Source organism: Acanthopagrus latus, chromosome 12 (genome assembly GCF_904848185.1).
Source record: "Acanthopagrus latus isolate v.2019 chromosome 12, fAcaLat1.1, whole genome shotgun sequence".
In the NCBI taxonomy this organism is placed as follows: Eukaryota; Metazoa; Chordata; class Actinopteri; order Spariformes; family Sparidae; genus Acanthopagrus; species Acanthopagrus latus.
The window spans coordinates 15393805-15518781 of NC_051050.1; the positions used below are offsets into that span (position 1 = coordinate 15393805).

General features: G+C 42.0%; 9 protein-coding genes across 33 annotated transcripts; 4 read left to right on the top strand and 5 right to left on the bottom strand.

Annotated features, from left to right (window-relative positions):
• Window positions 1–9321: 9321 nt before the first annotated feature.
• Window positions 9322–17922, bottom strand: mtfp1 (mitochondrial fission process 1). 2 transcript variants are annotated; one of them, XM_037117829.1, is made up of 4 exons: window positions 17764–17922; window positions 13779–13906; window positions 13100–13332; window positions 9322–12384 (listed from the first exon to the last, which is right to left on the bottom strand). In XM_037117829.1, the coding sequence occupies exons 1-4, from the start codon at window positions 17831–17833 to the stop codon at window positions 12318–12320; spliced, it is 498 nt and encodes a 165-aa protein (XP_036973724.1). In that variant the 5' UTR covers window positions 17834–17922; the 3' UTR covers window positions 9322–12317. The 2 variants fall into 2 exon arrangements, with proteins under 2 accessions (XP_036973724.1, XP_036973726.1); XM_037117831.1 differs by lacking the exon at window positions 17764–17922 and adding an exon at window positions 17058–17266.
• Window positions 17923–19745: 1823 nt separating this feature from the next.
• On the top strand, window positions 19746–25300 carry lman2la (lectin, mannose-binding 2-like a). Of its 2 annotated transcripts, XM_037118170.1 has the most exons (9): window positions 19746–19968; window positions 20352–20470; window positions 21298–21415; window positions 21498–21580; window positions 21728–21760; window positions 22070–22231; window positions 22942–23056; window positions 23513–23635; window positions 23754–25300. In XM_037118170.1, the coding sequence occupies exons 1-9, from the start codon at window positions 19779–19781 to the stop codon at window positions 23897–23899; spliced, it is 1089 nt and encodes a 362-aa protein (XP_036974065.1). In that variant the 5' UTR covers window positions 19746–19778; the 3' UTR covers window positions 23900–25300. The 2 variants fall into 2 exon arrangements, with proteins under 2 accessions (XP_036974065.1, XP_036974066.1); XM_037118171.1 differs by lacking the exon at window positions 21728–21760.
• Window positions 25301–26521: 1221 nt separating this feature from the next.
• Window positions 26522–36773, bottom strand: wbp1 (WW domain binding protein 1). 3 transcript variants are annotated; one of them, XR_005078109.1, is made up of 5 exons: window positions 36121–36763; window positions 35205–35307; window positions 33956–34123; window positions 31796–32394; window positions 26522–27965 (listed from the first exon to the last, which is right to left on the bottom strand). XR_005078109.1 is itself a non-coding variant. In XM_037116997.1 (5 exons), exons 1-5 carry the CDS (start codon window positions 36181–36183, stop codon window positions 27954–27956), a joined length of 888 nt encoding a protein of 295 aa, XP_036972892.1. In that variant the 5' UTR covers window positions 36184–36773; the 3' UTR covers window positions 26522–27953. The 3 variants fall into 3 exon arrangements, 2 of the variants coding, with proteins under 2 accessions (XP_036972892.1, XP_036972893.1); XM_037116997.1 differs by having other exon boundaries at window positions 31853–32394; window positions 36121–36773; XM_037116998.1 differs by having other exon boundaries at window positions 26522–32394; window positions 36121–36761.
• Window positions 36774–37138: 365 nt separating this feature from the next.
• LOC119029843 (ADP-ribosylation factor-like protein 3) lies at window positions 37139–41186 on the top strand. 2 transcript variants are annotated; one of them, XR_005078110.1, is made up of 7 exons: window positions 37139–37265; window positions 38243–38386; window positions 38476–38592; window positions 38668–38718; window positions 38943–39128; window positions 40081–40211; window positions 40404–41186. XR_005078110.1 is itself a non-coding variant. In XM_037116999.1 (6 exons), exons 1-6 carry the CDS (start codon window positions 37263–37265, stop codon window positions 40126–40128), a joined length of 549 nt encoding a protein of 182 aa, XP_036972894.1. In that variant the 5' UTR covers window positions 37139–37262; the 3' UTR covers window positions 40129–41186. The 2 variants fall into 2 exon arrangements, 1 of the variants encoding a protein (XP_036972894.1); XM_037116999.1 differs by having other exon boundaries at window positions 40081–41186.
• A 5716-nt stretch (window positions 41187–46902) lies between these two features.
• On the top strand, window positions 46903–75427 carry pax8 (paired box 8). Of its 8 annotated transcripts, none has more exons than XM_037116193.1 (14): window positions 46903–47023; window positions 49955–50029; window positions 60483–60629; window positions 63728–63888; window positions 67422–67587; window positions 67743–67940; window positions 68098–68174; window positions 68365–68490; window positions 68736–68911; window positions 69143–69263; window positions 69432–69683; window positions 70944–71045; window positions 72223–72312; window positions 74607–75427. In XM_037116193.1, exons 4-14 carry the CDS (start codon window positions 63867–63869, stop codon window positions 74675–74677), a joined length of 1401 nt encoding a protein of 466 aa, XP_036972088.1. In that variant the 5' UTR covers window positions 46903–47023; window positions 49955–50029; window positions 60483–60629; window positions 63728–63866; the 3' UTR covers window positions 74678–75427. The 8 variants fall into 8 exon arrangements, with proteins under 8 accessions (XP_036972088.1, XP_036972086.1, XP_036972089.1 ...); XM_037116191.1 differs by lacking the exon at window positions 46903–47023 and adding an exon at window positions 47161–47368; XM_037116194.1 differs by lacking the exons at window positions 46903–47023; window positions 60483–60629 and adding an exon at window positions 47161–47368.
• An 8149-nt stretch (window positions 75428–83576) lies between these two features.
• LOC119029879 (PH and SEC7 domain-containing protein 4) lies at window positions 83577–95065 on the bottom strand. 8 transcript variants are annotated; one of them, XM_037117049.1, is made up of 18 exons: window positions 94852–95065; window positions 94040–94092; window positions 93353–93748; window positions 90959–91623; window positions 90529–90610; window positions 90016–90355; window positions 88870–89874; window positions 86975–87055; window positions 86783–86895; window positions 86623–86681; window positions 86435–86524; window positions 86292–86335; window positions 86026–86198; window positions 85428–85498; window positions 85169–85314; window positions 84942–85086; window positions 84550–84696; window positions 83577–84462 (listed from the first exon to the last, which is right to left on the bottom strand). In XM_037117049.1, exons 4-18 carry the CDS (start codon window positions 91472–91474, stop codon window positions 84178–84180), a joined length of 3297 nt encoding a protein of 1098 aa, XP_036972944.1. In that variant the 5' UTR covers window positions 91475–91623; window positions 93353–93748; window positions 94040–94092; window positions 94852–95065; the 3' UTR covers window positions 83577–84177. The 8 variants fall into 8 exon arrangements, with proteins under 8 accessions (XP_036972944.1, XP_036972945.1, XP_036972943.1 ...); XM_037117050.1 differs by having other exon boundaries at window positions 94766–94887; XM_037117048.1 differs by lacking the exon at window positions 94040–94092.
• Window positions 95066–95167: 102 nt separating this feature from the next.
• On the top strand, window positions 95168–99008 carry LOC119029881 (zinc finger protein 436-like). Its single transcript, XM_037117056.1, has 2 exons — window positions 95168–95500; window positions 96639–99008. The coding sequence occupies exons 1-2, from the start codon at window positions 95302–95304 to the stop codon at window positions 98246–98248; spliced, it is 1809 nt and encodes a 602-aa protein (XP_036972951.1). The 5' UTR covers window positions 95168–95301; the 3' UTR covers window positions 98249–99008.
• Window positions 99009–99419: 411 nt separating this feature from the next.
• LOC119029882 (proteinase-activated receptor 3) lies at window positions 99420–107142 on the bottom strand. Of its 3 annotated transcripts, XM_037117058.1 has the most exons (3): window positions 107045–107142; window positions 106510–106951; window positions 99420–101796 (listed from the first exon to the last, which is right to left on the bottom strand). In XM_037117058.1, exon 3 carries the CDS (start codon window positions 101747–101749, stop codon window positions 100862–100864), a length of 888 nt encoding a protein of 295 aa, XP_036972953.1. In that variant the 5' UTR covers window positions 101750–101796; window positions 106510–106951; window positions 107045–107142; the 3' UTR covers window positions 99420–100861. The 3 variants fall into 3 exon arrangements, with proteins under 3 accessions (XP_036972953.1, XP_036972954.1, XP_036972952.1); XM_037117059.1 differs by lacking the exons at window positions 106510–106951; window positions 107045–107142 and adding an exon at window positions 103244–104700; XM_037117057.1 differs by lacking the exons at window positions 106510–106951; window positions 107045–107142 and adding an exon at window positions 102946–104700.
• Window positions 107143–109198: 2056 nt separating this feature from the next.
• sapcd2 (suppressor APC domain containing 2) lies at window positions 109199–120979 on the bottom strand. 4 transcript variants are annotated; one of them, XM_037117510.1, is made up of 6 exons: window positions 119948–120978; window positions 116534–116667; window positions 112334–112480; window positions 111735–111836; window positions 110894–111010; window positions 109199–110786 (listed from the first exon to the last, which is right to left on the bottom strand). In XM_037117510.1, exons 1-6 carry the CDS (start codon window positions 120735–120737, stop codon window positions 110658–110660), a joined length of 1419 nt encoding a protein of 472 aa, XP_036973405.1. In that variant the 5' UTR covers window positions 120738–120978; the 3' UTR covers window positions 109199–110657. The 4 variants fall into 4 exon arrangements, 2 of the variants coding, with proteins under 2 accessions (XP_036973405.1, XP_036973404.1); XM_037117509.1 differs by having other exon boundaries at window positions 110894–111013; XR_005078174.1 differs by lacking the exon at window positions 109199–110786 and adding an exon at window positions 114649–114832 and having other exon boundaries at window positions 119948–120979.
• Between the last annotated feature and the right edge of the window lie 3998 nt (window positions 120980–124977).

Sequence of the window (124977 nt, forward strand, 5' to 3'; positions counted from 1 at the left end):
CTCAACATTTACTTGACAGATTGGTCAGAGTTTTCTACGCAAAGTCATTGTCCCCAAAGGATGAATCCTACAAAGTTTAATCATCCCCTAACTCTTGCACCAAAAAACATGGTTGATATGTTTTGGTTTTCATTTAAACATCTGACAACTTGTGGGATGGACTGACACAAATGGAGTGCAGTCATTGTCTCCAGTTATCAACTCTCCTTCCATCCTACACTTATGTTTAAAAACTAATGACATTGCCATCAGCCTTAGATAATAAGGAAATGTTAGCATGCTAACTTCCATCCACTATCGGCAACTTGCTGCCTAACAGCTAAAAACGTATTAACATTATACCTCCTTGTGAGCATGTTAGCTCAAAGCGATGCTGTGCATGCTGTGTCACAGAGAAGCTAGCATGACTTTTGTAAAAAAAAATGTCTTCACGGGCCAGTGTGTAAGATTTAGTGGCATTGAGTGGTGTGTTTACAAATCATAAGTAAACATCTCATCTCACCCTGCCCTACAATAAATAATGCTGTAAAAACATGGCGGTGCAACATGGCCACATGAACAACACAACAATCTGCAGTTTCAGGTGATGATGCTGTATTTCATCTCTGCCATTACTATGTTCATGTCCTGGCCTTTAAAATCCTACACACTGGACCTTTAAACATGAAGTTGCTGCTGAATAGGCTAAATTTCTGTTAATTTACAAATCACATTGTTTCAATGCTAAACTCAGGCCTGCTCACCAACTCTACAATCTAATATCACATATCTTAATATTTCACTGTTCTCTTTTTCCTGTCCTGTGATGCTCGTAGCCTCCTTTTGTACTCTGATACTAATGACTATAGTGTCTGTCTGTCTGCTGGCGAAGGATGCACTCCACTGACCATGATCCTCTCTCCCCTGTGAGCCCGTTAAACCCAGTATAATTCATTCTGATACTGTTTCTCCTCTTTTGTCATTATATGCACATTTCTCAACTTACCAAAGATTTGTTTCTGGGCACTGACACACAATTCAGTTACGCTGAGCACTCATGAGCTTTTCAGGCTTTTTAATTAATTAGTCTTTTTTATATCAAAGGACACAGTGGAGGTGACAGTGTGTTTGTTTACCTGCTCCTGCGTGTGTGTGTTTGTGTGTGTGTGTGCTCATCTGTGATCCCAAGTGAAGACCGTTGTCTGACTGACTGTTTCCGCAGCATATTGATTTCACTATGAGCAGACGATGTCTTTGTGAGATTACTGGGGAGATGGGGGAAATTAGACGTTATCTCATAACAACACAAGATGAGGAATCATATGGTATGTTATCTGATTTTCAGATTAGTGCAAGCCGTCAATCCGGCTGAAACACAGATGACACGTGTGCTGTTAGCCCACTCTTCGGGGTGATTCCCACAGATACATTGTAAGAAAATCAAGTGCAAGATGGTAAAACAAAATATAGATTTGAATTTAAATTGCAAATAGTAGCTTAAAGTTATGCAGAGATAGCCTGAAGGTTAGAGCCAGGCCTGTAATCCCATGTTGCCCCAGTAAACCTCCTCCGTGGACACTATAGAAAAACCTGGTGGTATTGCATATTTCAACCTGCAAGTAGAAGAATATAGCCCAAGCCGTGTGCTGTGCTTTCATGTAGAAATATTACCACAGATAGTGTGCTTTAAGTGACCAGCCAGCATTTCCACTTGGCTGCACCCTCTGATGCCACCTGAACAGAATTCAGTAGGAGCCTTCAAGCTCCTCATACATAATGTATCGCTGAAGGTCTGCTCAGTTTTCATGTTCTCCTAATTCATTTCACAAAGAGAGGGAGAGCTCTGCCAGCATACAGAGCACACAGGCTCTATCACGCCGTACACTGTCAAATTAGGACTCGCCACTTCACCGCGGACGTGCGGTCACGTTGCTTATCGCTCGACTTCAATCTTTATCAAGCCAATACATATTGATCCATAGGAGTCAGAATAATTTCTGGTATCACTCTGCTGATGTAAAGGTCATGATTTCCTGATGTATACTGTATTTTGCGGTTGTTTCCCTCCTGTCCTTCAGTGTGTTGTACAGCTACTTGGTGAGGGAAAATGTCTTGAAAGTTAAAGGTGCAGTATGTAACTGCTGGCTGCCAGTTAAATTCTCAATCTCAGAATAAATGGGGGCAACATATTAGATTAACTGCACAATACACAGATTTCATAGCGTCAAACGGGAGCTCGTCTCTCTCACAGACAGAACTACTCCTCAAACGTCTCGTCAGTAGTCCCGCCTTTATTCCGTGACTTGTTGACGTCACACCAAGGACAGACATTTGCCTAATTTAAATACCTACGTATATATTCACAATGGATGTGAAGCTAACAGTGAGCTGAAAAAACATTGGCACCACCAGAAGACAAGGTGAGTGGTGCTGGCACAAAATTAATAATCTGAAAATGAGTGTGATATGTCTCTATTACTTTCTTTTGTGGTGACTGTTATATTATTTTTAGCTTACATTTTCCATTTATCGTCTTTTGACGTTTCAGTTGATCGACTACGATGTTTGCCTTTAATTTCTAAAAGATACTATTTGAAAATAAATCACTAACTACAATACCAATAATATGCTAATTCTACCCCTCCAAGAGTAAACAATTGATAAAATCAGCATAGCAGCAGAATTCTCCATGCTCTTTGTCTCCACATTTCAGAGGCAGAAACTGATATTTATTAGCTTAATGCTCAGTGACACGGCACACTGGCCTTGCCCTTCATTTTTCATGTTGCTTTCCCTTATTTCTTTTGTTGGGGTGATTTGATGTGCCGTGATTGTCTTTTGTTTCTCTTCTGCTCACAGCATAAAATCATTCATGAAAATCAATCCAAACCTAACCCGCTCCTCTGCTTCTCAAAACGTAGCCTTCCGCTGACCTCAATAAATCGACCAGCGAGCGTCAAACATTTCAGTTAGTGCCCTTAAAGTGGCCTTTTCCGCAAACATAGTACTCCACTAAAGGGGGGCACTGGGAGCTGTGTGTTCGTTTGTGTGTGTGTGTGTGTGTGTGTGTGAGAGAGAGAGAGAGAGAGAGAGAGAGAGAGAGAGCAAGCATTGTAGTAACTACCATTGTAAAATAAAATTATGGCCCATTGGTCATTATCATTTTAGTTTATGTTGTTTAAAGGGGAGGTATCCTGTTCAGTCTGCCCTCTATCTGAGTGTCAAGTGAAAGAACAAAATCAGGAAGTCAAATGATATCTAGTTACTGATGCTTCTACATTTGTGAGTAGTTATTTCTAGCCGTGCAAGCAGCAGGGCTCAAGGGATGTCAACGTCTGATGGTTCAAACTGCAATATCTAAAATAAATATTGCCCTGAAATTTCACACAGCTGTCCAAGGGGCCCAGAAGATAACTTTAGTGACCCCCAGACTATTCCTGTGGTTCCACGAGAAGGGCACAGATGTCACTGATCCTGCAGGATGGACCGACGCCACCTTTTGACATTTGACGTTTCCAGAGGATGAATACTACTGACTTTGGTGAGTCCCTTCCTTTTTTTCCGCTAGCGCCATGTGAGCCGCAAATACTGGATGGGCTGCTATGACATTTGGTGCACACACTCGTGTTAATTATAAAACATTTGGTGTTGTTCCCACACTTTAGTTTAATGACCAAATACCTGTAAAACCTAATGACATTCAAATTAGCTTCAGCTGTTGGTGCTTTGCTCATTACCAATTAGTGAATGCTAGCGTGCTAACACACTAAGCTGAGGTGGTGAACATCAGCATGTTAGCAACAGAGTGCTGCAGGAATGAGTTGAGGTGAGTTAACGTTATAGCATTGTTGTCTCGTCTCAAAGTCACTTTGTTTTTTGAATGGATTTTCAGTTAGATTCATGACATTAAGAGATTTTCATGTTTTTTTTTCTACAACACAAAATATGTCAGAACATACACTCTTTGACTTTTACGTATGAAAACAAAGCGCCTGAACAAAACTACAGAGGTTGTCGGGGACATTGAATGTCATCAGAAAACTCTCTATCTCACTACTTGAAATCCATTCTAACACAATGTTTTCATCTCATAAACTGATCATTTTAAAGTTACTTGTGTATAGTATAGTGCTGTGGGAAGTTAAGTGGTGGTGACACTGGTTTGTTTAACCTATCATTAGTGTCTTACCTCCGGTGGTGGGATGGGAGGAGCACATGAATACAGCGTACATCATTACAGATGTTGGCATTTAGTTTAAAGTGTCCCATTGCCCAAGTACAACCCCGTAGAGTAGCTAGCATGCCAATAAACACTTGAGAGGGATGTTTTTTGCCTTCTTTTCAGCCATGCATGCATTTCTAACGCTTGGTTATCCTGCACAGTTCAGGGTTAGTTCAGTTCAGCCCCCTGCGACCATGATGGGACAGTCCTGAAGGCTGGAAACTGTCCCAGTAATGCACTGGGCAAGAGGCCTCTCCGTTCCCCAGGATCTCATTGTAACATCTGCTGCTGCCAGTTATTCTCTTGTCCAAGGACCTCTGTACCCAGCGCAGAAGCTGGCGTGAATTAATACGCCAGCTTCTGCCTTACCTCTTATTCACCTGCTGCAGTTTTTTTTTTTGTTTTGTTTTTTGTTTTTTGCATAGTCCTCTCCATTACCCTCTGCTCACGGGCCCTCAGATATTATCTGATCTCAATTTGTAATCCACACATGGCACAAAAGCGGCGAAAGAAATCAGAGCTCTGCATCTCTATTGAATCACCTTTTAGCACCTGTTCCCGCGGAAGGTCAGGTGCCTCTGAAGGGCCAGCTGCCGGAGAGAAAACAATGGAGACGAAAAAGACTGCGAGCTAAGAAGGACGCCCCCCCCCCACACACACACACACACACACACACACACACACACACACACACACACACACACACACACACACACACACATTGTTATAGAGAGCAGCAGCGCTGACACTAGATGACATTTTGTTTGTCATACCATAAAAAGGCTTCACATATTAATCTATTGCAGAAGTCACAGGGTTAAGTGAGATCAAAACAGTCATCTTTTTGAAGAAGGTCTGGAAACCCAAACAAGGCAGCTCGAGGGAGAGTTCCAGCTAAACACCAAACTTTGTACTTGTACTCTGTACAGTTAAAGCAAGAACAGAGGATTACAGTCGATATAATGGAAAGGAAATTATGGCAGGACGTGACTTTCTCTGTGTTCAAGACCCGTTTTAATGGAAGATAATGATGTTTATACGCCCAGACAGGAGATCCCAAGGACAGTCGTTTCGACATTACCTTCAAGCAAAACAGAAAAAGGGAAGAAAACACGAAAATGTATGCAGACTAATTTCTTTTTATAATAAATAGGCATAATCCAGATTTGTGTTGGCCTAAAATAAAATAAAACATTAGATTATATTACGCTGTGCCATGTAATGACACCCCGGATGCAAATTGTGTGCATGCACAGAAGTTTAACAAATTCTGCATCTGAACACTCACTACAATATGACCCCACGAACTGCGTGTGAAATAAAACAAGGGCGACAGATATTTACTGAAGGCTTGTTTTTCTTGCATCTGGCTGTATGGACATCAGTGTGTGTGGTGGGGGGTAGAGGCAGCTGAAAGCCTGGGAATGCCTACAAAAAAAAAAAAAAAAAAAAGCAGCAGCGAGACGAGTGAGAAGGAGAGAGGGAGGTCTTTTGGCCACTTGTGGCCTTCACAACCCAAGCACAAATCATAGAGGGACATGGCAATCTGAGTGACAGATGAACAATGCTCCCATTTTGCAGCCCCCTGTGAACAGGCCCATCCATCACGGGAGGGGAGATTAATTCAATTCATCAGCTTTTTGTCTCCTTGGGCCCCCTAATGCCACCTGATATTGCTCAAAGGGGGCTTATAAATGTTTGTGGACTTGAACCGAGCCCGCTTGTTTGACACTGAATTAAAACATTACTCTTTACTCTTAGCGGTACACTAGTTTTTTTTTGCCAACAGCCTGCCTGCCAATTCTGCCATAATTCTGATCAAGATGAATTCTTATGAGGGGGAAAATGCTTGCCAAGGGGGGCGATTACATCAAGTGGGGTTTACAAAGTGAGAAGAGCTTTGGTGATAAGAGGGGGCTGCTGGGTACTGAGGAAAACACTGTCAAAGTTTCAGAGAAAAAAGCTCAGTCTTCAACTTTCATCCAAATCTTCAGAAGGCGCTGAAGAAACAGACGCCATGAGGCCTATTAGCTTTATAGTGTCAAGAGCTATTCACACAATGAGCAGTCTAGATAGCTTCATTCAGCAAGTCTGGCCTGTTATATCTTTGTTGGTGGCTAACTCAGCAATACTTTTTGAAAAAATATATCTTACACAAACATGGCAGAAATATTAATGATGTGGCAAGTGGCCAAAAACTATTGATTATCCATGATCAGGGTCCCAAGAATAGGGCCCACATGCCAAAGTTGGCCCAATGTAAGGTTAAATTTGGGTGTGAAAAAAATAGTATTCGATTGGTAAAAAATGTGATATTTGTTTATTTTGGTGAGATAAAAATTCTCTTTAGATATGTAGTGATCCCTAATTATTTATCATCTTTTATCATCTGAGCATGGTGAGAAGAGTGACACTGCACTGGGATACTAGTACAATTCTCCATCTCAATAATACAGTATAACACATTAGGTGCTTGAATTAGGCCAATTGCGCACTATTAAGTTTCAGTTTTGACCATCCAAGGGAAAAAACATTCGGGCACCCCATTTTAGATAATCAATCCAAAATTACAATCCAACATCTTTATTGGTTTTTCAAAGTTACGTTCTCAAAAACACCAAATAAATCATAATTGATGATGGACTCAAGTAATTTATGATGATAATCCCAGATCAGTGAGGGGACACAGGGCCCAATCTGCTCCTGTCATATTAAATCATTAAAGTTTGAGTTTGATGTATAGGGGGATACTGGGCTCATAAATGTGCATTCTATTCAAGTGGATGTGTGGAGCATGACACAAACACAATGATGGCAGTGACCTCTAGTGGCCATCAGTTTATCTGAAAAAGATTTGAGAAATTACAGAGGCTGTTCCTAGAAAATGAAACCAAAGCAAAGTCCTACCTGCTCAATTATTTAGAACAAGTTGGGTTTTGAAAGGGTCACCGGCATTTAAAGAGACTTTATATGATTAGTAACTCCTGCCCTTTTCAAGATGAGAAACACTTAAACATGGAGGGTACTTTCCTCGTGTGATGCATAAACACATGTCAGCATGTTTGTCTGACATTCATAGCACAAGCATACTTACAGAATACATAAAGTCTGTTTGCGTTACCTTTTTTGTGTATCATGTATGCATAAAAATTGCAAATCACAGTGTACAGTCATTTTTTCTAATTCACCCATCATGCTCTTAACCCCAAATACAGAACAAATAACACTGCCTCCAATGTAAAAATGGCCCTTTACAGTCAGCCATCAGTGATTGACCGTGTATACACCAAAATAGATTGAGTTAAACTTCTTCCGGCCCATTAAGATTCTTCTGAAAATACCTCTAGACAAAATATGTCTTTGGGAAGTTAAGCAGCTTCTGGCGTTAACTTGTCTCAGGAGTTTTTCCTCCTTAGTCCCTTAAGGCTGGCACATCAATGTCCTGAGGAACAAATAAAGTAAAGTCTCATTTAAGGTCATGTCATGTCCCCCTAATTTCCAATGGACTTTTCTTGTAGAGTCCCTTTGCATCAATAGACAACAAGCTGTAGTATGAAAAAGCAAGACAAGGTCCAATGCTTAGAGTCCCATTTCCCTTTAACACAGGCAGAAAGACAACACAAGACTTCTTGAGAACAGTTTCTGCACAAAGCTCAGTTTATTTTTAAGGAAGAACCTCCCTTTGAGGCTTATAGTGAATCCTGCCGCCCCTCCAGACACACATGTAATAGGTCAAGCTCAGAGATCCCACTACAGACACCAGCAGGACGACTGCGACCAGAACAATTTTCCACACCGCTGATTCTTCCACGTCATCTGAATCTAAACAGGGAATAAAACGCTCAGTGAATGAACAGCAGGCCATTGACAATCATGTCATAATGCTCTGGATCATTAATCCACTGCTGCTTCCAGCTCACCTTGTTCTTTCATTACATACGGCTCTGCAGTGGTCAGTAGGATGTGGCCCTCCGTCACCACTTCAGCAACTTCTGGCGGGCTCACGGGCCACATACTGTCCTCAAATGATAGTCCATCATTGTCTTCATACTGTGGGCTCTCATCACCGATCACCCACTCGCCCTGGATGTATCGAGGGATGCCTGTAAATGTTAATGTGTCAGGGGAACAGGTGCAGTGGTTTTTTTTTTGTTGTTGTTGGTTTTTTTTTAAAAAGTAGCAGGCTTCACAAGTAAAAATTTAACCAAACCTTCTGCTCAACAGAACTTTTAAATGAGTTCTCTCCTTACCTGGCTGAGCGGTTGATGCGGCCAAAAGAGCCAAGAACACAAGATTAAGAACAAACATGACTGCACCTACCAGCGTTCAGGGTTTCTTTAGCCCTTTATGTGGCCACTTCATCTGGAGAATTGGCAGCAGCTGTGGCCTCGTGACTCAATCAAGACAAATTACTGCGACCGGGCTCCTCAATCAGCCCCCGCTCTGATGTGCCCTTTGAGTGTTTTCACTGGTTAGAGCGTACCCCTGAAATTACACCTCTTTCATCTGGAAGTGACGGTAGGTTACTTAGGAAGTAGGAAGTGGAAAGTGATGCCTGCACAAAAGTAGCCGCTCTGCTGCCACTTGAAATGCGAGTGCAGAGAAGGAGGTCTTGTAGGAGGACTCTGATGCAGACACAAAACCGAGGCTGTGATCATCATTTCCTAAAGCTACCACATGACTTTGATATATTGTCAGTGAATACAAATTACATGATGTTTTTTTTTTGTTTTTTGTTTTTTTTTAATTAATCACACATTGGAGTCAAGTCTGAAAACTCAAGAGCAAACATAAAAGAAAGAAATGCACCTCACACTAAAAAGTGGAGGCAGCAACGCCGTTTTGAGTTACACAGCTATTGTTTTCCTTTTTAAAAGAGACACTTCACCCATATGGTTCACCTGATTCAAATAAAAAGGGTCATTATCAGGCTTCAGCAGAGCTTCAGGATGAGCTGATCATTCGAATCAGGTATGTTGGAGCAGGGACCGAAGACACCTGAAAGTTATAACGGTTATATAATTTATATATTAGATGTAATTCTACCTTATAATCAATAACTGTATCGTAGAGATAACTGCAGGGATAATGAAAAACAGATTTTACACTGACTTGGCATGTAAATGTACTCCCATTCTTTAATGACCAATGCACACACACGCTCGTCATTACATCATTTATTTCACTACACAAGTTTTTTGTTTTGTTTTGTTTTTTTTCTCCAGTGTTTGCAGAAGTTGTAAGAGAATAGTTGGACTGCTGAGTGTCACGTGTCCGTTGTGATGAGTGGAGCTTCAGCTTTCAGCAGTTGCTTTCACATTTGAAAATAAAATCTCTACCTTGTGAACTACAGCACACAGAACACAGTTTGAGGTTTGACAATTTGTTCTTGTTAGTTTGTTTTTGTTAAGGCTGAAAGTGTGACTCATTTCACTCATTTCTTCCTGAACGGCCACTTTAAAAAAAACGTTAACAGTTTCATTCGCAGCGTGCAACAGTGAAAACACAATAAAGTTCTGTGTACAATCTGAAATGTTAAAATCGAATATGAATATATATAATTCAGCTAGGGGTGCACCAATATGATTTCTAAATTGCTGACAATTTGAAATGTCACAGCAGGAGGAGCACAGGTATGTTAGTATGCACTGTTAATCACTGCCTTGAGATACTTAATCTTGCACTAAGTTTAAAATATTGTCCTGAAAATATCAACAGAGTTGATGTTGTAAATGACTAGCTGCGCAGCTAACTGTGCTAACAAACTAACACCAACTACAATTACCAGCAGTTAGCAGTTACGCTGGTCATATGGCGCCTCCTATTAGTTTCTCCATATGAATTCAAACGGTGGACTTCTTTGATAGTACACCTTTAAAAGTAAACCGTGTCGACGTTTGACACCTTTACTTTTACCCGTTTTTCCTGCTAACGACAACTCAAATTACCAGTGTGAAAATAATATGCTTTGTGCTTTTAGTGTGCGTGTTTTAACCATTAGGAAAAAAAATATAAAAACGTAATTTAATGGGCCTTCTTGTGACCTGATCTGTTTATTAAATACTATTGAAAATAGTGCCATTGTTGCATGACTTCTCAGTACCATCAAGTAAGAACATGACAGTTGGTGCACCCCGAGTTTTCACAATCTTTTCGTTCAGCATGAAAAAGTGAACCACATCCTTCACAGCAGAGAGAATATGGTGCGACACAAAAAACATTAAACAAAGGTTATTGCTTAACAGGTACACTGGTATGTACAGTGTACAATAATTGGCAATGATTTCCATTCCCATGTTCCTCTTTGTCCTTGTTATAGCTCATCCAAACTTTAAGATACATTTGTATCAGACTTCCCTTCTTATTTTACAACATTTGAACATTATGTAACTGCATACTTTATTTTTTCAATGGAAGATAACAATCCATTGAGTTTGCGAGGCGTAAGTATCTACACAACCATTTGTTTCCGTTGCATAGTTCAATGTAAGATACAGTATTTCTACATTGCTCCTAAAAAAAAAAACAATGAAAATAATATATAGATATACAGTATATTAATGAAATAATCCCTTAAACCATTTTGTGCATAGGTATGACACTGACCTCCACAAGTATATGAGAAGTTCAACTCTACATTTAAAAAGGTCCCATAGTGTCAAAGTGAGATTTGCACTTCTTATTTGATGATAAGCAGCCCGCATTCAGAAACTGTGCCTTCAAGCGAGCTGTCTGGACTTCCGTAAGGTTGTGATGTCACAACTGTACAGTCATTACCCTCAGCCACACCCCCCTGGTAGAGGTGCCATCGAAAACACGGCAGGTGGTGCTTGCTCAGGCCCATGAGAGCTGACCAATCAGAGCAGACTGGGCGTGGGTGTGGGGCCTTAAAGAAACAGAAGCTAAATCGGAGTGTTCAAAGAGAGAGTGAATAGAGGTGCTGCAGCACTGGACATTTTTAACATTAACACATGTTAACATTTTCTAGCAGACGCCTCAAAAGAAAGTTTAATCTTGAAATTGAACATAATATGGGACCTTTATATAATTCAAAGATTGATTAAATATAATCTTCTGCATTGACGAGGGAAAAGCTGTTAAAATTGCTTAAAGCTTGCTTGGAAGACTGTGAAATTTCAAAATCGGATCACAACATAATGTCTCAGATTAATCTGGTACCGGGTGGAGTCAAACAGCTTGACTCCAGATGCTGGACAGGGAATTTTAAACTAGTTACAGATGTTTGAAGCGGGCATATTGAACATATTCAGGTTGAAGAATTTACAGCATTTTACATCACGGTTGTCCGACAACAAACTTATTGACCGACAATTCAAATACTTGTGAGGAGCACTGCAAAAGGTACAACATGTCGCCGCTACAAGTATTCACCAAGATTAATATAGGTTGTAACTATGGTGTAAAAAAAAAAAAATACTCCCAGTGCAAACTTTGGCTCATAAAGTAGAGTGAAACAACTTGAAACATCTATTCCAAGTAACAGACACAAGAAAGAAAAAAAAAACAGACCAATTTTGAGAGAGTGATGAATGAGAGGGACATCGTGGCAAACTGGCCTTCTGGAGTTTCATTACAGTACCACTGTATATGGCTATTAAACACTGCAAGTGTGCATTTGTACTTAATCTCCTTGACAACTGGAAATGAGGTGAGCCACAGCCCACAACTCTAAACCATGGAGGCAACCTTAGAGGACGATCACAGGAATTTAACAGCACACTGTATACCTGCCGGAGAGTACTTACAGGAGCAGGATTCACTGTAACAACTGGATATTTAAACATTTCGTAACTGTTAGATTCCTTTTTAAACATTTTTTGGTGTCACTACCCAGATTGCCCTGAGGTTAAAGTTAACAATCCCGATGAAGAAGGATTTCCCTTTGAACAACCTTAATTTTGTTAAATAAATTATAAAAATTCTAAAATAAAATTGTATTATAATATGTATTCTGAATAACTATAGAGCCTCCCTCTATGAAATCCTTCTTCACACTTCTCCAGTGCTTCACAGTGGTGGATAATCCGCACAGGTCTACGAAGACTGGACTGGTCTCTGTCCAGGAGGGGGGTCATCAGTCATGCATCATCCCTCCTTATTCGTGCTTCTCTCCCTCACCGTAGACCTTCCGCAGGCTTGAGTCCAGCAGGAAATCCACCGACCTACAAGGTTCAGAGGGGGAACATATTGTGACACTGGGAACATAATGCACCCTTTTCTAAATCAATTTAATAAAAAGCTGAAATCATCTATGAAAACTACTTTAACTTCTGCCATTTCTTCCTACTTCAAGTGTAAAAAGAGCTCGCTAGTATGAACTTTTAATTTGAAGGCTCAGTTATTTCCCTTAAAACAGATGTTTTAGCAAACGTTACTCAAAACAGGAGCACTCGTTTCACCAGGGGATTAACTACACATTTGGTGGAGTAATTCCAGCTGCGTGGGGACATATGTGGGATTAACAACAGTGTGTGGGTTCATGGTGATGAAAGAACAGGTCACCCGGTGCCACAATGTGGCTCATTCATGCATTTTCAATCATTTTTAGACAACAAGGCAGGATTATGGCACGGGGGAATAAGCTATACCAGGCTTTGGATATACAGACACTTATTAGCAGGATTAATATGCTGTGGGTTTTAGTCATTTAATGTGATTTGCTGATAATCAGAAACAAATAGAATCACACCAGAGCTAGCCTTACATAGTATACAAAGAGTAGATAAAGCCTACGACAACATATCAGTGTTGAAATGAGCTGTCAGCATCAACTTTGTGCCCAACGCAGCAGCAATCATGCGTGAGCAGCCTCAAATCTTACATAATGGACAACTTACATAATCAGCATGGATAGAAAGAAACAAGAACACTGCCAACCTGTCAATAGGAGTGATGATGAAGGGGATCGTAGAGAGGCCGATAGCCGTGGTGGTCCACTTGCGGACAGACAGGGGCAGCTTGGTGGTCTTGCCCAGCAGGTAAAGTGACGCAGCGCACACCCGGTTGATGGTGAAGCCCGGGATCATCACAGAGGCGAGGGCCTGCCACACAAACGTGTCCACCACTGCCACCGCTACCCGTGTTGTCCTGCCCGGGTTGTCCCCGTGAGCCTGAGTAACAGATGGAGGAAAATCAGAAAACTGCGGTAGTCACAGCAGAAAATACACAAATTAATTAAATGAATGAATCAGTGTAATTTAGCTAGCTTCTGTATTCTGGGACCCGGTATCTATTTGATCATCTAAGACAGTGGGCACTAGTTTTTATGGCTTGTTACCTTTAAACAAAAAAAAAAAAACATGTCTACCTGCGACTTTTTAACCAGTAACGTGCTGACCAAGAGTTTTTTTTCTAAAGCAGGAGCAGACAAAAGAAGCACAACCTAAAAGGAGCAGAGGAACGTTTTTTCTCTCCTCTCTCGTGCTCCCTGACAATCATCTTGTAATCCCATGTTGGAGCCCTGATCCCAACACTTTATGTCTCTTTCTCATTGCATAATAAATGACACTTGACCAATTATCAATGAAGCAAACACACAGAAATGTTAATATCTTACCTCCGCTGCTTTCTTCCCTTTGTCCACAGCATCAGCAGTAACGTACGCTGTGGCCACAGCGTAGCTGCCCCATACCGCGCTCACTGGCACCAGAGCACGAAAAGCCTCCCCGACCTCATTAGCATAGCCTGTGGGCACACATACATAAATGCAGATAAGACTTTAACCTTCTTAGTCTCCTCTAAATGCACCATCAATGCTAACATGAATACATTTATTGAAGAATTAACAGAGGTTTGGTGCCATTCTGAGCAGGAGGGCAGTGCATTAAACATTCAAAAGCTCACTTTTTAAGTGATGTCACATCTTTGAGCGCTCCCAGATGTGTCATTGCACTTTATCCAAATTCCAATACATAACATCCCGAAACCTACCAGAGGCTAATAAACCCTCGACTTTATCTCTGACATTGTAAAAAATGGAGAGCAACATTTGGTAAATTAGGGAACACACATTTCCAACAAGGCTCGGATGACTCCAGCGCCCTTGATCTGTTTGGAGGGACTCACCTGTGCCATACGCCACGGGACATGTAAATCACTGGTAAAATTAATTTGCCACATGGAAAGAGTTTATGTTCAGTTCAGTGACGAGAGAGATATCAGAGTGTGGTGAGGTCAAATTGTGTGGTTTGTCTTCATCTATGGATAACTGACTATGGTGTGCAAAGACTATACACATTACTGTGTGACTACCAGTGATGAAGGGTTAGGGTTAGGGTGATCACCCAATCCTTAACCCTTAACCCTAACCCATATTTAGGGAAAAGAGTATTTGCAGAGGCCCTGAGAGTTGCGGTATTTTTACAGCGAGAGGAAAAAGATGCATACCAATCTTTAATATGTTTACAAAGATTAAAATATCAAACACTGTCTTAAAAAAGTTCCATGCATTACGTTAAGGCTTCTATGGACTCCCACACAACAGCTTTTCCTTGCTTGCTTTAAGAGTTTTCATTGGAATTCAGCCTTTAAGAAGACACGCAGAAGTGAATCATGCTTCCGCAACTTCCTTAAGAGGGAAACTCACATGACGGCTTTGTTTTTTTGTTTTTCGATTGTCTCCAAGCAGCGGCCAAAGATCACATCAGACCGTTAAAGCTCAAAAACGATTCATTGTCAGTCATTTTTAGGACTGAGCAAGAACCAAACAATAATTAAAAACTGCCTCGAACCACAGAGACGCTCTTTGTCTCAGGGAAAAAATCGAAAGGCAAACAAAAACAAAAACCACAGCTGCGACATGTGCTCATAAATCCTAATTTGAGTTTGCGTAACATTTAGCTGCATCACCACGGTTCAAGGAAAAACACGTTTCTCCAACTCTTACGGAGAAACTACGGTACAAGAAACACATGTCTGAGAACAAGGACCAGAAGTTGAGCTGAAGCTCACACAGTGCAATGTCCTAAAGAAACTGTGACAGTGAAATGGAGCAGTAAAAATATCAATTTATGTGATCCACTCTTTATGTTTTCATATAACAATGAAAACCTCCCTACTATGACAAATCAAAATGTCTGCTGGGAAGGCTGGCGAAGAGAACAAGGCAACTTTATGGAGCTTGGTCTTTCGCTCTAAGCTACTTTGTTTAGCACTGTAGTCGTGAAAATGATAGCAGAGTTAACTACTGGATCTGGAGCTCCAGAAGCCCTTCTGAGCACAAGGTGATAAGGAGCAGTACTGGTATAATAAAACATGATAACAAGGAGAGCCGAGATAAGATTATCTTCCAGCGAGGTACAAGTTAATAATAAAATATGCCATGCACTGGCATAACGGGCCGGAGTCCAATTCTGACCCGTGAGCAAGAGCTTCAGATTACACTTTGTGATTCAAGTGTTTGCCCTGAGCCCAGCGAGGCGTGAAGGTGAGTGTGTGTGTTCACAAGATGCTGAAGGCAGGAGAAACAGAAGCGATAAGGAATGAAATGGAGAGCAGGGAGAGGGCAGGGTGTGAAGACAGTGATGGTGAGTGATAAAAGGAGAGTGAGATTCGGAGTCGTCCAGTAACAATGACTGGCAGCCAGAAAAAGAGGAGAAATAAAGATGAGAATCATATCAGGGTCTGATCTGCAGCTCAGCTCTGCTGCTGTGTTATTTACGACTACTGGATTTAAAAAAAAAAATTTTAAAAATGAGCTGGGGAGCTACATCACCTTAAAAGAAACACTCATCTGCAAGGACGTCAGGTGATCACATCTCTGCTCCAGTGTCATTCACTTTCAATTAGCCGGCTGTACATTTCCACAGAAGGCCTTTGGTCTTAAAAGGGCTTCAGATCCATTAGGCTGGTGGAACCGCTAATACATTACGTCTGTTTGGTCAAAGTGTCTGTGTTAGTGAATACGTGATCTGTTCCCACACACGAGAGATGGTGAACTCCATGTCTGACGGGTGCAGTGACATCAAAATATACAAAAGGTCTCGCATGGATTTTCTTGCTCATTCTGTTGGATAAAAACGCAACTTTTCGGGTTAAACCCCCGTCTTTGTTACGTAACCACTATCACAGTGTGTCCACAGTAGTAAAAATAATCTTTTCCAGACATGGTAGAGAATTATCAAAATCAGTGTTTTTTTGTGCTGTGATGTAAAATAATAACAATGTATTGAATCTGAAGTGGCAATATGACTATTAATTAACATTATCAAATACATGGTGTAGAAAGTACAATAATTACAATCAAAATTTAGTGGAAGACTGCTAAGTGTATGCCTCAAAACTATACTCAAACCCTCAATAGATTGGGTTTCCACTTCAACGTATAATTATTAAGTCAGTGTTTACTGCACAGTGTAATGGATACGGAAAAATGAAACCATCATCACCATGAGTTTATGTTGGTTCCCTAGAAACCTCAACATCACTATACCATGTTGTCTACCACCAGGCACATGGTCACCTGGTTGGAAAGAAGGCAGGTTTGGTCCTGTGTTGGTGTTATTTGCAGCTCTGAGGAAACAGAAATGATCCACTTGTCTTGTCTGTTGCCACTTTAAGTACAGAACATGAGCAAACTGTACTTAGTTACTTCCCATCACTGGTTACTCCAAACCTTGGCATTAAAACTTTCATTTTTACTGCAAATGAACATCAGTTCCAATATCAGTTATTGATCTCCATCGTTACTTATAATCGGTTCACCACCTAGAAGGAGCGTGTTGCAATCTCTGTTTCATGCTCATCCATGCAGAGACAGAGATATTTATCTGCACAGGCGGGATTAAAGATGTGAGCAAAAAGATTATGATTTTATAAAAGGGATAAACTGACTCACATGACATTACATGGTCACTGCTGGCCAGTGTAAGCTGCAGAAGAGCAGGAGATTAAGGCTTGCTCATGAGACAAACAGCCTGCACGGTGGGAAGTGATGCAGTATGAATGCCCTTCAGCTTTTTTCTGCTGAACATGCCCCCCTCAGCTGACTGCACGTTGGGTGACAGTGAGACCGGTGTCAGGAGCGACCCTGATGTGAGGACAGCCAGCACACAATCACTGATATTACATGTATCTATGACTGACACCGAGTTGTCTCTACAGCTGTTGTAGAGACGTGCCTGCGGCTGTTTCTCTGTGGTTGTGTGACTCATTGCCTCAACTTGCTAAACAACTACCTTTATTGAGTCAGGGCTGAGCCATAGAGACAACTCTAAGTTAGCAGCGAAGCTAAATACGTTGTGTTTAAAAAAAAAAAAAAAAAAACAGTAACAACCATACTGACAGCCGCTCTTGGACTGCGTCCATGTTGTTCTGTTGTAACAAAATGTCCTTCAACAGCCAAGTTTGCTATAAATAGAATTTTAACACAGAAGTTAGCCGGGCGTGCTAACCTTTAGCTAGCTAGCACACTGGCAGCTCAGGGTCAGGACGGCTCCGGTGTAACGTTACCGCTCTCTTCTGTAACGTTAGAGTGACTGTTAATATGTCACGGTCAGCTCGGGACTGAGCAGCTACAGGAGGGTAAATGAATCAGTACATACCCAGGAAGCGGACCCATGTGTCGCGATAAATGTCGACCGTTTTGCTTGTTTTTTCTTCAGTGGGATCCATTCCTTCCTGCTTTTACTCCATCCCCCTGTACAGGACTATGTAAACGCGGCGTGATGAGTGTGAGAAACCCGACAGGGAGCAGGGGCAGTGAAGGGGGCGTGATCTCAACTACAGCATCCAACATGCAACACTACGACTCGACACAGGAGGGCAGCAGAACGCCTGCTTTACTTCTACTGCCTTTTTTCCATTTCAACATCCAACAACACAACAGAAACTCAAGATTTTAACAATAATCTATCCACAAACTCTATCAACAAACAAGATGAAGATGTGGATTTCACTAACTAAACTTACTTTTTTGTAGACTAACTACTGTTCACATGTTACCTATTGAAATAATCACTCTGGAATAGAAATCTGAATTGCCCACTCACGTGGAAATTTGTTTTTTTGGCTTTGAAAGCAAAACTATGTCAGCCCATTTCTGCCATTTTATGGGATAAAAACACAATGAAAAACACAACGATAGTGATACGTCATAATGATAAGATAAAGGTCGGAATTATAGATAAAAATCCTAATTATGAGTTTTAAAAAATGAGAAATGTGGATTAAAAAGTCATAAGGATGAGTTAAAAGTTGAAAATGCGAGATAGATTGGGATGAAAGCACTAAAGTGACATTGAATAGCCTATTTCTTAGACTGAAATCCACAACGGGCCATACTGTCCCAAGACCCAGAACCCCAAAGGCCCTGTGTTTTCAGATAAGATGATTAATCGCAAATTTTTTTGGGGGGGGGGTATGCACCATTACAGCATTTAAACTGCATTTTTGCCTCTTTCTTGAAGCCTTGTCCTGCTGCAGTGCCCTGTCTAGTTTTGATATTGTGTTTTCATTGTGCATATCAATAAAAAATGATTAATGATTAACAGGCAGTTAATCATTCATCATTTTTTTAGCTGATGGTGGAGCAGTAGCCTGTTTCTTTAATTCCTGTAGAGCTGCTATATCTCTAAACTGTGTGCTTGTACTTGGTGGGTACTTAACAATACAATACATGCACAATATAGGTCCACAGTGCAATTCTGCCCTGGGGCTCAGCATATGGTGTTATTGTGCCATGGCGTAGTAGGTGTAGTGCAAGCTTAGTAGCTGACAAAGCCCTCAGCAAAAAGACAGTTCACATAAAGAGCCTACATGAAAGGGGTTGGGAGAGGCAGAGGCACAGTATTGTTCAGGTCAGTATAACTGAACGGAGCCAAACAACCAAAAAAGGTCAATTTCTCAGCTAGTTGCTCATAAATTGTAAAAGCTGGGGCTGTGGACGTACACAAAGCTTTGTTTGTTCTTGGTTGTCAACAGGCTTTTATTATTCATGCGCATCCGCAGTGTCCCCCAAACTCTGTGCCACATGTATTAATCAGCTGATTAAGCAGCATAAACAATTATAACAGATCTGTTGCTTAAGTTTGAATATTGTCACACTTTAAAAAAAGTGGCACGTCAAGAGTAAACATTATGTAGCGGAAATAAAGACGTGTTGATAATGTATGCAGCTTTAGTTTTGGAATAACAACAGTTAGATGGATGGATTATCAATTGATGACAAAAGAGATGTAATAAGAGACAGAGTGCACATGTTTCATCTTTTCAACCTTTCAGTCATAATGTGAAAATACTTGAAAGTAGGTGCAGTATATACCCTGAATTAGAGTAGAGAAGCTGAAGATGAATATCTTGACTACTATCAGGGTAAGGATTATCAAAATATCATAATACAGTTAATTACAGCTCAGTTACAGTCACACATTTTCAATTTTATAAGTTAATTGATTCATTTTCACTGTGGACACTCTCTAGAACAGTCGCACAGCAGCACATCCAATTAAAACCGCGTATTCTGATTGACAATCAATCGGACCAATAGCGTCGAGCCATGCAACACGGTAAACCAATGGGAAGGAGACTGACGCTGTAGAAGGAGGGATTTTGACCAGCGATGGCGGCCGTCGGCAGGAATCATCATTACAGAGAGTCCAAAATGCCATTCAGACGGAAAATAATGCAGATTATAACGCACTGGACGTTTATTGTACTACTTTTTAGTGCAAACTGGTGTTCTGCCGACGACGACCACGAGATGGAAGAGTTTTTGAAGCGGGAGCACTCGCTTTCCAAGCCGTACCAAGGTAACGCTACCCGTTAGCTCGACCGTTACTCCCCACAGTACTCGTTGCAGGCGACAGATAAATCAGAATCAGAATAAATCATGCAGCGATTAAAATACATACATGCTTGAGTTGTTTTCCTCCTAAAATGTCGTTGTATGGCTTTTAACGTTTTCCCTAAAAGGTCCCTGCTGTCACATTCAGCCAAACAAGCCTTTATTTTGAAACATATAACACATTTAATACCTTTTGGCTGTCTTTTAGTTAAAGACCTTTGCTTGAGTGCTTTGTCCACATTTCAGATGCAGGTGTTTTGTTTTGGTCGGTGTGTCCTTTTGACGCCATTGAGCTCCATTGTGCTGTGTCAGGCTTACTCACGATGATGGTACTGTCTGTGCACCTAGGTGTGGGATCTTTAGGCTCCTCCCACTGGGAGCTTATGGGGGATGCCATGGTAACCACCGAGCAGGTGCGCCTCACACCTGACATGCAGAGCAGGCAGGGGGCAGTGTGGAGCCGCATCGTGAGTATACACTCTGTACTATCCCGTGATCACACAACCAGGGTCGTATTTAAAATATACAGGTGTTCTAGCTGATGCAGTCACAGTGGCAGCCAGGAGGCACCAAGGTAAAACTGATACAATCTAATCCACACAGCTCTACAATAAATCGCACCTTCATCAAGGCTAGTTCAACTACATGGTCAACTTGTAACGTTTACACCAAGATGGTTGTCAATTGTTAGATCTATCAACATGATTTGTATGGTAGCCTAGTGCTAAAAGTGGTTGCATCGACTTTTAATCATCATAAGGTGGTATTTACTGTATGATTAGTCAGTTTGGTTTGGTTAAGGTCAGTGGCAGGATGTTTTGGCAACAGAACTTGGCTTACTGTCTGTCTGTCATCTGCTTTGCTGTAAGCCTGTTGGACCTTATCTCACACCAAACAAAAAAAGACACACCCTCATTGTCTGCTGCCCGTGGTTGTGGGATTGAGCGAGGACCTGCTGGACCGAAATGGCACCAAACCCCTATGAACATTTGAGTGTTAATACTTAAAGTGGATCATGTGTTGCCCTGATATTTGTAGTTGCGTTGAAGTCTGTTTCACCTTCAATTTGTGTTTTTGTCTTTTGCCTTAACCTCAACCCAACCAGTCAAATGTAAACTAACCAGACTTAACAGCTGATTACATTTTGGTCAGATGTGACTTTTACATTCCTAAATCCCAAATCTCGGAATCTCTCTTATTTCTCTGTCATATGTTTCTTGCCTGTTTGTTGGATGAATGTCTTTATTGGCTGGTTTTGTTTAACTAACTATGAGTATTTGCCTTTGTTTTCTAGCCTTGCCATCTGCAGGACTGGGAGATGCAGGTGCACTTTAAGATTCACGGACAAGGAAAGAAGAACCTAAACGGTGACGGTTTGGCCATTTGGTACACTAAGGAACGTATGCAGAAAGGTAAACTTAATAACGTATATTTTATCTCATAAGAAACACATTCATTTCTTATTAACCCTCTTGTCTTTTCATTCCTTTACAGGTCCGGTATTTGGAAACATGGACAACTTCACTGGTTTGGGTGTGTTTGTGGACACGTATCCAAATGAGGAGAAACACCTAGAGGTATGCTGGAGCAGCGCTGCTCAAATCTCACACGTTGACGCAAAGTAAATTAGGGTTGAGTGTGACTGCAAGGCGTGGACTAATGCTCTTGCAAGCTTGTGTAAAAGGGCTGTTTTTGTGTTCTTTTGTGCAACCATTTGGAGACAGGCGCAGAAGAAAAGATATACTCCTCGTACCCAGGTAACTGGCTTTTGGAACATTTAAATCCAAACTTAAGTCTGATCTCATTCAACAGCCTCTTTAAGCACGCTTCTCTGATCGAAAACAGACTTGTCTTTGAAACGTTATGTGATGTGTTTGTTATTTTTCTGCATGGTTGCTGTGTTGCCTGAAACATACTTTTTAAAAAGGGTTATTAAACTAAAAAGATCATGTTAATCATACAGACCAGTGATTGTCATGTCAGTTAAAAACTAAACTGTCACCAATATGGTGCTCATATAAATCAAGAATGTTACCTGATCATTTACTTTCTCCTGTGACCACAAGAGGATCTTCCCCTTTGTTCTGGCCATGGTTGGGAACGGCAGCATCAGCTACGACCACGAGCGGGACGGTCGGCCCACAGAACTGGGTGGCTGCAACGCCATGGTGCGCAACCTCAAACATGACACCTTCCTCTTCATCCGATACATCCGCCGCAGGCTCACGGTGAGAAACACACACTGTGATCCACATCTACAATTATCCACGATAACAACAGTGCCAAGCACACGTAGACACGTCCTCATGTCCTCAACTGTCTAACCTGTAATTAGCATACACTTGGTGAGCTGCGTTGAACTTGCTAATATATATTTAAATTATATATATGAAGAGTAGGTTGACTGAGCATGCATGATATTTTTACAGCTAGGCCCTGTTTATATTGACACTGAACAATAAAGTGATAAGTACAGACACAAACAGTTGAGTTCAGCTCCATTAAAGCAGGATCAGGTAGGTACAGGGTAGTTATAGATAAATGGAAACTAAGGGCTTGAAAGTGTTGTTATCAACGTTATAAACTACACCTGGCTTGTCCAGGGTTTGTGACAAGAAACAAACACATAACTACATAAATCTACATAACTTTGAGTAAAATTATAGATCAGTCAGTGTCCAAGATTTAAAGAGACATTATGTAGTTTTGGAGAATACATTTCATATTGACAATATAAATAAGGTAATAATACAAACTCAGAAATGATTGTGATTAAAAATCCTTTCCCAAAGCTACATAGTGCACCTTTAAAGGGATTGTTCATTCAGATAACACAGTAAACCTGCTTAACAGAACTGAGAGCCAGATGCCAACGTATTTACATTCTGCGATTCTCCGCGAACATCACAGAATTTCCCTGGTTGCCTTTGTTCTCCAGGTGATGATAGACATCGATGGGCAACATGAGTGGAGGGACTGCCTGGACATACCCGGGGTGAGGCTTCCAAAAGGCTATTATTTTGGAGCGACAGCCATCACTGGAGACCTCTCAGGTAAACGGCTTTCATGGTTCCAATCCCACTTTAAGTCTTTTTTTAGCTTTGCCACTCTAGATGTAAATACATGTATGAATTTTATGGACCTGATGTGTATAAACATTATTGTCTGCTGTTGCTTGGATGCATTATTGATTTGGGACAAACAAAGCCTTGTAGAAGAAACAAACATTACTGACAGGAGTATTGATGTATACAGGTATGGCAGCTTATCACATTGTGACAGCTACGTAGCGATTAGATTCAAATTGAATGAATTGATCATGTATGTGAAGAGCTTGTAGACTCAGTGATACAAGCACAATTCACTGCCAGTATTGCTGCTTTTATTTTTTCTGCATAAACATCTGCAGCATTAGTGTGAGGCTCCTTAATCACATATTCACCTCTAATTGACGTGTCAGGTGCCTTTTCTCTGAATGTAATCTCATTTTCTGATTCCATATTTTACAGATAACCATGACATCATTTCCCTGAAACTCTACCAACTGACGGTGTTGCGCAGTCAGAAGGAGGAAGAAGAAGAGGAAGAGGAGATAACCATACCCAGTGTAGATAACATTGAACTACTTATATGTAAGACACACACACACACGTGCACCTTTTTCCATGTTTCACCACCTTCACTGTCATCCCTCCATCCACCTACCTTCTACCCATTCTTCAACTCCCAAACTGTCGTCCTCTCTTCCAGCGAGAGACAAGCCCGAAGAAGGGATGAGCGGAATAGCCATTTTCTTCACCGCGCTCTTCTCCATGCTGGGTTGCATCTTCCTCATAGTCATCGGCCTGATCGTCTACAGCCACTGGAATGAAAGCCGACGCAAGCGCTTCTACTGAGACAGAGAGAGAGAAGGCAAAAAAATAGATAAAGATTGTGTTAACTACCGTGGTCTGTGTACCCAGCTGCACTGAGACTAAAATGAGACACTGCTGTCGGCCAGTAGGGCGCAGCAGATTGTTTCAACCCAAGGACAACACTAGTTTGACAGGAGATGGAGTATCAGCTGCTAGAGAGGCATTCTCTATCTTTGCCATGCGGTAGTCATGAAGCAGTAGGAGGACTTTAGTCACACTCAGCACCCTGCCTGACACCAACCTGGCCTTACCATTCATCCACCTCTGCAGACATGCAATATGTCATGTCATTTCTTATAAGCAGCTACATATTTATTTTTTGCTGCATTTGACAAATATGAAATTCTTTAAAAATATATATATATATATATATCACTATCTAGCTCACAGATGTTTATTTTATGGCTTTGAGAAATATAAGTATTTAAGTATATAGTGTGTTTCTTTTTGTGATTTGAAGCGCTAAACAGACAGCACTACAATCGGTTATGACATCTTGACATGAAGATGTAGCTCTACTCTTCCTTGCATTTGAAAAATAACAGCTGTCATCATTTTGCTTGTGTGTATGTGTGTGCTATAGTGAGCTGTATCTTCCCATCCTGTAGTTGTAGTATGCATGACATGGATTTTTGTATGAATTGTCTACCAACTAGTAGATCGTTTAATGTAAATTGATATGAAAAACAGACACCTGTCTCATTGATGCATGTGGCAAAGATTTGGGTGTTTCAGGGAAATATATAATTAAAATTAGAAGATGTTTATTTATAATAATTGCTGTTCTCTTCCCCAGAATGCATGTTTTTAAGAAAATGGATTCTATTAATAAGTTTAGAGCAAAATCTTAAAGTAAAGTAAAAATGTCAGAAATGCACTGAAAGGATTTTTGATGACTATTTTATCGTGACTACTTTTGCCGACGTTGTCTTTTTTGCACATTCAAGCCAAATCTGACCTTTTGTTTGCATTTCTTTTGTGTTATGAGTAAAAACACCACCCCCGTGTTTCTGTACTGAATGTGTCAAACAGTGTATGAACTAAACAAACATGCTGGTTTGGCGTCAGGCTGCCTCCTCTGAATCTCTTGTTGACTTCTTCTGCTTTATGTTCTGCAAATGGTTCCAGTCGTCATGTCAGCATCATATATCTTTTACGTGGTGCTTTGTTTTCAATCGTGCGATGTGTGAGGTCTTCCTCATTTCCTGTGGCCACTTTGACAGCCGCCCTACCTTAACGATGATGTGTTTGTTCCGTATGAAAGCCTTGTGCCTCATTTTTCCATTCAGTGTCCCACAAATGACATTTTTCACCATTTTTATCGTGTCGTTGTCCTGAACTATTTGTCTTTTGTCAATAAAGATCAAACTACATTGTATTGTTTATGACCTCTGGGTGTGAATATTCTCAGTGGCCAGTTTGTGAGGTACACAATTGAGTGCGACCCAAAACAGCAAAAATGAGGCAATATGTAAGAATTAAACATCTCTCGATTCATACTCTGAGCAAAGAGACGGCAGAATATTACCAGACTAACTGCTATCAGCTGCTAACTGTTGCTGCTGTTAGATGGTTAGCTCAGTTGGCCATGCAGCTAGTTTCCCATTATCTGACTGAGCTTTTTCTGTCAGATTATTGCCTTCTTACAGAGTGATATAATGATACAGGATGAGGTCAGCATGCTTTCCAATAAGTCCCTGGGCTAGCTAGTTAGCATGGTAACTTGATAAGATACCTTTGCAGCACAATTTGACATAACGTCAACACTGTTGCTTCTTTACATTCTTTGATTATTTAATTTATAAGTGTTCTAAACTATAATTCTGGTCATATCTTACACATTTTCCCATTAGTAAATAGCTATGCATAGCACAAAGACTGGAAACAGGGAGTAACAGCTGTCTTAAATCGGTCCAATTCAACAAAATCCAGCTATCAGCAAATTAACATGTTACTGTATATATTGTTTGATCGCTCTTACAATTCCTACATACTGAACCTTTACGTTTCATATAATGGTGCTTCTAATAATCTGCTCCCCTCATGAGTGTAAACTGGGAGGACAAAAAAAACCAAAAACTTTAAATGTCATTTAGAATTTACACATTTCTAACAATGTCACCAAAACCCTTGGTAGGGGTAGATTTTATGGCAGAGCTGTTCTCTTGAATTTCATTAGCTTGTACAGGGTGGTCATGAAGTACGTATGGCACCAACATACACATAAAAACACAATATTGACCGTAGTTGTATACTTTAAAAAAAGTTAAATCCTGGTGTTTCAACCTGAAGCACTGGTACAAAAGTTAAAGAACAAGTCAAAATTGATCAAAATCAAAGTTCAGCTTTCCGAGTGTTTCTGGATTACATAACATCCCGTCACTAACTGCCCGCGGTGCCTCTCACACTGCTGTTCAATAATCCTCTTGATCAATAACTCTGTCACGTGTCTGTGTGGAGCACTATTTTCACTCTCGAGTGCTCAAAGTTGGTTTCCCTTCAAGCTCTCAAAGAAGCAGGCTTTAAGAATGTTTAAGACAACGCCCTAGAATCCTGCAAAAGGTTACCTGAGGTCAAATCAAGAAACAAAGGGGTCAGAGTGAATTGAGTGCCAATGTTTGTTTTATTAAAAAAATAAAATACAAATGATGACCCAACGAGTACACAGCAGACTTCTTACTACAACCAAAGCATTTTATCTCATTCAGTGCTTTAATTATTATTCTTTCTCTTTTTTTACCACTTCACTCATTTTGGCTTGTTTAAAGTCATTAGGAAACAAAATGTAAAAAGAGTCTGGTCTGTTTTCTTTTGTAGATGCCTGCTTCCTTCTCAAACTAGGATGTTTCTCATTTTGGCAAAACAAAAAAAAAAAACAAAAAAACAAAAAAACAACCCACAGCTCAACCATGGCACCTCCATCTGTTTGGTATTATCTATGTTTGAGGGGGAAAAAGTTTGTGTAACAGAAACACACTGTTCCTTTCAGAGTGTTGCGGGGTCAAAGTTTACTAATGTGGTCTCACGTAAGCTGAGTGTTCCGCGTTGAGGTCTTTCACGTGTATATTATATTTAAAGAAAATTCAGGAATCGATGGTGTAGTAACTGAGGATTAAAAAGGCAACAGTTAAATATTCAGTCAGCAAAAATTCATTCAAGATGGAGAAAAAGAAGAAGAAAGCTGTTGCTTAAACTGTAACAAACCAAAACACGTCGAATTAGTGCAACAAAAAAAAAAGTACAAGGGTTGGGAAAAGTGGCGTAGACGACAAATATACGAAAATATGAATAATGATCCAACAAAAACAATATAATCCGACTCTTTCCATCGGCTTATGCAATCACTTAATGATGCGGTTTATCAGCCGCAAGTCAGGAGGTTTTAGAAAGTGTTAGTGGTTGAGGAGGCAGGCAGAGGGGAAAGAAAATGCCAGAGGAGGGAAAAAAAAGATATAAACTAGAATGGCTTTTTTACCCAAGCCCCTCAGCCGACACTGAAGCATACATACTCACATCATTACAAGGTACTTTTTTTTTTTATACAAGTTTTCTTAAACAAATACATGTACACAGACCAACCCAAGTAGATTACAGTACAGCGCAGTAACACACATACTCAAGTTATATTGCTTGTACTGGTGCCCATAGACAAATGATGGAGGGATGTGAGAAAAAGGGGGGGAGGAGAGGGTCGCAGCATATAACCATAGGTTTATGTTTTTGCATAGCCTAGTCGAGTAAATGTACAATACACTACAGAGATGCGTGATGCAAAGGAGAGGACAACAGGGGGGAGACAATTATCATGAAACGACTGCTTTGGCTTTATGAGACTGGTGGCTAAGAAATGTGTTAAAGATAACCCTGAGAGTGGGAAACCAAACAGACCATCGACATGACCACACACACACACACACACACACACACACAGGTCGGGACAGAGATGATCCTTGTAGCATGGAGATGGCCGAGACTTTGGTTCATTCTGAACGGGTAGACGTGCCCTCCTGTTTCAGAAGGAGCTGCAGCTGAGCAGCTACAGCTTCGGCTACAAGAAAAAAAAAAAACATGTAAAAACCCTGTCACAACCACACGTGCAGCTGGTTACATGAGAAAGAGTGGAGGGTGGAGGGAGGGTGAAGGGACATCGCATCACGCACCTCCGAAAACAACCAAAAAAAGGCAAAGTCAAAGCCTATAACACAAACATACACAGTCATGTACAATCAGCTATAGTTAAATGTGAGCTCCACCACGACATTTTGAAAAGAGAAAAAAAAAAAAAAAAGGACGTCCACATCCAAACACTGACCATGCTCACGTCACACACGTCTGTTCAGATAGTGGACCTCGGCAACTGTGGCTTTTAAATGAACAGCACAGAGCAGACGAATCACTCAATAAAACGGATGGATGGATGTTTGTCCACAATATGACGACTGGTATAGCCCTTAATCTTAGTAAACATGTGAAAACAACGGAGGCATAGTAGTTGTTTTGGCAATGGGAAAACTATGGACCTCCAGTTCAGCTTTCCTTCCCTCATTCCTCCCCCATTCCCCTTTTTTGTGTTGTCAACATATGTATACAAATGCACCTTAGCGAGAAGATTACAAAGAAATCTCTTGTTGGGAGTTTCGTCCTCCAAACACAAACAGGATTAATTACAACAAAACTATATCAAATAATGAGATTTTTTTCTTTTTTTTCCTTGGTTTTTTTTTTACTCCTTTTCCTCATGAGATGCAAAAGAAACGGACTGAGCACAAACTCTAAATCTGGTCTTGACAAATTCTGTCGGTGCCGCAGCGAACTACACACACACACACACACACAGTATTTTGAATGCAACTTCTCAGAAACAAAACCGAAGCAGGTGAAACGCTACAGAACACGTGACCATTAATCTTGTGGCTTTAACATTTTTTTTTTTTCACCACATCCTCTTCTCACACAGCAAGCGAAACAAGCTCGGGTGCCATTTTCCATTGATACAAAAGTGCTCCTCTGCACTGACGTGGTCGTGCTTTGAACGCAAACGTTACCGTTCGAATGAAAACCCAGAAAATATCTAGTCTAATAAGGCGATAGCAAATCTGTTTCTGCGTACAGAGGCGATATTTTATTGTGCAGCTCCACAATAAAAAGACATTTTGCTCCCTAGAGATGCAGCAAGGCAGCTTGAGGTGTGTTGTTCGAAAAATGTCTTATATTACTTGTGCTAACGGGCGTGCGGCCATGCTCACAATGTAACAGCTCCTCTGAAAAGGTCAAAGTCATGTTAGTTTGGCTTCATATTCAAAGCACCTGCCCGACTACGCAACACAACCACTGCAAAGCTTTCACTGCTGCTGAAGAGCTGGCTCAGTTAGGCCTATTCAATGAACACGACACTAAATCTTCCTTCATCTGTGCATTCATTTTGTCTCATTCTATATTTATATGTTTGGTGCACTTGCACTCTTGTATTGTCTTGCTGAGCTTTAGCCACAACAGCATGCCGTGCAGCTAAAGCGGTAGACAACAAACAAAGAGACACGACCACAGCCAGAACAGAGCTCTGGGTTGCTGCTAGCTGGGAGGAAAGAGGAAACACCTATGAAGTTATACAATTATGTGCAGAACCCAGATTTGTGTGTTTTTTTTTGTTTTTTTTTAAGATGACAGGATTTCCTCAATCTGTCCTTGTTCATGAAAAGAGGCACGCCAGTAATTCAAATATCTCCAGCAGGCATGAAATGTTAGCATTTACAGCCACTTTGCTAGCTGGAAATCTAGGCTTAACAGCAACAAAAAAGACCAGAATATCGCACTGTGGAGTGTCACATCACGATCACCAGGAGCAGTACTTTGTGAGCATGTGTGAAGCAGAGCGACAGACCTGAGTCTTTACACTGGGCCCATTCTGACGCACAGTATCAGAGCACACAAATAATAAGTTTTTTTAAACATGGCTCCAAACCAAAAAATTCTCAATGAAACATTTACTGACTTTTCAGTTACTGCTCGTCTCGCGCAGACCTTTTTCGACAAACAATTTCGCTTTACACCCTCTTCGCCTGCTATGCTTTGAATACACTGTACATCAGGCAAGCGACAGAAACATGCAGAGAAGCATGCAGTAGATCACAATAGATTCTGCAGCTGTGCCAGCACTGACAGGGCTGCATCCACCTCGAGCTGCTAATGCGCCCGCCCTCCACTGCCAATGGAAAATACCACTGCGAATCTCTCGCGACGCCAAGAGCTACGGGGGGCTGAAACAGCTCCAGCCACTGACACTGCGTAACAGCATATCACTGCTCACAGTCATAACAAAACAGTGACACCCAGGGCGTCTAAACTTTAACCTCAGTCCCATTATTTATTTATTTTTTTTTCACCGCAACATCTGGGTGTGCAGCCACTGTAGCCCACAATCATTTTGACAAACAGATGAGCAAAGCAAGAATCACAGAAATTCATGCCTCATGCAAAATACCAGTGCTTTTTAAAAGTTAATCCACCTCAGTGCCGAATAATTAGTTCAACCAGCACTTTAAAGATAAACACACACGGGACTCAACCCTTCCCTACTGCACTACAACATCCACGCACTAGTACACACTCTAGCAGCCCCCCATCAGGAGCTTTGTTGCAATTAATAGTGACACCTGTGGCATTTACCGAAGCGGAGCTGGTTATGATGACGCGAAAAAAATAAAGCGGGTACATCCTCCGTTATGAACATCCAAACTGTAAAGAGCCAAATGCTGCCACTACTCACTCTGACATTACATGGTAAGTCAAACACGCTAACACAGAGCCACCACAAGGGTTTTTTTATCGATTGAAAAATAACTGGTGGCAGAGCCCTCTTGGCTATTACCATGACTTTTTATGCAGTCTGAAGCCAAAGAGGGGAGATCATGTGCACACAATCAACAAATCGTTAAAATGCTGGTCACTCCTTACCAACGGTCATGGTGATTGGTGACCACAAAATGGATATTAAAGTAGGGGGAAGAAAAAAAAAGGGGGGCCTGTGGTTGGGAGTGGGGAGGTGTGTGTGACATTTAAAGCCCAAAGACAAAACAACAAACTCCTTCCCGTCTCTGTCCTCTGCTATTTGTGGGTGTATGTTCTCCCCCACTCTGGATGCGAGAAGTCCCACACACTTCACACCAGACGCTGGCTGCCATGACCTCAGAGCTGACATCACTGTGCAGCTGTGCCCTAGATTTCACAGCACACACACACACACACACACAGACACACACAAACTCTAAATGCTCACACGCAGCTCTCGGAGGAAATTAAGTGAAATGTGCGGCGCTCTTGTCGATTCATACAGTATCGTCTTAAGTTTTTAAAGAGGTTTGTTTTTGCGTCCTCGGCTTATTCATGGCGGGGGGGCGGGGGACAGGGGAGAAATGTTCTTGACCGTGTTGGTAAGCTCCTAGCCGACCATCCCATCAGAGGTAAAACGTCAGAGGGCAATGTTCTGACCAAAAGAGTATGGTGAGACAGAAACATAACAACAGTTCTCACCATGAGGGGAACAGTCCAATTTCATTCACAATCAATCGCTGTTTTCTCACCACCAAATGACCTCTGCTCACTTAACACTAAGAAAAGGCATACGAAGTGGCGCATCACCATGTGTTTACTGGTTTCCCCGCTCAGGAAAAGCAAAGCAAAAAAAATTTTTTTTAAAAATAAGAAAATAAGTCAGGAGTTTCATCCACACAATGTGTTATTCATCTTTCCTAATCGGGAGCCATTAAGGATTAGTTATCTTCATCATCTTTGTGTCATGCCTGTGTGTTAGTTCAAAGAATTAAAACACAGACAGTCCTTGTGGTGATGATGATGGGAACAGCTGTCTTGTGTCATCACCCTGTGTGAAGCAGAAAGCCGCGCGGCTTGGCTGGTTAGTTAAGCTGCGGATCACACCATGTGGTCCCCAGTGCTGGTGCTGGCTGTCTGGCTGGGCAGCTCAGAGGTGTGCTCCTTCTGTCTGAAGGCTTGCTGCTGGTGTCCGGAGCAGCAGTCCCGGCCGGTGACTTTGCACATCCGCTGGTCCTCGTCGCTTTCCTCTTCGAGGCCGGAGCCCTCGTCCACGTCCAGCTGGCAAACGCACACCTCGATACCAGAGTCGCCGGTCACGTGGCGGCGACGAGTGACGAGCTCCTCATCCTCTTCCTCCTCCTCCGCCGCCGCCGCCATCAATGGAGCCTCCACGTTGTCCTCTGCCAGACACTGCGCTTGGACGGGCATCGACACTGCTTGCTGGTCTGATGAGCCTGAGGCCTGACTGTCCACCCTTGGTTGTGCCTCAGCTGGTGGTTGTGGTGCCATGGCAGTGTCTGGCTGGTTCACTTGTGAAGAGGGTGCTGGATTGGTCTCAGGAGGGTTTTCAGAGTAAGGAGGAGGTGGTGTCGGCGGGTGACCTACCACCTCTTCATAGTCGGGAAGCTTGCAGTCATTCCAGAACCCTGAAAGTCAGAAAATACAAACACTTTAGCTGTCAAACCATCATCCTTTAGATATTTATTGATTTGTTTGAGAAGAATTTTGACACCTAACAATAATGCAATGTCTATACCAGTCCATAAACACTGAAAACAGCTCTAGGTCAACAACAACAGCAAAAAGACTTTATCTCTCAGGCTCTTCTGTGGTCCACATGGGACGAACTTAAGTGTTCCTGATTAAATGTCTTGGAGGATCAACTTTCCCATATGTCAACATCTAATCTAGACATCCCTATCAGCCCTCACTGGGACTCAACATCCGATAGCATTTCTAGAAGGGTGGCACATTATGACGATTAAACTGTGACTTGCTGATCAATTTCTGCACGCACTGTGAATTCCCTTCTTGTCTATTTCACAAAACAGCACTTCACACTCGCACAGCAGTCCCAACTAGAACAGAAAACAAGACAATGTTCTCACAGAATACAGCCGAACATGACTATTGGACACAAACACACTTAAAATGAAGATTTGGTTTGGAAGGCATACCTAAGAAAGCTAAAATGTACCCTGTGTATTTAGAAACGGCTTATCAGTGTGTTCCATATGATACGATGTGGGAAGAGAAGAGAGAGTACATGCCACCCGGGTCTCTGTGAGAGTACACAGACAGTGACTCACACAGAGACCTGGGTGACATGTACTCTTGCGGTCCAGAGTTGTTTTTACATTCTTGACACTAAGTCAAGCATGTTGGCTGTGGGCCTCAGACTCTGACAAGTGTGCACCTTGTCCCACGTTCTGTTTGTGATATTAGTAGACAAGATATCACGTTTCACTGACATGAGAGTGGCATCTCTGCTGTCTGCTCTCTATCTGGTAACGCAAGACCATGACTTCCAATAAACACTCAAATTTCTAGCTGAGTGCGACAAGATCAGGATGAGGATCAGCACCTCTGATTCTAAGGTTATGAGTCTCTCGGTTAAAGGTGGCCGTTCTACACAGGAAGAGGGGAGAACGGCTGCTCCAAGGACAGTGTGGATAACAACAAACATTGTGCGATTTGCTCCTTTTGTATGGACGTTTTACTGTACTTTGGTGGTGGAGGGAGCTGAGTTTAAGATTCTGACCCTCACCTAAGAACACAAGGTTTGAAAATTGCCCAAAATAATAATACGCCTGTAGGAAGGCTGTCCTCTATTTGCCGGACAGGCAGAGGTGTCTGGTTCTGCACTGAATCAGGGCAGACCCAGCAGAAAAGCAATCTCCCAGCAGGTCAATGAGCACATGAGGATCCCAGAGGAGGTGCAGGAGGAAGTTGCTGTAGAAAATATTATCTGTGGTTCTCTGCTTACAACACCACAACCTTGTTTGTAACTCCTAATCTCTTTTTAAAATACAGATATCTGAGAGTGACCTCTGCATCTGAGGGAGCGGGCACTGAACAACTGTCAAAGGTTTTGAGAAACACACAGCCTACACATAAGGCTTCAAGACGACACCGAAAAATTGAATTTCAAGTAGAAAATTCAAGACTATATTAAGCAACTAAATTATACAGCAAAACTGTACTCACGTAGATTGAGTGGTGGAGGGGAAATGAAGGAGCTGGAGGCTCCCTGGTAGGCCATGAGGCTGATCTCGCGTTGACGTTGCTCCTGTTGTAGACGCATCTTTACTCTGCGGTGTCGGTAGGCACAGCAGCAGCTAAGCATGATGATCAGGGTCCACACCAACCAGAACCCTATGAGGCAGGACAGGTTCAATGTAATCTTAGCACTACCCACAGGTTACTGATAAAACTAACTAAGCAAGGCTTTCCCTGAAACTCAACATGGCATAGGCTGCTGTTCATGTCGTCCAATGCCTAATCATGACAGATAAATCAATCTTAAAGGGGCACTATAAAACTTTTCCATAAAACGTAATTTGTGGAACTGCATGACTTCTGAAGGCAATACACTCTTTTTGATCATAACCCACCAAAACTCAAAATTCAAGACTGTTTTGCTCTAATGTTCACATACACAAATGTAAACATGTAACTTCAAAACAGGGGTTGACCGATATGGTTTTTTCAGGGCCCATACCAATTATTAGAAATCAAGGACTGAAAAACGATATTTGGGATATTTGCAGTATGAAATGAAAATCTCTGTAAATTGAACACAACCTGTGATGAAATTAACCTAAATAAAATGCACTCAAATACTGTTCTCGAGTACGATTTTTGGGTACCTAACTTGAGAACTTCCATTTCCTGATTCTTTACACTCCATCTGCTACATTTAGGTTAGTTACTTTGCAGATTCAGATTTTTTTTACCTTGCGATAAGTAACCAATCAGACAGTGTTGTGAGCAGGACGCTGTGGGAGAGACTGTTGGATCAGAGCCAAAGTAGCACATTTTTAAATTAGTTTATCTTATCGGCAATCCAGCAGAAAAGTCCACGATACCAATAATCAGAAAAATGCTGAACATCGGCCCAAATAATCGTCTAGTGCAGATGACCGGTCCACCCCTACTTTGAAGTACATCTAAAACTCAGGTAGGTTAACATGAGCTCAATCTCTGTTTATAGGCCAGCCCAAAAGTTGCATAGTGCACCTGTAAGCCACAGGTTAAAGAGGTTAAAGTGGTTTTGCTTTCAGTATTGCTTCCTGTTAAAGTGACAGTAATTTGAGGACATTAAAACATCAGTCTTGAGATAGTTCACTCACTAAAACAAAGGATTAAATGTACAGTGGGAGGGAGAGCAACACGGTGTGATTTATGTGATCACAACTGGAAACAGAGGGGGGAATAAAGATCCATTCGGACTTACACCAGAGCTCGTAGTAGTAGGTGCAGCACTCTGTCTCTCCACAGCAGTAGCCCATCTCACAGCGGTACTGTTCATTGTTCACCCCAAAACAGAACTCCTTCCCCTTAAACACACACACACACACACACACACACACACACACACACACACACACACACACACAAGAGGCAAACAAAGCGAATATGTGAGTCAACACTGAATCACACAAGTTACATAGCAAGCGCTTGACAGACTGACCTATTTCTGGGATCTGTTTGGGCTTTGTCATTTATCACTTCAGTGTCAATTATTGCGTTTAAACATGTGTGCGCTCATTTACTGTCAGAGACAGCGATGACAAATACTGCAAACAGTAAAGCACGATTATCATTTAGTGCAACAACGCTGCAAGTGGTTTTTAAATTAGAGTAATGGAAAAATGACGCCAACGTTACTCTTTCGCTGCCGAACGATGTCAGCACCGTAAGAAATGTGCAGATGAAAAAATACGTGGAATTTTATACTAAATTGAATATATCGATTCCATCAGGGAAGCAAACTGGACGGACTGGGTCCGACTGCCCCGTCCTGCTCCTCAACATCAACTGTGGAATAAACACGTCAATTTGCCGGGTACCAGTTAGCTGCGGCTAACGTTAATCTTCATACCCTTGATTCAAACTGTGGATACGATGTAATAAAACACCTCCGTGTCGATTTTTGAGTTCCGACTCAAATCTTCCACCAAGTAAACTGTCGAAATATAAATGAAAACTTTGAGTAACTGACGTCATCCACGGTATACAGTAGCGAACCGTGCCCAGTTTCCTTTGTGGAGGAGACAAAAAGGATCGGCAACAAGGCCTTCACCCACCCCGAGAGCCGCGGCCTCGGCTGGAAGCGGCAGCCGACCACAGGAGCGCTAGCGGCGGCTTACCTGCACCAGACAGGTCCCGGTACAAAGAAGACCTACAATGGATCCCAGTGCTTTCTGCGGCATCTTTCTGGGTTGTCGGCCGTGAACACGACGGGAATCATATAGCAGTCGGTCGAAACGATGATTTGTTGATGTGACTGCAGGTGGCTGATGCTAGTTAACGATTGAGCCAGTCGTTCTCGGACATGTTTTTGTTGTTCCTTGACTCAGAAACGGCACTATTTGTAATCCGAAACGGAGGCGGCCGCTGGACTGTAGAGGGCGCTGTGTATCAGTGTGTGAGCAAACATATGATTTCAGACACTGCAAGTTCAAGTTCTTCTTCTTCTTCTTCTTCTTCTTCTTGAGTGAGCAGTGAAGTAACAAAGTACATTTACTCTACTGTTTTGAGGTTCTTGTACTTTACTTGAGTATTTCCATTTTCTGCTACCTTATACTTCTAGAGAGGAATACTGTACTGTTTACTCATTATACTTATTAGGTAAATAGTTACCAGTTACTTTGGTGACTGAGCCAATGTGGTGTATTTTTAAATGTAGTTATTTAGTTGTCAAACTCAAAGAAATTACTAATTATTGTAACCAATAATTCTTTATATTTTTGCATTACTTTCCCTCTCTTTCGTTCTCTGTGCTCTTGCCTATTTTTTAACTTTTATTCATTTCACTTATAATGACTCACTGTAGCTTTTCCCCTTTATATCTGTTATAACAATAAAGTTTATTACAACACTTCTGAGATTATTTTAAGGTTCATGATTTGATTTTTTTTTTCACACATCCATTTAGGGCATTTTGTTTTATAAGCAACATTAAGCCCCTATCTCTTTGTGCAGTCTTGTGTTACATAATGATTAATTGAATCTTGAAGCTTCATTAACATGTTTTAAATGGGCAGAAAGGAAAATCGATACTAATCAAAAATTCACCGGTAAAAATATGCATCAAATGATGAGTCAAAGTTTATTATGAAGAGGTCGGCCTCGTGCTACGGACAGCCAGCTGTCTCGTTGTTTATGCTGACGTCACGGGTTCCCTAGCAACAGAACTTGGCCGTTGTTCCTGCAGAAGTCATGGTTGGAGAGACGTTAATCCACTCAGTTGGAACAGGGGCCACAACACGCACACACACCTGAGGAAGACATGGTGAGTTATCATGATTCATTCAAAAATTAGAGCAAGAGAGTTTTTAAAAAATGTTTTATTTGAATGACAGTTGTTTAATAGCGTGTGTGACACTTAAAATACTATTAGCTAGTTTTTGTTCACTGGCATAAAATGTTAGCTAGGCTAACATTATATGCCAGTGAGTGTGTCACCTAGCTAGTTAGCATAGATAAACATGATGCATTAGCTTAACGTTAGTTTTGAGAAAGTTGTCACCATCAAAATTTCAACAATAAGTTTAAACTGAGCCCGATGGTGATGATGTCCCTGAAAATAATACATGTCTACATATAAGTAAAATGTGAGTTTCGTTTTTTTTCAAGTTGTAATAGTTTTCATTCAAACTATATTTCATTATGATTTTGTGACAGTTCACTCATTCAAAACAGAAGTTAAAGTTTACGATTATGAAAACAAGGAGACAAAGATGACAAATCAGGAATGATGAAGTTAAAGTTAAGAAATCAAGAAAAAAACAAATAAAACATGCTTAATTTCATGTGTTAGAGTCGACAAAAAAACCCCATTAAAAATCAGTTGTTTCTATATTTGATATAATAAACACAAACTTCTTCACATACAGGTTACAGGCTGCAGTGACACCATTTTCATGGTGCAAGGTAAATAGCTTACCACATTTGGACACAAGCCACTCACTGTGCACATGCCTAATCTCGGCCAATCAGAGCTCTTGGCCTGCCACAAGTGTAGGTCACTGCAAGCGGCTAACAGCTAAATCCTCACGCTCTAGATGATTCCTGCTGTGAGATGAGTGTTAAGCTGTGCCAGGTTCCTCTGCCAACCCCTGACATCATGCTGGCCTCCGTCATCTGGCGCTTAACCTGATACTGCTTAGGCCAAGATTCTTTACAACACAGCCAGAAAAGACCTGCAGGTTTCCATAAAGGTTGTCCTCGAAGTTGCTGTCTCATCATTTCTAACTGATCCACCTGCAGGGCCTGTTGTCCATCCTTCGGAGGCTAAAGCAGTCTCCAGAACAGGAGGTGCGTTTACTGTTGCTTGGCTTGGACAATTCTGGCAAGACCACTCTGCTGAAACAGCTGGCAGCTGAGGACATCAGCCACATCACCCCCACACAAGTACAAATATTTTCCAGCCAAACCATGCTTCGATTCACCCAAAGCAAGTATTAAATAAAGCATGGCGCATCTGTGTTGTCTTTCAACAGGGCTTTAATATAAAGAGTGTTCAGTCGTCTGGCTTCAAGTTGAATGTTTGGGACATTGGAGGTCAGCGCAAGATCCGACCATACTGGAGAAATTATTTTGAGAATACAGATGTACTGGTATGTCCTCAAAACATAGTACTTTTTGCATGTTATGTTATATTTTGGTAATATATATAATTGTGTTATTTGCAGATCTATGTGATTGACAGCTCAGACAGGAAGAGGTTTGAAGAGACGAATCTGGTGAGACACAATTGAAATTTTCCTGAAAGACATTCAATAATATTATATGTGATAACCGATCATGTAATTTTATTAGGGGACATTTTGAGGGTTAATAAGTATCCTTATTGTAAGACGTTAAACTCATCACGAACAGTAGACATTGAAAAATGTAAGCAATTCAAGCCAGAAGTCAATATTATTTTGCACCTGTCACTGATACCCTCGTGTGTCTGCTCCTCCAGGAGCTGGCTGAGTTGCTGGAGGAAGAAAAGCTTGCTGGTGTGCCGCTGTTAATCTTTGCCAACAAGCAGGACCTGATGACAGCCACCCCGGCGTCTGAGCTGGCAGAAAGTCTCAATCTGCACACGATACGGGATCGCATGTGGCAGGTCCAGGCCTGCTCAGCGGTCACAGCTGAAGGAGTGCAGGTAAATACTCACAGTCTGCAAACACAGAGTGCAAATGCACAGTCAGGGTTGAGACAGGGTGGGTTGCCGACTGAGTGGTATTGATTACTTTTCAATTTCTATTTATTACATTCAGTTTGTTAGTTTGATTAAACTTAAATGTTGCAGTGACAAGCAATAAGCTGATAAACATAACGGACTTCACACGAAATTTAGTCAGACCACATCAGAACCAACAACATGTAAATATTGCTTTTGTCATCTCACATTAAAACCTTCTTGGCAAATACTTCCTGATTTACCTTTGTGCGTGTTACTTAACTAACCAGCTGCACCCCTGCTGCTAATTTTGGTTGCTTTCAGCTGGCTCTGGATGTTTAATCCTTCCTGCTCAAATTATACATACTATTTATAAAATGGCCCAGATTAGAAGTTATGCACGTTGTCATCTTTCTGTCTTCTGTGACTAGATGTGTTCACCTTGCTATTAATGCATTGATTGAGTCCGTTACCAGCAACAGAAAGACAATGTTTATAAAACTTTATCTCCCCTGACAGCCAGATTGATAGATAACAGTTCACTCTAAATGAGACTTCCTAATTATTTTTGTTAGTTAAAATCTGGAGGCACTGGCAGTGTAGTGAAGGAGCATATGCAGGTTATGATGCAGCCGCTTGTGTCTCTCCTCATTAGTAGGCTGCCAAAGAAGGATGTCATTTTGCCCTAATAACAGCTGTTAATTATGGTTTGCAAACATACTTTTAAATGAAAGCATTTCTTAAATCACAGTCAAAAAACACATTTCCTGTGCAATAAATTCTTCCCTTGCCTTCTATTTTGAATGTAATAATAACAACATGTCTAAAAAAATTATAAATACCAGAATAAAAGAGACAATCAGAATGATAGGGTAAACAAATATACAGAATTCTCACCAGCTAACATAATCCGTCACTCTGTGTTTCTTTCCAGGATGGTATGACCTGGGTTTGCAGAAATATATCATTTTGGAAGAAATGACTCAGGAAGCGAAGGATCTGTGAAGAAATGCCGTTGCACTTTAAACTTGAGCCACCTAGTCACTTAATGTCCAGGACACAGAGGTGACAGAATGTTTTCTTATGTTTTTTATTTTTATGAAACCTTTATTTTTGTGTCACTCTGCTCTTGCATGGCAGTTTTAAAACATTTTATGAGTAGAAGTTGCCAATACAGTGATTCTACAATGTGTATCTTGAAATATATATACTGTATATATTAGGCTATTTTAACCAAACTGTATGCTCTTATCTCAGTGTTCCTGTAAAGAGGTACTTTCAATGTGAGGGTGTGTAGAGACAGCGTTCTGTGTGCTGGATTCATGACTGATGGGCGTCGTATGCCTGTGAGTCTCTCCACCTGAAGCTAGAGGGCGACCTTGCGCCAGCGTTGTCTCCCACAGCCTAATGCCTAATTATTAAACCCCCTGCCTCTCATGAACGATGTGGCATCCTGTGCCATATTCGATTTGTTCATTTCATAATCACCATTTTATTTCTCTAGTCAGCATAGTGTGACAAAAAGATTCAAGGCCATAAACTAGTCGGTTAATCGGCAGTAACACATTTGGGGATGCTTCCACATTTTGCTTCCACTCCCGCTGTCACAGAGCTGCATATGGCCACACTGTGTTCTGCTCAGGTAGGGAAAAAAAAAATCTGTATCATAAAACATGAACGCTTGCACATGCACACGGAGACCCGACCCCAGTACATCTCTCTTGCATACACAATAAACCATACAGAAACACCTTGGCCATTCAATTACTCAGCTACTCACCTTGTTCACCATGATTTACCACAAGGCAATTGCATTTTCCGTCTATTTTTCTATTTTGTCTTTTGCAGCACATTTGCCACAAACCCCGCTAATCTGAACTGGCCGAGTGCTCCGCTGTGGTCCTATAGGGCATTTACATACAAACCTTTTCCAGGACTAATAGCTCTCCAATACAATTTGCATTTATATAGCCCCCTTCATACCAACATGATTTGGCGCCTTTGCCCATGATAAAAATAAACCTCCTCTTTTGGCCTTGAGTTACTGCTGCTGGTGTTGTGTGTGTTCGTGTGTGTCCCTCTGTGTATCTAAGGTTGGCTGATTTTAATATGTCAGAGCTGCTTGATCCTCCGATCGAGACTGAAACAAGTGCAGAGAGCCTCAAAACGGACCTCATAATGATTCTGCTCTCAGTATGTGCTTTAGATTTATGTGGCAGCATAGTTTTCTGTGGTTGAATGTTGTCGATTCAGCAGTGTGGGACACTTGACCAGGGCATCAAGGAGCCACAAGGTAAATATTAAGCCACAATGAGAACAAAAAACCTGCCGTTATTCAGCTTAAGCTGCTCAAAATGTATGCGAAAAATGCATGACACATTTTTTACAAAGCTCTATTGCGCATACATCAAAAGAGAGAAAAGTAATGAATGAGGAAATGAAAGTCTACCATGTGAGACTGAAAATAAAATGCCCCCTCTCACCCTTCAGAGTGCTTAATCATTAACATCTAATCCATGTGATCATCACCCAACCTGTAAAGAATATACCCAATTACACATACAAGTACTCTGATAAATCTCCCCAATTGAATCTTCCAGTAGCATCAGACGGCAAAGGCTGAGAAAGTGCCCTTAAATCCCAAATGAATAAAATTGGATTTACCAAACAGGAGAGTGGATTGGAGCAACCAGTCCTCGTTACCTCTGGCTCTATCATCAGCGAGGTGAGAGGCAGTCAGGCCTGCAAAGGGCCATAAATCATGGGACTTTCCCAGCTACTCAGGCCAACACACCGGCCTCCCACACAGGGGGAAACGAAGGGCAGAGAGTCTGATTGACTCACAGGGCTAGAGAGAGAGAGAGAAAGAGAGAGAAGGAGGGTGAGATCCTGTGACTTAATTAAAGTGTTGTATATCACGCACACTGTAAGTACAGCTCAGTCACTTTGTGTTACAGCGGTGGTGTAGGATGCATCAGCGCTGAGACTCAGATGATGGTTTGACTAAGAAAAACATGATGGCCTTACGTTATGGAATCATTAAATACATTTAACTGTCAGCCATTGAAAAACATTTAATCAAATTACAGTCACTAATCAAAACATTGGTGATTACAAAGGAGTCACATCCAAATATATAATCTTTTTAGCTAAAAAGTTGTAGAATGTAACATACATCCTGATTCTTTACATCTTTCAGCTGTACAGGAATGTCTTTTTTTGGTATATTTCCAGACAACATGAGTCAGCAAAGTCACTGTGACCAATTTGAGTGCGACACCATCAAGGGTACGATACCTAAAGGGCTGTCTCTACATTTGGATTGCACTCATGTTAATGACTTTGCACCACCTCTCAATTGCCAATTTTGCTTAACCTGTGTTGAATCCATCAAATGTATGTTTTCAGGACTTTTGAGGTTTATCTCCCAGTTTAAAATATTTGTCAGATGCAATAAGTTAGATTATTTTGATGATGTAAGTTAAATAGCTACATTCGTAATTACATTTTAAACAACTAATAACCTGTGACTTACTGGTATTTAATTTTGAGAGAAACATTGCAAACATCGGAAGAAAGTATTTCTACCTCAGCTCAATTTGACAGAAAAAGTTCATTTTCTACTTTCTAGAGCTTTGCAGCAAAACTATGTTGCAGCGCTCATAAACAACTAAAGTAGAAAGTAAAAAAAAAAAAATGAAAAACACAAACAGGGCTTCAGGAGACTTGAATTACAACAGACAAGCTGTAAGCCAACTTTAGTTTTTTTTTGTTTGTTTTGTTTTTTTTGTTTTTTTTTTTGAGAAATGTTTTGTGGACTGCAAAACTTCACCTGACTTTCTAATGCATTTCACACCGAGGGGGGAGGTCGTCTCACTGCCACGAGCACTATAAGCTTTGAGACTGCTGGTGAACGGAACCTAAACCCTTGCATACACCTCATGTGGCCTGTCCTATAGCTGACAACACTGACAGAGCACACTTTCAACGGTCGGGGGTAAAGACCATGGTTACAGTGGTGTTGCAACACAGGTGATTCTTTCATATTAGCTATACAGACATCGACAATAGACATGTATATCTTTGTGACTGAGGAGCTCGACACACCCTTACAATGAAATGGCTCAACAGCAGGAATCAACTCAAGTCACCAAAGCTGCTGTAAGCGTCGTCGTCCTAGATTCAGCTAACTTCCTGCTGGTTTTGCAGTTAGCAATTCCCTCCCTGCTCTCCACGTCACCGCACTTGCATGACTCCTGTCTTTTTTTTTTTTTTTTGAGGTAGCTCTCTTTGCCTCTTTCTTTTCCTTCGTGCATTTTTCTTCACTTGGCCTGTTTGGTAGGATAAGACGTCACCAGGAGCACTGGAACTGGTGGTTTTACACTGTCGGAGAAGGATTCTGCTCTCTGCACGGTTCTTTTCTCTTTTATTGCATGAGCAGGAGGAGGAGAGACATGGATTACTGACCAAACATGCTGTAACCTTTATTACTGTTGGACTATACTAGTAAAGATACTGTATGTAAGTGCATCGGAATTTGGCATTTCAAACAGGAACATGGATTCAAGAAGTTCAAAAAGTGGCAAAAAAAGAAAGAAAAGGCCAGAAAACAAAATAGTTCCAGAATAAACTAGAATGGCACTCAGTAGAGCGCATACCCACACCGAGGCCCAACAGTCTCTGAACATTCCTGGATCCGTCCCTTTATCCGGATCCACACCAAATGTTAATGGGGTCTATTCTGGGCCGAGAGCCATCCTCCATCCGAGTTTTTGTGAAAATCTGTTCAGTAGTTTTTGTGTAATCCTGCTGACAAACCAACCAACTAAAGGACCCGGGCCAAAATGTATCCTTCTTGGTGGAAGTAAAAAAAAATCTCAGATATGAGGATTTGCTATTTCTTTTGCTTCTTTTAATCAGATCTTTTTTTTTTTTTTTTTTTTCAAATTAGCCCAAAATCACAATCACAGAAGATGTAAGAAACGTCAGGAGGAGCCACAGAGGAGAGATCCTTCTCCCAGGACAGACAGACATGCAATAATAATGTCGCGTGCACAGACAACAACAGTAAAATCTCAGTTTACAAGTTACACTGACAGAATATCTGATACAAATTAAAATACATGTGAAGTGTGTGGATCCAGGAGATGACTGAGCAGGCCGAGGCACCACCAAACGGTAACATTCGAAATGATTCATCAGCAATACTCCTTATAGATTAAATGATAATGACAGTAATCTATCATTGATAATGCATCGTGATATTGTAAGAAGCGTAATGTAATCTTAACTAATGTTACGCCGCATAAAATAGTGGACGAGCTGCAGCTGAATCACTCGGATGCATCTTATGCGTAACAGCGACAGCTTGTCCTCTGCTAGGACCTGTAAAGTTAAAGCAAACTGTTCCTCTGCTCTTGTAACCTTGCACGCTGCTATAACCAAAACAAACCTGGCCCGTCCCTCGGTTACTACGACAGTGTCGGGGACGGTTTGTTTGGCCGGCGCAGTGTTCTCCCTCCTGCCTCCCTTCCCAGGCCAATCCTTTATGATTAAGCAGATAAGTGCTGGTGCTGGATAATAAAACAAACAACAAATGTCCACATTCCTCTCATAGCTGCTTTGATGTGTGTTTGTGTGTGAGCCCTCTCCGGAGCTCTCACCGCTCCAAACACCCCCCCACCCTTTCGTTGTAATCAAACTGCAGAGTCATAAACAGCGTAGGATGAGGACTATAAAAATGATCAGGAGGCTCTATCAGCCGAGGGGGACAGAAGTTCACACCTCGGAGCGGGTCAGTGTAGGAGCGTGAGGGGGGTCAGCGCGGGGGTCGGCCTGGTAGGGGGTCCATGGCTCCGTTTGATGCTCCCGAGACAGAAAGCAGAAATGGTAGATGGTGTCAGCGTGAGCCAAGATGCTACCAGAAACTCTGGCTGACTCCTCAGGAGGATGTTGTCCTGTTTCACATCATGCTTCTGGCTTTTGGGAGTTTTGCGACGTTTAAATTGTAACACAATTGAAGGACTATGTAATCTTTGACATGCTTATCTATTCACATGTTTTGGGAGTTTGCTATTTTATACCGGTATTGGTTATCGTGGTCTTGCGTGATTGGAATCTCGAGAATTTCACCCACAAAACAAACTTTTGGATTTTCCTGCTCAATGATAAATTTTCCCTGCACACTGTGCTATTAAGGTTATAGTGAGTCAGTTTTTTTTATTTTTCGAAACAGGTTACAGTGTAAATTACACAAGGCACATAGAAAATTTTTCCTCAGGGGGAAACATTGTGTGTTAATGTTCGGTACAAATCTAAATTTGAAGCAGAATGTCTCACAAAGGCAAACAAACTGTGTACGATGAGCACTAAAATTACAGTAAACAGCATAACTTTCTGAATATTTTGAAAGTCCTCTTAAGTGTGTGAGGTTGTGTGTTCAGGTGTGTTTGTACGGTTGTTTCTATTCCACGTGCTCCTGTACTTAAAGAGAAAAATATGTTTTTTTTCCTCCTGATAACAAAAAAATAACAAAACAGAAAGACTGGGTTGTTTCTGTAAAAAAAAAGAGCAAGTGTGTAGTGCACTTCTGTACATCGGGTGAAGAGTTACATGATTTTTTATTGCTACTGAAGTTCTTAACTCTCCTTGGTGTTTAAGTACTCTCACTACGAATCACCTCAATTGGAAACCAATCACGTCTAGCAGATAATAACATGGGTAAACAGTGGTGAGCGTGAATCAATAACTCGTCGCTAGTGCGAGGTCGGGGGTCGTACTCTTGACCCCTCACCGACCCTTGACTCCGAACTGCGCTGGGAGGAAATAACACTCTCCATCGTCCGAAACGTTTCCCAGATTGACTGATTGCCCTTATCATTTGACGGATCTGGTCCAATTCTCTTCTCTCTGTCTTCGCTCCCCCACACTCTCTTGTCCCTCCCCGGCACTCATAATTTGACTTTTTATCACCTCTCCCTGAAACAGAGACCCAGCGCCATCCGTCATTACAGCACCCGCTGACAGCTCCTCACACATGCATGGATTTTTACATTTGACTCAATCCAGGGGCTTACTTTACTGTAACCGATTCAATATTCCTCAAATGAGCCGACCGATCTATATACACGCCACAGTGGATGGGATGATCTATAGCACAGCCTTAATAGATTTCCCAGGCCTCAGAGCCTGACTAGTTTAGGGGAAAGGGCATAATTTGTGTAATAAAAACATAATTATTCATTTGACTTGCTTGATAATTTATGGTACTCACGTGTCCTGGGCATTACAGCTAAGATTTGTGGGTTTTCTGTGTGTTTGGATGTTGGTATCTGTGTGCGTGGCCCGTTTATAATAAACATCAGGATCAAGTTTGTGCTTTCTTGGGTTATCCTTTCAAATGAGTGACCAAAAATATGATCCAAAAATATTAATGATAGTTTCAGACAATGTAAATGTATGAATCTGTTTATATATGTGAAATATGTGTTTAGAGTTAAGCTAATGTTAACCTCGCCTAAGTTCAGGCTGATGTCATTTAAGCTAACAGAATTTAGCACTTTTAATAAGCAGCATTTTTAATCACGTTTCAGATCAAATATGTCAAACAAATATCCTTTTTTTAAAAATCTGTAGTCAGTCTAAACAGCTGTGTCAGCGAACAGTAGTGAAGTGGCACTTCAGTGACACACTTCTGCTGTTATGTTTTAGATTTCTGTCAACTTCATTTTTTTTATGCCAAACTGTTCTCCTTTAGCTCATTTGATAAGCTAGCTAACAACAGTCTTTTACCTTGTGTTAGATTAAGTTACATGTTACAGATTTGGGATAATATTTTCTCCAACAAAAAAATGAGAAACGTGAAAACTAACAAAACGGTAGGTGAAAACACCTGAAGCGCGTTTGGCCACTAAGTTATTAGCATTCATGTCATTAGCTATCAGTGAGAGGGACATATCTGATTTAGCTAACGTTTGGATGTTGAGGGATTCCTCATTTAAGCTAATGTTGTAAAATGTGTGGTGTTTGTTTGCAGCACTTCCCACATGGTGCAAAGCTGTTCTCTTTTAAATAATTTATTATGTGAGCGGAATATGACCTTAGTTGTCAAGTCAAATTCATTTCTATTGCACATTTTAAAACAACATGAGTTGACCAAAGTGCTTTGTAAACACAAGCAAAAGAACTCCAGAGAGTTGATAAATATGAAGAACAATAAAAAGGTAAGTGACGTCTCTTGAACCGCTTTTAAGCTAACCCTGACCTAACCAGAGATATTTGGGCACTTAGGGTAACCTCATTTAAGCTAATGTTGGCATAACATCTTCTGCCTTGAGGTTTAGGTTTAACTCACCATTAAACAGCATTTTGATTAGATATGTCAACCATATAATGTATTTTAATCTAAACCACGATTCTAACAATTGCTGGTAATATTTAACAAGCTAACATTAGCAGTAGGTTCCGTTAGCTTGGCAACAATTACGGCTGGCAGTTGGTGTAACTATCTAGTAACAACATATTTTTAAGTGAGAGCTAGTTTGCGTGTTGCCACCCATTTTTGATTTAGCGACATGTACACAAATAGCTATGGCATAAATTTGAATACATTAAGACATAAAAACTGTATTGTTTTAACAAGATGTTTTCAACATTATCATGGCACACAAACATTTCACATTATAACAATACGCTGGTTGTTAGAATGATATAGATTTGTCTTTGTAATAACATTAAACAGTTTACATTTTAACATGGTAACTTATTGTTATAATATAAAGTGGTTATAACATGAGTGTTATAACAAGGAAAGCTTCTTATGTAATGTAATAAGTTTATATTTCGGAATTATGTGATAAACACAACATCTTGTTACAACAAATATATTTTGCATGTTATGAACTAATTTCTCTTTACTGACACAGCAGCAACACACCAGCTGTTTAAATCCATGAGTGCATTTAAATCACATTGGCGAAGCTTATGTAGAGGACTTATGAAGTTTAACAAATTGAACGATATCACAATAAAACCACACAAACAGATTGGGCGTCACCAAGTCGCAAAGATAACTTGTCTTTGAATAAAAAAAAATCTATATTTACTGCAGCGGCGTGAATAAAAATGTTCATGTTTATGATGTTGCTTTCATATTATAAATAAATTACAGCAGGATGCATTTGTGCACGATGCCTCTGCTCTGTTCTGTCTGCCAAACTGGAGAGAGTGTGTGTGCCAGAGAGGCAAAAAGGGGAAATATTGTTTGTGGTTTTTTTTATTTTGTTTATAACTCCCTGCTTTTTATGGCCGGTACTCGAGCTTTTTTTTTTTTTTTTTTTTTTTTTTGCCTGTGCCAGGGAGGGTAAAAGAGAGGGAGAGAAAGAGAGTATTCTCAATTTCCTTCTAAAAAGAAAATTCATTTGCAGTTGCTAATGTAATGTCACCGTTGTGTTTACTGAGCGTGGATGATGTATAGGGGATGTTGCATTGAGTGAGACTGCTTAATGATGCATAGAATTAAGTCTGTGGCTTTCAGCTGAGCTCCCCTCTCTCCCTCTCTCTCCCTCTCTCCCTCTCTCTCTCTCTCTCTCTCTCTCTCCCTCTTCCTCCCTCCCCTTCTCTCTTTCACACACACTCTCACTCCCCGACTCCCCGTTTCCCTTCCTCTTTCCGTCCCTCCCTTTTACCTCTCTCTTCGTTTAATCCTCCACCCTCCTCCTCCCCCTCCTCCTCCTCCTCCTCCTCACTACCACCACCACCACCACCGCCACACCAACCTCTCTCCTTCTCCCTCAGATGCAGGCTGTCTTGGACTGTTGGCCACACGTTGCTCTGTGCTCTGCTGCCTAACTCCATCAATCACTGCGAAGGGAAAGAAGAGGGAGTGGAGGGGTTGGGGGGGGGGGGTGGGTGGGTGGGGGTGGGGGGGGGGGGGGGGGACGATAAAAAGAATAGAAATAAGATATGGTTGGGAAAAAATGAGCAGGATGAAAACACACATTGGGTGTATAGACATCGAAAACCTGGAGGGAAGAAGAAGAAGCAGAAGAAGAAGAAGAAGAAGAAGAACACCTCTTACATTTAATGATCCGCTGTGCTCGATGGCAGTCCCAAATAATTCCCTTGAATACTGTGTGAATATATGGATGCAATCGTCTTATGACTATGGCTCGGGCTATGATTGTAAAATGTGTTGGAGTGCAAGGGAACGGTGATGATAATGATGATGATCATGATGAGGTGATTTTAGTGCTCACGCTAACGGTTATTACCTGAGCGAGATGACTACCTGAGTGGGAGGACTGGAGCTGCAGAGAGACATTTTATAGATTGCCGGGGAAATATATTCCCCTTTAATTCAAACGTCGGGGAGTTGCGTAAAATTCAAATTATGGCTGTGCTCGCCTTTAAGAAAGACTGATGTGTTAATATTGTTCTCTTGAAAGTAGCCGTGGTTGATTGTGCGCTCGCTCTTCTGTTTAACAAGCACGGCGAGCCTGTTATGAAGACACAGACAGTGGTGACAGTGGAAGCAGGACTGGGAGTGTTTTTTTGTTCAGGTGTGATGAATCATGTTTCCTGTTTTTGATTGATCAAAACCTCTAGACCAAAATAAAAATACCATTCTAGTACAAGTGAAGCGCCGCGGCTCATAAAGATCTTCACAAGGCCTCAATTTAGCAGACTAGAGAAATGTATGATATTTAATATCTGAAAAGACAACATTGTATTGTGTAATTTATATCATCAGTTCTGTCTGGATTCCAACAGATTTTGCTGACATGTTTTTGAAATCTGGATTCTTTTAGGTGTCTATACGTATGTTCCGGTGATGGAGTAGGAGCAGGAGTGGACAGGGAGGACTTAAAAACAGTGATTAAATGGTAAGTGAAGTCCACCAGGCCTCTTTTAGCGGACAAGCTCAAAAGCTCATTTGACAAACTTCCTAAATGAAGAGCATAAAGAGCCCCATGTTCGGCATAACGAGTGCTTAATTATATTGAGTGGTTCTTTAAAATCGAATCCATCTGCAGCTCGTGCTGTAATGATGTTGCCCTGAGTCTAACTGGATATTTATCACACACACACACACACACACACACACACACACACACACACACACACACACACACGATATACTAGTCTCAGCTCAGATGAAATATTCTTAAAGTTTCAAAGAAGTAAATACTGAACTTTTTCCTGAACTTTTTCTTCCCTCAAAGAATTGCTTTGAAACTTGGGCTTTTTTTCCATTTTCAAATCAGAGGGCAGGGGTGAAAATCTTTGGCTGGGGCAATTCCATGAAATTACATGAGGGGCAATGCTGAAGGAATACAGCAACAGCAGAGCTGTAACTCTCTTGACGAACACACTACGATGCATTTCTAGACTCACTCACTGACTCAGACTCAAACAGCTGCAGACACTGGCTGATGTTTTCCTGTTGAGCTAGCAAACCTCAGCTACCCCACTGTCAAACACAAAGAGTCACCTCTGATCTCTAAATGCACTGAAAATGAAGACTGGTGATGATCATAGATACGTTTATAGGATTGAGTGCCGAACTAAAGGAGATGTCTAACATATCTATGGTTTTAACTTCTTCCTGGAGGTCATCCACCAATGCCAAAGTCTTGGAGCCAATAACAAGCTATTGTGTGTCTATATATTTACAATATTAATGAGGTGATAATACAAACTCAGAAATATTTACTTTTCAATTGCTGAATAACAAGCTGTTCTCAGAGGAAAATATGGTTAAATAGGGTCTGCCACATGTAAACGGTAAAGTAAAACAGTATGAAATGGTGTTTGTCCTTTAAGGCCACTGTATTGAGTCGTGAAAACAATAAGAGTTTGTTGAAGAGTAAAACAGTCAATGAGTGTCTTTCTCCTCTGATTAAAATGGCTTCCTCAAAACTACGTGCTGCACCTTTAAAGCAAATAAACAAGAAATAACAAGAAGTACAAATAATGGAGATCTTTCTGTGCTAGGCTCTGCTCTTTATCTGCAATGACACAGTAATATTTTAGACAAAAGCGTGCTTCTACATGTCCTTTTTTCAGTTTCAATGTAATCGTATCTGCATGCAAAGCCAAGTTCACAACAAAAGTTTTGTTCTATCAAAGTTTTAAGTAGAGGAACGTGGCTTATTCATGTGCACTAATGCTGTCATGGCTCAACAAGAAACTCTCAACAACATGCCCAGTAGATACAAAGATGCTTTAGCAGCACTATAATGCACGTGACTTTGGCATGAGATGCCCAACACACCACACACAGGTGTTCAAATTTGATTTGGCCGATTGAGACACAGATCAGACTTGTCCGCCCAGAATTAGCCTGTTACAAAACACACAAAAACACATTTCAGCCTCCTGACACTGTTTATGTTTGTGTGTTGATTTTACAGTTTTCTCTCTCTCACATCCCCAGTCCTTCATCTCTCTCTCTCCCTTTCTCTCTCTCTCTCTCTCTCTCTCTCACTCACTCACTCCATTGCTCCGTTGTGATCCAGCTGTCCACCCCATTCATCATCCCGCCACTCTCCCCCGCACAGAATTATTATTTCTTTGATGTGTTACTAGTTGAAAACAAATCCATTTTTCTGGCCATCAATTTATCATTCGGAATGGGGGAGTCACACTTGAGTTGTAGGGGCAGCCACATTCTCCCAACTTGCACCGTGTGTGTGTGTGTGTGTGTGTGTGTGTGTGAGTATGCGCGTGCTTGAGTTTGTATACATACTGTACGTGAAATGCATGTATGCCGTCTCGATCGAAGCTTCCTGTAAATGTGAGACGCAGGATGAGAGAAATCAGACGTAAATAGAAATGATGGGAGAAAGTAGAGGGAGGAGTATTTTGGGAAAGTGAGTGAGGATGAGAGGAAACGGTGTGTGTGCGTGTGTGCATGTGTGTGTGTGTGACAGAGAGAGAGAGAGAGAGAGAGAGTGAGAGAGGGTTTCCCTCTTCTTCCAGTCACCCTCCTTCACCTAACGTCTGTGATAATTTATCACTCCTCCTAGCTTGGCTGACAAACTATTTGCAGGAAAATGAGTTTTTCCGCCACGGATTTGTCCTCTGGGAATAGAAAGGGGAGCTGCTGTGTTTTTATTCCATCACACACACACACACACACACACACACATACACACACACACACACACATACAGATGTGTGGTTGTTGACGTGCAAGCGCGCGTGCACACGCACACACACAGATTGAGGTCTCCAGTATTTATTGGGGGGAGGAGGAGGTGGTTAAGATAAATGAGGTAAATTAATAGAGTCACTGAGGGAAAAGATCTGCTTCCGCACCAGCAGATCTGCAACTGACACACAAGAGATGGGCACACACACACCCCCGCCTCCCTCCCTCACTCTCTCCATTCCCTCCCTCCTTCACCTGCCAGGCCGTCCCTCCCTCTCCCTCTCCCCCTCTCTCTCACTTTGCTCTCCGGTCCCCCTGATCCCTCGTTTGCCCTCCCACAGATGACAAATGTAACACTCAGACAAACAGCGATCAGGGCCATACAGCATAATGTCAGCTTAGATCAACACCGGCACAAAAGCAAATATCACAGCATCAACACTGCATTACAAGCGCTCCTCCTCTGCCGCCGTGTGTGTGTGTGTGTGTGTGTGTGTGTGTGTGTGTGTGGGTGAGAGCGTGTGTGTGCTGTTATTACGGCGGCTGGCCCGGGTCACTGGATCCCAATCTCGCTTTCAACCTCATCAGCCAAGCTATTGACAATGTGCTTGACGGAGAATTACACGACAGTAAAGGCCTAATTACATTGCTATTACCCTGGGCTGTCCATAATCGTCAAACACGACACATCAGTGGGACTCCACAGCAGTAAATCTGCAGGCGCTCCCTCTGTCTCTCTTAATGCCTGTTACCATTACGCTGCTAGCATTTCTTTCCACTTTGTCCTCTGTTGACAGCAGACAGCCAAATCTACTGAAGTCAGTCACACTTTTATTATATCAGACTAATACATATCACATTGACTGTATGGAAATATATGCCTGCAGGGGAAGCTGCACACTTACCTTCCCCTTTTTTTCACTAATACACACCTCCCCTTGTGTAGGTGTGGGTCCATCAGGACATGATAGAGAATATAACTATGTTGAACAGCTTATTTTATTAGCTCCTTTTTTTGCCTGTCAGATGTTTTCTATATGAAATTCTAACTGTAGGATACATTAAATAACCCGGTATCTGACTCCATCTCGGCTACAATGCACATTAAAGCCACTGCATTAAAACTGTGAATGTATCTTTAATTTGAGGTGCCTGGTTGCAGAAATAAAAAGCCTAATTCAATGGAAGCTTATGAGAAAATGATCCTACTTCTCACTGACTTTATTACCTCAGTCAACAGCTTCTTGATGAGTTTATGGCCTCATTGCTTGTTTAAAGTCTTCTTCAATTCAGCAGGATGTTAATTTTGTAAGCTGTTGTCTAATTATGAATGAAATAGACGATAAAGAGGAGTATGCTTTATTGTGTGGGTACCTGTCTGTTTGGAAGCAGGAAGCAGAGAGGCGGTTGGCTGGTAATAAACATAATCATATTACATCCACGGGGCACACTAGCACATGTTTTTGAAAAGGTTTTAGGTGAGACATAGACAACGAGCAGGATTGTGGTTCATATATATGGCCACCACCTCCTGTTGAAAAGAAACCATGAAAATTATGTTCCCTAATGTTTGTTAGGAGAGAAATGGGCAGTGCAGTAACATAATCTCAGCACTGCCTAGTTCAGACAGTTTTATCTGAGTTTGGAGAGATGCCCCCGACGCAGTCAGCAGAATAAATGTAAGTTAAGTAAGTTTCTGCAAAACCACAGATAGGTTCAAGCTGCAATTTTACGTGTGTTTAGGTTGATTTTTTTAATTTTTATTTCTCTCTTGTCTCTTGTCTGTGCTTATGCTCTGGTTACCTTTATCATCAAAAACCATTTGATTAGGGTTAAGAAAACATCGTGGTTTGGAGTTAAAATACCTGTTTTGGTCTCCATGACCACAGATGGAGATGGTCCAACCTCTTGAGACACATGATTGAATCTGGTTGCCACAAAGATGGCTGGAATTCCCAAAACCTCCCTATGTGAAAGATGGCTAATAAGCCCATCATGGGAACGTGATATGACACAAATACCACATGGTATGAATGTCAATCCTGATCGTATCAGTGGTTTGTAGAAATGTTAACGACTGACATTACATCCCTGTGACCTTTGTGTCATTTGGGGCGTTTTTGTCAAGAAAAGAGTGCTGGGTTAGTTTAACATTGTCCTTTTGAACAAACAACCAATATTTTAGTGATTCAAAGTTGTTTGAAAATCATTAAGGTTGCTGTTTAAACCCAACAAATGAAATCAACCTCATGGTAGCACTAAAGGAGAGGAAGGGGATCTAAAGTCATTATCTGGGTACCAAGAATGAGTGTACATAATTTCAGTTTATCTGACAGTTATTGAGATATTTGTTGGTTTTAATTCCCTCTGCAGTTCCCATTACTACCACCTGGGAAAAATTTCAAAATATTGTATTTTGGAGGGTTTCTTTTTTTGTAATTTGGTTGAACTGACCCTTTACGCTGAGTCAATTATGAATCCAGAGCGCTTCTCAAACGCTTCTGCAGCAACAAAATCTTACTCTTGTGTAAAATGGCCCATAAGTGTCTCCCTTTGAGTCTCTTTAGCAAGTTAATTGGAAGCTGAGAGGAACAAGACACTAATCCAGAAGATGACACAACGTGTTTTGGTTTCCTCACTGACATTCGCTCAGCCTTGCTAACACAGTCGAGCTTTGATATTATATGCTACACGGACTCATACTGCTCTGTGGATAATGAGGCTCTTTTTTTTTTAACATCCATCTGATTAACTTTGTGGCCTGTTATGTCTCCACTCATGAGAGGAGCACCTGAGTTTTCATCAAACGCCTCGAAACATTACAGTCGATCGCCAACTTTGTGATGTCCGTCTCCCCGGAGACCGACTCTGACTGACAGGCATGACGACGAGGTCCACGCCGATGGAGCTCTCTGATCTTCAAAGTGCAATTACTAGTGTGTGTCAACGGGTGTGTGTGTGTGTGTGTGTGTGTGTGTGTGTGTGTGTGTGTGTGTGTGTGTGTGTGTGTGTGTGTTACTGGCCTGTATCACCCACATTGAATTCATTCACATAAATCATCAAGGCACTGAAGGCACTTTCTGGTCCATTCTTACAGTTTCACACTAACAGGACTCGAGATTAAAGATGTGTGTCTGACCAATAGAGGATTATCTGACCAGCGGTCCAAGTTGCATGTGGGCTAAACACAACTAAACGCTGCTCACAGGCCAAGCCCCTCTGCTGCTAATGGCCATTACTGCCTGTATGCCATTGTGGGCCTCACAATAGCGATCACGCTGGGATTTTGTGTGGGAGCTTGCTGGCAACAGTTATTAGCCACCCCCCACCCCCCCAAAAAAAAAAAAAAACTTAAAGGGGGAGCAGTCAAGAGAAGAACAAGAAGATTTGGGGTCCCCGTCAGCAGGAGGGACAGGGGGAGGACAGGGCGCGGGGTCAGAGGGCAACACCAAAGCGGAAATGGGAGGCACAGGGGAAACAATGGACGGGGCTGGACTGAGACAGACAAAGCTGGAGGGAGGGTGGACAGTGCACAAAACACAGGAAGATGAGGAGAAAAAGATGAGGGGATAGAATGGAGGGGAGCCAAAACAGATGGTAAAGGCTGATCGGAGAGAAAGGGGCGGCACTGAAGGGATGAAGGCGGGTGCGGGGGGCTGGAAAGATATCGGCAACACATGCATCATGACAGTAACTGCGAGGAGGAGAGGCTCGACACCTCAACATGACTGAATCCCATATGGCAAAAACACGGTACCCCACTGATCTGCATGTTTGAAGCTACCCTAAAGGTACAATTCATCCCAAAATAAAACAAATGCATATTTTCCTCTTACCTGTAGAGCTGTTTATCTGTTAGATTGCTTTGTTTTGAGTCGCCAAGTTTCGGCGATATCAGCCATAGAGATGCCTGAGTATAGAAATGACGAGCAGGTTACTAAGGTAATCCACAGAGCTTGTTGTGAGCCGTTTCATGAAGGAACTATTTTGTCTGTTATCATGAATGTGAGGGCTTAACCTCTTCAGCTCGAGCACATCTCATAGCCACAGACATTTATTTTTAATAACTTTCCAAACCTAATGAATTAGAACAAGACATTATTCCAAATGATATGTGCTAACTTAGTATCGCTATGATAAGAGACTGAGTGAGAGAAATGAGTGGTGTACCCCACCGCTGACAATGAAAACTACATCATAGAAGGCTAATTAGGGAACTCATTTCATTCAAATGTAAGGAAATATTCTGACTTTTAAAGTTGAGCTGTAAAGTTAGCAAGCTTAGTTAGCTTAATTTGCTAGCCCCTCCTCCATGAGTAGATGTGATGAGAAAACACTCCGATCGATTGCCAGTCTCTCCCAAGACGACACTGTTCCCTTCATCATACACTCCTAGTTTTGGAAAACACTGTGGTTTGGGTCAAAATAGCTACGTTACATCGGTGACTTCAGGTACAAACCTGCCTATGTTATGTCGATACATTAGTGAATTAAAAAATGTAACCGCTGATTTTCGCTTTTGCACTTGACATGAACAGCAGCCTCTTAGATCAAAGTCCTGAGCCTGTTTGACCTAATCGTCCCTATACAAAATGTTTCACTCTTTATACAGCTGCTCCTCAAGTCCTCCTTTGCGGCTGTAATAATTACTACAGCCTCTAGATGTCACCACCTGACAATACACACTCTAAGTCATAATAAGCCACTCTCACAGAGGTCGTTTTTGAAGAGCTGAAACAAAACTGGTCTTTGGATCGTCTTGAGTTACCGGGTTGTGATTTCTGGAAGAGGCAGTGATTCTGAGTTATTCAAATGTTTATTCTATTTATATAATTTTTCTCTTTTTACCCTTTGAGCGCCACATCTGGAGTGCCATCCAGCTCTATTATATTCGAGAGAAGGCAGACATTTGTTCAAAACTCGACAACTCACACCAAAACAATCTAGACACACAAACTGCACTACAGGTAAAGGGAAATTGCGTAGTTTTGAGTTAGGGGTGAACTGTCCCTTTAAGGATGATATGTCGTGTTGGCGCATAGTGGGACACCTCCCCAGAAGGCCTTTAACAGAATACAGAATTATTTTACGTATTAAACTCCCAATTAATGCGCAAAGACAGAAAAATGGAACTTGGAGAGAATAAACATTACTTATGAAAAGACATTTCTCTTTATATGTGGTGAAAAACGTGATTATCCTCGGCGTGGAGGGAACTCCTCTGTGCGGAAAATACGCGCCTCAGCACCTGTGAGCGGAGGAAATCATCGGCCTAATGGGATCATCAATAGTGAGGTGTTTCTGCAGCTATTACGGCCTAATTATGTGGCTCATCTCGACTCGCTGACCACAAAGAGACATGCGCTCGCTCGGCTGGATTTATAAAAGTTGTCATTAAGTGGCCGCTTTTGTAAACGCATTCATCTTTGCGGGAGAGAGGGGGGGAGAACGGGGGGAGGAGAGGGAGAGGGGGGAGAGGGAGACGCGTCTCTGACCGCGGGAGCGCGCACCGCGAGCCGCACATCTGCCCAGATGGAAGATGATCATGATGACTTCACTCGGGTCATATTCCTCGTGCACGTTCGCCCTGTTGTTACACGTGTTGGATTCCTTGTAGTGTTTTAAGTCCACATGCGAAGTCGTGTAAGTTTTTTTTTTTTTTGCAAATCTCTAAACGTGCCAGAATTATGTCTCTCAGCATACAGATTAATCCGACATGTGAGGTTAATTCACAGATTTTTCACACCTGGACAATCGAGTCGTTTCTTGTTTAATTTGTGCTGCGTTTAAGTGACTTCCAGGTGAGTTGGAAATATCTCAAATCAACATTAAAATAGTTGCGCGTTTCCTTATCTCTGCAGTCGGAAGTGTTTGCTCTGACCTTTTACCCTCACCTCTCGTCTCCACCTGTCGCCGCAGGTCACTCTGCTTCTGCTGTGTGTGTGTGTGTGCGTGTGTGTGTGTGTGTGTGTGTGTGTGTGTGTGTGTGTGTGTGTGTGTGTGTGTGTGTGTTGGTTTTTTTTCGTTTTTTTATTCTTTTAAAGGAGACACAAACTTTGCTCGGGGAAGTAAATCCGGAGACACGCCCGGAGACACAAGAAAGAAATGAAATAAAGCCTGAATATTTTGACTTGAAGGGTGCGAGCAGTTCAGTACGAGATCAGAGGGAATGTTTTGGAGTCTTTCATGAGTCCTTGTCGACATAATTTAAGCTGTGATGGGATTTTGGTTAATTTTGGGTCGAAAGCTGAGATTTAAGTTTATGAAATGATGATCCTCTTTTTTAAAAAAAAAAATAATAATAATAATCCAAATGGAACATATAAAGGGGAACATAAGGTAACACTTTACCACCTTTTGAACAGTATTTTTTTTAATGTATTTCCAGCATCAATAACGCATGTTATTACAGCAGGTGTTCCTTGTCCACATCTGTCAGCAGTAGGCCTGCATAGGAGACGTTTACATTCACACCAGCGTGTCACGTTGGTTGTATGTGTATTGTCAGATTTGAACAAAGACACTGTGGGCTATTTATTTTTCTACACTTTCTTTCGTTTGAATACACATCATGAAGCCCAAAAAATCGCAGATATCTAACGAAAATGTTATTTCTGTTATGTGAGTTCCTGCAAATAACTCTTAAACTCCTCATATCTCACTGTAGGTGTGAAGCGTGATTTAACGACATTTAAGACATTTCAGTTTTATGTGTGACAGTGAAAACGGCCACACGAAGATGTTTCCAGATATCCGTCTCTGTGCGTTACGACAGTCCGGATTTAGGGCGTGTGCGGTGCCTCCTGCCCTTTGGCAAAAGTGGGGCCCGTATCTATAATTACGCGCTCTTTTAATTCACTGTATCATCTCGATAGATACCAATCTGTGAGTTTTTAAATCCCTTGTTAAACTCTGTGTCACCTCTCCCCTCCGGGCGCTCGTCGTCTCCCTGCGCGCCGTGGTCACTTCGCAGAACACAGCCACTGTTTCCAGCTGATGTTGTGATCCTCTTCAGTCTCTTTGGCACTTTTATTTATTTAGAAACAGTCGCTCCTTTGTCCCGCAGCGGCACTGATGTCGAGTCATGAAGGGAGGAATGAAGGACTTCAATCACAAACTGAGGACTGATAAGGACTGCCACCGCCATTTTGGCTCCTTTTATTTATTTTTTTCTTGTTGGTAACCACAAACTGAGTAAATAGTCTATTTTATAAAACTAGGCGTTAATCCACGCTCGAGATGATGTGCGTACAATTAGAAGAAGTGGACAGATTCCTCTAATTAAAGACAAAACTCAGCACGGTTTTTTTTTTTTTAAATTAGACAGGCGACACGGTGCCGTGGTCGTCTGCCATTAGAGGTGTCGTGTTTGTTTTACAGGCTCCTGAGAAACAACATTAACAGCGTTTAAAACTCGGGGGGCTCCTGACACCCTGGTGTGACATCACGCGTAGCAGGATGAGCCCTGGTTCACGCAGCTGGGTGCAGAGAGTCAAGTCAAGGAAGACAAACTTCTATAATTTAGTGAGATTCAAGACAAAATATGAAGGAAATTTGCTCTCTTTTTTTTTTTTTTTATTGTTTTGAGGATTAAATTTTATTACTTTTATTTGGAGGATGAAGTCAGATAAGCTCACCCTCTGTGGTGCGTTAATCTCATTTAACTGCCAAGGAAACATGAGGAAAAATAAGATGTAGATGTGTGATCCAACCTCTTTTAAGTTACTATTTTCAAGGCTGTTATTAGCTTCCAAATTAGTCTTATTTGAAATGATTAACGACATCATTTTTTGTACAAATAGACGCATCTGGAGTAGCCAGAAAAAAAGGCCTGGAAATAAAAAAAAAAAAAGGTCACCTGACTTGAGATCCTTCATGATTCCAGATGTTGTGAGCAAAAGACAGAAGAGGAGAAACTGTATTAATCTGGATTTTATGTATACACATGACATGTGATAATATAGGCTAAAAGAGAACATTTCAGGGCACATATAAGGAATTAAATATGTTGGATAAAGAGTTGTTTGACTTTGTTTCCATCCATTTTTCAGGACAAGTAAATATAAGAAGAAATTATAAAGATATTCATAATAAAAAAATAAAATAAAAAATCACTTTTAGATTTTTAGGACTGGATGTTTGGATTGTTTTACTGATCTACTTTTATTTTCCCTCTTCCTAAGTTGTCCTTTCCCGGCCTGCTCCGCGCTCAGGTGTGCAGTCTACCTGTCGGGAGGTGGGGGGAGAGAAGTCTGCTGCGGCTCTCGCATGAAATCAGCCTCTAAACTGTGCGTCTGTACCGTCTAATTAAAGCGTCGCTGTCGCTGGAGGTGAGTGGAAACAAGCCGTCTCCCTCTTGACAAGTGTTTCCAGCGCAGTCTCTCTCTCTCCCGGTGGAAACACACGGGGGCTTGAGTTATCCCCGCCAGGCCACGCCCCCTCCGTCCTCTCCCCCTCCTCCTCCTCCTCGTCCAATGGCTGCGGGGCTCAGTCCCGTGCGCAGCCCCGGTTGGATAAAAACCTGGCCGGAGTGTCGGCAGCGCCCAACACAACACAAGACAACAGCGGACACACACACACAGACACACACACACACGCAGAGTCAGACAGCACCGTGTCAACAGCACCCGTCATTTGGATAATATCAGAATATCTGCTCGGGGACGTTTTGTGTGTGTTTTTTGGAGCTATAAAGGTAAGATCTCCTCTCAATACCTCGATGTTATTTTTTTTTTTTTTCTACTTGTGTGAATATCGGGAGCGAGTAAGTGATCCGCAGTCCTCACAACACAGCGAGCTGGGGGAGAAAAAGCGAAACACTGGAGACTTAAATTCAGCCAGTAAAAGCACTCTGGACGCTTCATGTCGCTCTGATGCGGTGATACACAGAAATACGAGGCGTTATTATAATGATAAGGGTAGTTTATTGTAAAGAGAGGGGTCAAAGTGTGATGCAGTTGAGCGGAAAGTTTTTTTTCCTCTCTTTTCAAAAAAGAACTGTAATCATCACTTAGATCAGCCTCAGAGAGTTTGGACATTTGTGGTGAATTATTTTGGAGTAAATCGCAGGTTGAGGTTTTTTTGTTGTTTTTTTTTTATTTTTTTTTACTATTATTATTTTTTCTTCCGCTGCAGCTTCATAGGTGGTCCGAAAATCCCCTCCCCAAAAAAATGAATGTCAGTGCTCGGGCCCGATATTAGGAGGCTGTTTACAGGCTGCATGCTGCGAGTCATACAAGTCGTGCGCCCCATCATCTCCTGCCGGCAAAGAGTTAAACTCTGCAAAATGACAACAAATGAAAGAAAATGAAGTTTAATGCGAACATGAACGTTCAGTAACCCCAGTCGCTGACCTCGTTCTGTACACGAAACTGCGCAAGTGTCTAACAACACGATCGATACGAAGGTATATTCAAATAATCCACCTGTACAATTAAACGGAAGCTGTCAGATAGAAAACACGCACAAAAGAAAGCGATCAATATGATTCTTAAGCAGTCACTTTAAAAAGATAAGACGACTGGCGGTGAATGTGAGGTGTAGTGTTTTTTCTGTAAAACAAAATGTTAAAAATTCAAGAAGATATTAACCGTATTAAGAGTAACATTCAATAACAACCAGTTCAAACAGTTTTTACTTGACTTATATTAACAATATGAAGGCGACATGGTTACACCAGACTGACCAGGAAATACAAAGACACATTGAAAAAATTAAGAAAATGTTTCTTTCTGTTCATGTCCCCAAAATCAATAATCAGTGGTGATTAATTAACTATTGATAATTATATTGTTCTGTAATCATAATAACATTTTTATTTTATTTTAATGTTCAAGGTAATTCTGTTTATTATACAAAACAGGGAGCATAACGAAATACACGTTTTAGACTTCTTTATATGTACAATATATAATAAGTAACATATATAAGCACACACATATATGTAAACACATTATGCATTTTGACAGACCCACACAATTAAGGATTTAAAGCTTTTTAATCCAAATTCAAATATCATTCTAACCAGGTGCTTTTATTTTGTAGTAGCCATTGGAAATTTCAAATTTTAACATCCAGGTTTTTGGAGACAACTTGTACAACAGCTGTAGTAAATTAACTATACACATATTTTTTTTGAAAAATGAAAAAGGTTTGAATTAAATTTCGTATTACACTTCATTTTTGAAAAGATATATCAGTGCAAGTCAAATTGTGCCACACACAAACATCAGAAGACAAAAGTTAAATATGGTTGCTGATGCACAGTGGGCTTTTCTTTTCTTTCTTTTCTTGTGGCAACAGTATTGAAATGTAATTAAGCCAGCATAGGTTTGGATGAAACACTTGACTTGTGTCATCAATCATCACCTCCAGCAGATAACTACAGTCTGTGACAGGCCGCTAATTATTTGGTTAATTTCAAAGTGTCCACCCAGCAGGACGTGACAACACCTGACACAGTAACGGACGGTGTGTCAGCTCCACACGCTAAAAATCATCACGTCTGTGTGATTCTCGTCCACTAAACCCCAATAACTGCCGTCCCATATCTGAGTTTGAGGGTGCTGCCGCTGTTTTATTTTAGGATATAAAATGTCACACAATGTTTGTCTCTTACGGTGAAGCTCACCAGCAAGCCGAGCAGATGGAAACAAGACTTTGTACATATGGAAAATAACAACTGCTACAGATTTCAAATCTTTTAGTTAAGACTTTAGTCATTTGTCTCTTTTGCTTCCATCTGTATTGCTTCTTTTTGCCTTTTTGTAAAATTCATTTGTGTCCAACAAATCAGCGAGATCACATATATCTTTAAGAGAAGTCCTTTAATTCATGTTCACTTCACATTGTGGCGAGTGCGCTCATGTTGTCTGAATCAGGTTTTCCTCCATTTTGGTTTAATGCAGATTTAAAACAGTCTGTTTTTGTTTTGTTTTTTTGTTTTTTTTTAAACATAGTCCTGAAAGGCGAATCTCTCTTCTCAAACTTTTCCCACTTGCACCAAATTTACTTTTCATCATCGTACTTTCCAAACATACTAAAACAAACAAACAAACAAACAACAAAAAAAAAACACACACACACAATTTCTGGGTCTAATACTTGTAAAGTGATTAATGAGACCAGTCAATCCTAATTACGAAGCTGGTTAATGAAGGCAAATTTTATGTATAACAGGAGCAGCCATCTGTGTTGGCCTGAAGGGGAAGAAAATCTTTCCTGTTTTGCAAACACTGATGATTAAATCATAGTACTTCCCCCCCCCCCCCGTCTTCACTTGGAAAACAGGCATGTGCAGCTGATTTGAAGACAGTATTGAGTATCTGCAGAGCCACTGTGAACACCAGCTGAGTGTTTGTTCTGTTACGAGCTCTGAGGCGTCACATAAGACGAGCAGCCAGTTTCACACAGCACTGTTCTCCTGCAGCGTGCGGTCCACAGTGCACTCAGGAGCACACTCATGCCAGACGTGGCAGGACTGGGAGTAAAAACACTTTAACTGGGACAGCGTGGAGGAGGAGAGCGTCACGTTCAGCTGGAGGAGCACCGACCAAAAACTCAGGGATATGTCCAGCAACACTGGAAGAGGTAAATACACACCAGACAAGCCCGAGCACTCAGACTCTTCTCCTGCTGCTGACCGGTTCAGCTGCACATTTCCTGTCATTAACAGGAAGTAAAAGATAAAAGTCTTTATTAAGACGAGCCTTTATTCCCCCTTAGCTGAGGTTAAGGTTTACTGTCTCTTGTGTGGGAGAAATCTTTCTTTATCGTTAAAGGAACAGCACCAGACATTAAAAAAATAAAACAAATTAACATGGAGCTCAAAGACAGTCTGAAATAAACACAAACAATAAGTTGATCACAAAGTCACTGTGGATGACAGCGTGTTTGACTTGTTCAGTTGTTTATCGTTTATCTGTGTGGCTTTAATTTGGAGAGAAATGACCCCCGAATAATTTAATATTCAAAAGCATTACACAAACATTTATCAAATAGTCAGGACGTAATTGTAAGAGTTTATTAAGGTATTTGTCAACAACTACCCTTTCAACACTTTATAATGCAGCAATAAAAAAAATGGTGGATATATAATCAAGTTAATGAAACATTAGTAAATAGTTATTAAACTGTAAACCTACTTAAACCTCTACATTTACTTTATAAATGGTTTATAAAGAATTTCACTTCTATTAATAGTCAACTAATGATCAACTACAGTTTATTTAAATAGACTGACCAATTTGGATGATTATTACAAAGCATTACCTTTGTAGTTTTGTTTAGTTTTACTATATTTTCATTTGTTGTATATTGAATTGTATAATTCTGTTCTCCATTTAATAAATACCATTAATAGTTGGTATTTTAAACTTTAGTCAATAGTTATTTCACCAAAAAAACATGTATAAAGCAAGTGTGCAGGCATTAAATAACCATTTACAAAGGTTTAAATAATAATTCTTAAAAAATTGTTGGGTTTTTTTCCCCCCAAGCATTTCATTTAATTTAATTCAACATGAATACACTATTTATTGTAATGGTTAAGACTGGTATGTTAATATATTACAAATGAAAATATAGTAGAGTGAAGCTGCGATAATAGAAATATGGCCTTATAGGAGAAGTAATAACTGTTGACAAGTGCTGTACAATAATTAACACCTTCCTCTCACTATATATGAGTGTGTTATAAATAATTGAATAAATGTTAACATGCTGCCAAGAGGACTTAAAGTTGAGTGTTGGGCACCAGCTTGTTCCAGCCCTCTAACTAACCCAGTCTAAATGTTTAAATAAAGTTCTGTGGGACTGAATCACGTGTGGCTGTGCGGCGGTGCACTTGTTAAGATGAGGTGTTGGAGGCCTGCGGGCTGCAGAGCGCTGTCCTGTCCGCTCACCGGTGACTCCACACGGAGCGAGTTGCTGGTTCGCCGTGCGGGATATTAGGGACGTTAATTGGACGACACTTACAGCTGTCAAGTATAAATTCAGAAACAATCGTCCCCCCGGTCAGAGACACGTCAGCTGGGTCAATGATGGAGCAGCAGAACGCTAACGACTCCCTATCTATCTATCAATCAATCTATCTATCTATCTATCTATCTATCTATCTATCTATCTATCTATCTATCTATCTATCTATCTATCTATCTATCTATCTATCTATCTATCTATCTATCTATCTATCTGTCTGTCTGTCTGTCTGTCTGTTTTCGGGATTAATTCACGCTTTGTGCGGGTTTTATATTTTCCTCGTGCACGCGGCGCCCGTGCGCCCCGCGCATGCCCGTGCGCGCGCCCGCCGCCGCTGCACCCCCCTCCGGGTCTGCTCCGCTTTAATATCCTGCAGGTTGATGAAGCTTGGCGGGGAGATTTTTTTCCACACTCCGCTGGCAGCGTTAATAGAGGCTCTCCCCCCTCCTCCTCCTCCTCTCCTCCTCCTCTCCCCCTCTCCTCCCTCCCTCTCCTCTCCTCCCTTCATCGGCCTCGTCCGGCTGTTTGATGTGGAAATGAAAGCTGGGAAAAGGCTGAGAAAAGAGAAGCGTCTCAATGGGTTAAATTAAAAGCAGTGGTGTTCTTGCAGAGTCACCACCGTGCAGTCTGTGGAGGAGCTCACCGGAGGCTGCTGCCGGCGCTCTGCTTGTTTGGCTGATATATTACCGCTGTAATATATGTATATGTATGAAAGTCAAATATATTCGCAATGTTTAAAAAACACACACTGATATTTATAACAGACGTGCAGCAGAAGTGATAAATGACAAGCTCCGTGTGCATTTAAATGTAATTAATAATATTGATATGTCTAAGAAATGTATCTTCATTATTTTTTTAAGAACATTAAAGTAACTTATTTTATTTTGAAAACGAATTTATGTTTAGCCTACAACAACAAAAGCCCATAATTTGTACCACAATCCTCTTATATAATCCTCATAACCCAGTGTTATAGAAAAAATAACAATAAACATGATTTACGTAAGGCATTTTGATTTAAAGTCGATTAAAACGTGCTCATTAACAGACAGTTTGAAGATAAGCCACCCACATAACGATGTGGGCTGATTCCATGTTTATATTACCTAATTTTTTGCTTTTACTTTCAATTGCTGCAGTTGCGTCAGTGAGTTCGAACAGGATTGTTTTTCTCAGCCGAGTGGCACGTGTCTCTCTGATTTCAACACTCACCCCTCACTGAGACTCCTGTCACAAATAAGTGGTGGTGAGAATGAGAATGGTGAGAATAAGCCGGCGTTAAAGATCTGCGAGTAATAAAACAAAAAACAGACTAAAGATGCTGTTAGAAAACAATGAAGCAATCCGAAATATTGATGGCATGTTTTCAGTGTGAACTTCTCGTTATTTTTATTTATTTTTTTTTTTTTTAAAAATTGCAGCCTATTGAACAGTTCAGACCCAAATAAAAAAGTGCCCTCGAAGACAGACTTAATATAAATTCTCCTTTATTGGCAAAATCCCCTTCAACACTCCTTTCCAAATAATCTTGTCTGATACTCGCAGCCGTTATCTTTGTATCCTCCTTGTCCTCAACTGTTTTTAATGTAAAACTTCATTACACTCCTCGCTACACTTTATCAGTACCACTTGTCAGTTTCCACGGACAACTTAATATTCTGCTTTAGAAAAATGAAATAATTTGCCTCTGTGTGCTTGTGTATATATAAATATATATATAATCTGTGTATATCCCTGAGGCTACGACACGTAACCCTGTAATGTTTCCTCTGCTAAACTTGACAGCCACTTTTTCATTATCACTTGCAACATTAAACGAGTTAATGACTTAAACATACATTTTACACCGAGAGAAACTCGTTGCTTGTGTGTCCACGCTTCCAGAGTGTGTGTTTGTTTGAACAGTGCGGGGTGTGTAATGTGTGTGTGTGTGTGTGTATCCGCTGTCAGTGAAGTTGGAGCTAATTCTGACCTTGGGGACGGCTTTGTTTAGGATCTAAACTGAAGCGCTTTGGTAAAATTAGCTTCACCGCTCTCTCTTCTAAGTGTGTGCGTGACCTCTGAAATTGTTCTTTGCCGTGACGTCGGCACGTCTCAGGTTCCATGACATTTATGAGTGTTCATCCCCCCTCCTCCCCCAGGTCATGGGGGCCTTAACCAACTAGGTGGAATGTTTGTTAATGGACGCCCGCTTCCGGAGGTGATCCGGCAACGCATCGTGGACATGGCCCACCAAGGGGTCCGGCCCTGCGACATCTCCCGGCAGCTCCGAGTCAGCCACGGCTGCGTCAGCAAGATCCTGGGACGGTGAGCCGCAAGCGCCTTGCTCAACTTCCTGTTAATCGGCCCGATCTTTGACCTCTGAAAGTGTTTACTTGCCCGAGACACTTTGGTGTTTGTCTCACAGCCGAGCCAGAACCTTCACTTGCTTCATCCCACTCCTCTTCTGTCTTTTCCTCCAGTTACTACGAAACGGGCAGCATCAAACCGGGTGTTATTGGCGGCTCGAAGCCTAAGGTGGCCACCCCAAAAGTCGTCGACAAAATCGCCGACTACAAAAGGCAGAATCCCACCATGTTCGCCTGGGAGATCAGAGACCGGCTGCTGGCGGAGGGAGTGTGTGACAGCGACACGGTGCCCAGCGTGAGCTCCATTAACAGGTGACAAACTGAATTATGAATGAAATCCTGTTAGAGCTGCAAGTACGCCCACTGGGGCTCAGCGGCATGTAGATGTCTGGAGGCAAGAGTGCATATTCCTGAAACAGATTCTTTCCATATGCTGGTGTTAAATACAGAATCACTGTTTTTGTTCCAGAATAATAAGAACAAAGGTCCAGCAGCCGTTCAACCTGCCTCTGGAAGGAAAAGGCCTGAGTCCAGGACAAACCTTAAGTAAGTCTAATTGAGGCTACATTGCTCGGCCATATCACCGAGCGTGATCACGTGACGGTTGAAGGATTGAGGTTAAAGATTAAAGAATGCGCCTCAATGTTGTGCAGGATTAAGCTCTTGACCGTGGGATGTTACAGTATCATTTCCGCTCCATGTCTCAAATGTGTCTCTCTCTCCTTCTGTCTCTCAGTCCCCAGTTCGGCAGTCACCCCTCCCGAGTCTCCACAGTCAGACTCTCTGGGCTCCACCTACTCCATCAGCGGCTTGTTGGGGATCCCCCAGCCGAGCGCCGAGGGCAAGAGGAACCACGATGACAGTAAGAGCTGCAGATACAGATTCAGTTCAGTTGAATACAGACACTTGCTGTCGTTGCTGGTTGAACCTAATCAACATCAACCTTAAACGCTGACATTTGGTTCCATTGTTGAGGCCAGAAACCTCTGTCCGTTTCACATTACGCCCAATAGCTCAAATGTGGGAATGAAAACCTTTTAAAGAACAACATGATTTGCAGTTTCACCACACTTTTCCCTCACCATAATCTCCCTTCCTCCTCCTCAGGTGATCAGGAGAGCTGCCGGCACAGCGTGGACTCTCAGGGCAGCGGGGGCGTCCCGAGGAAACAGATGAGACTGGATCACTTCGTCGCAGCCACGCAACAGCTGGACTGCGGGTTCGACCGTCACCACTATCCGCCGGACTCATTCGGCCCGGCCTCCGGCAGCAAGACGGAGCAGGTAAAAGAACAAGTCTAATGTTTGATGCGCACTGATACACTTCTCACTCAGGAAGCATTCATAGGGAGCTAGATCTACATTTCTTGATCTCGTTTCCTTCTTTTCTTTCCGTCTCAGATTTTCCGTAACCATGAATTGAAAAAAAAAATGTAATGTCTTTTGCTTTCCTGACTTGCGCGCATGCTTATTTGCTCTTTACACCAATAGCTAATCCGTGTTCATCATCCCCAGACTTTGTACCCGCTGTCCCTCATCAATGGCAGCCTAGATGAGGCCAAGACCAGCCTCTCAACATCCAGCTCCGCCATTGGACGGAATCTGTCGGCGCACCAGAGCTACACCATGGTGACTGGTGAGACTTCCCCCTTCTGACCCGCTGACTCCATGACACCACAGTGCACCAGTGTCCTGAAGCCACTCACTCTTTTGTTTATTTCTGACATTTCACTCATTCTAAGTTCCACTCATCTGTGTCCATCTCTCTCACCCGCCTGCACACTGGCTGCCGCCACCACCTCAGAGCCCCTACAGTCCCTGCCGCTCTGTCTGAAACAGGAAATGTCCCCCGAGGTGACCAGCACGAGCCCCTCCCCGAACATGGCCGCCTCCAACCTGGCGTTCGTGGAGCTGCAGGCGCTGCAGAAGCCTGTCTCCGTCGGCTGCGGCAGCGGCAGCAGCTATGGCAACTCCAACCATTACCCCAACGCCTTCAACTCATTCTCCCATCATGCACCCGTGTACGGCCAGTTCAGCAGTCAGTCTATCATGTCAGGTAACGCTGGCCTCCACCTCATTCATGCTCATTTGTGCTGTGCGACTTTCTCTTAAGGGGCAGTCAGTGCGAGGCTGCAGCTGAAGTTTATTTTGATTGTTGATTTTTCTGTGCCGTGTGGTAGATTTGTTCTTTGATTTGTTTGGTCCATTAATTGTCAGAAAATGGTGGAATCTTCAGGATAACGTTGACTGATCTCGATTTCACCAGGTTGCCATGTCAACAAACATTTGCTGACAAATTGTTTGATAACTTTTTAACCTCTAATTCTATCCACATCTTTTTAAAAACTACGTGGCATCGCACATGATTTGTCTGGACATTCAGGGGCTCTGTTGTGAACCTGATTACACCATCCTGTTTTGCAACATTGATTTGCCAAGGAACCCGTGTAGTGTCTCGCTCTGCACCAGTGTTAAATGGTTGTGGCTAAGCTTCTCTCTTTGGACACATCTACATGGTCAGTAAATAAAATATTACGGCTGTTTCTCACTGAAAACGCAGAGGATGATATTATTATAACTGTCTTGTTTAGGAAAGGTCAAATGTTGACAAGAACACATTATGTAATTAGAAAAACAAAACTTTCTAAGGTTCTGTCTGAGCTGAAACATTTTTTTTTAAATTCTGGTAAATTCATCAATTCTTGGACAAAGCAAATGTAAAATCAGGACTTTAAATGAGTCAGACTGAAACTTAAGATTCAAATGACTATGACACTTGATGTTGACTGCACCAATACGGTAGGACAAGCTATATAAACACAGAGGAGTGAGGCGCCCCAAAAATTGTTCTAGGTCTTTGAGGGTCGAGCCAATCACCTGAAGACTCCTGTATACTGTATGAATGCAGTGGTGGATATATTTGTTAGTGAAGTGAACTTAAATAACACAACTTCCTCTTTCCTCCATGCTCTGATGACAGCCACTAGGATGAAATCTTAGCATGTTTGTTGACACGACGCTGGGAAAACTGGTGAAATTGAAATGAATCGATTTTGTCTTGAATATTCCTGTGTGTGCCAAAACCCACCCTCGGATATCTTGTTGGTCAATTAAACAAGCAAAATATATAACTCACACCCAAGTAAACAGAATTTTTTTTTTTTTTTTTTTTGCAATTAATGTCCTGAGTGAATGTCCTGAATGTTATTTCCGCTGCAGCAAAACCAAACCTTAAACCTGAATATCTCATAACTGTGACAAAAACATCTTGATGTTAAAGATGTGTGTTTTTTTGTGTGTGTTTGTGTGTGTTTAGGGCGTGACATGGTGAGCTCCACCCTGCCAGGCTACCCACCTCACATCCCCTCCCCGGCCCAGAGTGGATACACCTCCTCTGCCATCACGGGCATGGTCGCGGGTAAGCTTGTCTTCTTCCCCGCAGTTTAAAAAGTCGAACGGAGGGTGAGGTGGGAAATGAAAAGCAAATGAGCCCGGCAGGTAGAAGAAGAGAGGAGAAGAAAGAGAGGCAGGGGCGGAGGCTTGTAGACGGCTGAGTCGATGAGTAGTCTTGCCAGGCTGGGTGAACTGCGCTGTGTGTGTGTGTGTGTGTGTGTGTGTGTGTGCGTGGATGCACACGGGCCCAGGGGGTACAGGGAGCAGGCTGGGGGGTTCCGCCCTGCTGCCCACACCCCCCCCACCCAGACACCTCTGACCACACATCGCCATGGGAACCAGGGGGCCCAGGAGGGAGACGCAGGGTGGGCGGAGGGGGTGTAAAGTCTGGGTATGAGCGAAGAGGAGGAGGTCTTTGTAGTGTGTGTGTGTGTCTCACTACGTGTGTGTGTGTGTCTCTACGTCAGGATGCCTGCATACAACCACAGACAGAGAGAGAGTGTGTGTGTGTGTGTGATGTGCCTTTTTTTTTTTATTTGAAGTCTGCCCTCCGAAGCGCGAAATGAGAGGGTCTGATTTATTATTTTTCTGGTGGGCTCGCTGTGAGGAAGCGTTGCTACACAATTACTGAGTGAAAGGGGGGGGGGGAGGATGGGTGGTGGGGTTAGGACAGGAGGAGGAGGTGGAGGAGGAGGAGGAAGAGGAGGAGGTGGGGAGCTCAGGGATTCATTCCAGCCAACATAATTACCAATTAGATATTGGAATGTTTAAAAAAAGAGAAGAGAAGAGAAAGAGGAGTGCCAGAGAGGCAGGAGCAGGAAGTGCAGGTTAGAGAAGACGAGGAGGAGGAGGAGGAGGAGGAGGAGGAGGAGGAGGGCATTTCGGAGGGCGATGCGAGGGGCCGAGCGTTCACCGGAGAGGGCGTAGAGGCTAGCTGCATCCACGCACCACTGGTCCGAGGGATTTTACCCTCAGCCGTCCACCTGCACCGCAGATTAATGGTTTACAGGCTGTACTAACTGTTGGTGAATTATGAGCTAAGGCTGAGCTCAAGCTGGCACACACACACACACACATACACACACACACACACACACACACACAAACACTGCTCTGTAGAGCTTGTGGCGTCTTTTAATAAAGAGCGTTGTCTCGATGTGTCGTCAGTGTTTGATGAAGTTTTTTTCCTCTCTTCCCGGCAGCAGGCGCAGACTACTCGGGTCAGACCTACAGCCATTCGCCCTACACCTCCTACAGTGACGCCTGGAGGTTCACCAACTCCAGCATACTGGGTGAGCCAGGACACGCTGTTGTCCCTGTACAGCGCCGAGCACATTCTGTTTTACTTTGAGTCAATAACTGTGACCTCCAAAATAAAAGACACATTATTTAGATGTTGAGAAGGTTTTTTCATAAGATTTACGTCGACATCATGACTAGAATTTAACTTGATAGCCTCAGTCATATAATCACGTTTATTTATTTATCGTTTTGTTAAATTTGACAAATCAGTCATGTAAAGATGACTGATTTTAGCAAGAATGCTAATTTATACCCATGTTCCCAAGGCAGATAGCAGAAACAGTAACTAGAATGGCACTCCGCCAGGGCCTAACAGTCCCCTTTAATTCAACCAAGCCTAACCCAATATCAAATAAAACATATTTCAATCTGCTTGAATCTGAGTTGGTTCCACATCAGATAGTACTCACTCACATATGTCAGCCACTTAAATACACACAATGTTTTTAATTGAAGGGAGCAGAAATGTGGGGAAATCTGACAATGATAAAGAAAGTAAAAGAAAATTCCAGGATCCATCAGTTTATCAGCATCCAAACCAAATGTTAAGGAGATCTATTCTGGGCCAAGACACATCGTCCGTCCAAGTTTGGTGGAAATCAGTTCAGTACTTTTTTTGTAATCCTGCCTACAAACCAACAAACAAACAAACAAATAAATCTGTCGTCTGTGGTTCATCCTGAGGTTTTTTGTGTGACTTCCGTATTGTTTTTAGGGATATGATTCCCCTGCCAGTCGAAGGTGTTGTACACTTGCCCTTAGAGGCAACATACAGTTACAAATATACAATACGCATTTAAAAAAAGACCAAATAACTTTACTTTCTATGCTAACATTATATTACTAACTAAGATTAACTTACAGTAAAAATTAGGCTCCATGTTATTTCATATTTTTGTTATATCTATTGATTTCACTACTGAACCATTAAAACAGTAAAACTTCTTACTATAATGAGAAATACAATGATTTCAGAGACATTTTAATCTGTGTGGGAAGTGAAGTCTAGTCAGTCATAGTCAGTTAAGTCAAACTAAGAGAAACAAGATACACTCAAGGTTTCTGAGTGATCAAGAGTTTGTGTGTTTACATCTTTTTTCCTTCATCTATTTAGGTTTCTTGCGTAAAATGTGATCATTCGGTAATACGCAGCTTTGTTTCAATCTGAATTTGAATTAAAAACTTTTATTTCATCAGGAAAAGTTCCGTTAAAGTTAAAAACCTCTATTTTCCACGTTTGCAGTCACATAGTAAAGCAGCGCCGATTTATTGATTAGTTGTCAACAATTAAATTATTTCCAAACTGTTCAGATCCAATTCAGCCTCAGCGTCCAGAGATCATGGTGTAAAAGATGAGACACATCTCAGTGTCTTTCAAAGAGACAACTGCACTGAAGTCTCCACGACTGACAAACCTTTCACTCACACTGCGCCATCTTGGTCTCAGTAATATTCTAAAGGTATCATTATTACGAGAGATATAGTAATATTTCTAGAAAGAGAAGTACAAATTCTCCGATTTCAGCTTCTGTTTCTGGTTTCTTTCCTCCTATATGACAGTAAACAGAATATATTTGAAATGTGAAAATGTTTGTGGTTTTTTTTTTAAACACAGATTGACATTTTTCCCCAATTTTTGACATTTTTTAAACCAAACAACTTTGGTTAGTCAAGAAAATCCAGCCCTGAAAAATAATCATTAGTGGCAGCCCGGTCCAGGAAACAGGAAAGCAGCTGTTCGTAAATCTTCTCTTCACAGTCCAAGTCGCAGTAGATCAAGAGGAAACCTTCTAAATAAGCGTCCCAACAGTCTCAACAGTCCCTGACGCTGGGGACAGATGGCAGATATGTGTCTGGCACTCTGAGATTATCACTGCAAGGTTATCATTAGCAGCAAATTGTGCATTTATATATAAAATACGAGGTATATTTAGCCTGTTTTTGCCCTGATGGTGTCGACGAAGTCACTGGTGAACATCAGCCTACATTATCTTTTCCTTGGCAGTATGGAGGCGTGTAAATCATGTTCTTGTGTTGTTTAGAGAAAGAAAGTCCTGCTTCTTCTCTCATCATCGTCTTCCTCTTCATTCACTAAGAGTCATGAGGTGGTGGGGGGGGGTTTAAACTCATCCACTCGCAGGGCAAACAGTCCAAGCTGCTCTGTAACCATCTGCTGTGACCAAAAAAAAAAAAAAGAAACCTGGGATAAGATGGATAAAGAAAGTCTGACCCATCACCTTTGCACTTGCTGATCGCCCTCCATCTGTGTTGTCTCCCCCCGCAGGTTCGCCCTACTACTACAGCTCGGCCTCCCGCACAGCTCCGCCGTCTGCAGCCGCCTACGACCACCTCTAGTCCCCCCCGGAGAGAGGAGAGGGAGAGCTTTACATCAGCTGGGTGTGAACTTGAGACTCTGCTGAAGAAACCGGCGCCGACACCCGCTCATGTGTTATTTATTTCTCTGACTCATGCACGTTTACACACACACACACACACACACACACACACACACAAGTCCTCCTGTTGTCTCCACAGCTGTTTTTTGGGCCAAAGACTTTCTTTTTTTTTCTTGCACATCATGCAACTTGACCCCGGTGAACACTGATATGCAACTCCTTTCCTACTGAACTATGCCTGCTTTTTTTGTTTTGTTTTGTTTTGTTTACAACACTTTCCCATCAGAAGCTCCATCCACTCCCCTGACCTGCGTCCTGCTTGCATATTTGACTCATTTTCCCTGTAAATTCAGATTTTAAAAAAGCTTCTTTTTTTTCCCTCTAGACTACAAAAAAAGGTGCCACCTGCCCTCAAAGACAATTAATGCATCTGTCTAGCAATATGTACATAATGTAAATGATGAATTACTTACGGGGAAGTGATGCAATTTGGATGATGAAGATGATTTGGCTACTAAAACCAACAAAGGCTTGAAATACATATTTTTGTTTTGTTTTGTTTTTGTTTCCCGCGTCAAATAAATTGAGTTTTCTTGTCATGCTGATGTTCTGATGTTTGGTAAGAACTGTGACTATTTTTTCTTATACTGTTATTAATATTATTGCAGATGTAAATAATGAATTTCTAAAGAATTATTTTAATTAAAAGCATGACAAATTTACTACTGGTCTCACTGGTGTCTTTTTGAAGAGAGATGGTGCTGATTTTACTTATTGAAAACCAATCATACATTTATTATTATTATTATGATTATGATTATTATTACACCTCAACACTCAGCTTCAAATCCTGAAATGTTGCAATTTATTTATCTATTTATTTATTTTTTATAACTCTCAGCGTTTTTAAAAGGACGAAAGCAATGATCCTGCAAACACGCGCATCTGTTTAATTTCTTTTTTTATTTTCTGCATCATGTAGTTTTATTCGCAATTATTTCGTCCCTCTTTGTGGCCTCGTAATTGCGGCGCGTTAACGACGCCACGGTTCGGCGCTGCCGCGGCCCACCTGGTGCCGCCGCAGCCGCGTGGGACGGCGCGCGGATGATGAAAGAGGAGGAGGAGGAGGAAGAAGAGGGTGAGGAGGAGGAGGAGGAGGAGGAGGAGAAGGTGAAGGTAGAAGAGGAGGAGGAGGGAAAAAGAGGACGCGGTGGGAGAGGAGGAGGAGCATGTTGCATTGGTACCTGCCAGCAGAGTATTATCTTGTCTGAGTCGAGACTTTTATTGATATTTTTTTTTTTGTTAAAATCAAAAGAATTACATGAAAATAAGTAGAGAGAAAAAACAAACCCCAGACAGTTTATTATCTCAGCATGAGTGAAATAATAAAGTATTCACATTGTCACAGATAATCATGTGTATACATCCTTTATTTAATCTTTTAGGGGGGTGCCCTTCATCTGCAGGGTCAATAAAAGTAAGTATACGACAATAAAATGTGTTAAAAGTGTCATCTGTTTCACTACACACATATATTTGACTAGTTTATCAGTTAGAACATGTTCTCATAAAATGAGTCAGAGCTGTGACCATGTCAGATTTTCACGATATTATTGCAATATATATACAGAAATATGGATCCAATGTTAATTTAGTTTACTCTGTGTTTTATCTCTTTTCTTTCAAATAAACTGTAATAAATGAATCAATAAATACAAAATAGTGAACAGAAAGAACAGTTACTATCCTGCTTGATCACTAGTTACAAGGTGACCAGATGAACTCATAAACAAAAGATGCACACAGCCAAACAATAACAACATCAGTATTTGTTAATTTTTTAATATCACAGTTACCCTGAATATTACAATATTGTAAAGCATATGTACTGTATATGTGGGTCAATTCTGGAGCTGTGCTGGAGCACTCGGTCATAACATACAGTCTAATAGTAAATATGCTACGGATAATCTGCAAATTATGTAAAAACTATTCATACAGGGACAAATATACCATGTCTTACATTTTTTTCTTATATTTGTTCATTTCGTGTTTTGTATTTTAGTTGGTTTTATTATTGTAAAACAAAAAAGTTTGATTGAAAAATATCAAAAGTAAAAAAAATAATAATTAAAAAAAGGACATTAATGTGAGAAAACCTCCCCTCAGGCAAGAAGAGACCAAATGAAAGAAAACACACTTAAAAACTAACAATGTGAAATAAAAACACACATAACTTCTACACACCTAGACACATTTCCTTCACTATCAGTTTTATTTATGAACCATTTTGAATCTATGACACAAAAAAAAACAATCACTTCTAACATGTTTTGTTTTTGTATATTTGTCTTCTCATGAACGTCCGTGCGCTTGAGCCTGCTTCAGTCTCACGGCTACATGGATCTTTCTTGCCTTGTCTTTACTGAGGGCTGCGGTCCAGTCTCATTAGACCACTTCAGCCTTTGCACCTATTATGAGTTCACAAACTTCCGTGTGGTTCGTGTCCTAATTCCTCTTTAAAGATCCCCTCAATCCCAATGACATAACTCTTGACTGAGGCTTTATGAAGGCCTTTGTCTGAATCCTGAGACACTTAAAGTCCTCAATATCAGTTCAGTCGGAGCGTTATCTGCCTCCTGATGAAGATCGGCCCTGACGTCTCTCTGTTTACAGTATGCGCCATCTCTTTCTCTCCGTCCCTCCGAGCTCACATTTCACCGTCCCTCCGACTCACCTCTTTACACTTTGCATCACTGTTGTGCACACCGCCCTGTAAACTTTAAACAATAGCTGCACTTCATCCCATTGTTGCTCAAGTGGCCTGGCCCACTCCAGACAGCCCATCAACTGCCTGGACACTCATTTTCTTTCCAGTTCCCTGCTCAAGCATGCAGAAACACACACATCCATATACACTCGTACATACAGAGGAGCTCTCGAGCTTTCAACGTGCCTCAAACCGAACCCAGTTTCAGATTCCGCAGCCAGCTGACGGCCGGCCAGTGAAGTAAATGGCAGCGAACGTTAAACATTAACCGTCCCTCTGCCAAAAAACAAAACATTATACTGCTACACACAAGCCACAGCAGAAATAACTCCTCTCTGTCTCTCTCTGGGCCTATTAGCGAGGAGGTTTCGGGCCACAGTGCTTCTGGTCTGGTAATGAGCCCGGCAGCACAATACAGGCACCGGGCCGGAACAGCTGAGGGCAGACAAAGCTGGCAGGACGGGGCGACTGGGACTTACTACATTTAACACACAGCCATACCAACACTGGGCGTCCATGTGCGTGTGTGTGTGTGTGTGTGTGGGATGGAGAGACAGGATGTGTATCTGAGAGTGTGTGTTTGTGTGATATAACAGCGGGTGTGTGTGAGGAGAAGGCATGTGTCCCATTACCATTATGGGGACAAACTCAAAGACAGAATGGGGCCCCTGGAGAAATCGCTGCCAAAAAGGCAGCAGAGGAGTGTGTGGCAATCAGTGGGATGACGGGCCGGGGTTGTCCTGCGCCAGTCATCTGGAAAGTTCTCCACTTATCTCTGGGCCTGAGACACTGGCCAACCAATTCAGCCCGGCAAATAAGTATTATGTAGGCTGACAGAACTCGTCCGTCCAAATGAGCTGCAGGACACGCTGTTGTTTTAAACTGTGAATGGCAGCGCTGCCATGTGGGCCCCGCCCGGCTCAGGCACTCTGTGGCCCTCGAGGAAACCCAGATTGTGTGGGTGAACCCATCACCTTGTTTGTTCACTGTCGTTCAAAACGTCCCCCCCGTTTTTCGCTGCAGCCCTTTGGCAGTAAGAGGTTCTTGTTCTGCTTTCACCTCGTAAACTTAGATCAGGACTGAAGGGCATTGTTTGTGTCTGGAATCCACTCCCCTCCGTACCTTTCTGATGTTTGAACTGTCTGTACTGTGTCCGACAACTTTTGTAAATTTCCAATACCAACAAATTCGACAACCAGTGTTGGACCCGGGTTTGACCTGACAAGATCACTGACTGTTAAAGATGCAGCGTGTAAGAATTGGACACCTCAGAATCATGCTCGAAAACAAATGGTGGATACCTTGCACCAAAGTAACCGCTAACCCCTGCAAACTGTAGCACCCCTCAGCTCAGTTAGCTGTGCAGCTAGCGGTTCCAACTCAGAGCTCAGGGACCAAGCGGGTGTTTGTGTTTACGCCTCTAGCATGGGGGCATGGGGCTGGAATGGGATTTTTTTTTGTGACCTTAACCTAAACAGACTATAAACACAGTATGACTGAACTGAATCTGAAGTGAGGTTGCAACGTATCCTTGGTTTTTTGCTGTGATTGGGTTTGTGAACTTCCATTATTATGTCATTGTGATGCTGGAGGTAAAGTCAGGGGATCACTGAGGTCATTATGATTCATCCTCTGGGATCCATGAACGACCCAACAAAGGTTTGTGCCAGTACAACCAGTAAACGTGGAGATGTTTCACTTGGTAACCAAGAGGTGCGAGATTCAATGTCATAGGATTAAGAAACTTGTAAGGGTTCATCTTCTGGGCACCATGAATGTCTGTTAAAAAAAAAAAAAAAAACCTTCACTGCAATCCTTCAAATAGTTTATTGAGATATTCGGGTTCCAAATGTTGGCATAAAAAGACGCTGTAGCGAGATAAAAGGCCTCCGAACACCTGAGCGGACATCAAACGACGACGCCTTCCTCAGATTTCAAGAAGCTATCGGATCTCCTCCACCTTTAACCACAATGCACCTGGAAACAAATGTGCCAGTCAAACAGAGCAAAGTGGTCAAACAGAGGGTGTTTCTGTGTCGGAGGGAGGAAACACAGGTGCCCTGTGTCCGACCAGCTTATTAAACAACACACAGGCCCTGGAGGCAGGAAGCTACTATTGACTGGAAGACATCAAGAAAAACGCACCTTTCAAAGCACACACACATTCAACACTGCACACACACACACACACACACACACACACGGCAGTGGATAAAATCTACCAGGTATCAGGTACCGCCCTGAGGGAGAGGGCTGACCTGCCGAGGCCACACGGCTGACAAACAGCTCATTCAACCTCACACACACTCCTCGATAGCGCTGTTTCACCCGCGGAGATTAAAGATTATCAATCAGAGATGCAAATATTGATAGATTTCGATCGAATGCGAGTTAAATTCCTGTATGAGTCTTAAAGATGCACCAAGATAAGATGGAGCAGATTAGCTCACAGACATTCTTGCTCCACTCTATACATTGACCCACGGAGCGCCGACTTTAAGATCCTGTTTGTCCTGCATCTTAAAAGCCATCGAGTCAGTGCCTTGAGGAGTGTTGTCAGAGGAAGGAGTGTGTATGTGTGTGTGTGTGTGTGTGTGTGGAAGAGGAGAGGCCAAAAAGAGGTCATGCGTTGGAAATGCCCTTAAGCAAGGCACTTGCTTTAACTCTCTCAAAGAGGCGGCCTTTGTGAGCGGGGGACGGAGGGTCGGCCGCGATGGCAATCTAAAGAGTGATTCATGTTCGGACGGGGTCTGATTGGCAAATAAAATGAAAATGTCTGGCCACGAGAAAAGCAACACTAATGAGTCCAGTCTGGAGCGGGAGAGATGTTTTTCTCCAGGGGCCTCCCATTTCTTTCAAATCGAGTTACAGCAATAAAAGAATATCGCTTCAGTTAAGCGAATACATTGAGGGTGTTTCGCAGTCAGCGCTGGAGAGTAGAGGAGATCATGTCTGGTACAAGTGGAGGCTTTTACTTAAAGGGGCATTATGTAGAAATTCCAACTCAGGATTCCAGTGTTTACAATATGGATGAGGTAATAATACCGATTCAGAAATGTTTATTCTTTCCAGAAACTGAATAAACAAGCTGTTCTCAGAGGAAAATAAGGTCAACAGAATCACCGGAATACAGTTTGAAGCTGGAAAGGTGGCAGGGTCCGCCACATATAAACAAAAGTAAAACAGTACAAAAACTGCGTTGCCCTTTAAGGTCGGTACATTTATCCAGTCGTGAAAACAAACAGAGTTTGTTTGTTTTGTTTGTTTGTGTTGGGCATAAGAAAATCAGTCCCTTCTTCCTCTCTAAAACTACACAGTGCACCTTTAATGTCTCCGCGAAAGACAAAACAAAACCCCTGAAAGGACCTCGGAGAGACTTCGAGGGCCCTAGACGAAGAAGAGAAGCAGTCAAGAGTGAAGGATGGAGAAAGAGGAACAGAGGAGGGCGACAACACACACACACACACACACACACACACACACACACACACACACACACACACACACACACACACACACACACACAGACAAAAAAAAAATGTTTTTCCAATAGCCGGAGTGGGAGAAATCAAGTGTTTGCGCGGCTAAGAGATAAAAAGTACCAAGTAGAGCGTGCGAGGCGTCAGCAGCAGATGGAGAATGTGCGTCAGGAGGAGCATCGAGGGCAGGAAAAAAATGGGATGAATGCGAGTGTTAACAGTACAGTTTATGTTTGCTGGCAGCGTTCGCAGGTGTTTGTGGCTTATATTTACCGAGCATTTCGAAGCCGCTGTGGATGTTGAGCAATGTTCAAAGCAACATTGAGAGAGTGAGAGGGGGCCGGGGCGGGCGGGGGGGGGGGGAACGGAAGGGGCGTACATGACCTTACTTGTCGGGGCCTTTTTGCTGGACAAGCCCCTAATGATCACAACTTGAGCTCTTGCCTTTTTAATTACCCACCCAGGCCTGACTGAGCTGCACAAAGCTTGAGAATGGAGTGGCGCAGATGGAACAAAAACAGGCCAACTCCTTGGGACGGATGCCCTCTGAACCCAGCAGCTAATGCAGCCCCTGCTGCTCCAGCCGGTCATTATTGTTGTTGGAGAGGAGGAGAAGGATGGCACTCCCAAAACAAGGCCACCACCGCCGCCACCGCCGAAAGTCATGCTCCACAGGCCATGTGAGGAGAGGAGCTCCTCTGTGACGCCAGCGCACAACCAGCACCTTTAGCACGGATTAAACATTTCAATTTGATCTGAAAAACAAGAGCCACTAATGGCCGCCCCCTCGCTGTCACAGGCCCGAGAGCATGTAGGTTAGCCGAGATGGCGTCGCCTTTCAGCGTTCTCCCTCCCGCCCCTCTCAAGGTGCTGCCATGACGGCCCCGGGGCCCCCCGTCACTCATGTGGCCCATCAGTCAGCCTCATCTGCAGAATCTGACTTTATCTTAATGAGCTGTTGTTGTTCCTGTGAATGAATGGAGACTGCTTCCATTCACAAGACAAGAAGTTGAGCATTATCACGTTAATTAAGCAGCACAGATGATCAGTCAGAGGCTCCTGAGTTTCACCTGATGGCCATCGAGGAGGGAAACGCCTGAAAGAAATCCGCACAAAACATCCGTTTGTCCAGCGCCTTGATCCGATTCGGATACCCAAACATGTCTCAGTGACCCCGTCTGTATTGTCTCTGCTCTTCATTGTGTTTCCTATTGTCACATTAAATTCCTGTGTGTGCAAGCGTGTGTGTGTGTGTGTGTGTGTGTGTGTGTGTGCGTGTGCGTGTGTGTTAGGAGTTGGGAGGGGGAACTTGATTCCAGACATCCTGCTCTTATTGTTGACCGCCGCAGGTCGACCGCTGCTCATCATGTCAGGCTGAAAGAGAACAAAATGGGGCCCGTGCCACTGAGAGCGATCAAACACGAGGACACATGAAAACACACAGGTCTGCTTTAACTTCTGCTGCTGTTGTCGAGAAAACATGTCGGACAATTATTCAAATTTAGACTAATTTATTATTTTCAAAAAAAGTGACAGTAAAGTATGGAAGCCCATATCTGCCAGTTAAAGAGAAAAAGGATTACAGTGTTGCTTTGATCAAACGGAAATTCTGATCTTAAGTCATGATTATGAAATAAAAGATCTAAATTATGATGACAAAAATCATTATGAGATCAAAAGTCATCACTTAAAATATTAGTTAAAATTAGTTGGAAAAAAGTTTCATCTCATAATTTCTCCTTATAATTATGTTTCTTTAGCTCATAGTTGACATTTACCTTATAATTTCAACAATTTAGCTTTTATTTGACTTTTTGTCTCATAATTGCCACTATTTATCACACAGTTAAGACTTTTTATCTCATATTTATGACTTTTTATCCCATATTTATGAATTTATAACTCATGATTTCTACTGTTTCGCTCCTTATTAAGTTGTTTCATCTCATATCAACTTGACTTTTGGTTTTTATCTTTTATTTTCTAATCTATCAGTTTATTATCCAATTAATTTGTTTGATTCCAGCTATGGACCATTATTGTGTGTGATACCTCTGTTTACTGTCTGCTTTTTCTGTCTAATATAATATGCTATCTAATAAAAAAGGAAAAAAATGTTATTGCTGCAACACACACTCACCAGATGCTTCACTACGATGTCAATATTTAAGCAGATTGTAAGTTTTCTTAAAAATGAAATCAATAATTACCTGTTTGTCATTAACAGTAAGTAAAAGTATTTCACATTATCTTTAAAAAGTTCATCACCTGTAGTTTATTCACACCTTAGGGTGAGACAGGCTAAAATGTAGAGAGACGGATTCTCTCCTCCTCTTAAACTCTTGGAGAACATGTGTAACAGAATTCCAGTCAGTCGTCTTCCTCTAAAACTGTGACCTGCTCTACCCAGGTGAAGCCGTTTTAACATCATGTCTATCATGACACGCGGCACCTGTTCTTGTTCTTCTGTATAACGCCAAATCACAAACCAACCTTAAAGGTGAACACCACCACCTGCTGTTTCAGCCGTTTCTAAATTCAAAGACAGCAACTGAGCTGCAGGCTGTCACACCTGAAGTGTCAACATCCATAAACTGTCTCTCCATGAGTGATAAACAGAAGTGTTTTTTTTATTTTTCCCCCAAAGAGAAAAAAAATACAATACATAATATTTCAGAAATTAACCCTTCATGTGGAAAAATGAAACATGTAATGGACACAAAAACTTCATGAATACATGAAAACAAATCAACATTTTTTACACATTAAAAACAATAAAAGTGCAAATAGGATTCTTTAAAAACACAAGTTTCAAACCACCTGACAGCACATCCTGTCCCCTTCCATTCACTCTGAGATGTGCTGTACTACAGCACCCTCTAGTGGTTAACATTTTAAAGGCACATTTCGACCCAAAGTAAATTAACAAATGAAGGCCAGGTTAAGCTGACTTTGCACCGCTCTGTGTACAACTGCAGACCAGCAACGCTATATAAATTAGGCTACAGTCATTTTGAGTCCAGTGAATCAGAGAATGAGGATAAGGGATTCCCTGAGGTTTTTTTTTTTTTTTTAAAAGTGCACAAAATAAAAATGCAGAAAATTCCAAACCAAACTAAAAGACTGAAGTCTCGTCAGCTCCCAGGAGAACTGGATAAATCTGCATATCCAAAGGGTTGTTAACTAGTCGTGTTGTCTCTGAGTCACCTGTCAGGCCTCCTTGTTGAATCGTGGAATGATGGTCTTGCGATAAGTCCGTCTTTCTGAGATGTTGCGTCTGACTTTGATCACCGTCGGAGTGGGCACCTCCAGCTCCAGAGAGGGGCTGGAGTAGGACTTCTTCAGCCCTTCTCCCTCCTCTTCGTCCCCCGCAGAGTCTGGACACATTGCTTTATCAAACAGGCTCAGGCTTGCGTTGCTCATCGCGTCGTTGTCTGTCTTCTTTATGCTCTTCCAGGCCTCCAGTGCCTGTATGTAGAGCTCGTAGCGACACATCTGTGGGGTTTCAACAAAAGACACAGGATCACTGATGGCTCTTATACACTTGTATTTGCACACTTTCACTCACAGCACTTTTATTACCTCGTGACGCAGGTACTCCGCTCTGAGGCGATGCTCCTCCAGCTCCCTGGCCTTGGCCTTTTTGCCCTCTGGCTGGTTTTGCTGATGGTACGACAGATCGGCCTTGAAGGACTCCATCATTCTTATATGAGACTGCAGCTGACGCTCCTGCACAGGGACAGAGAAACACATTTCATGCAAATCACTTTTATGCAAAATCCTGCTGAAGAACAAACAGAAAGAATGGACAGAAAGTGTTTGACTGTGTGTGTGAAAGTGTGTTTGATTAAATTTTCATCCCACTAACATGAGACACTGTGACACTGATCCGAAACATTTAAAAATACAGAAAAACACATTTATGCCTTTAAAAAAAAACATGTAATTAGAAGGAAATTAGAAAGAACACATACCAGAGTGTGAGCGGACTGCGAGGCGGGGAGGATCGGCCTGAAGAACCTCCTCTGAGAGCCGACGGCGGCGGGGAACGGAGGTGAGGAGTGAAGAGCCGAAACCAGGTTGATGCGGCTGATCCATGAATTCATCTCCACCCTGGATCTGAGGAGAAAACTGTTACTGCTGGACTCCCTGACACACACACACACACAAACACACACACTCACGCTGTGCTGTGACTTACGAGGCCTGAAAGAGGAAAATCCTCAAGTCAGCCGTCTGCAGGCGGAAGACATGTGGCCTCTTGGTGTAGTCGGCTGCCTGCTCAGCCAGAGAGTGATGCACGCTCACCACCTCCTCGTTAGTCATCTGATCGCGCCTGTAGTCATCCTGACACACACAAAGAGGGGAGATTACTCTATTATAATAATAAAATACACTCAATTTAATTCATACATGACGTAGGGGAAACAAACTGTTGATAATAAAACTGAGTTACTGACCTTCTGTAAGTAAAGCACCATTCCCCTCAGCCCGCTGTAGAAAGTCTTCCAGCCTCTCTTCCCCCACGGAGCTGCGACACACAAACATTCAGCAGGTTCAGGATTAGACAGGAGTGATATCGAAGCCCGACATGTTCCAATCGAGCCAAGAAATGATCAAACTGCAGCGTGTATCCATTGTGATGAGAAGCTGAAGCTGCCTAACTCATTATCAACATCTCCAACGAGTAACTCAAATAGGTTAATCGCATTTCGGAAGACAGTGCTGATTGATTGTGTCATTCTTATGAAAATAAATAAATGCATCATTGAAATGAAAATGTGGATAAAATCCTTGCTGTTCTGGGTGGATACATTCATGATATTTTCTTCTGGCAGCTGCCATTATTTTTAAGGCTGCAACTTTTTAGTGTTTTCATTATTGATTAATCTGTCAATCATTTCTCCGATTAATCCATTAACTGTTTAGTCTATAAAATGTGACAAAATTGGGGAACATGTTAATTAAAATATTTCATTTTGACCAAACAAACTGTCTATTCTCAAAAGGCAAGATAAATAAGATGTAGGCGATTGTTCATGTTCACGTCTCACTCACTGCGTTTGCCGTCTATGTCAGCGTGGAGCTTTCTCTGGAGGAACCCCTCTTTGACCACCGCAGCCGTTTTGTCATGAGGGACGTCCTGGAAGGGGTTTGCTTTGGAACGCAGCGGTGCGTCATCTGCTGCATCTTCATCCGCCAACGCAAAGTTCTTCAGTTCCTCCTCATCACTGTTAAATGCAAATACAGATTCTTACCTGTGAGATTATGTAAACAAAGAACACGATGATGTTTTTTGTTTTGTTTTTTGTCAGTGCACTTACACGGCCCACTCCAGCGGTTCACTCTTTATGGAATTGTAAAGACTCTGAAATGAAGATGGGGAGGAAAAAGGTTAAATCTATTTCACCTACAAACATAAGAGTTTACTTTCTGAAACGAAACAAAAATCAGCGACAGTTTTTACTTTCAAGAGGTCTTTGCTGAAGTTTTCTCCTTCATTCATTCCATCCAGGTTGGACACAAACTTAGAGGAGGACATGGATTTTCCCACATTCTGTTAACAAACACAACACATTGACAATAACGCACAGTTATAATTTCAGAGTTCATAATTTAAGGCTTCATTATGTTTTACTCTTATACTTGTCTCACCTGTCCATGCAAGTCAGTGTTAAGAAGCATCAAAGCACACGTAAGAGCCAGCACAGCCCCTGAGGATATAAAAGGGAAAAATGACACATGTATCTGTCACAGTGCTCACTGCTGAATTTATGATCCCAGAAACATGAAGTAACCCACCACTGAGGCTCACCTGATGAGGAGAAGGAGTCGGGGTTGCACTGATGGAAGCGGCAGGCGAAATGCTGCAGTACGCGCTCTCTCTCCTGAGTCTCTCCTATCAGCACCACCACTTTCAGGAAAGACCTGAGCCAAAATAAAATAAATATGAGTTTTATGAGCGTGTTTAGGGAGAGATGTGAGCGTGTGTCAAGGTAAATCTCACCTCAGGGCATGATCGAGGGTTTGCCCGGTGAAGTCAAAGAATTTCAGGTACTCCTCCCCGACAGCATGACTGAAGTCATTGCTAATAAACAGAAACAAAATACAGGCAGTGTCAGTGTTACCAACACTTTATTTCTCAGAAACAGGAGTATCACAACATCTTTAAATCAATATCTTGATATGAATCATGGGATAATATTTGGGGGATGATTACTGATGCTCTAAAGATCACCGCATTGTCAGACTGCTATCCATGAGTCTCCTGGGGAGGCTTCAGGGAAAAATATTATGGGTGATACTTCCAGTGCTTGGCAGGACTAGTGCGAGTAATGAAGCACCATAATGCCTGAGGCATTGGCACTTTCATGGCTTTTAAAGTGTAAGCCAAGCGGGCTAAGCGATAATAACATTGTTAGTAGCATTTGCTGAATAAAGTCACTACCAACTGCTCTATGAAAGAGCATTAGTGTCCTGTTACTGTATAAAACATGTTACAGTTAACAGTGCTTTCATGATGTGTTGGAATAATTGGAATAAATGTCCAATGCGCTCTCATTCAGTATTATATATAAACTGGGGGCATTGACCGAAAGAGGATAATGTGGTTCGGATGAAGAAAATTAATCATGTGACTTTTTGAATATGCTGGCCAAGCATTTAGAGGAACTCGGTTCATTTCTCTCAACTCAAACAGTCAAAAAGTCCTGAAAACTCATTAACTATGACCACAAAAATATTTTTATTCCACTAAATCTCTATACCGTGTTAACAATAACCGCTTCATCCTACACTTCCCACAACACAACTCAAAACCATCTTAAGTAACTCTCATCACTTCTACACCCTCATCTTGTAACACAGACTTTCTGTTTTAACTGGTTTCCAAAACACCCCTGATGACGTCATTGGGGTTATTTTCTCGAAAACTTGCCACACAAGACGTTTACATTTTCACCAGCTGAGCAGCTCTACCCACGGCAAGTAAGCTGATATCAATGGATAAAATCTTTTCAGTCACCTTTAATGTTAAGTGTTGGAGGACAGAACAAATACGAAGGTGTGCAGCTGTGGAATAAATCACACAGACCTCTGTGGGCTTCACTCAGTCTTTGAGGAGGTGAATATGTTGTATATTTACAGCAACTATTGATGTTGTGATGCAACTCAATGGAAAATGTTTACATTACAAAGCCTTGATATGTACACAGTACAAACACAACATATTTAATGTTTAACCTCATCAGCTGCATTAATGTTTATACAATATATGCCTGGTATTCTGAATTTGATGCCAGCAACACATTTTCAACAAGTTGGAACAGGAGCAACAAAAGGCTGGGAAAGTTGTGGAATGCTCCAGGAAACACCTGTTTGGAACAGTCCACAGGTACAAGCTCACTGGTTCATTTACATTTTACACAGCTTCTCAAGTTTTTTGGTATTTATTGTGACAATATAAGCCTCAACATTTTTGTCGGGTAGTGATAGAAAGTAGCAGAAAATATCTCCTGTCCAGCATCATTTAGATTTTTCCCTGCAGCCAGCACACCTGATTCTAACGGACAGGTCGTCATCAGGCCTCAGCAGAGCTTCATGACAAGCTGATCATTTGAATCAGGTGTGCTGGAGCAGGGAACCGTCTAAAAAAACAATACCATGCAGGGAAGGAGATTGTCAGGAGCAGAACTGAAAAACACTGCTGCTGACAATAAAGGTCTGAAGATTTAACCGGTAGTGTTCTGTCAGTATGTGGTATCAATCAGCACCTGTATGACATGCCACACTAAAAGCCTTCTGCAGCTTCACTGAACAGTGGCGGGTTTAGCTGCAGTGCTCATAACACCATCACTCTTCAGGTGTAATAACAGGAAAAAATAAATATATGTTTATGCTTACTCTTTGTCCAAGTGCTTCACCACGTCCACACGTTGGATTCCATCCAGCTTAAACAGCCGTTCGGCGAGGCAGCGGGCCTTCTCTCTGTCCACCTCCCCTCCGTTCATGAGGGACACTGCTGTTTCAGGAGGTTTGGGCTGCTCGCCGTTGGTTAAGACAGTCTGTACAGATCCATCCTCGGAGCGTCCGACCTCTTCAGCCTGATGTGAAGTCTCGGCCTGTTTGTCCACCTCATTCAACTCTGCCTCGGCTGTCTGCCGTGTGACCTCAGTCTCAGCAGACAGCTGCTCCGTTATTTCGGACTCATCTATCTCCTCTGGATGCTCGAGCTGCTCAGAGAGCGCTGGCTGTGACGAGTCGGTCGTTTGCTCACTCTGCTCTGGCGGCTCCATCTGTTCTTGCTGCTCTGCCACTACAGGGTCTTCTGCTTCGATACAATCTGTCTGGTCTGACAGAGTGGACTCCTCTGGCTGGTCGGCATTTTCAGGTTGAGTTGGCTCCTCTGCCAATTCCATCTGTGATGACTCTTCCAGATGTTGTCCGAACTGGTCTTCAGAGTGTTCCTCCTCTACCTGGATGTCCTCTGGCTTTGCGCTCATCTCCAAATCCTCAGACTCAGATTGCTCAGGCTGCAGCTCCAGTGAGGTTGTTTGGTCACAATCTTGATCCTGTAAACTCGTCTCCTCCAGTTTTTCAGTCGGCTCCAGTATCTCTTGTGAGCTTTCTATCCTCTCTGCATCACTTTCCGCCTGAAACTGTTCTTCGTTATCGTGAGCGGCCTCGGACTGTTCAGGGTCCAAGTGCTGATCTACATTTTTGCACATTTCTGGCTCTGCAGTCGGTTCTGTGGGATCTTCATGTAACCGTTCGAGTATCTTTACGTCCTCTTCACGCCCCGATTGTTGTCCTTCCTCTGAAAGCTCTGTCTGTTGCAGATCAATTAGCTTATCTGGGTTCACTGTTGGTGCAGAATCGTCACTTTGTGGCAGTTCTGCAGGAACCTCCCTGAAAAGTGAGAATCAAAGAAGCAATGTCGTCAGTGCTAAAACATCCCAATACACAGTGACATAATTCTCAAAATGAATGAACATATCCTTAAAACACACTTCCTGTTCCCCTTTATTTATTTAAGTCTACGATACTCACACATCACTCAGAAAACTGTCAGTTTTTTCCTCGTCACTTTCTTCAGTACAGGAAACGTTTGTAACACTCCGCTCCTCTTCTACCTCAAGTCCTTCCTCGTTCTCCTCTTCCCTTTCAACACTGTTCAGAGGAGTCTGCTCTTCCTCCGAGTCTTCCTGTCCAGTCAGCACAACACCGGGCTCCTCCTGTTCCTCTTCTAGTTTTAAGTCCACAAAGCTGTCCGCCGCGTCTTCTGAGCCATCAATCTCTTCTAGAATATCGATTAAGTCCACAGTTTCAGCAGGAGCTGAAGTTGCTGAGTGTCCGTTCTCCTCCTCTGAGTCTGTCGGCAATGGAGCTTCTGAAAGATTGTTAAGCAGACGGAGTGTATCGCAGTTTTTCAGTTAAAACAGGACTCATTTATTCTAATAAAAAGGGAAGAATCAGTCATTTGTATTCTCAAACTGAGAAACAATGACAAAAAAAAAATGACATTTAACGCTTGATTAAGATGCTGCTCCGAGTAGCACGTACCGTTACTACAGTCTAACAGCTCATGAGTTGAATCTTCCTGTTCCTGCGCCGTGGGCTCTTGCACATCTGCAGCATCACATGGCTGGAAATTGCAACACAGGCCATCGATCATGAACACGAGCAGTGTGAGAAAGCTTGTGATTGCCAGTGGGTTCATGCATAAGCGACCTGAGCCTCATCTGACCAACATTATGTCCACTCTATTCCACCACCTCTGCTCAACTCACTACACAGACACGTAACCCAAACACGTGGCTCTAAAGAGATAAAGACTGGGGGTGGTGAGGCAAGTCATCCCTCTGTGAAGGGAGGGTTAATGCCACAGGAAATTGTGTCTTCACACAGAAAAAGAAACCGCACAGAAATAGACAAAATTAAAAAAAAAAATAGTGGCCTGATAACCTCACATCTTGCTCTCTACAGTACCTACCTCTGAGCAGTTTCCTGTCCTCTCTTGATCCGAGTTCAGAAACTGTGAATCTTCCCTTTCTTCCTCCTCTCTGACCTCCTGTGTGAAAAGGTCGACGTCAACGCCTTCAGATTGGTGAAATGACGGGGAAGTGGTGTCTAGAGTCATCACGCTGCCTAAGTCCAGCTCACGCCCCGTGCTGCTGTCAGTCATGAGTGTAGAGGCCTTTGCAGTGGGATCGGGCATGTCCCACTGCACTGTGGCGAAGGAGATTGGGGGACTGGTGCAGCTCATGGGGCGCACCGGCCATATCATCTGCTCCCACTGCTCCGCCTCCTCGGCAGCGTCTCGTCTGAGCTCGTCTGTCTCTCGTTCCTGGTTGATCTGCAGCTCCGTCTCGCCCCACACAATGGCCTCCTGTTCTCCATTGCAGAACTGGTGGTCTGTAGAGGCCCATGACTCTTGCTGAGGCTGCTGGAGGACTAAATCTGTGATATCTGGCAGAGAGGGGCACACGTCTTCCTCCGCCATTAGCATGTATCTCAGTCAGTTCCGTTGTCGAGGTGTCTGTGGGTTTTGGTGAAAGCTGCTGTAGCTGCAAATGATTTCTTGCTACAAAACGTCCATCTTGTCAGATCTCATAAATGTGAAGTGTCTTACAACCTCCATCGGAGCCACTGAAAGATCTAGGAGAAGAGAAAAGAGCGATTTATGTTAAGATGATTCTTCACGAACTTTCTGAATGCCACAGTTAAAGAAAAAAAAAACATTTGGGGAACCTCCAGGAAGAAGCATCTGATTAGCTAATAGACAAAAAACCCATTCATAAGACTCTACTATATTTGGTTGTAGCGTAACAGTGATGTCTTTAGAGCGGCTGTGTAGTTTCTTCTATTCATCTAAGAAAGAGTCCTTTCAAACATACTAAAAACACTCCAGGCAAAAACAAGAGAGAGTAGCTGAATAAAATCATTTACTGCCATGATAGTATAAACATACACCACACTCACCATTTGTATGCAAACATAATCCACTGTTTTTTAAGGCAGAGCTGCTCATTTGTCAATGTTTTTAGCTTCTTGGTGTGGCATTGCAAGTGTGCAGTGCAATAGACTTCCACTGAAATGTCACAAAGCCATGACTCTACTTCCTGACCACAGACACAGAAAAATCAGCCGAGCAAGTGAGCAAGAGAGAAAGAGAGATACAGTAGAGGTGTAAGGTGGGGATTAGGCGGGAGGCAAAGGGTGGGGCTCTCTCTGGCGAGCAGTTTAACAGTCCTGTGTTGTTTATCATTTGATCACCACGCTGCACTACTGTAGGGGTGAAGGATAAACCGAGAAAGAGTCAACATTTGAGCTGTGTGTTGTCAGCACAAACCGAAGGCATCTCTGCCAACGACAGAATATCACCTTTCATATCCTCTTCTTGTCTGTCTTACTTATTCTCACCTTCATTTATTTCTTCCTCTATCTCTCACACTTTTTTGTCTATGCTTCTGTGTCTGTCTAAATTATTCGATTCACGTCATGCAACCAACATCCGGCACAGACCTTGACCACATTTCCTGTGTGGGTGCTCACTTCTCAGTTCCTGTCAGGGTGCAACAAGTGCCACAATACAACGTCGGCGAAGACTGACAAAGATGATCGTCTGTGAATGCATTGTAATGTGGATTGTAACAAAGAAAGGCATAGATACTAAAGCTTAAGATTTCTAAAGCAGCATTGTTGCTCTTGAGTGAGACTCCGACAGTTTAATAAGCTGAATTTCAAAATGATTCACAGCATTCTGAGACTCTACAGTACAGAGATTTCAATATCCGGCTCCTCTCTGATGAAATACCAGTGTTCAGCATGAACAACACGGCTAATCCTCTGCATGTGTTGTTATCTTTGGCAGCATTGTTGATTATATAAACTGTAGAAGAAATGCTCAGATGACAGAAAGAAACGCTTTCCCACCCTCATCAAAAACATTTTTTTTAAATCATATTTATCAGAGAAACTGCAGTTCACCCTTTGTGAAGAATACAAAGAGAACTTGATAACAATGCATGGAAGGTTCATACAGGACATCACAGGCGTGGGAGAGTAGCTAATACAATACTAAAGGAGAAGTAAAAAACCTTTGGAGAAAATGTACCAGAGAGGATAAAATCAAAAGAGGAACAACGCCACAACGGGTAAAATGAGAGTTGTGAAATGACTTCTAAATATGCGTGTGTGTAATAATAGAATTAGCTAAAGAGGATGAACACTACCCTATATGTCAGTCATTACCTCAGCTAATATGACACAGAGACAAATTTAAACATTTTGAAACCTCAAAGAACTACGAAAAAAAACAAAGAACTATGAAAAACAAGAATGATCTCATTAGCAGGAATACTTTCAGCTGTTAAGCATGACTTACCCCCTCCAGGCTCTTTAAAGCAGCATCATATGATCAGCCTGCTTCTGAGGTTTTAAGTCTTGGAAGGGAGAGACACGCCGCTGTGTTATACTGGGTTTGTACCGCTGTCAGAGCGCTGAGCCTTTGCAGACATATTCACACACGCACACGGGCATACAAATAACCCTCAGTTGATTAGGTCTGAACCTGCAGCGCACAACAAACAAGCCTCACATCCGCTCTCTTTCAGCTGAGCAGAGTTTTAGTCTGTGGTGTCGCATTGAGATGCATGCAAGTCACAAGTCCTAGTCTACACCAGGTACTACTCCTTTCTCCTTGCGCCTCCTGTCCATTTTTGGAAAGATCAGAATCAGACTTCCATTTCCCTCTTCCCTGTTCGTCTAACAGCAGATATGGCTGGGGGGAGGAGGAGAGAAAAAGGGAGAAAAGAGAATTTAGAGGACGGACAGACAGGGGAAAGCTGCCAAGTGGCGACAGGGAGGAAGAAAAGGCACATTGTGATTGGCAGATGACTCAAGCGCTCAGAGACACCTGAGAGGCCTCAACATACGCCCACTGGCCTGGAGGCATGCAAGCAAACATACTAGTTCAGGTGAGGGGAGTGGCTCAGCATAGCAGGAATGATGTGGTTAAACCAGAAGGTATTCAGATGAAATATGCGCCAGTCACTGGTTGCAGTGGAATTACCTGTCCCTCTCTATTGGTTAACTGGCTTGGTGTTTGGCTGTGGGCAGAAAAGCCTGTTTAACACAGACATGAGAGGCTTTTATAAAGGCTTACCTGCAATCACAATACCATTTAGATCTTATACATCTTTTATTTAACCATTTTGTTTCTGAGTAACATATGTGCATTTATTTAATTGATGAAAATGTAACTGATAAAAAAAAAGTTTAAATAAATAACTAATTATTCAAATGATTATCATTATTATTTGATAAAAAAAAAATCATTTGGAACATTACTAGTAAAAAAGTATTCAGCATGAGTATCATCTGTTAGTTTTAAATTAGCACAAACTATTTTTCAACAGAGTGCTCCAGTTAACCTAATTAACTTGTTGCAGTTAGTTAGGTTAGCTAAGTTATAGCTTTTTTTTTTACATAAATTACAATCACAATATATTCCAAGAAAATTACAATTCAAGACTGAGCAGATATAATGAACATGCACATTAACAAGTTAAGACAATAGTATACATAAATAATGATACAGAAAAGAAATATAAGCTAGCATATAGCATGCTAAGCACATTAGCTAGCAGAGGTAATCTAGCTAGTTTCACCTACTTACAGTTAGCTAGTTAACGTAGTTAAATTAGTAGCTTATATAATAACGATGTTATTTGTTATTATCAACGTTTTAAAACGATTAACTAGCATCATTACCATGGGCGTAATTCGCTTTACTCACTTGGCATATAACCAAAGTAGCTTTAAAATCGTCAGCAGCGTTATAAGCGTTCAGATATCCGGAAGTATTAAAAATATTAGCATTACCTAGCATTTATTTGAGCATCCTTGCAGTTGCAGTTACAATTAAGTGGTTGGTTAGTGGTTGTAGAGGCTGAATTGGCAGTTGGTACTAGAAGTGGTAGTAGTGACCTAACTCTAGCAGTGTTGCCGTAGTTTTGCAGTTCTTTTCGTCGGTATTTAAACAACATTTATCACCGTGGTTATTTGTAAAAAGAGTAACACAGTAACGTCAGAGCAGCCGACAGTTCCACTCCACACCATCAGGGGCGCCACAGAACCGTGAGCGGCTGTTAGCAAAACACAACCAGCTTCACCGTGTCGTCACTCTTATGCGACGTTAGCTGCTTTGTTTGTTCCGCACACGGCAGCAGCGCCGCACACACCCACTTTTTTTCCTTCTTCTTGTTCCAGATACTTTTAACCGAGTACAAACCGACGGGTGAGTTGTCTACACCCGCAGCCGCTCGGTCCAACATGGCCAAGTCAAATGACCTTAAAATCTTCCTTGAGTCTTCTCTGAATGAGATCTTCAAAGCGACGGTCAGCGACATCCTGGACTCGGTGGACAGGACCCTGTCCGAGTACCAGGGCACGATACAGAGGATCGAGTCGGAGAACGAGGGCCTGAAGCGGCTGCTGTTTGCACAGAAGAGCTCGGAGTCTGCTGCCAGAGGTACGGTGGTCTCCGCTCGGTGTATAATGGAGGGTATCAGTGTGTTTGTCACGACAGTGGGCAGCGTAGCTTCATGCAGACACTGACCTTTTGTTCAAGCTTTACCTGCAGTGTCAGCAAACTGTGCCTATGATGTGTGTGTGTGTGTGTGTGTGTGTGTGTGTGTGTGTGTGTGTGTGTGTGTGTGTGTGCGTGTGTGCTCACCTCAACATGAATACAGAGCAGCAGAAGAAGCAAAAGACTGCAAACAGGTCATTCAGAACAGTGCTGTGAACGTGTCAGGCCTGAGGGCCACTGTGTGTACTATTTACATTGTACCAGTAACAGTGATGTTATCATCTCAGTCTGTTGCCCATACTGACAAGGTAAGATAAGAAAATCCTGTATTAGTCTCACAACGAGGACATTTCCAGCGTCAGTTAAAACAATAACAATGAATAAGTATAAAATAACAATAAAACATGCTATTGAAGAGAAAAAATAAAGCAGTAAGATCACTATAATCAATATAAATAAGAAAGTCGGGCATTATGGTCAATTCTACAATAAAAAGTTAATCGCATTTTTCAAAATGTGGAACTCAATCACACTTATTTGCTGCAGACATTTTTTTACACATTGAAATATATATCTGGGATATCCTCTTGTATAAAATGTATTCAGTATGTTTAGTTCAGCCTTAAGAATAAACAAAAAGTGTTAACTGCTCCAACTGACTGTCATAATTAATAATAATAAATGATAATGACATTAAATAGCTAGAGAAAGGACTTACATTCATCAGCTGAGTTGAGCTTAAGGATGGAACTCTGTCAGTTAATCTGTTGCTTATTTTCTCAATTAATCAATTCATTGTTCGGTCACTTAAAATGTCAGAAAATTGTGCAAGATGTTATAAGCATTTCACAAAGCCCACGCTGCCGTCCTCAAACATTTCTTTTTCTACTCATAACATTATGACTTATTTCCTCAAGAAAATGCAGAAACAGACGATCAAAATTGTCAGTGTTTAATTCAAAAGTTCAGGCTTTTTTGTTGCTTTAGGTGTTTTCCTAATCAAACCATTCAGCTGTAATTTAAGTATATAGGACCCACGGTTTGTACTATTTTACTCATAATTTATTTCTACATCTAACAGATGTTCATAAACAAGATGCTCCTGAAAAGTTTTCCACGTCCGAATGGAACGATCGTCCCATCCCCTCCACCAAGGGCTCGTTCAAGATGTCCATATGCAGCAGCGACAAGAAGAGCTGCAGGAGGAAGCATAAAGACAAGATGAGGGAGCGCGCATCCTCTGCCTCCTTTTTGCTGCAGACTGATCTAGAGGGACCGTGTGTGGACACACCGGAGACAGGTGTCTCCACGCAAACCTTAATATCTGTAAAAACAGAGCCTGGCCTGGAGGAAAGCGGTGCTATTGACCTCTCGCAGCCTTCATCCCTCCTCAATCTGACAGTAAGGCCAATAAAAAACGAGAGCAGGGGGGTCAGCTATGACAGTCGAGATGCTTATGAACCTCTGCCGCCATCTCCAGGCCTGGAGCAAGACTCCAGAGGCAGTGACAGTGAGGTTAAAGTCACCATTGTTTCTGACACTTACATGCAGGATGGACAGTTCGTTAAGACGGAGGAGGAGGAGCAGAACGGGGTGATGTCCATTGATGCATTGAGATTTTACCCTGAATCAGAAATAGATCCTGATGGAGTGAGCAGAGAGGATGAAGTAGTGGCTCATGGGGAAAACGAGTCACCCGCCATTCCTGCAGATGAGTTTTTGGAGGTTCGTGACAACTTTTTGCGTTGTCCCACGTGTCCCAAAACATTCAGTCGAGCCACCTCGCTCAACGTTCACATGAAGACTCACAGCGGCGAGAAGGCGCACAGCTGCAGCTACTGCGGCAAGCGCTTCGGCCGGGCTGATCTCCTCAAATCCCACAAGCGCACACACACAGGCGAAAGACCCTACAGCTGTAACATCTGCAGTAAAACATACGCCCACCCCAGTCAGCTCAGGATACACAAACGGGTCCACACTGGAGAGAAGCCGTATTCCTGCTCGCACTGCGGGAAGCGCTTCAACGAGCACAACCAGCTCAAAGTCCACCTGCGGACTCACACCGGGGAGAGGCCTTACAGCTGCCAGGAGTGCGGCAAAACATTCAGCAACGCAGGAAACCTGCGTATACACGAGAGGATCCACACCGGCGAGAAGCCGTACTGTTGCGCTCAGTGTGGCAAAAGGTTCAACGGCTTGGGCGACCTCAAGACGCATTACAGGATTCACACGGGAGAGAGGCCCTACAGCTGCGAGCTGTGCAAGAAGACGTTCAGCCAGGCGGGCCACCTCACCATCCACATGAGGATGCACACAGGAGAGAGGCCGTACAGCTGCAACGAGTGTGGCAAGAAGTTCACGGTGGCCAGCAGCCTCAAACTGCACCAGAGGACTCACACGGGAGAGAAGGAGTACAGCTGCTCGTACTGCAGCAAGAGCTTCAGCAGGTCGGGGCACCTGAAGAGACACGAGCTGGTCCACACCAAAGAGAAGGTTTACCTCTGCAGCCAGTGTGGAAAGACCTACACGGACCATTCCTCCCTCAAGAAGCACCTGAAGATGCACGCAGCCAAGGAGCAGAAGGCTCAGAGCGAGGGGAGCACCAGCGAGGCCGAAACCGCCCGAGCCTCAGCTCCGGAGACACTGTCAGACACTGAGAGGAATCAGAACCAAACTCTTGGAGATGAGTAATGTAAACGCTGAGAATGAGTGCTGTGTGGGATCTTAAATCAAGGTCCTCCTTACTGGCTTTTATTCGAGCTTTCGGACACATCTCGTGGTCGTGTGCTGTCGCTGAAAGCTCCAGTAAAGTCTGGTAAGCGGAGCTCGAGTTACGATCACTTGTCAAACTGCTGTTCCACGTTTCACGTTCACAACTGTATGTGATGTTTGTGTTACAGTGCAATACACTGTCGTCTGATCTTTGCTGTGATTTTTGAGTAGGTCCAAATATTTAGCAATACCGTATGATTGATTTATTTTATCTTGATTGATAAACTCTAATATTCCTCTTGTGGTCTTCTCTCTCACAAACAGTGTCAAGAGACACAGACTGAACATGGGACCTTTTTTAAAGAACGATTGTTCTTTTAAACTTGCTGTATGTTACCACTGTGTCTGTGGTATATTAAAGAAATGCTTTAAAGGAAAAGAATATGTATTGTTCCCAGATTCTGACCTTTGACCTCCTTGTGAAGAAAAATACAATTTCCCCACAGGAGCCAGTAGAAAGTAATATAATTGTTTTAGACTTAAGATGCTTCTACACACATTTATACAGTTTGTAGTAGCCTGAGGTTTAGGAGCGTGTGCTGCATCAGTGAAGATCATTAATATATTGCTGTATATAGCTTTAACTACACAGTCAGCAGTCTGGTCCATTGAACTGACAAGAATGTATTTATAGGCTGTAGTAATGTTATTGCAAATATTCAGCTTCGATTGATCGGCATTCAGTAGTAAATTAATAATCGTTTCGTAAGCCGTGCTGATCTCAACAAATGTCGAGCTTCTAGAGGATTTGTCGTAGGAATCTCGTCTCTTATCGCCCGTTGTGTAAACCGACATGCACCGGAGTGAAATGTCATGTCGGTGATGACAGGGCTGCTGTTTGTTGTGGCAACTGGTTGATATACCTGCACAGGAGCGTTTGCTACTAGGAACTTATCGTCGCTGACTTTTGTGTGATCTGTGTGTCTTAAATTAAAGAAAAGAATGTAACAGAACGATGTCGCGTGTCTTATTTACACTTTTATTAGGCATGTTTCATTTGAAATAAAAGGGAGCTTGCAAATAGGGAGGTTTAAAATGTAGGTTAACTCAAATACAAAAGTACAAATACATTCTGTGCGGACATTTTTTTGAAGAAGACTATGACATACTATATTGATCGCCTCCAATATTATATATAAACAGGTCCAAAACACACATACAACTAGGCCCTATTAACATACATGAATGTATGGAGAGATTGCCCTGCAGTCAGATGCCAGAAGGTGAGCTGTCACCTCTGCAGCTCCCAGTCCACCCTGCCTACTGACCCGTCTGTGCAGGTTTTCAGCTTGCCACCCCTGCCCAGTACATATTCAGTGCAACCAGTAAAAACAAACACAATGCATTTTTTTTTAGATAGGTGCCTGTGTATAATGCAGTGGTTCCCAACATGTATACCCTGGGGGAAATCTGAGCCCATTTAATCTCTTCACAGGGCATTCATAGAAAATGTTATCATCAGGTGAGTCACACTTAGATTGAGACCTGAGGACATTGCTGTATCAATAAAACAGAAACTAAACAATTTAAAAGGCACAATATCAACAGTGATAAGTAGAATAATGCAGTGATAATGGCTGAGACGTGTGTTGTTGGTCTATAAAGCCAAACTGAGGTAGAATCAGTCTTTATTTTAATGCTTTGAATGCAAAGGCAGTTTTTTTTTTTACACCACATAAGGAAACACATTTTTGACCAGTTGGCCTCACTGTGAGTGTGAGGGGAGCTGCTTAAAAAGGGAAGTTAAAGGACCAGTTCATCCAAAATGTACAGATAAAAACCTTCTTATAGTCCCTCTGGTGGTCTCTAACAGGTAATGCAGGCAGGTTTGGTCTTGCATGGCCTGAGGTGAATGGAACATCCTATGTGGTGCTCAGAAAACGAAACGAATAAAATCTGACAAAGAAATGTAATTAATAATAAAGAATAAAGAACTGTCTTTAAATGAACAGTGTCTTTTTAGTTTACTTCACATTTTCACTATTTTCATATTAGACAAGAAAAATAGGAATATTCTCACATTTTAAAAGCTGTGTTGAGCAATTATTTTTGACAATTTATGCACAAAAAAATGATCTCAACAATGAATCACTTATCAAAATCTAATCCAGTCTACACTATATCAACTGATTGCAGCTCAGTGACTCATCGTTTCATCTGTTGTATTTAAACTGTGACAATTATGTGCATGGCAAGTGTTCTTTTGTTACTATTTGGCAAACCCAAGCTAGCTGTTTGTTTCCAATTTTTGTGCTAAGCTAAGCTAACTGAACGCTTGCAGTACACATTTAAAGGACTGTGTGGTGTCAAACTTCTAATCTTACTGGAGAGAAAGCACATTTCCCAAAGTTTCAAACTTCTGCCTTCTAAAAATCTAAACCACGGGGAACCACTGCACAATACAAATCTTTTAATAATCATCATTTTTTCGACATCGCATCAAGCAAAAACACAATTTATTGTCCTATGTTTCTCAACAACGTCACGCTCATATGAACATTTTTGCCACACGTGAAAACCAAACATGTATCGCTATGGGGTCTGGGTTGCGCCGCTCTGGCAGCAGTTGAGGCTGCACGCCTTCTCCTTGGACAGATACAGCATCGGCTGAATGCTGCTGCTGAAGTCCATCAGGCCGAAGGCGACGTAATGAATGTAGCACACAAACACGTCGGGGGAGAAGTAGTGCTGGAACGGGAAGAGCGCGACTGGCGGGAAGTAGTTGAACACTATGATGGCGAGGATGATGAGGACCATCTTGAAGGCCCTCTTCTTCACAGGATGCATCTCGTCTCTGCCGGGTCCGGACTGCCTCAGCACCCACAGGATGGCGATGTTGCAGTACACCATGAAGATGAACGCGGCGAGGATCATCCCCGTGAAGACCTTCTCGAAGTTGACAATGTTGCCCACACATTTAGCCGCGGCGTAGGCCAGGGTGATCAGCCAGACGATGAAGGCCAGGACCGCCCGGTGCTGCCGGTCCTTGAGCTCGGTGAAGGTGATGGGGTGCACCACCGCCATGTAGCGGTCCAGGCAGATGCAGGAGAGGAAGAGCGGCGAGGAGTCCTTCATGCCGTAGAAGAACCGCAGGACGTACCAGGTGCTGCTGGTGGTGAGGAAGACTATGTTGGCCAGCTCGAGCGGAGGGATGAGACAGAAGAGAACGTCCAGTACGGCCAGGTGGAGGATGAAGATGTCTGAGGTGGAGGAGTCCCCCTTGTTCTTATGGATGAGCCACAGCACCATGAGGTTGGCCGGGATGCCCAGGAACATGTTGATGAACTGCAGGCCCAGGTACCAAATGAGAACAGTGGGCATGTCTTTGCAACGCTCGTACACCGTCCGCTCAGCGACGGTGTAGTTGAGGGGTCTGTGGGAGACGAGGAGCACCGAGGAGTTGATGTAGAGAACCTCCATGATGGTCAGAGAGGGACGCTGTCGGAGGACATCAGAGGAACAAAGATCTGTCAGATGAACAGAAGAGATCAGGATCAGGTGTTAGAAACAGAGGAGACAGTGAGGAAGAAGTGATACACTCTCAGAAAAAAGGTGGTGGTGGTGGTGGTGGTGTGTGTGTGTGTCTCCACAGTAGACAGGGAAGTGGTTTTAGGCTCAACACACACACAACACCATATTACAAGGAAATGCATAACCGTGGCGTTTTTATACCGTTGGGTTTTTTGTTTGTTTGTTTGTTTTTTACACCCTTTTGCACAACATGAATTTATTTATTCATTTAAAAAAAACACACACAAAAGGGTACTTTTTTAATACTAGACAAAAGGGGCATTGGCTCAAATGCCCCTTGGGCCTTATGTGTTCACGTGCCTGTATGTGTGCATATATATATATTTATATAGGTCTGTATATCAACCATTAATTGTGTCTGATTTATTTAACACCCTGTCTTGTGCATGCTAAATGTGTAGGCCTGTAGACTACTGAATTAATCACCTGCCCACTTTATTGATCTTTTATCTTTTAATTACAAAATTGTTCACTTTCATCATTGCTGATTCTCTGCAACCATATTCTCCTAGTTGGCATTTCATATTTATGGTAAATCCGATATGTAACTGTATCATTCACTCAGTATATTTTTCACAAAGTAGGAGGAAGCGGAGTCCACAGAAAAATACTATGTATCTTCTAGCCACCGTCGGCAGGTCGTATTTACGGAGGATCACACAGAATTGTGATCTTTTGACTGTGAACGGTTTCACAGAATGTGCACGAGCGAGGACAGTTCACTGTCAACGGGTGTCTGGACAGCGTTCGTTTTTCTGCCATTACAGTTTCCAACAAACTAAAACGTAGGTACAAAGTCCGACAGACTTTTATTAATGTATAATATTTGTTTACAAATGATATCTGTTTTCATCATGGTGTTTTAACCAAGTTAGTGGAAAGCGTGGATAACGTTACATGTTACGTTACCATGGCTTATTGTAAACTAACCTTACCATAACAGTTAGTTAGGTGTTACTTAGCTAACCTAGCTAACCTAATGTTAGCCACCAGACTCCATTGACAAAAATGGTAATTTAATCTCTCAAAATACAGGAGTTGTGTTGATCCGTGAGTTTGTTTGTGTTACTGTGTGACAAACTAACCATTTGTTAATGAACCATCACTGCTGCTGTGACAGCATTATTTTGGATATGTGGTCAGGAGAAGTGGACCGGCAAATGAATTTGACCTTAAAACCATTTAGAGATTTATTAAAATATTAATTTCTCAGTACAGGTCCAATGCAACAGGTTAGCTGACCTGTTCTACATGTAATTCAGCGGTATTTTGTGATTCATTGTACATCCTTGGGTGATAATACAATCACAGACCCACAAGATTGTCTTTCTGCAAAATTAAACAGTTATAACAGCTTTGGAGATGATGTGAAACAGGATTTACCTTCATGTCTTTAACATACATAAAAAACTCATAGTGATTCCATGTTTACCTGGTTTTAGTTTACAAAACATGAATGAAGACAACAAAGTATCTCACTTCATTCTTTCCACCCGTGTTCTGTTTGCCAACTTGTGGACTCCTCTTATTTAACTAGAGTTGATGAGCAAACATGAAACTGTCCAACGACATTGAACCAGGATCATTTTCCTTGACTTCACTCTGTGGCAGTGAGACTCTATCTGGACTTTTGCATGAAGTAGCTGTGTGCTCAGCACTTTTACATGCTGTAAACTGAGAATATTTTGGGTTTTCTCGTCTTCTCGTCCTGTTTAATGTGTGCTAAATTCGACCCTGGCTGCAGAAGCACCAGCTCATGTGGAGGACGATTACTTTGTATCTGCAGCTACTTTTATCACAGTGGGGTTTTTTGGAGGGATGTTGTTTTCACAGTAAACCCCCCAAAACTGGCAGTACTTCTTGGATATGATCGTACATCTGCACCACTTCCTGCTACTTCTGCTGGTGTTGACTGACCTCAGTGTTGTGTTTCCATGCTACATGCAGACAGCTTATCTTTATATCATAACTTCTTGAAGCAGTTTACACCTCAGTGTTCTGCTTTTATTTTTTTAACTTTCACACTTTCAAACTCAACAGCATGCTGATATCTATATCTATATCTTTCTCCTCTTATCCAGGATCATTTCCTTGATCTGCTTCCTTCAGCAATGGTGAACTATGAGACATTTTGAGTCTTTGTGTGCTTTGTGTTTTTAGTTTGAATCAAAAGTAAGATGAACTAGTTCTGGCTTTAGTTCTGATATGTGCCTTATGTGGATCCCGTTGATTATGAGGCAACTTTTTTAGTGTTGTAGAAAGTGATTAAATTACAGAACCAACATCGTCAGTTTGTATCATAAATTCATGAGAGGACACCATTGTAGAGGAAGCTTTGACAAACAAAGGAAATATAAAATATATTGATTTTGTAGCTTGTGCTAACCAGGAATATAATATCACATATGATTAACAATAAATATTCACTTTCCCTGTGAAAACTCATCTGCATCCTCAAATTAATGTTGATATGTTCATATGTCTTTTTTTACTCGAATACCCAAAACATGATGGAGAATTAGTTGACTTTGTGTACAAGTGGAGAATGTATGTGACAAAATTCCATGTATTAAACTACCTACAAGATAAAGACATGTAATGGACATTTAATGGGGTCCGTTTTTTGCCTTTATTAGAAAGACATTAGCAGCCAGGAAACTCAAACTGTGGACTTCCAGATTTTAAGCTCAGCACCTTAAACCTTGAAGCTACCAGGGCATCTCATCATTTGGTTTGAAAGTATCTGTGTTTGTATTTGAATTTGATTAATTTGAATATTCTGAAACTTTCAGCGCAATCACGTGTGTCAGCGATGCAAAATTGACTGAATCCTTGTTTCTGGTTTGCGTTCGTTGGAGTCATTCACTCAAAAGTGATTGACAAAGAAAAGACGCACGACAGATTTTTGTTTGTTTGTTTGTTTTTTAACTGTACTGATACGCTTGTAGTCAAGCAGGTAACATCCATCCATCCATCCATCCATCATCTGTACACATTATATGTACGCCGCTTAATCCTCTGCAGGGTCGCGGGGGGGCTGGAGCCTATCCCAGCTGACTTAGGGCGAAGGCAGGGGACACCCTGGACAGGTCGCCAGTCTATCGCAGGGGCAGGTAACATTAACAAACTGAAAACAGCATTAGTACAACTTTTAGTCAAAAATACTTTTTTGATCTTTTCAAAAGCGGCCTTCAATCCTCCAAGACTGTAATTACAAATGTAATGGGGGTGAGGGACTTCTTAATGTGCTGCTTAGAAAACATCTGTCCATCCAGTGGCTCCTAATCAGGGAGTCCGACCCCCCACAGGGGTTCCTAAGATAAATCTGAGGGGTCACAAGATGATTAAAGTGATAAGAAGATTCTCACAGGTTTGTTGAAGTTGTGCATCAGAGCAGAAACACACAGCAGCACACAGTTGCTGTCTCATGCAGAAAGCAACCAACCACTCTCCTTTACATAAATCCAAATGAGACATGCTTCAATGATGAAAAACCATCATCATCATTTTTACCCTGACTTAAACAGGGGCAGCCACTGATACAAACTAATTAATGCATTAATACAAGGTTTGTAGGTTGTAGGTTGATGTGATAAATGTTGTATCCAAGTATACATTGGACTTTATGGGACTGTGGATAATATATAGGGCTATGTAACATTTTAAAAACACTTAAGGCTGGGAGAGAGGAGGGGTCAAGATAGGGAGCACACAACACATTCATAAAACAACGACTTTAGAGCACATGAGCTTAAACATTTGAATAAAACGTTGCTCCACTGATAACAGAGAATAAAAACGTATGACACTGCATAAGATGATTAAAGGAATAAGAAATATAAATGTTTGTTTTTCTTTCTTATAAATTACTGGATACTTTCGCCACTCCTTGCCTGAAAAATTCCCCCAAATGAAACAGGTTTAGAGGGAAAAAAAAACACGAGCAAGACTCACACCAAGACATTGCATCATTTTTGTGAAGTCGGTCAGATTTTTGTCGGTCTAAATGTGTTGAAATTCATTATCGCCTACCTCAACTTCAGATGAAATCAAGGATAAAAGCACCAGTCGTTATATACTGTCACATGCAAATTAAAGGGTCATACCGCACATCATATATTACAGCACAATGAGCTAATTGCACCACACAAGGCAGAAATGAAGTAAACTCATGCATATGTGGAAAATCAAAATTTCTCTCTATGCAGTTTTGAATGGGAAATGACGGTTGTTACCTTAAACTTGTGTCTAGTCGTCCGGTGAACTGACACCCTCTGCACTCAACTACTTCTTTATCTACTGTAACTCTGACTCCTCAAACCCATATAACACATATAACACGGGCTATAAGGTGATGATGATAGTATTCAGAATGTGGCTTTATGGGAGGGCAGAATTGTTTGCATGCGTTCTTACATGTTCCCTCCCTGTCCACAAGCGACTCACTCCACTATCTCTGTATCTAAGGGCGACATGTAAATGTGCAACTGTAAAGAGACTGCCGCTTTCTGCGGAGGACTAATAAAGGGCAGTGGCGGAACAAAAAAGACACAGCTACAAGACAGAGGAGATAAAAACTTAACCAAACTAAAATTACAGTTGCTGTAAGAGGTCTGGAGTTACAATTGTATCCAAAAAATGTCACTCACCTGCTCAACAGGCTCCTGCAGCACCTTGTTGTAAGCGACTGGTGTCCCTGTGGCTCCTGTGCTCGTCTGTCCTAGTGTGAGCAAACACTGAGCCCTCACCTCAAAATGAACGGAAAAAATCTTTGAGATGACACTAACGCTTCAGGGATCCTGCTCCGGTCTGATCATCCAATCACAGCAACGAGGCGAGGGTGCGGAGGCTGAGGATCTCCCACTGGGTGCCACAGTTGTTCTAGTTTGGCCCCCCTGCACAACACATCACACTTTAGAAAAATAAAGAAATCAAATAGTCATAAAAAAAAAACTAAAATGACGATGAAAGATGTGGGGGGATAAAAGTGTGAAAGTGAGGTCACTGAAACGGTGACAGGTTACAGGTTCAGTGCGGAAAAGCCATCATCCGTCCACACCGATCGGCAATGATGCAACAAACCGATGGAGCCTGACGGAAAAAGAATCGGCAGTAAACAACTGATGCAACAGTCCCGAAAATCACTTCTGATTCAATTCGATGTAACGATGTGTAATGTGTTACGTGAGGCTGACGTGGGGTCGAGGTGTGATGTCCGTCTGTGGGGTTGGTGCCGCGCCCAACACGCAGAACAGGAACCTGAATCCCTGTGAATCTCTCAGCAGCACGTATTGAATTGATGTTTTTATTGTGTGTGTGTGTTCGGTTGTTCGTGGCATCAAGAGATAGTGTCATTTTTTTGAAGGGTTACTGGATGATTTCCAATGTGACCTTTGACCTTTTGCTACTGTTTTATTAGTTTCTATTTGCTAATACAGGTAATACATCATACTCTTTGTTGAGCGTTTAACCATCCTTCGCTTCTTGATTAATGTACTACAGCTGATGTAGCACGACGGCGTGTTATGCTGTGTGTTTGAACAGCCTGACAAAGAGCCGCCTGATTGAAACTCGACCCAGGTTTGTTTACCTCCGTGTGTCAGTCTCTCAACTTGTTTGTACTGGTGTCGGGTTCACAGGAGATGTGCCTTCCTCCTGTAAAACAGAATATTCTCACAGGTTTGCATAATCCTGCAGCAGAGCAGAAACACACACACGCACAAAACACGCAGCCGCTTTCAAAATGGACGGATTCCATTTTGTTCACAACTACATGCAGAAAAACCGAAGTTAAAACCCCGACAAGTGGCACTGCCTCCCCTAAGATTATAATCAGCTTCACAGATATATTTAGTTCAAAACCAACGCATCATCTAACAAGCAACCCACACAACAACTTTTAGAAATTACCCTGAATAGCCTCAACAAAATGTACAATGTACAAACTGAAAAGTATAAAAAATACATTCTGCGGTGTTTATTTGATGTGTTTTTTATGGACTGACTTGCACCTATTTCATTTTTAAATATATGTTTAGACTACAGAAAAAGAAAAACACTGCAAGCAACCACAGAAAGTGCAGATAGATAGATAGATAGATAGATAGATAGATAGATAGATAGATAGATAAACCTAATACCTCAATCCCGTTCCTACTGCCATCGATAGGGTCAAACATGAACATATGACATGAAGTTGCAGTTGCAGGTTCATTTTTTGGTTACTGTGAATCAAAACTGGTCAAACCACAGCCACAGTGTCCTGAAGAAGCAGATCAGATGAGTTTCTGAGTCACTTTGTATTAAATTCTGCACATTTAGACATAAATATTGAACGTTATGGAGAAACACCTACAAGCTGAAACCATGTTTTCAAAGGCTTTAAAATTAAAACCATGATTTTCTGTAAAAACAAATTAAATTCAATAAAAAATGTTTTTAAAAAATCAATATATATGTATGAGTATGTGTAAATGGCCTTCATGCATCGTTCTCTACTATGAACCTCAGACATCGATGTGATGGAACGATGTGCAAACCACGTCTCTGAAGGACAGAAGGATGTCAAATTGTATATTAAGAAAATGCAGCAGTTACAATTTTGCTGTTAACAACGCAGGTTAAGGATAAATGTATTCCTTCACAAGTAGGTAGTTACGAATGGAAACTAGTAAGTTCTACATCTATCCACGATTCACTTCACCAACTGTCCACTTTTTCCAATTATCCTCCTCATTAAAACCGAAGCTGAGCTAATCACATGTGAGGGTGAGGAGCAAAAGTGGTGCATGAATTACATCAGATCATCCTCACTATCAAGGGACATTTCTTTAATTAATGACAGGGAGTCATAACAGAACTAATGAGGACAGATCATCCTGAAGAAATCTGCTGATTCTTCATGGAAAGTTGAGTTTTTCTGTCTTTCTTTCTTTCTGCTCATCCAAAAGAACATATATATTAAATTGTGGATACTTCACATGACCATTTTGTTTACATCTAAATGTGGAGGCAGAAAAACGGTTATAAAACTGAATTTATAATTAACTTCAAAGAGATCTTTGGATCTAAAGTGATGCATCATCCATCACAGAGTCTGCAGAAAAAGGTGTAAAATTATCCTGAAAAGCTTTTATATCCTCAACAAAATAAGCCTTCAAGTTAGCATTCATTTTTTTAAAGGTTGCCATCTTCTTTAATCTGTATTTAGTGTTTTCTATGGGCTGATTTTTAAAACAATTTTAAAAATCAGCTACTGTATCTCATTTTAATATATACGTTCAGACCAAACATGATGAGAAAAACACATTGCAAGTAAGCACAGAAGAGCAACCAGGGTTTGTTTGGTCTTATTTATTTATTTTTTTTACATCTCGTTTGAGTTCTCTCGATAGAAAGCAGAAGGAAAAGAGTTTCACTCACACATAATGCAGTTTGAGCAGCAAGAAACAATACAATCAAACAAATGGGAAACAGACGTCAACAATATGTTAAGTGCGGTCATCCCAGCAGTACCATACAGATCCATTATAAAACTACAATGTCTTTGTTTTTCAATCTACCGCCACCCACTAACTAATCATTTCTCTTGTAAACTTGCGGATGGTTGACTGTTTTTTTTTTGTTTTTTTTTATTACAGTTTTAGTATAAAGCCAACCTGGACAAGACACTTACGAGGACAAATTGTGTTTTTCCTTTTCCGTGCTAACGTTTAATCTCCAGGTGTTCAAACAGAAAATCTCTTCAGAAGATAAATGCTTTTGAGCTGAAAATACGACCCACGCAAGGAATCCACTGTAAAAGACATACAGGGGATGTTGCATTGGGTCGCCAAAGTGATGATTCATTTCGTCAGAACATCTCCCAACCGAGGAGCTCGAGCTCCGACACATTCACCGTCTACCATGTTTATTATCCTCCTCAGCTCACCTCTACGTGCAAACTTCCTAACTTCTCTCATCCATCTCCGCCTCTACATCTCGATGGCTTGTCAGCTGTCCTCCCATCTCTGCTTTCAATTTTTAAAAAAAAAACATCTCAACATTAAACATGCTCCTATAATATAAAAACTTCTCTTTTTTTCAGTAATTCCTGTCTCTCAGTGTTTGAAAGTAAACACTCTAAAAAACCAGAAAGCCAGATGTCAGGTAAACAAATCATACACATTAAAAGGAAGGAAATACTGAAATGAAAGACGTGGGCAAAGTGTGTCTCATTATCATTTCGATCAAAGTACCAAACTTAAAAGTAAGTGATAGGTCACAGCAAGCAGCTGGTGATTTGTTTTCATATTAAACTGTGAGAATATGGCATTTTATTCCGACAGAAAGCAATCCCCTCCCCCGTGTTGTCCTATTTGGACCACCAAGTTTAGTTTTTTTTTTTCTGTTGCCTGTGCAGTCGAGCAGCAGAAGTGAAAAAGCCCTCTGGGAGTGGGAGTGGAGATCTCGCAGATGCTGTAATCCTGCAAGAAATGGAGTGATGGGATCTCATGAGACCCGACTGGTTTCGTGAAAGTGTTCCAGTCTTTTAAGCTCGAGTGATTCACGCAGCAAGTGACAGAGTCTTTGGACTCCCTGGAGTGTTCACATCTAGGTAGTGCATGGTTTTGGAGTGGAGGTGGGAGTGGAGGTGGAGTGCTCACATGCTGCTGCAGTCGAGGGTGTCATGGCTAAAGGTGCATCACTGCTAATACAGGTGTGGGTAAACAACAGTCAGCTTAAGTCTGGTAAAAGCTTTGCTCCGGATGATTCGCAGCTGGAGCATGGTGATGTTACGGTGTTGGGTGGAGTGTCCTCAGATGAAGGTGGAGTCCATGGTGCTGGTGTCTTGCGTATTGCGGGCTCGAGCCTCGAAAAGCTGTTTTATCAAAGCAGACTTCTCCTGCTCCAGCTGGGTGATCCGCTCGCTCCTCTCTGTCACCTCCTGCATGAAGGAGAAGAAATGAAGTGAGTGACAGCCTTAAAACAACAACACTGATGGGTAACTATTAGTGACTAGTATCTATAGAAAGCATGTAGCGAATGCTGAACCTGTGTGAGAAGCCTGTTCTGGTCCTTCAGTCTCTGGATGGCTTGTGGAGGAGCTGGACCTGGAGGCTGAGGGTTAGTGGAGAGCGCTGCTGTCTGAGCAGCGCTGGAAGGAAACGGCTGCTGGAAACAAAGAGGGACCAGTATTAAAGAGAAAAACCAGCCAAGATGAAATGTCATAATTCACATGTCTGATGTACGCAGCTTCCCTTTTCCAAATGCTCTACAGCCATGTTATGAAAAGGCAAATGTGAGAATCACTTTACATTCTTATACAATCACATGAATCGGTAAGCATATTAATGTTTTTGGTGACATTTGTGTGATGTAAAGATGAATGTCACGCTCACGATTTAGAGTCAGAGCATCATGTGGAGAAATTATTGATCCAATCCAGTTGCACTCATACATATACATATATATCACATCTGTTCATCCCTCACCAGAACATTTCTTTTTCTTTCCCTTACGAGTCACTGTAACTGATAATACTAAAAATTGTATAATACAGTATACCATGACCCCATCACATGTCTTGAGATGCTTATTATACCATGATAATGTCTGATTATGACAGCTTTGGTCAAAACATTATGCAGCTATAGTTTTGCGCTACAGTGAATGACAACAACCAAGACTGATCTTAACAGTGACTCAGTAACACGACAAAAATAAAGAATCATAACCATCTATAAATTCCATCCATACTGTCACTAAGTTCTAAACAGTCATCCATCAACATCATTTATTGTGCACCGTATTTACATTATTTTCAGATTGCCAGTCTCATTTCCTAGGTCTTACTGGAATCACACAAAAATGCTGAAAGTAAATTAGCACTCACCATCCCAGGGCAGGTAATAAGGTCATTAAGGCAGCGGTTGACTTCTTGCAGTTTAGGTATTAGAACATTCATGCGGCTCTGATTGGCTTCTGTGAAGAAATCCTGAGAGGAGTGAACATAAACAGATCAGTATGAAATTCAAGATAGAAGTGAACGTTTTGGAAAAAAAATGTTTGACAAAGAGGAACTGAACAAACTAAGGAGGAGCTGTGGTAAACTGAGGTTAACTTAAATTAAGAGACAAAACTTTAGTGAATCAGACATAAATCAATACTGAAAGGTTCTTTTCTGGGTCAGCCAAGGGGAAGAGCAATTACATACTTTCTTTATCAAACTATATATTTTTCTGCAACCTGCTGGAAACTTTCTCTATCAAAAAGTCATTTATCCTGTTGAACTACCAAAGGTCGTGTTTCAGTTTGATCAAATTAAATAATTCTTCAAACATATTTATAGTTCATAAACGTTGTTTCTGTTGCTTTTTTGTTAATGTCCCAAAAAGGAATATCTACTTATGACAAGACACTGTCAAACAAAATACAGCAACAAGTTACATCTCCATCACTTCTGAACAGTTTCAGACTAGGTCCTGAACTGACCGTGCATTGGGAGCTCTGGCCAACCTGCCGCTGTCTCTCTGTGACATTGTGGATCTGACCCTGGTACCACTCGCGGGCCCGCTCCACCACTTCCAGGCCCGCCAGCAACGAGTCCTTCTCCTGCTCCAGCTCTTTCATTTGCTTTAACTGTGAGAATTTAAAGTTCAAGATGGAGGGTGAAAGGGGGGAACAGGAAAGAGGAAATTAAAAAACATGCGTTTGTCATGTTTCCAATGCCATCAGTAAGAAAGCATTCAGATCGCTGCCAACATTAAATCTAATGATTGATTTTGGGCTCCTGGCAGCCTGCGCTGTAGACAAACTCCATCTTTTCACCGGGGCATCTGCAGCAAACTCTTTTGTGCCGGCGGAGACAATGGCGCCATGGCAATTGTGCCGGACTCTCTCCCATCCTGAACAATGTTTAGAGGAGCAATCAGCCCGGTGTCATGGCAACCACACAGCAACCTAAGAATGGGGTAAACAGCGGAGCCACTTCAACTATGGACGCCACAGAGTGTGTGTGTGTGTGTGTGTGTGTGTGTGTGTGAGTGTGTGAAAGAGAAAGAGGGAGAGGGAGAGTTGTGTGTGTGTGTACTCCCCAGCAAGGCTGCATTGAGTTGTGCTGACCAGGCTGTCCATGCAGCACACAGCCACAGTCCAGGCCTCATTGCTGGCATTCAGCCACCTGGTGTGTCATCTCTCTATCCAGCCCATCACTCCATCCCTCTGTCCCCTGTGTGGCTCAGTAAATTCCTCTGATCATCGCTCATCAGTTTAAAACACAGCAGCAGCTCATACCCAGCTGGGATACATGTTTGTAAACTGTAAGAGGACAAAGGAACTCAAAGAAGAAGTCTAAAATCAAACCCTGTTTAACATAATTCTGCTCTGAGTGGAGAGAACACACACAGAATAAGAGAGGACGGGGGGTTTGAGGGGAAGAGGAGGGGGTCGGAGGGTCCGTGTCTAGAATGAAGTATGACCTGGTGTCAGGCAGCATGAATGTGCGGTCGTCCACAGGCAGGAAAACCCACCATTTAGAAAAGAAAAGGGAGAAAAGAACAGGAAATAATCAGAGAGAGGGAGCGGAGCAGCAAATGGCTTGATGGAAAAAGTCTGTGTGCATGTATGTTTGAGTGCTGGCTGAAAGAGCAGTCATGAATACACACAACAACAACTGCGCACATACAATAACATGACACCGGTTGCACAAGCTGTTTAGTTAAAAACACAAAGAACATAACGGCCTTTCAAACTGCGTCTACAAAGCACCGCCGAACAGCGTGGTCCGGACCTTGAAGCTCAATACAACAGCAGCTCAGAGGCAAGGCACACGTCCAAAAGTCCCCCAAACAAGGACAGACCAAGGCTGCAAATATTTACATGACATAGGATAAACTGTTGAATATTTCTGATTACATAATTAATTGTTGGTCTACAGAATAGCTATAAATGCCCAGAAGTTCTCAGAGACCATGGTGATGACTTGAAATTGCTTGTTTTGTGAAACCAACCAAATAAACTATAAAGATATTACATTTTGCTATTAAAGAGAAAAGCAGAAAATCAAAACATTTCAAATAAAAGAAAACCAGCAAGAATTTGGCATTTCTGGTTTATGGATGACTTGAAATGCCAAACAAGTAATAAGATATTTTCAGCACTATCTAAACCGTGAAGCCACCAAACAAATCCTGACAACAACAAAAATCCTGACAAAAAGAAGTATTACTTTTTGCATTGATTCATAGATCTGTCCGTTACTTTTTTGATTTAAACAATTGTATTAGTTATGGAAATGTTAAAACACTAAAAAATGGCCATCAAGTTCTTGAGATTGCTTTTTTTATCCACACCCAAAAGATATTCAACAGGATAAAAGAGCAAAAACTTAGACTCAAGAATATAATCCGCTAAAAATTGTCATTTTTTCTTGATAAAATTACTTTACAACTTGCTGCCAGTAAACTCTTGCAGTCTACTAATAAATTATTCAAGTCTCAGCCAAAGTTCAGACCCTAAAGCTCGACAATACCACAGCAGGTTAGAGCCAACAAACAAAGCAAACAAACAAAAGTCCCCAAAACAAGCCCAAATGAAGTGTAGTGTCTTAATCAACACACAGAAATTGACCACAACTTTTCTGATCCTCTATGTTGCAACTGTCACAATTAAATAACAAAACAACGTGATGCACATCTTCAAGTCTTGAAATACACTCAATTAAAAAACCGTCTCAAAGACAAACTTTAATCTCCTGCATCTTCTACGAGCCTCTGTCCCTCCTGTTCCCTCCCTGCCGTCCTACTCACCCAGAGAAAAAAGTGCAGGGCCTTGCTGCTGTAGAGGCTGCTGCTGAGGGGGATGAAGACGGTGGTGTAGGCCCACACAGCTGTCCAGGCTGGGCCGGGCCGGCTGAACGAGTCCTCTACTTCTACCAGGCCCCTGGGCCCGACCCGGCTCACTACCATCAGGGCAACAGCGGGCCAAGTTGGCCTGGGTGGGAGGGCCACGGGGAAGGGGGAGGAGGAGAGGGGTAGGGGGGGAGGGAGAAGGAGGGGAGTCGGTCAGTCAGCCTCTCCAGACACAGGAGGCCGAGGGGGGAAAAGAGACGGAGACGGCGACACAAACAGGGACAGGAGGCGAGCAAGAGAGTGAGAAATGGTGAGGCAGGGGGAGAGACGGAGAGTGAAGGGAGGCATGAGCTCTGGACTGGAGGGTGGGAGGGGCAGAGTGAGGGGGAGGCAGCGGGCAGAGGGATGGGAGGGGAATGTGGGGGCCAATAGAAGAAGAGCCTTGACAAGAAAACCTCTTTTTTTGGATCATTTTCTGTTATATCCCGTCAAACTTCAAATTGTCAAAGTTCAAGTCCAAGCAGGCATCTGTCTCACTCTCAAAGTCTTTTACTACTGATGCTCTACTCTCTGACCCAGCTCGACACAACTAAAATGATGATAGATACCAAAGAAGAACATTTCAACTTGTCACGCATTAAACTTTTCAACCAGTAAACTATGTCTGACTGAATCATTTCTCCACCAAACTCTGTTAGTAACTTGTGTAATATCACAAATTTTTTTTCAGTTTTGACAATGATTAGACACTGGAGATTTTCAATTTACCATCATGTAAGTCACAGAGCAGCAGCAGGATTTCACATTTCAGAGCTGAAACCTGATTCAACTGTTAATCAATAATCAGAATAGTTTCCGATTAATCTTCTGCCAGTCAAGTCATTGGTATCACCTCTACAGTTTTACTCGGGATGCACCAATATATCGGCCAAATATCGGTCTGATGTGTCACATCTATTAAATTTGCACTGGCACATTTATGAGCTTCAGGCTTGTGACATCCCTGCCATCAGATTTTTGAAGCAGTTACTTTCCAAAAAATGTTTTTTTAATTTATTTATTTTATTATTTTTACAGATTTTAATTCAAAAGATAGTATACTCAAGGGCTGAATAGTTAATTTACTGCTCAGTTATTTGTTATTTGTAACAATCTTTTTTTCAAAAACATCAGTATCTGCATCGGCTATAGGCCAATTTGTTATTTTAAACATCAGTATCAGCTCAGAATTAAACAATCAGTGAATCCCTATTTTTTACCTAGTAGAATTTTATTTTTAAATCAAGAATATTCTCTTAACTCAAACAATCATTCAACAACCAACACATGTCATATTTGACTGACACTACATTAATTCTCATCCAGTGGAAAGAAGCGATGATCTCAGTAGGTGTAGCCACTGATTGCTACCATACTCTGTTGAAATCTGTTTGAGCTGTAAAACAAAAGTGAAAAGACGAGTTTCCAAGCTGCAGCAACATCTTTTATAATAAAATCAGCCACATATCGCTTTGAGTATGGTTCTTACTATCTTCACTGGGTTGCTCCAACAGACATATGATGTTTACAGATGTAAACTGGTGATGCACATGTTCATTGAGTTTGCAGAGGCTGTTGTTTTACCTGTGAAGACCACAGGTGGGTCCCAGGTGATTAATAGAAACCAGGTAGAACAACAGCAGACCTTTGCACCACTAATGTCAACCCATGACTGGGTTGTTGATTAACCAGCAATAAATTAAAGACATCACACAGACAGACATCCAAAAATGTTTCTTTCTGAAACCCAGGCGTGGCACTTTGTTGAGTCTGTGTCTGTGTGTGTGTGTGTGTGTGTACACACCACTCCATAGTCCACTCCGTTGGAGATGGTATGACGCCTCTGCTCTTCCCGACTCCGCCCGTGTCGCCTGGAGCTGCCAGTAAATCCTGTTGCAGATTCACTCTGAGACCTCGGTAAACCTGATTTCACAACACCTAGACAAATGTGAAACAGACAGATTGAATGAACACTGCGGGATGGAATGCATTCTGTAATTACTGCAGTTGCACGGGTTACAGACAGTACATGGGATAACACACTTTGTACAGTCATTTAAGACATTTTACAGTACACAAATGATTTAGGCAATCAAAAATGCTCAAATCGTTGTTGTGGAATATGAGGTACTTCTAACCACAATGCACAACTTTCACTGGACAGATTTTTGGGCACAAAACAAATGTGCATTCCAGGTTTGCACTCAAGGCAACTCTGACTATTCTGTCACAGCCTTGACACACCTTTATTACATATGGTCACAGTCAGTCAGCAACAGTAAAAGCTGCATCTTCATTTCAGCTTTGTATTATTAATCAGACCCGTATCTAGAAAATGTAAGACTAAATTTTACTGTACAAAGTGCCACCACATCTGGAAACAGACAGTGATGAAGAAGACAAAGAAAACTACAGCTAAAACTTTCATTTGACCCGATGATGCATTCAGGTTGCCAATGTGCACCACAGGAGGGAGCTGTACTCTAATGTCTGGCGTCAACATGCCAGGATTATTGTTATTTACTGTGCAAACTGAACTCAACACAGACTATTCTAAATCTCAAAATTTAGTTTTTTTAAAAAGCTGTGTAAATCAAAGTGATTATTTGATTCTGAAACCAATCCCACTCCTTTGTTTGCTTACTTTACTGAGGATGAGTTCACTGGAGCAAACAGAAATATGTCAAGTATTTGAGGGAAAACACACAGTAGAGATAACAACTCAGACATCTCTAACCCTAACCCCCAAAATACAGGACAACCTTATGAGTTTACTTCAAGAAACTAAAGCAACCTTGACAGTTAAAGTGCTTGTGCAAGAACGGGAATTTGAACATCCACAGTCACATGACAGCAAAGCAAACCCCTTCAGCCAAAGAAGATCATGAGATATGAACAAAAGCTCCAATGCAGCCACTAAATGAACCTCATGGGGAGAGTGTTCTGTCAGCTGCTGTCTCCAATCTTATTACTGATCAATGAAACTCAACTTTAACTCAGTTTTTAGTTATTCCTAAAACAACATATGAAAATATCTGTGTGTTTATGTTTTCACTGGGTGTTTTCTATCACAGCTAAAAGACAGGCAGGTCTGATAAAGTGGAAGATGCCTCCAGGCTCTCCAAACAGCGCTTAACCTTAGTTGGCAAATCATCTGTGGCATTTTTCCTTGGTATCTGCCTGGTTTCATCTGAGGTATTTTATCCTTATCAGATTTTAAGTGCACAACACTATAGTTTTCCCAAATCAAAAGAAAGTGACAGAGAGCGCTGGGACTTTGTGGTGATGTCCAGGGTGTTGGAGAGGATTTCACCACTGCCGTGATTCAGTGAGCCCCGGCATGTCTGATGTAATCTGGCCTAATCCAACAGGGGTTTGGCTGCATGGGAGAGATTACAGCACGGTCACTGGTGGTCAGTCTGTCTGTCTACATTATATGACCAAAAGTATGTAGACAAACAAAGTAAGTGGACATACTATTACACGCATCTCATTCCACAGCTATAGACGATGATATAGTGCCTCTGGAAAAGCTTTCCACTGGTCTTTAATAAGGTCTGTGATTGCCACAAATTCACGAGATTTTCACATTTTGTTCCATGACATAAATTCTATAATCAAAATATGACATAGCCCATGAAACAATTCTTTATTCACCTTGCTTCGTGTACGAAGGGAACTGTTGTTGCATTATAGTGTATTGTAGCATTTCCTTTAATTTGAATTAACAGTGCACAAGTAAGTCCTTCTTTCTATCTGAACAAAAACACTGTACTAAGCGCAAGTGATGTAAGCAATGAAAGCCCTGAGGGCTCAATAGATAGAGTGTCACTCTTATAGCTCCAGACAGGCCTGGCTGAACAGAGATCAGACAAACTCGGACAGGCTCTGGTTGACTGTGTGTGTGTGTGTGTGTGTGTGTGTGTGTGTGTGTGTGTGTGTGTGTGTGTGTGTGTGTGTGTGTGTGTGACTGAGAGAAAGGGAACATGTGAAAAAAAACTCTTGTATGACTGAGAGAAGAGGAACAAAAGCGAGTTATGAGTGAGAGCCTGTATGTATGAACAAGATAACGAGCAGGCTAACTGGGAAGTTCTCAGCAGTAACTCCTGTAACCTACATCATGCTCAGCAGGGGAAAAAACTGAACAAATTAACATGCATACAACTGACCATCACCCGTTCTCCAGTCAGGGGCCATGACTGTTTTTCTTCCCAAGGCAGACCCTCAAGACACATATATTTCTGCAGGAATTTCTGACCTGACCTCTAACCTGACCTGGGGTTTACAGCGGTGATTGTTCAGCTAGGAACCCATCATCACGCCAGAGGCACTTAAACAGGGCCTGTTTAAGCTGTGACGTAATACTGATACCTGAGAAATGTTTTGCCAAAACCAAACAGTGATGGGTGTTGACCCCATTGAGAAGCGTGCAAAGACATGTCACCATTTTTACCTTATTAGGGCTCCCTCTGCAGACATTTGGCACTTGTGTGTACAACACAGATCACTGCATCCAATCAAATTAGAATATGAGAACGAAGCTTGTTCATGAGAATTAAGTCTCAAGTCTAGTAGGTATACAGCAACACAGTAGCTCTTCATCTAACTCATCCTCATGCGCATTTTCTTTGTGTCCAGATATGATTTCATCTTTGCTTAAAATCAGCAGGAACCATCGCAACAAACGAAAAAACAGAGACCATCTCAACTGCACGACAGTGGCATCTTACATGAATCTCTGATAGCTGAAATCATCGATTAATTGATATTTCAACCTAGAGGTATCCACTGGCCAGTATCACTGCAGATTTTGGCCTATGGCTGATATGTTGGTGCAGGTCCTTTTGTTGCTGCCAGTATATATGATATGAGCTATCTGACAACCACTTTTTAAATGAGTAATCATATTATCCTTTCAATTGACAACATAAATGTTTAAAGCTCATCAGACGTCCTGTTTTTTTTCTGTTTTGTGTAACTATAACTGAATATGATTGACTTTTGGGCTGATGGTCAAACAAAATAAACTATTTAAAGACCTTATGTTGGATTTAATATTATAATATTCCTGGAGAGCATCCCTGTTTCCTGACATTGTATAGACTTTACATGTCTGGCTGTTAAATCTCCATCTAGATTCTTTCAACTTATCGATATGAAGTCTCTGAATAACTTCCATTTCTGATTTTTTCATGGTGTTTTTCATGGTACCACTTACCTGTTCCGTGGAGCTGCGATGACTCCAGAGCAAGCGACTCAATGGACCTGACCCGGCTCTGCTGAGGCTGTGCTGGTTTGGTGGCATGGCCCGGTTCGGCCCGGTAACACCCGCCCCCCGGAGCCACGGAACTGCGCTCCACGCTCCGCCCGGACCTTTCGAAGCCCGCGCTGTACGGGGCCGGTCCACACATGGGGTACCCGGCCCCCTCCTCCGGCCTGCTCCGGCTCTGCAGGGAGGCAGACCGGTGCGGCTGGGTGTTGGTCACGTTGCTCGGCCCCAGCGGACGGACCTTGTTCTCAACCCGCGTCCCGACGCTGCATGTGGACAGCGGGGCGGGCTTCTGGTGCTGCTTTGGCGCCTGCTGCGGGTGGACAGCAGCCTGGGCTCTGAAATGGGAGCTGTTCTCCGGGTTGAGCATGGAGTACCGCAGCCCCGCGACGAACCGCTCAAAGGTGAGGCAGCCATGCGGTGGTGTGACCCTCCTGAGGCAGCTCAGCACCCCACCGGGCAGCTCCCGGGTGTCTGCGCCCTGCCAGCGGCTCTCGATCTCAGAGATGTGGACATAACCCCGACCCCCGTCGTCCAAAATGTCAAACAGGGTCCTCAGGCTGTGCAGGAATGCTTTGGGCAGGCCATCTGTTGAATACTCCGTCTCTTTCGGCTGCACTTTGGCCGTTTTAAAGTCCCCTGTCATGCCCTGAAACATGTCTTTTCTCGGTCCAACTCTGCCGTAAACCGCCGCGGTCCCGTTCAGCTTGCAGCCCTGGTCAGTCGCTATCAAAGCCATGAATGTTCTGCTAATCTCTCCAGACTAATCAATCAGAAACACGCCGACACAAGTTGGCAAACTTTATGTAAACACACAACTGAGCAAACGGAAGAATGCAAAAAAGAATATCCGCTTACCAAACAGCGAAATACATATTCTTAAAGTGTTTTTTACCCTGAAATGTCCCCGCTGTTCTGAACCCCGGACCTTCCCACCGAAACTCCGCCGCTGTCTGATCCATACTTTCCTTTTTCCGCAGGACCGCCCTTCAAACGGCCGTGCGCGAGCGTCCCGGGACCCCCTCATTGGCCACGGTGTGCACGAGCTCGTCGCTCATTGGTGCAGACCCGAGGTAGGCTCCAGTTTGAGTTGTGCTTTTGTTATTACTAATGCTGAGACGTTATTCATATAATCCCCCTCCACATAATCAGAAAGAGCTGTGTCCACTATCACCTTACAGCTCCACACACACACAGTCAGAGCAGGGAACACAATCCCTTTGTTTCACATCTTTAAATACACTTTTTTAACTCTGCAAGTAAGTTGCAATGTGAATGGAGTAAATTCAACTAAACGTTCACTCATTTATGTTGTTTATGTGCCTCAGAATGTGTTATTGTATTTTTTGTCAGTGAGGGATTTAACCCCATGTCTGAATAAAACTGACTTGAATTATTAAACTAAAGACATATACAGGAGTTAGGTGTTTTCAGTTCAGATGGGATAAACAAAAAAATGGTCTTTCTGCATACACTACTATACAAACTTTTTCATGGACATGCAATAACATTTAATCAGAATTGAATGAAAACTCTTCTGCATTATCTCAACGGAAAAAGTTCACCCAAAACAACATGTCACCCCTCTCTCCATCTGCATCAGGGTCATCACTGGATCAATAATGACAAATTTTTAAAACATTTTGAGTGAACTGTTCCTTTAAGATTCAAAATATTTGCAGTAATCCTACACTAGAAATAAAAATAGTCTTCGTTTCTTGCTTCTGTGCCTTTCTGGCAACAGCTGATGTGTACCAAATTAAAACAAATCATTTTTGTCAACAGGTTACACAAACACCCAAACTAGACGTCTACGAATTGACAACAGTGGCAACAATAATCCTGTTTCAAGATTTTTTTTTCTTCCTCAAAAGACCCTTTCATTCTGTATCAGCTTTAACGTTACGTAATGTGATGTATATTAAGGTTTTCTCTAAATTGGGCTGGAAAGCTGCATCTCTGCAGATAACTCTCTCAGAGTCAAGCATTTCTGGCACTTCAGGGACACTTCTGTTTTCTCTGTCTCCAGCGATGAGTCACAGAAACTCTCAGTCCCTGCTCAGACCCATGTTTATCCCTGACCTGCCCAGACTTGAACTCCTATGTCCTGTCTCATCCCGTCAAAAGCTTAAGCGGCGATTAATGTTGAAGATACTGTCACCCTGTCACAAAGGACTCCCTGTAATTTACTGACTACCTCATGCGTACGGTTATTTTTCCTGTCAGACCAGATATTGACTCACATATTTTCCCCATTATGTTTTTCAAATGAACTGCATGTGTTTCTTTGTGAGAGGAGAGGCTGGAAGAGAGGACGTACAGTCGATAAATCCCCTCACAACAAATGTGACAGTCAATCACACACCAGTTGTTCTTGTTAACACATTAATTTGCTGGAATTGATTTTGGCCGCGGGCTAAAGAGATGGGCCAACAAGATCACATGTTCATCTGTCCAACAGTGGTGTTTCGGAGCAGTGAGTCAATCGTGGCTCGCCTTTGGGATGCAACAAAAATGTATGGTGGCCCTGAAGGTCAAACACAACACCATTACAGTAGACAGAACAGCAATTCGGGAAACACAACAAAGTTAAACAAAACAACATTTTACAAAACGCAATCATTTTACACAAAACACAACAGCATGTCAGGAAAGACAACATCTCACAAAACACAACTACATCACATAAATCCCAACAACTTTTCAGGCAACATAATACCATTTCACAAAACACTGCAAAACTGCATCTCAGGAAACACAACTACATTACAGAAATCATAACAACATAACAGACAACAGAACAACTTGACACAAAACAAGACATTTTACACAACACAAAAACATTTCAGGTAACATGACGCCATTTTACAATACACAACATTACACAAAGCACCACAACTTTACCCAAAGCAACACCACTTTACCCAAAGCAACACCACTTTACACAAAATACAAGAACTTTACAGAAAACACAACATTTTACAAAACACAACAACATTTCTGGAAAACACAACAACCTCAGCATAAGGGCCTTAAGGGCCACCATAAAAAAATGCCCTAAATTGCATCTAGACTTTCATTTCAGGCTTGATCGTTATATAACCGAGAGAAGACAAAGTGCAAGAAAGAGGAGAAAGAGTTGCACACAACTGTGCAGTCGCAGCTCAGCTCAGTGTCATCACTTGACTCACGGGGTCAGACAAATGAGCACTCACTCCGGCTCTGCTCATCGCTCTTTTGCCTGTGTTGTCACGCACATGCACTGCTGCACAAACTGGCTGAACGCTCGGACACTAACACACACACTCCTGAGGCCTCATAAACCGTGCCAGTGGTTGCCAAGCGTGCCAAAAGGCCGGTCCATACCGCTGTTTGTTTTAGTTATTGGACACGTACTGATCCTGCAGCTCAACTTGCCGGTCAGTCCTCTCATGTATAACACCCTGCACACACACACACACACACACACACACACACACACACACACACGCTGTCTTTTCTCTCATTACGTCCTGTTTGCTCTCTTTGTTTCTCTGAGTCTTTTCCTTCAGCAGCATCAGTGTGCATGTGACAAAGGATTTGAGAGCTTATTCAATTCACAAAGCTCCCTTTTTTTTTTTTTTGGGGATTGAGAGAGACAGAAAGTGAATTCAAAGCCCTCAAAATCTTGGAGGTGTTAAATCAGATTTGATTTACAGTGGGAGGACAGGAGCGAGAGACTGAAGCATGTGTGGGGGTGGATTCAGATTAAAAACCAAAGCCGAAATCTTCTCTTGTTCAGATTGCCTTTACCCGGTATCACCAATCTAGACGTGCTTCTCTTTCCGTGCATAGAAAATTGTTTCCTACTACACTGGCGTGAGCTTGTGTTTCCAGCTCTCAGAAATAGAGGACTTTCTTTGGCTTGCTCTCCATGAATCAAAGAGCTGGACTTTGGTCACTTCATTCATCCGAGGTGTTAAAGCGTGCTTGAAAGACTCCATTGTTTCACTTGCCCGCACTGCGTGGTGCAGAATTTATGTTACTAACACCTTATTGTACAAAACTAGCTGAGCTATGCAAATAAACTGGAGTGTTTAAAGAAGCAGTACATTCTCTTATGTGGACATGTTTACCGACCCCACATGTTATTATAGATTCATCCTTTATTCCAAATGTTAAGATGAATAGATTTGAGTCAAAATAAAGAGGATCTTTATCCTCAGGATCTGGACAGAGATTTTAAATGATCTTCTACACAATATTCAACAATTTGTAGTCGCATCCAGTTGATAACATCTGTCTCTATGAAAGGGGACATGACATAAGGATGGCAGTGGGGCTGCAACGATTACTTGATTGAAAGAAAACCAAATGCCAGCTGTCAGTAGTGATGCTAGAGTCTGTGGTGGCCCAAGGCAAACATTCCCAAGGGGGCCAGTCCAACCAGTGTTCATCACCAATATGTTATAAATAATTTAAATAATAACAAAAAGTTTACGAAATACACACCTTTTAAAATTTCCAAACATGAATAACATTGAAACCAGAATAGTTAAAACTTAAATTATTACCTAAGATATTTTGTGGCAGCAGTGGTGCGCGATACATATTTGTTGTAGACTGCATGATACATTTTGAGATTAAATGACAGTGAAATTAATGCTTAGTTGCAGCCATAGATTGCAACATTAAATTCATTTCACATTTGAATCTGTGTGGTTGCCAGGCAAGGATGAGCAATATCCCGCTTTGTGTCACAGTTGAAGCTGGGTATTATATCTGTCTGCAGAGCAGCATGCAGTGCTGTGACTATATCATGACTTACTTATCACTGGTAATTGTGTATATAAGGCCTGTACAGAAAATTACTGTGCTCTGTCACTGTACATATATAAAAAGGTCCCTGTTTTTCAAATGAGCAGTTCAGTGTATCTTTATTTTACTTCTCACTTTTCTAACGCAGTGTCCTTATGTAGCTTGGTTTTTGTGATTCACAT

Coding starts and splice junctions, on each gene's coding strand:
- mtfp1 (XM_037117829.1), bottom strand. CDS start 17,833: ATGGATCCCACTGAAGAAAAAACAAGCAAAACGGTCGACATTTATCGC. Junction 13,907..17,763: donor CACATGGGTCCGCTTCCTGG/GTATGTACTGAT, acceptor GTGTGCCCACAG/GCTATGCTAATGAGGTCGGG. Junction 13,333..13,778: donor AAGGGAAGAAAGCAGCGGAG/GTAAGATATTAA, acceptor TCTGTTACTCAG/GCTCACGGGGACAACCCGGG.
- lman2la (XM_037118170.1), top strand. CDS start 19,779: ATGGCGGCCGTCGGCAGGAATCATCATTACAGAGAGTCCAAAATGCCA. Junction 21,581..21,727: donor ATGAGGAGAAACACCTAGAG/GTATGCTGGAGC, acceptor ATTTGGAGACAG/GCGCAGAAGAAAAGATATAC. Junction 23,636..23,753: donor TAACATTGAACTACTTATAT/GTAAGACACACA, acceptor CCTCTCTTCCAG/CGAGAGACAAGCCCGAAGAA.
- wbp1 (XM_037116997.1), bottom strand. CDS start 36,183: ATGCCGCAGAAAGCACTGGGATCCATTGTAGGTCTTCTTTGTACCGGG. Junction 34,124..35,204: donor CTACTACTACGAGCTCTGGT/GTAAGTCCGAAT, acceptor CCTGCCTCATAG/GGTTCTGGTTGGTGTGGACC. Junction 32,395..33,955: donor CCCTCCACCACTCAATCTAC/GTGAGTACAGTT, acceptor TCTGACTTTCAG/GGTTCTGGAATGACTGCAAG.
- LOC119029843 (XM_037116999.1), top strand. Junction 38,387..38,475: donor GCCACATCACCCCCACACAA/GTACAAATATTT, acceptor GTCTTTCAACAG/GGCTTTAATATAAAGAGTGT. Junction 38,719..38,942: donor GGTTTGAAGAGACGAATCTG/GTGAGACACAAT, acceptor CTGCTCCTCCAG/GAGCTGGCTGAGTTGCTGGA.
- pax8 (XM_037116193.1), top strand. CDS start 63,867: ATGTCCAGCAACACTGGAAGAG. Junction 63,889..67,421: donor GTCCAGCAACACTGGAAGAG/GTAAATACACAC, acceptor CTCCTCCCCCAG/GTCATGGGGGCCTTAACCAA. Junction 69,264..69,431: donor GAGCTACACCATGGTGACTG/GTGAGACTTCCC, acceptor CCACCACCTCAG/AGCCCCTACAGTCCCTGCCG.
- LOC119029879 (XM_037117052.1), bottom strand. CDS start 91,474: ATGCTAATGGCGGAGGAAGACGTGTGCCCCTCTCTGCCAGATATCACA. Junction 87,056..88,869: donor GTGAAGCACTTGGACAAAGA/GTAAGCATAAAC, acceptor TCTGTTTATTAG/CAATGACTTCAGTCATGCTG. Junction 84,697..84,941: donor CGCAGTCCGCTCACACTCTG/GTATGTGTTCTT, acceptor GTCCCTGTGCAG/GAGCGTCAGCTGCAGTCTCA.
- LOC119029881 (XM_037117056.1), top strand. CDS start 95,302: ATGGCCAAGTCAAATGACCTTAAAATCTTCCTTGAGTCTTCTCTGAAT. Junction 95,501..96,638: donor CTCGGAGTCTGCTGCCAGAG/GTACGGTGGTCT, acceptor TACATCTAACAG/ATGTTCATAAACAAGATGCT.
- LOC119029882 (XM_037117058.1), bottom strand. CDS start 101,749: ATGGAGGTTCTCTACATCAACTCCTCGGTGCTCCTCGTCTCCCACAGA.
- sapcd2 (XM_037117509.1), bottom strand. CDS start 120,737: ATGGCTTTGATAGCGACTGACCAGGGCTGCAAGCTGAACGGGACCGCG. Junction 112,481..116,533: donor ACGGAGTGGACTATGGAGTG/GTGTGTACACAC, acceptor AAATTCTCACAG/TTAAAGCAAATGAAAGAGCT. Junction 111,014..111,734: donor TTATTACCTGCCCTGGGATG/GTGAGTGCTAAT, acceptor CTTTGTTTCCAG/CAGCCGTTTCCTTCCAGCGC.